Genomic DNA, 144,179 nt, shown 5'->3' on the forward strand with positions numbered 1-144,179 from the left:
TGTTTATCTTTTGTCATGCTTCACTAATGTTTAGAACAATCCTGCAGAAAATGGGATTGACAAAAAATGATTGACAGGTGCTGATGGGGGTTTTTTTATGTTTTTTTTATGTTTGATTACGTTCTGTGTTGTTAGATTTAAAATGTTAATTAAAAATATTGTGTTCTAAATTAAAATCTCATAACCTCGTTACATTATCTAGTCCATTTCTTATTTACGATATAAGTAGACTTTTGAACTACTTTTCAGCGACAACACAATTAGTTTATTTTTTCTGTGATATTTCCAGATATTTACAAAGATACAATATGAATATTTCTATTTACAAGTGGGCATTCTTAAAATGTACAACTATTTACAAAAGATCAGCAGAAATGACTATTTACAGAGATTTACAGATTTACAGAGAACATATATATAGTTGAGGCTGAGCAGGAGTCCCTGGTGGTGCTGCAGATCAAGGCCTCTATTGTGGCACCCCATCCATGTCACCTTTCCTGGAGGAGAAGCTCCAGCAGCACCGCCAGGGACTCTCTGCTCAGCCTAAAATCTTATCTGGTGTCATGATCGTTGAAAAATAATTGCAGAACATGAACACTGATGTTTATGCAGCAGTACATCGCCCTTGCCTGGATGGAGAAAGGAGGGTAAAAACAGGAGGATTAAACAAGAGCAACTGAATTTTAGTTGATTCGACAACTCTAGTGAATGTTAAAGCTTAGACCAATAATGCTTCATTTCTCCATCTATCACACTTTGGCTTCTCAATATGGTTCTGATGTTTAATTAGACAACATTTTAATAGGCTAATGAATTAAGTCAGGGTTATTTACAGGGTTCGCACACATTTAACTATTCAATTCAAGCACTTTTCAGATCTTGAAAATATAACATTAAAATTACAGCATACAGAACCCTGTATCAAGACTCATGGTTAAAAGACATATATGTCAGTCCATAGTTTATATGGCAAGCGTTTGTCACTAAACAGTATTGTTTCTTAACAGGTATTTTAATTACCACGAACTATGGTAGCTATGTATGAACATTAATATGGGTTAAAATAGCCGGTTAATGTTACCTCCCCACGGCACTCTCACAGCCAGAGATAAACGAGCCGCCAGTGTCGCAAAACCTCTGGCTCCATTGTCGTCTGTCGTCTGTCTGTTATGTTTCCGTCGTCTGTCGGTTATGTTTCTGTTGTGTCATTTGTCGTCTGTTAAATTTTTGTCTCTCTGTTTTTCTCGGGTTAGGAGGGAAGAAGTTATGACGTTGTGACGCAATCAGGAAATGCTCCGAAGGCTAGACCGTCCCATTTACCGATGGTTGATGCGGCCAACGGAGGGGCCTCCGCGTCCTCCATGGGCCGCGTCCTCCGTGGGCCGCGTAGGAAGGGTCCTCCGAAGGATGGAGCCCCTGAATTGGGACACAGCCACTGTCTGTTTTGTGTACAACTTCGTTTCCTGTCTTCGACCTTGCCTTTTGCCTCTGATTTCTGGATATCTCTGCTTGTTTCACTGATCACCCGTGTCCCGAATCCTGCCTGGTAATAAACCTTTGTTTTGCTCGGACTAGATCTGTGTGCATTTGTGTCCACCTGTTCTGTGTTCAGGAGAGTTCTTGACAATATGGAGTGATTTTTCCCTTCAGGATTTACATCCAAGGCCAGTGTTCTCTGCCAATGCAGGAGGTAGTGCCCTTTTTGTGTTAATGTTGAAAGTAAGGGTGTGGGGGTTGTCGTGGCAGATGGTAATGAAATGACTTTCATGCAGGGGAAAATAGTTGGCAGTCTCTCTTTGACCTGCAATTTAAGTTGACTTTTTATTAACCCTGACCATCTGTAGGGCCATGCAGAGGTGGACTCCTCAGTATGCTTTAAAGAGCTTGTCCAATTGTCTACCAAAAATTGAATGTTCCTTTCCCACAGCAAAATGTCATTAATGCTAAAATCACATACATTTTCACACACAGGGGCTGAATCAGGGCTTCAAGCTCAGGAGATTTGAACCAAGTCCCCATCATGAGGCCTGACTTAGGAGAACACACATAAGATATTGTGAAGGATAACAGATTTGTTGTCGGTACAGTTTGGCCAACTACCACAGCTTTACTCACAACATTCAGCCTGAATCTTTAATCAAGGAGAAAGTGAGGGACATAACAACCACATAGAGACAGACTGAGACTGGAAGTCTTCAGGGTGGGCTGAACAGCTTCATAAACAAAAGCCTGTCACTTCAGATCTCATTAGACTATTTGGTCCTAATGGTTCTAATAACATGGCCAGAAAAAACACAAACACTGTATGTACCACACAATTTATACGTTGAATGATTATTTCCACAGTTAGCAGGTGTGTAATCATTATTTAACAGAAACAAGGCTGAATTATCACCTGAGTAAAGTGCCCAAGCTACTGTGTGTCCATCTGTTGGTGGGAATTTAATTAAAGCTGCATATTCAATGTCAGTGACACTGAATCAATGACTGTATGAAATATGAAAGGAGCCGCTTGTAGCGGCTAACCCACCCAGAATTCTAACCAACTGTGCTGGTGCCCTTATCTCTATTCAGCTTTTGATCCGCTTTGAGTTTGTTCTGTTTATACAGCAACAACTTCATTCACTACGTTTACATGCAGTCAATACTCGGGTTATGGTCAATATTCCAGTTTCTGAAACAATCGGAATAACCCGTTGACATGTATGAGCAAACAGGGGTAATGAATTGGGATATCCCGTTCAAAACAGCAAAGCGCGGACAACGTGTCGACACACAGAGAACGTCATGACGCAATGTGCATCATTTCAAAAACAACAACAACGGCAGCACGGCGGATAATGAACAGCCCGGGGCTGGTGCTGACCCACCACCAGTACTTGACACTATTCTGTCTCACTTTCTTAATTAATGGAAGGCGAGAGCATGAAGAAATAGGAAATGGAGCCGGAGCCGTGCCATCCATATCCATGCTACCTGCACTCTAAAGACCAAGATTCCTTGCGAATAGAACATACGCAGAACACAAATTAATGTTCCGTTTGATGGTGATATTCCGATACGCGTATACATGACCAAATATTCGGGTTAGAAAAGGAGTACCCCAGGAGTCATATTCCGGTTTTTAAAAACCGGAATATGAGCATATTCTGGTTTTTCAAAAGGATTATTGGTGTTAAGTGGACTGTGTTCCTTTTCGTGTTGGAGCAGAAAATTCACACCAACAAAGTCAAAACAATGGTGAAGTTATCCTGCATAACTATCTCTTCACTTAGTAAAATACCAAAGAGGGGAGCGTAATTCACTGTGCACAGGGAAGCTGACAAGCTGACATATATAAATGACTAATTTTCTTGTTTTTTTCAGATGTGGTGGAAAAACAAACGAGAATGTTGCGAAGGGACTACTGATTTAGTTTTAGTCCCTTAAACATTGTAATCACCCTGCTGAAAAATCTAGTAGAATACCATTAAAAAAAACCATTAGGAACTATTAGGTTACTAATGGTCTAATGGGAATTGGAACCCCATTAGGAACCATTAGAAGAAACCATTAGGAACCTACTGGTCCCATTAGGATGTAAAACCATTAGGAACCTAATGGTACCATTAGGACGTTAAACCATTAGGAACCATTAGGTTTCTAATGGGAATTGGAACCCCATTAGAAGAAACCATTAGGAACCTACTGGTCCCATTAGGATGTAAAACCATTAGGAACCTAATGGTACCATTAGGACATTAAACCATTAGGAACCATTTGGTTTCTAATGGTCTAATGGGAATTGGAACCCCATTAGAAGAAACCATTAGGAACCTACTGGTCCCATTAGGATGTAAAACCATTAGGAACCTAATGGTACCATTAGGATGTTAAACCATTAGGAACCATTAGGATTCTAATGGTCTAATGGGAATTGGAACCCCATTAGAAGAAACCATTAGGAACCTACTGGTCCCATTTGGATGTAAAACCATTAGGAACTTAATGGTACCAATAGGATATAAAACCATCAGAGACCTAATGGGACCATTAGGATGTAAAACCATTAGAAACCTAATGGTACTGTTAGGATATAAAACCATTAGAGACCTAATGGGACCATTAGGATGTAAAACCATTAGAAACCTAATGGTACTGTTAGGATATAAAACCATTAGACACCTAATGGGACCATTAGGATGTAAAACCATTAGAAACCTAATGGTACTGTTAGGATATAAAACCATCAGAGACCTAATGGGACCATTAGGATGTAAAACCATTGGAAACCTAATGGTACTGTTAGGATATAAAACCATCAGAGACCTAATGGTCCCATTAGGATGTAAAACCATTAGGAACCTACTGGTCTCATTAGAATGTAATACCATTAGAAAGCTACTGGTTCCATTATGAGCTAAAACCATTAGAACACAGGTCCCATTAGGATCTGAAAAAAATTAGAAAAACAAATTGAGAAACCTACTTAGAAGCAATAAGAAACCTACTGCTGCAACAGAAATGAGGACTAAAAATATCCTGTTAAAGGTTACTGTTAAATATCCTCAACTGAAAACATACTTAGGAAATACAGAATAGATCCATCTAAAGATTTTCACTGTTTCAATTAAAGTGGGGTTGGAAACTTAATAACAAATAAAATGTACACCACTGTTTATTCTACAACTCCTTTATTTGATGTATTCAGATGTAAATTGACAATATCAACCACTTATTCAAGGAACTGGAACTTAAAAACTAAAAATTGTATTTCTCCATGTGTCTATCTTGTCTGTTAGCGGTACTATCAGTTGAGGTCATGATTTCACCTTTGAAACAGGTGAAGAGCTGCCCTTGGGGGCTCTGCATACCATAGTTCTGATAATATTTGTGGACAAGCATTACAGTCTTAATTCAGAACCCCCACTATACAGTGTGTTATTAAGTCAAATCAAAACATACTACAAAAAAGGTCAAAGAATCTGTACCAGAAGTGACAATGCAACGTAGCAGTTAAAGAAGAATCCTCCTCCAAATTGCCAGTAATCAGCTGGATCTTTGGTGCATCTGGGGGTGGGGGAGGGAAAAAGGACACAGTAAGATTCACTGAAAAGTCCTAGTAGGATTTCAATTTGCATTTAATTTGCAGATCTACCATGGCAGAAGTGTAGCAAAAGACAGCCAATTGAGAGGCCTATGTGAGTTGCACCTGATGACTTGTCTGTATTTCCAGCTCTTCCAGCAAAATACTTTTTTGGACTTTTTTTTTTTTCAGCCTTTCAGCCTTACAGATTTGCCTCCACATACAGATCTCAGTCACAATGTAAAGGATAGTGGATTATATTGACTATACTAATAATTGATTAATATCTTGTCTTATATACTGCAGTTGATACTTACTAATGGTGGACTTGTCTCTCTGCTGGGTGCCTGTTCTCCCCTGTAAGCCTTGTTCAAGTGCTTGATCTAAAAAAACACAAGCAAGTTTCTCATCATTAGCAGTTATCAGTGTTGTAAATGGGAATGTAAAAAATATTCAGCAATAAACATAATCACCTAATCATTCACACACACACATACACACTGATGCACAGCATTGGGCGACAAGGGGTAGGGCTACACAATTGATAAAAATCTTATCAAAGTCGCAATATAGCCAAGTGCAATATTCAAACTGCAGAAGTTGCAATTTTTTGATTGATGACATTACAGTCAAATGTGTGACAAAAATGATGCAGAGATGCTCCGGCCTACAAATCTTGTTTCCAGATGTTAGAAAATATGTCAGTTGGGTACAGATGCCAACAAATGTCATATCATTATGATGTAAAAATAATCATTCCCACTAATCAATCTCCGGGCACTTTGGCTTCCTCCCACAGACCAAAAACATGCTCATTAGGTTAACTGGTTACTCTTGGATTGCCTTTAGGTGCCCTTAGGTGTGAGTGTGAGAGTGAATGTTTGTCTGTATATGTTGCTGTATACGTTGCCCTGCGATCAACCTGCAACCCCGAAAGGGATAGGCAGTACAGAAAATGGATGGATGGATGAATATTTAATCACAATCACATGTTATCTGCCATCTAACCCACACACACCAAAGTTCAGATCAAACCGAAAATATTTCACACCACTGAGTAACTGAATCATATCATGTGTCAATATGTGTTTGGGTGTGAGTGAGAATAGAAAAGGGTGCTACCTGCAGGTTGAATGAAGGCCTGAAGTGGAGTTGCTGAAACCAACAACCCCAAAATACATCACAGCAACTCCCAAGGCAGTTCTGGATCTCAGCAGATGCTGCATTTTCCCTTTTGCAAAGACAGAGAGGACAGAGACAGGACAGGTCATGTTTATCAAATTTCTTTGTTCTACTAAATTCTCAACTAGTTAAAGATAGGGTATGTGATCATGCAGGTGCTGGTCATAAAATTAGAATATCATGGAAAAGTTGATTTTTTTCAGTAATTCCATTCAAAAAGGGAAACTTGTATAATGTATACATTCATTTCACACAGACTGACATATTTCAAGTATTTACTTCTTTTAATATTGATGATTATACCTGACAACTAATGAAAACCCCCAATTGAGTATCTCAGAAAATTAGAATATTGTGGAAAAGGTCAATATTGAAGATATCTGGTGCCACACTCTAATCAACTAATTTACTCCAAATACCTGCAAAGGCCTTTAAATGGTCTCTCAGTCTAGTTCTGTAAGCTACACAATCATGGGGAAGACTGCTGACCTGACAGTTGTCCAAAAGACGATCATTGACACCTTGCACAAGGAGGGCAAGTCCCAAAAGATCATTGCTAAAGAGGCTGGATGTTCACAGAGCTCTGTGTCCAAGCACATTAGTAGAAAGGCAAAGGGAAGGAAAAGATGTGGTAGAAAAAAAGTGTACAAGCAATAGGGATAACAGCACCCTGGAGAGGATAGTGAGACAAAACCCATTCAAAACTGCGGGGGAGATTCACAAAGAGTGGACAGCAGCTGGAGTCAGTGCTTCAAGAACCACCACTCACAGACGTATGCCAGACATGGGTTTCAGCTGTCGCATTCCTTGTGTCAAGCCACTCTTGAACAAGAGACAGCGTCAGAAGCGTCTCACCTGGGCTAAAGACAAAAAGGACTGGACTGCTGCTGAGTGGTCCAAAGTCATGTTCTCTGATGAAAGTAAATTTTGCATGTCCTTTGGTAATCAAGGTCCCAGAGTCTGGAGGAAGAGAGGAGAGGCACAGAATCCACGTTGCCTGAGGTCGAGTGTCAAGTTTCCACAGTCAGTGATGGTTTGGGGTGCCATGTCATCTGCTGGTGTTGGTCCACTGTGTTTCCTTAGGTCCAAGGTCAATGCAGCTGTCTATCAGGAAGTTTTGGAGCACTTCATGCTTCCTGCTGCTGACCAACTTTATGGAGATGCAGATTTCATTTTTCAACAGGACTTGGCACCTGCTCATAGTGCCAAAGCTACCAGTACCTGGTTTAAGGACCATGGTATCCCTGTTCTTGATTGGCCAGCAAACTCCCCTGACCTTAACCCCATAGAAAATCTATGGGGTATTGTGAAGAGGAAGATGCGAGATGCCAGACTCAACAACGCAGAAGAGCTGAAGGCCACCATCAAAGCAACCTGGGCTCTCATAACACCTGAGCAGTGCCACAGCCTGATCGACTCCATGCAACGCCGCATTGCTGCAGTAATTCAGGCAAAAGGAGCCCCAACTAAGTATTGAGTGCTGTACATGCTCATACTTTTCGTGTTTATACTTTTCAGTTGGACAACATTTTTAGAAATCCTTTTTTTGTATCAGTCTTAAGTGATATTCTAGTTTTCTGAGATACTGAAATTCGGATTTTCATTAGTTGTTAGTTTAAAATCATCAAAATTAAAGAACTAAACATTTGAAATATATCAGTCTGTGTGTAATGAATGAATATAATATACAAGTTTCACTTTTTGAATGGAATTACTGAAATAAATAAACTTTTCCATGATATTCTAATTTTATGACCAGCACCTGTACTCAATAGCATCTATTTTTTATATTCATTAAAATGGTATTTACATGTCGACAGCAGAAAATATCATCTGAGCTCTGAAAAAGGAACGAAACAAATGCGATCTGTAGCTCCTGTAAAGCCCCGATTGAATAACATTCAATTCAATTCAATATACCTTTATTAGTCCCGCAAGGGGAAATTCCAATTTACAGCAGCACCAGTAAAAGATAGATTAGATAAAAAACAGCAAGTATATACAAAAGAGTGTAATAAAAATAAACATTATTTTAAATTCTAAATTGTATTTGCATACTGTTGTACAGGATGGATTGCACAGATTATTGCACAAATTATTTCCCAGATTATTGCACAGGTAATTTACAGATGATTTTCAGGTAAATTATCAGATTACTTTGAGCAGTTTTTATTGTGCGACCTGACAGCTGGAGGAAGGAATGACCTGCGATACCGCTCCTTCACACACTTTGGATGTAGCATCCTATAACTGATGGAGCTCCTCAGTGCAGTGAGTGTGTGTTGGAGGGGGTGGGAGTCATTGTCTGTCATGGAGGACAGTTTATCTGTCATCTTGCCTGTCATCCTCCTCTTCCCCAACTCCTCCACCTGACAGGCAAGCTGTCCTCCATGACAGACAATGATCATCATCATCTGCAAGTGTTGTTGCCTCTGTAGAATTATTTCACAACTAAAGACAACTAAATGAAAAAGGGATATTTATCGAACGAAATGAATCTGCTCTGATGCAAATGTATCTTTCTTCATCTGTCCATCATTGAATCTTCCATCGTTTCTCAAACAAACAGAAGCACATGGCTCATTATAATACAGAATGACGTCACCTGTCGACCCTCACGTTGGACATTTAATGATCGATCATCACACGCAGCGCTGATATTCAGATATTAGTGAGGGCTTAATCCCAGCTGGATTACTCATAAAACGTCGGGTGTTATCACAGTTTGAAGGTCCGTTTAACCAGACCGTTCAAATATAAAACTTTTGGGCAAACAGGAGACAAGGCTAGTTTGTGTTGGGCCAAGTGTGGACACAAGCTAACGGTTTACAGCACTGCAAAGTAACGTTACGTCAGCTGTAACGCTAAATTATGTTACGTGTGCTTTGCTGCTCATATCAATAATGCATAAATATCAATAGCAACGTTACATTATACCTGTGCAGTAAATGAGGTTAACTCAGCAACAGCCAATGTTAGTAACATAACGTTAATGATATGACAAAGACTGGCTGCCTGTAAACGCGTCAACCTCCGTCTAAACCACATTCCAGATATTAACGCCATGATTCCTGACAACAAGCTAGTTAACGTTGTTACCTGTAACATTAGCTAATTTACTTAACAGTTAGCTAGCCTAACAGTTTGAAAACATCATCATTCTGAGTTAGAGAATGAACACAAACATTGCGTTAGGTTATTAATTTACAGAAAATAACAGGGAAATGTTTTCTTACCTGATATCTCCAGGATAACAGTTATAACCGTGAAGTTCACTGTGTGTACACTGTGTCCGTACTCCAGCCTTTTGTTCTCCGTTTAAATTCCACAACTCAGATTCGCTCAAAATAATAAAAAAAAGCCAAGCAGATGTAAAATAATCCAGGTAATAATCCAGGTAATGCATTACTAGTGGTCCACAGTCAGGACATGTGCTTGCCGAGGTGCGCATGTTACTGGCTTGTTAACAAAGTCGTCCATTGAAGAGGAACGTATTTTTTGTTAAGCACTGTAACGTAGCGATAGAAAACATTTGCGTTACCACATTTCTTATTCAAACACGATATCACCGTTATAACGTTACAGCGAACACATATGTGTGGTAAGGCTAATGAAATCGTCGTCGTTAGTGTTAACGTTTACAGCTATCAGTATAAGTAAGTAGCTCAGTGTTTACGTAGCCAGTTAGCTTAACGAGACGACTGTCCCTCTTCGTCGTCAGAAGTTGAACCAGCCACAACGACGTGCTTCCTTTTCAGATGCTCGTGCATCGCCGTCGTACTGCCATGGGAGGCAAGTTCTGCCTTGCAGATTTTGCATTGCACATGCTTATCTTTTCTTTTGTGAATGCTCCCAAACTTTAGAACTCCGTTACCGGGTAGACATGATACTGGTCTGGCCTAACTTCCGGTGACATGAAGGCTGACGCCAATTACCATTACTGCGCAGGTGCATCAAGGACAGACAGGGAGACAAGGCAGCGGAGGGTACAGCGGCAGTTTGCGAGAAAAACAAAGCTTCAAAAAAATAAACGACGCGCCGACTACTGAATTAGTCGTCAACGATTTTGATAGTCGACACAGTCGTGACTAATCGACTAATCGTGGCGGCCTTACTAGTGGACCAACTGACTAGCGCTGATGATTGTGCGCCCGAACCATTCAAACCTACGTGTTTTCAAAAAGAAGACGTACACAGTTGTCATTGGCCAGTTACTTTGATGACAGCCACATTAACCAATCATATTCACATAGATAGATAGATAGATAGATAGATAGATAGATAGATAGATAGATAGATAGATAGATAGATAGATAGATAGATAGATAGAATTACAGAAAAAAACATTAAAATGTTAATATGGACATAAACTGTTATATAACGAACTACATATTTAATTACAGATAATTACTGTCATTTTACATAAAATTGTATGTATTTTTTCTGGAAAAAAAAGAGAAATAAATGTATTTGTTATTATTGTCAAAATATTTAAAATACTTTTTTTTTTTTTTTTTTTACAGTATAGCCTACACAAAGACCCACTGGAAATCACAGAGGCGATTGCCAAAGAAGGCTATAACATCTGTGTTCCTCCATCACATTAGGAACCATTAGAGACCACTACACCCTGTAGTGACCACTAGACCACTGTATAATGACCATTAGACTGGTATAGAAACGCCTGTAGGAAACATTTAGACTCCTATAGGAACCATTAAGACTTCTGCAGGAACCATTAGACTCCTGTAACATTAAGACTCCTGTAGGAACCATTAGTAGGGACCAGTTAAAGTCCTGTAGATTTGTGTAGGGGATAATAGAATTCCATTAGAGAAACAAACCGAACCATTAGGAAAACATAAGTAGCCATTAGAAACCATTAGAAACCATTACAAAGCCACCAGGAACCATTAGAAACCAATAGAATATGCCTAATGGTTTCTCTGACTTTTTTCAGCAGGGGCAAAAAGGGACAGTTTCGCACATGGCCGTGCGAAACCGGGTTATTGCTGATATTCCAGTTATGAAAGGGTTACTTGACTGCATGTAAACATAGTGATTGATTCCATCTCAGCAGTATAATCAATCCGGCTTGTAGCAGCTGCTGCAGCAGGAGATGAAGCAAATAGACACAATTAGAGACTAGCTGGTGAAGCATTTAGCGGGGGATTATCACCTTTGATCCAACACTTAAGTCCACACGTCTAACCAAGCCAATTTATACACACAAGCATACAGATGAAACAGTAGTGAACGAGAAACATCCAGTGCACAACCAAAACACATCGTACCGCAAGTCTAAATCAACATCTCCTCATTTTTATAATGTGTCAGCACTCAGGAAATACATATCTTCTACACACAGAGACAACAGGGACGTATGAGCCCGACTTTTCAGGCCTGGCTTGAATTTCTGATGTCTCACTGGTGTCTGGCAATGTGATTAAGTGTGTACATAGATTGACAGAGTCAAAATCAAATCAAATCAAATCAAAAGCGTAGAAGGATATTATAGAAGATGCAAGAGGCAGCTGTGACCAGCAGCTTTTCTGTGTTCATCACTCCCACCAAGTCTCTCTGATCAAAACAGCTACTCACTTGACTTTTCAGCAAGTCCAATACCTCAAAGTGCTGTTTCCTGTAATAGTCTGAAATGCATACGTGCAATCCATATCCAGTTTCTGTTGCCTGGACTGGGGGTCTCTCTGTCAAATCTCTGGAGGCCTCAATCATTGACTTGAAAATGCTGTCAAATGCATGATCTGACCTCTGCTGCTGATAAAAGGTTTGGTTATAGCAGCTGAGCTCTGGGTATGTTGTTTGAAATGTCTTGGACAACAGTCCAGAAGAAGATCACATCGGTGATAGTAAATACTATAGGTGTTAAATTTTTCAAGCATGGCTAGAATGATCCCAGCTTTCCAATCACATTCACTGTGAGATTCTTCCAGAAACTCTTCCATCACAGAGCACACAGGAGCTGTCAGTTACTGACTTTAAAATGAAACCTTGTGAAATGTTTGGAGGAGAAAAGTTTCAGAAACATGTGAAACACGACGACACACTGATTTTATTTTCACCTTCACAGTGAGTCGATTCTCTAAATGAACCATATGCGTATTTGATGACAGAGAGCAGGACTTCTACTTTGCAGCCTCCATCATGTCTTCCAGCTGTTTGTCCTCTGTCCGTCTTCATTCACAGAGACAGATACGTGCATTTCTTTTTATTCAATTTTTATTTTCTATTTGGTCCTGATTAAAGCAATGTGGGAGGAAACCTGAACCCCAGGACTAAACCCGCACAGCACACATATTTGTTAACTTTGAAAATTTATTAAATCTAAATCTAAAAGTTAAATGTAAACCTAAAATGTTAAACCTAAATTTTAAAAGTTAAATCTAAACCTAAAATGTTAAATCTAAATTTTAAAAGTTAAATCTAAACCTAAAAGTTAAATCTAAATTTTAAAAGTTAAATCTAAACCTAAAATGTTAAATCTAAATTTTAAAAGTTAAATCGAAACCTAAAAGTTAAATCTAAATTTTAAAAGTTAAATCGAAACCTAAAAAATTAAATCCAAATTTTAAAAGTTAAATCTAAACCTAAAAGTTAAATCTAAATCTAAATCTAAATCTAAATCTAAATGTTTAATCAAAAAGTTAAATCTAAATCTAAATGTTAAATCTAAGTCACACGGAAACAAGGTGGAGGCGTGTCTGTGGGTGCTGTCCAAAGAGGACGGCGTGGAAAAAATGTTAAATGTTAATTTTAAAAGTTAAATGTAAACCTAGAATGTTAAATCTAAATTTTAAAAGTTAAATCTAAACCTAAAAGTTAAATCTAAATTTTAAAAGTTAAATGTAAATCTAAAAGTTAAATCTAAACCTAAAATGTTAAATGTAAATTTTAAAAGTTAAATCTAAAATAAATCTAAATTTTAAAAGTTGAATCTAAACCTAAAATGTTAAATCTAAATTTTAAAAGTTAAACCTAAAATATTAAATCTAAATTTTAAAAGTTAAATCTAAACCTAAAAGTTAAATCTAAAATGTTAAATCTAAATTTCAAAAATTAAATCTAAATGTTTAATCTAAAAGTTAAATCTAAATCTAAATGTTACATCTAAGTCACACGGAAACAAGGTGGAGGCATGTCTGTGGGTACTTTCCAAAGAAGACGGCGTGGAAAAAATGTTAAATCTAAATTTTAAAAGTTAAATCTAAATCTAAAATGTTAAATCTAAATTTTGAAAGTTAAAGGGGGGAGGCGGTGAGGGGGGAGGGCTGAGGGAGGGGTGCAGGGGTGGAGGGGGGGCGGAGAGGCCATGGGGGAGGAGGAGTGAGGAGGGGTGAGGGAGAGGGGTGGAGGGAGGGAGAGGGGTGGAGGGAGGAAGGGGGGCGATGGAGACGCCTCGTCTCTCAGGTAGAGCTGGTGCGTCACCTTGTTCAGTGCCATCTGCAGGTCATTCTGCAGCACAACACTCTTCTGGTTCTCCAGTTTCAACTGGAGTATCTCGATGCTCTGGGCTGGGATGATCTCCACCTGCTCTATAAGGGGGGACATCTCCTTGGTCCTCTTGAGTTCATCTTGGAACTCCCTCTCCTTGAGCTCCAGAAGCTCCTGCAGTCTGTTGTTGTCCTGTTGCAGCTGCTGCACGCTGTGGCAAAGCTTCTCTCACTCTTCATTGCCTTCATTGGCCTTCAGACAGAGCTCCTCCAGACGTTTCCTTTCTCCTTCCAGTTCCTTCTCTCTCATCTCCCAGCTCTGCTCTTTCTCTGCCAGATTTTTTCTGAACTTCTCCTAAAGATTGTTGTGTGTGATCTTCCATGCTTTTTCGCACTGGATAAATTCAGCTCTGTTGCGGGACAGGATGGCTGTTGTCTCCTCGAGCCTGAAAGACAGACGGTCTTTCTCCTCTTTGAGGAGGTCGATCTCCACATCTCTCAGGTAGAGGTCGTGCACCACCTGATTCAGCATCCTCTGCAGTTTCTCCAGTGTCAACTGGAGTGTCTCGTCGCTCTGGTCTGGGATGATCTCCGCCTGCTCTGTCTGGGACTGGACGCTTGTCTTGAGGGAGGACATCTCCTTGGTCCTCTTGAGTTCATCTTGGAACTCCCTCTCCTTGAGCTCCAGAAGCTCCTGCAGTCTGCTGTTGTCCTGTTGCAGGTGCTGCACGCTGTGGCAAAGCTTCTCTCGCACTTCGTTCCACTCAGACATCGCCCTCCTGTATCGAACCAAGTCCTGGTTCATCGAGTTGTGCGCAAACTGATAGCATTGAAGTTGGTCTCGCAGACGTTGCACCTCTGAGCCGATGACCAGACAGCCCAGATGATCAAGGCGACTCCTGATCATTGGGAAGCTTGTCTGTGCCATCAGACTGTCAGTAGTGAACTGTCTGTTAGAAACTGTGCTCGCCTGCTCAAGTCTCTCAAGTCTCTCAAGTCTCACCCATTGGACGTGAGACACACGCATTTCAACCCATTCACATGTTCACACGCCATATCTTGTATTTCTCACACAAATTACACAGAAATTACCAGGATAACGCCCACCAAGTTGCGCAACTATTTTATAAAACAGTGGTGATATGTTGGTCGCGGACGAAACGGCTCATAGAGCCACTCTTTGAAGTGAACGATCAGAGCAGTCTCCTGCCTGGGAGCCGGAGCGGGAGCCGCTTTATTTTTTTTACGCACTGAGCAGGATGGGGAAGGGCGGGGGTTACACACACTCACACACACACACACACACACTCACACACACACACACACACACACACACACACACACACACACACACACACACACACACACACACACACTTGCACTAAGAAATGCTGAATTGAATAAATATTTTTATTTGTACCAATTTATATGTCATTTATCAGATCAGACCCCTGTCCCCACCCCACCCCACCCCTCACCGCCACTGCCAAATCTCACTCTGAACTCAGCTCAAAACTTGAGAGCCCTGCACAGGTAACGTCAAAAATAACGTGCATAGCCATTATTTAGATTAAGATTAAGATATTTACATGCCGATGAAGCTAGTTTAGTGTTATCGTTACTGGGATTAGAAGTGGGCCAGTGCTAATTAGTTAGCACTAAACAGCTATGAAACATATAACGTTACCCCTCAAAAGATGCACTGTCCTCATAATTTTCGACCAGAGCATTAACAATCAAGCCAGATTTGGGATGACTTAACGTGAACCAGTAACTTATTGTCTCAAATTTATAATTTCACTCGTAAATTGTGCAATAAGCAGGATGATTCATCATGTCCGGGTTTATTTCTACATATCAACCTTCTCCCTCTTTCCGTGTTAACTTTACACAAAGTTACTGGTTCACGTTAATTCATCCCAAATCTGGCTTGATTGTTAATGCTCTGGTCGAATGTTATGAATGATAGCACCCAGTAACGATAGCACTAAACTAGCTTCAGCGGCATGTAAATATCTTTAGCTTGCAAGCTAAAGCAATAAGTATGTGAGTCCAAGAAATGTATATTGTATAAAATGGTTCGATTTTATGAAATCAATAACAGCTACGCAACTCTTTATGTCTCTGAATCTCTATTCCTCGATTTCTCTTTGTCTGCTACTGCAGGAAAGCCACAGCAGAGAGAGAGCAGAGGGGCTAAAAGATAAGAGGAGTGTCGTGTGAGGCCAAACACATTGAGGGAGTGACAGCTGCTGATCTTGTGGCATAAGCACCCCTTCTCTATCTCAGGATGTGTTTGACCTTTGAGCCACGGGGATCACAGATTGCTAAACCTGGCTGGAGAATAGGATCCCCGTCCTCCAGCACGGCATAGAGTATCACAATACAGTCATGAGAATGAAGGTCGGCTGAGGTCACATGTTTCAAAAATGGGCTGTTAATTAGACAATAATGTTAGACATTGGCACTTGAAGCTACAGACCGCAGGTGTGAATGTGTGTGTTAAAGCACTTTGCTGCTGAAGACTGTCCATAAAACTCAAATGATTTTTGATTTCATAAACCAAAAAAGTACATACAAACCATCAACAAGTGGCTTTCTCTCTCTGTGTGTGTGTGTGTGTGTGTGTGTGGGCAAAAACTTTCCACATCCCAGAGCCTGATTCTCTGCTTTCTGTTGCCAACACTGTGTTGTTAACACTCCTTCACTGACATGGCACAAAATTTCCTGGCTGGTACCGCAGAGCTAAAGGGCTGCTGGGTAATAAAGTAGAGAGCACAGAGACAGCAAGGACTGGTGGTGTTGGAGGGGGAGAAATGAGAGGTGTGACATGAAACGTGTGTTATGTGTGAGGTGTGATGGGACGTACTTGTGAGAACATGACACAGCGCCTTCATGTTTCAGATATTTAGGACCTCACGTGAATAACTGTTCCTAGTCAGATGACACCACAGGTCCTGACACACTATGGCTGAAGAGGGAATGTGACTGTATGTGAAAACACACCTTCAAACTGAGGAGACCAACAAGGTTAGAACATGTTATTTTTACCAAACACCCACAAATCCACTTTTTATACTTTCAGGTCAAGTCACCTTATTTGAAATTCAAAATATATTAAATCGAAAAGTTAGGATTTTACAGTTACGTAAAATTAGAATCATGCACTCATGCCATGACTCCCAAAAAAAAATCATGTGACTCCATGTTTAAAAGTAAAAGAATTAATATTTTTAAAAGAAATTCATTAAAAAAAAAAGGATTTCTATTATGTTTGACAGAGACAAGCTAGTTATTTTCCTTTTAATTTAGGCTTATGCTAAGCTAATCACCTGCTTGCTATAACTTTATATTTAGCATAAATATAAAGACATGAGAATGATATTGATTTTGTCAGCTAACTGAGAGGGCTTTATTTCCCAAAATGTCAGACCAATCCTTTAAAAACAGACTTTAAAATCAGTCCCTTGCCACAGGGAAGGCCAGTGGGGCCGCACATGAGTGAACTGATGTGCCTTTTTGGTACCAGTGAGAAATGAAGCAGGAACATTTATGTTTGTGAATTATGCAGAGATGATGGAAGGCTTGTGTGCGCACTATGGATAAAAATGAGGAAAGCTTTAAATGCTCTGCATGTTGTTCCTTGTTGCAGGTGCGCAATATGAAAAACTGGATTTTCCAAGTTAAAAAACAGCTGGCACCTGCAGCATGATCCAATCACTGGACTGAGTATGATAAGAACCCACATTAAAAGAGAGCATTGAACTAATGTAAGAAGGTAAAAGACCAATAAGAGCTTTATAAACAAATAAAACCCGGTGCCTTTCCCGTCTTACACTGAGAGAGGGCCACCCAACCTTAGTATACAGGTCACAGTGATGGGTGTCATAACTATCTCCAGTGATGAATCTCAAGGCCGAGTGATACACAGAGTCCAAGGGCTTCAGAGTGGCAACAGAGGCGTGCATGCATAAAATATCACCATAATCTAAAACCGATAAAAAAGTTGCCTCAACAAGCATCTTTTTACAATGCAGTAGAAAGGAGGGTCTGTTTCTATAAAAGAAACTAATTTTCATTCATTCTCAGGGAAGACACAAGCTTGGAAACATGACACTTAAAGGATAACTTTTCATTAATCCAAATACCAAGGTTCCTGGTAGAGATGATGAAGCTGTCAGGAGTCATATTTTTTTGATCTGGAGAACAACATGAATTTTGTTTTGTCTGCATTGAGAACCAGTTTATGATTATTGAGTGCAACTTGAACATCAGAAAAACATTGTTGGAGGGAATCTAAGGCAGAGTGTGCATCATTTGCAATGCAGTACAGAATGATGTCATCTACATATAAATGAATATTACTCCCAGTGACAACTAAGGTAATATCATTGATATAAAGTGAGAACAAAAGAGGCCCCAAGATGGAGCCTTGTGGAACACCTTTTGCTAATTGCACAAATTCAGATTTTCTATCCCCAATACACACACACTGCTATCGCTCAGGTAGCTCTGAAACCATTTAAAAGCTAAGTCATCAAACCTGAGACTACGAAGTATCAAATGCTTTTGAGAGATCAATAAAAAGAGCTGCACAGTGTTTTTCCTATCTAAGGCTGTAATAATGTCATTTAAAACAAAGGTGGGTGCAGTAATAGTGCTATGTCTTTCCCTAAATCCTGATTGATGCATGCTGAGGATGCAATGTATTGAGATGAAAGATTTTAATTGATTAGAGACTCCAAAACTTTTGACAGGCAAGATAATTTAGAAATAGGTCTATAATTATTTAGGTTAGCATTTCCACCACCTTTATGCAAAGGTGTTACATAAGCAACTTTCCAAACCTTAGGAACTGTGCCATTTAAAACTGAAAGGTTAAAAATGTATGTAATATATTTGTCCACAATTGGAGCAGCAATTTTTCAGAAAGAAGGGGTCAAGTTTATTCTCTCCCACAGACATCCTGGAATCCAAGGAAAGAAGTGCGTTAGCTACTTCATCAATAGAGAAAGGCCGCAGTGAAAAGCAAGGAGTTGGCATAATATGGGCAATGGGATCAATGGTAGACAGTGGTGGTCCTGTATAAAAGTTGTCGAACAATTTACCAGCAGATGCAAAATGATCATTAAAAGCAACACAAATCTCCCTTTGGTCTGATATAGAATACCCCTATGCTGTGGTTAGAGGAGGAAATGAGACAGAAGACTTACGGTTAAAAGAGTTTACTGCCTTCCAGAAATTTGCTGGATTAGAATAAGATTTTGGAATTAGATTTAAATAATAATCAGATTTAGTCTTTCTTATTGCAGAGGTACATTTATGTCTAAGCTGTCTAAAAAAAAGTAAGTGACCAGAGTTCCCAGTACGTCTTAATCTATCAAATCTATCTAACCTATATCTTCTTAAGCGTTCAAATCAAATGCTCTCCTGCTCTAAATAATCCATGGATTATATATCACGACCATGGACACTCCACAATAAACCCTGTCTGAACTGTGTGCGTACCTCTGCCATCTGGGATCGACTTTTAACCAACTTCAGAGGCATATGGACTTTATTAAATCTTAAATTTGCAAACTGGAGTAGAAGAAGACAGAAGAAGAGAAGATAGACTTTATTAATCACTCCACACAACTACATGCATTACATGCACACGCCATGCTTCTGTGAAATTAATTCCTCTGCGTTTAACCCATCCTGGTAGTCCTTCCTCCGCGGCAGACCAGGAGCAGTGGGCTGACAGCGGCGCTCGGGGACCAGTTCCTTTATCGTCACCGTTGGTCAGGTGGTGATCTTCTTGCATGTTTTTAGTAGGGTTTTTTTAAGGAGGAAACCCCAGGTTAACATGGGGAGAACATGCAAACTCCACACAGAAAGGCCCCTTTCCTCGAGCAGCAGGCACCAAAGGCATAGTGGAGGACACGCCCCTGGCGCCCACAACGGGAATCAAACCCGGGACGAAAGAGCCAAAAAATGCTCTTTGGACAAGCAGATGTCATTTAAAAACATGTGAGTGTAGAGTTGAGATGCATCACATCCTGACGTTGGGGTGTGAGATGATACTGAGCATATGACTAATATAGTTTCACAATATTATCAGTGTCAAAATATCAAAATACATGAATGAGATGCTTTATGAGCCCAAGATTGATCAAAATACAAATGAAAAGCAGAACCCCGATTTGGTCTGTGTCATGTTGAAAATGCCCCTTTGGATTATTGAGTGTAACTCTGATCAGCAGTGTCTGACATGTAATGTGTGATAGAAACACAAATGAACCAAAAGGATGAACTATCATCAGCACTTGCCACAGACATAACTTTCAGAAAACACAACAGCAAAATAACTTCAGACGTTCATTAACAGCGGGACCATTTTATTGCATCACATTAAGTCGTTAGGTTCATCCTATCAATTGGTTAGAGGACACTAAAGTCAGGATTACTTCAGAGCAGTATGTATCTACAGGAAGATGGCAGAACATCAGAATGGAGCTTTGCATACACGAGTAAGCCACAAGCAGCACGAATGTGCATGACAAAGAATGGTACTAAGGTTTCTTGAATGCACGGAATGATTACTTGCAACATTAAAAATCAGATTTCCCTACTGCCTCTAAAACGGATGCAAAATAGAAAAGGAGATACTGAAACTCTACCAGAATTTCAAGACAGCTGCTTGTGAATTTGATTTTGACCTGCAGTAACTCCTCTCAACTATCTTAAGAGTAAATCAACGGATAAAAATAAACACCATAAAGGTACAAAAATGACAAAGCTCTTACTTTTCTTTAAAAAAAAACAAAACAAAGCAAAAACATGACTGCAGACACCATCTGATTGGGAGGGCTGTAATCACTATTAATCATATGCCAGAAAAAAGTATCCAACAACATATGCATTAAGATAAATAAAAATAAATTAAATTGGAAAAAACTAGTCAAATACTTTGACATGTGGCCTCACAGAGCAGCAGGGAACACAGGCACCTTCGTTCATTAATCACAGCGTCTGATTTAAGTCTGGAGAGAAAAGTTCAAAAAACCAGCGCAGCTTTGCTCTGCTGTAACTGAAACACAAAAATGCAAATTAAAGCTTCAAATTGGGGCACAGCTGTTCTGTCAACGTGAAATGTTAATGTGAAAAACTAATAAATGCTCTAACGACCATCCAGTGGAGGCAGCAGTGTGCTCAGGCCACAGGACTGAAGGGTCTTAGTCACAGTCACTGAGACTGAATTTACAGGTGCAGCTCAAGAGCAAATGCAACTGTGGTCTAGTCAAGAGACAGAAGAGTTCAGTTGAGTACTAGCTGCATGAAAATACACAGAAATCCAGAAAGAGAAAATTGGTACTGAAAAAAGCCCAAACATCTCAGAAGTATGGAAGATCAAACCTGACTTAAATCAAATGAAAGTAAATACAAACATCAACTGGACAAAGCCTTTTAAATAAACCCTAAAATAAAATGTGCATACAGTATGTGAGAAGTAACTGGAAATATGTAGTAATTTAATGCCTCATGAAGTCTCAGGATTTACAATCCATCCAACCAAGCGATGAGGGCTGTTTGACTCCACTAATGCAGTCAAATCACACATAGAAAAAAGCATCCGCCAGTGAAGGGACATAAATCGTGAGGTGGCAGTAAAACATAAAATAAATAATGTACAATTGATTTTCTAGATTTTTTCTCACTTCTTTGTGCATTATTCATATATTTGTGCATTTACTTCCTAATAAGTCGGGCTTGATCTTTCATATGTGGTCTTTTCTCCACTGAGTTAATACAGATTACAGTGGTGCTATTATGGCTTTTGTCAACATGTAGTTAAAGATGTAGAGGATTTTACTTTGGTGGTTTTCTTCAGGACGGATCAGTAAATGAGTGAGCTATAAGTACCCGTGCCAATTGTCTTGGGTAATGGAGAGAAAAATAATTGTTCAACATTTGCAAAACATTACCTAAGAAAACATTCACAACAACTGTAGGTCATCATGAAAAGAAAGAGGATCAATAAAACCAAATCAACACTTTTACAAAACACTGGTTTGAAGTTCAAACTACATGAGGCAGCATCTCTAAACTGCAATAAAAGGACAGAGCCTCTGCTGGGAAACTGTTTACACAGAACAACAAACTGTCTAACAACTAATTCAACTTCATAGAGTAAGACTTGGTCGAATGATTTAAGGAAGCTAAAAGCAGAATGAAAACATCCTTCAAACATGATGTGCAGACGCTCAGGCCTCTACAACACTTTTGACGTTGTGTCTGTATCCGTTTTTCCTTTATGTAAGACTTTGATACGATGTGGTAGAAAATGCCACATTAAAGTCCTCCAGTTCCCTTTTCCTCCTCGTTCACTGTTTCTTCATCCAGCTCGCCCGCAGCACCCACAACTGGAGACTCATCAGTATAGCTGTAAACTTACAGGAATGTTCTGTGCAGTCTGTCAAGCAAATCTTGAAGTCCATCGAGGCACGCAGATGTTTCCCTTTAGTTTGAAATCAGTGTGGGGAATCCTTATGGGAGATGTCATAATTCAGAGAAAATTCTTTTGTTTGGATGTGCTTCATTTCACATTTTCCCTTTCCGCCCTCAGAGCAGTGTCATTTTAGTCCCCATGCAGGGACCCTTCAGTCTTACTACACCTCCTGGATACAGGACAGGAAGCGCGGCCAGTGTCAGTCATCCTCTTCAGATAATTTCTCCCTTCACTCAAAATCAGTCTGCCAAAATGACAGACAAGTCACAGTGTGTGCCCCAACGCTCCGTGGTCCTCCTTTTGTTGTCCTCTGCTTTAAGCTTAAAGGAAAAATCTATCTTGTCCTTGGGGTCATAGGTCTGTGACTTTGTTTTCTACAGCAGCAGCAATCTGTTGGAGTCTGTAGCCAAGCTGCATCTTCTGGGCTGTGGAGTCCTCTTCCAGGGCTGTGATGATCTGACAGAATTGGATGAAAATCATTAGAATTGAACACTCCTGCAACCCCAGCTTACCCCTATGCTCATCATAGGCATCGCTTAGTCTGCATCTTTTCTCTTGTAATACATGTATTAAGAAATTGTGATTTACTGTAATTCATTAACTGAAGCCAGGGGCATTTAGTATTAGCCTCAGTTTTTGAGCTTATCTGTATCTAGCTATGAAGTGCATATTTCAGACCTCTTTTACAAAGTTCTTGTTTTAAAACAACTTTCAGCCCGAGATGGTGTTGTCAACCGACTCATAAAGTAAATGTTAGCTTAATTAGCTCGCAAGCTACAGCTGATAGCATCTGAAAAATTCAGCTGGGGAAAAAAAAAAAAGAAAAAAAAAAAAGGTAGCAACGGTAACTGGGGTGGGCGGGGCTTGCGTGCATATCTATGAGGATGTATATTCAGCCGGTGAAGAGATTCTATGTTTGTACATGTAGTCCAGATGCATCTGAACCACATCACATCATACTGTACAGTCCAACTGTCCTGTTTTTGTACTTTCATCATACTCACTTGATCGTAGTATTTGTTGATATACTTGTACAGCTCATGTAAAGCCACAAGGCAGTTGACCTCAGCAGTATAATTCTGTTTTGGGAGAGTAAAAATAGAGGGGTGAGCTGTCACAAACTGCATTGCTTGCATTCATATTTTACAAACTTTACATCTAGCTTGTTAGGCTCACACCCGGTCCTGAAATGGTATATGTGTTCAACCTTTCTCTAAAACAGTTATTTTTGCAAAACTGGAAAATACAAGCGGGTAACATACACGAGAGAGTTCTGCTAGAGCGGAGTTCATCTCTTGGTCACTGGCGGAGATGGTCTGACGGATGTCTGCATAGTACCTGGAGAGAGAGGAGGAGAGAGTTATGCACACAAAGAAAGAAAGAAAGAAAGAAAGAAAGAAAGAAAGAAAGAAAGAAAGAAAGAAAGAAAGAAAGAACCATGAGTACGACAGGGAAATTTAAGGAAATCTGATGCCTCAAGCCATCTGAATCCCTCCATGATAGTATTTCACAGCAGCTGTTACATGAGGCACCTTCACCTCATCCTGACAACACACTGCACATGGACAGTGTGTATGCTAACTGAATAATGGTAAACCTGTAGGATGAGCACAGCTACTTTCCCTACAGCAGGTGACGTGCTCATAGAGCCAAACTCAAGTCAGTCAGTCATTCACACAAACATCAGTGCAGCACTTTAAAGACTCGAGCTCCTGCTTTTTACTTATCACGTTTGGGATTTATAGTGTGTCCAATAAAAATGTGCAGGGAGTGTTTGCAACTTGCAACACATGTGTGGCACAACACATACATCTGTAAGAGCACATAAACACAGCAAGAAAATACACAGAATGTTAGAATAAACAGGGCACCAGAAAGAATAAACAAGAAATAATAACAAAAGAGGAATGAAAATGAAAACAAGATTAAAATGATGATGAAAACCATAAGTATTGATCACACTCTGGCAATATTCCTCAGATGCTAGTGACTGAAATATGGTTTGACATTAGCTGATAGTGGACCAACAGTGGACCCAATACTGGGATGTAGACTGTCAGAACCAATGACAAGGATCTCTGTTTTATCAGAATTAATTTGATAAAATTTGCTGACATTTATTTTTTGATATCTGGGAGACAATTTGTAAGACTGCAGAGGTTTGTGGTGTTTGTCAGCTCCATGTAGTAGCGGAACAAAAAGCTGTGTCTCAGTCTTATGAGGCCGAGTGGGAGCACACACAGTGAAAATAAAATAAAAAAACTTGATTTAATTTGAAAAATCGATCCCTGAGGGAGTGCACCATTTACTAAAGAGTGAGGGTCACCAATAGGAAAATAAAAACAACAAAGACATTGTTTTTATAAACAGCATCAACAAATGATCTTTTTATAGAGTTGGGTGAATGAGCTGTAAGATCCTAAAACTCTCCCTTGAGCTGAGGGGATCTGCAGAGTGGGTGATCATTCCCTGTGGGTTCATCACCAACAAGCCCTTTCACATTACACATAGTCAGTCAGTCAGTTATTGATGAAGGCAGATTTAAATATGAGCTAGAACAGGCCAATGATAATAATTAGATAGATATATTGCATACAGTAGCTGCTCTGGACAGATGATGACAAGCCTCAGATGAAAAGCTTTGCTACACTGCCCTCCAGTGGTTGAAAGTTTGAAACCTGCAGTACCTCAGATGACACCAACACTGGTGTCAGAGTGCACTGAGCACAGTTTGAATACACTTTCCATCACTGCAGTAAGGTAAGAAGTTAAACCACTGGAGGTGAGCAGAAACAAGATTCTTTCAGCAAGCAATCATCAGCCAGTTATGTCAACAATCATGTTTACCATCCTGAAAAGATGTGCACTGTTAAAATATGTAGAGAGAGAGTGTAGAGCTTTATTTTCTGCAGCAGTTACCCTTCTTCATTTAGACAAGACCAATGCGGCTGATCAAACAGGCATGTTTGTTACATGAAAACCTCGTCCGGCCAAGCTTTAATACATCACCAGTGTCATGTGCACGGTTTAATGTGCTAGTAGTAAGTGCAGCAGTCTGCTCTCAGACAATCCATGCATGGAAGCCTGGCGGGCTCAGTCTACCCTCTGTCTGCCACTGACAGATTGTCCTCGACCTCACTCTCTCCCTCCTTCCCTCCCTGCTCTCTCCTCCAGTGTTTTTTATGCCTGGGGGTCAGCGGGGCAAATGGCTGCCATATTCTTACCTCTCCACCATCTGTTTGTAGCGTGGGATGTCTCTGGCATACAGCAACTTGTTGATTGGAGAGTCCTGTGCAAGCAAGGCAAATGAAGAAACATGTACTGAATATCACACAAGACAGGTAAGACAAAGCTTTGCTGATTAAACTATGCATCTGGTACAAATTACAGTTTGAAGGCTCATTAGAGCTGCTGTCTGAGTACGAGATGATTCATGGTAGTTTTACGCATTTCACAAATCCCAATCTGTAGCAATATTCGTTGCTAGACACTATATGTTATTTACAATATGATTAACTATCACTTCCCTTATCCATCCACAAATAGAGAACTGATTTGAATGTACTGTATGTACATGTATTAAGTATAGTGCAGTAATAGTCCACTCTGTAGTGCTGGTATGGTGTCTTTGATTTGTTTACTAGCAGATAATAATACTGGCAGTGCCTTAACGTGATGAGCTCACCCGTCCCAGTTTGTGGTCAGCGATGGTGCAGGAATCCATAAAGGTCTGGGCAATGACGGACAGCACAGCATCCACGTGGTCTGAGGTCTGCACGTCGAAGATGAACTGTGGGTTCTTCAGGATATTGATCCAGAACCGCAGTGGTAAACTGTTCAGCAAGGCAAGAAGGTCCATGCACATGTTAACAGCGATCCATTGATTATAATGTATATCAAGATGGCACATGTATTTATCAGAGGTGAAGAGATGCTTCAGTGAACCTTCTATTCAGATTATAGCCATTGGTGAACACCAGAAAACCATAACATGCAGTCAGTCACTGGTATTTGATTTTTCCATGTGGGCTCATGTAGCAGATGATGCAGGATGACAGAAGGAAACGTGAGAGGGACCTTAACAGCCCTCTCATAAAAGGTTCATGACACCTGCTCATATTTCCAGGAGCTGCTTAAGAGATAAATTTGATATTATATCATAAAGTTCTTCCATTTCAAATGTATCTTAACATCAGTTCATGGTAAAATCTTTCGATCAGCTGCTGTCCATATGTTGTGTGTGGGCAGGCTTTGCCAACACAAGATGTTCTTACGTCGTTGGATGAAATTCCCCTTGAAGCGTGTTTCGAACTTTGGCCTGTGATTCATTTCTGGCTTCCAGCTCTGTCTCTAACATCCAAACCTTCTGTGAGAAGCTGCCGCTGCCGCTGGCCAGTTACCTGTTGGTCTTCCAGATGTGGATGGTCTCCGGGTCCGTGATGTTGTGCTGCAGAGCCTGCTCATCCAACAAGTCGAAAAAATATTTGACAGCCAGCGGTACAGGCCGGCTGGTGCTGAGGATCGCAGTGAATAGATCATCCACAAACTTCTGCAGTGTTCCCTGAGACAGAGCAGAGAGAGTGACGCTGATAAATAAACCAGATGTTTACGCAAATCTCAAGCTCACACTGGGTCCTCTGTTGATTCTCATCACTGCTGTCTGCCGTAACGCTGATTATGACTTTGCTACAGCTGTTTTCCTCTTCTCTCTACATGCAAACACACACATCACTCTGCAGCTACATCCTTCCAAACACACTCCACATCCAGTGTCATCATCATCTCCATTAGTATTATGATTATGGAAGTGCAACAATAGATTGCTGAAGTTGCCCTTTAACCATTCTATAACTGGACAGAGACATGTGGGAAATCAACTCGACACCACTTTTGGTATGCAATATAGTGCACATTTTACTTGAAGGCCTGCTGCATTGTGTACACCATGCACATCAAAATGTGTTTATTGTGCTTTCAAGCAGAAAAGATGACAATACAGAGTCATATGTTTGAAATAATATCAACTCCCACTGGATGGAGACTGATAATGGTTTCTTTCTGAAAATATAAGCTGTAAAGAGAACAAAGCAGTCATGAAGCCGCCATATACACACCCAATTAAGCAATTTAGAGGTTTTATTTGCCATGAAAGAAGACCATCTCTGTTGCTCTCTATGGTGTGACAGCCTCTTGGAAGTTACATGCAGTGTTAGCTAGTGTCAGGTCCTAGACTGTGATTTGTCTGTCACTTCCTGTTTTATTTTTTAGGTTTCTCTCATTTCCTGTTTTGTGTTTTCATGTTAGGTGTCTGGCTCCCCGTGTGTGTGACTGTTCATTGTTTTCACCTGTGCCTCACTGTGTCCGCCCCTCTTGTGTATATATGCCCAGTGTCTCCCCAGTGTGTCTTTGTCAGATTGTCTGTGTTCCTCTGAATAGCTTCCTGGCGTTTCCTCGTGTTTGTCTTTCTTGTGTTCTGACCTGTTTTGCTCTTTGTTGCCTTTTTGCCCAATGTTTTGCCTTTGCCTTCTACACGGTTTTCTGGTTTAGATTCTCGCTTGTTTTTTGACTCCCGATCTGCCTAGTGATTTTTGTACCGCTGCCTGTTCTGATTGCCTCCCGTGTACTGATCTTGGATTGTTTAATAAGTATTGCCTTTTTTACCTAAGAGTCTCCGGTCTGCTCTGTGGGTCCCCATTTTTTCTGTCTGAACCTGACAGCTAGCTCCTGGTGTTAAGTACAGAAGGTTATGAAAAAGTAGAGGACGACTAATTGCATACTTTTTTGGAGGATCAACATAACAACTAAACGTGTCCACTTGTCTATTTTGCTGCCTGGAGGCAACACAGAGTTGAATATTGTGGCCTTGTAACATTTTGTTATTTCATGAAAAGAATGCAGTCATCTAACAAGTGTGGTACAGGTAAGTATGCATGACCTTGTCAGATATGAGTGAGTGACCGCCACCTTGACGGATACCATTTAGACCATCAGCGTTACCTTCATGGAGAGCAGTCGTGTGAGGTAGATCTCAGGGATGGCCTTGGCCCTTTCGCCACCCCTCTCCCTCAAACTACCTCTCCTGTGCTTGGGCAGCTCAGATTCCTCGCTGGCCTTCACCAGATGCCAAAGCCTCACTCCTCCCTCCTCTCCATCGTCCAGCATAGGGGTCTCTGGCAGGAGGGGACAACAATCAGTATATTTCTGTTGGCTTGATGTCGCCCATTTTTCTGCTGTTTTATTACTACTTTTATTACTGACTCTCAGCTTCCCAGTGCAACATATGTATACACAGCTAAACATTGCCCTCCCCTGGTCATTCAGACTCTTCAGCTTGTCAGTTCACATATACACATGTACAATAGTTCAGAATTGGATATACTTTATTGATCCTGGGAGAAATTGTTTTTGTTACATTGCTCCTTTAAAGAATAGAAGAAATAGAAGAGATATAGAAGAGAAAGAAGAGATAAACATGTATGTGCAATTAAAAGAGAAAGAAAAAAAAATCTATACAAAAACAAAATATACATACAAAATATATATACAGATAACTAAACTATATAATATATAGTTTAGTTATATGTGTTGGGTATGTCCCAGTGTAACCAAGTCTCAGAAAAACACATCAGACTGCACTCCCTGGTACTCCCTCTGACTCCTGGCGAGTGCTGCTAGCTCATCTCCCTTATTTGCCAGTAACCTCACGTTGCCCATAATGAGAGAGGGGAGACAGGGCTTATATCTCCTCTTCTCCATAAACCTCTTTTGTCTCGACCCAACTCTTTTCCTCCGCTGTTTCTGTCCTCCCCTGCATCCTCTGTGTGTTTTCCTCCAGATTTCAGTAGGGATCTCTGATGTTCTGGCCGACAAACCGGCCAGCCTCAGTGCGACAATGCGCTGCACATCGGTGCTGTGTCCAAAGCGAGAAAACAGACCAGAACTCTCTCGGCCAACATGTTTGGAGAGGGCACAGCTTAAGGATGACAGTCATAAAAATCCAAGTAGTAATAATAAAGAATAGAGCAAAAAAAATTCTAAAACTAAGAAAACAAACAGGAGTGACTGCAACAGGCTGCATGCACGGTCGGCGCATGAGCACTACTTACAGGGATGCAGCTGCTTCTGTACACATAAAAGATGTGCGTGTGAGTGCGTGTTCAGGTGCAGTTTAAAAAAAGTTAAAAAACATAGACTGATTTTTCTTATGTGTTAAATTGCTTTCTACTGCTCCGACTCATACAGTACATATGTATATGTTAGGCTGCTCATAATATATACTAAATAACATAATCTTTTGACAATATACTCAAGTAAATCAAATAATAAAGCCCGATGTGTATTTTACTGATTTATACCTTCAAAACTAAAAAAGGGTGAATGTAAGACTGAGATGAAATAAAAGCTGTGTTGCTGCTAATTGTTCGGCTGAATATGAGCAGTAGAAATAGAATGTGAGGTGTATGAGGCAATATCACTGTACTATATTGTTAGTTTTTTTCTCTCAACACTGCATATATAATGGGAGGAGGCCCAAATAAATGTAAAGTTGGTCTGAAGTCGAAAAAATCTGGTAAAAAATAAAGCCCTCTGACATTTTGCATGGACTTTTCAGACTGTCTCTAACTTCAGCTCCTCGTATTCCTGTCTCTTCTTTAGTACGGCAGGTCTATCGTGTGTTTAGAGTTAGTCTGTATTATGGGATGTCAATAGAAGTTCCTTTCCACGTGTGAGTGTACAATCTACAATAAAATGCATGAGACTCACTTTCTCCAGGCATGTAATCATGGCTGTCCTGCAGGTGATGTTTGGTGTTCCTGGGGACGAGGGCCACAGTCGCTCCATCAGGGACCTGCGTTGCACAGTTGTATCACAACTTTCACACTTTGGGAAAAAACTGTCTTAAACAATAAGAAGATTTTTTATTGCTTCAATAGCTGCGTTCTGCACATGCATGTTTGGTGTGTGTGTGTGTGTGTGCGCGTGTTACAATTTGTGTGACTTGCACTGACCTTGTAGTGTTGCAGTGTGTTCAGGCGCTTCCATGAGCCTTGTACCACCGACGTCAGGTCCTCATCTGATAGGATTAGGTGACCTGCAACACCTGCACGCCACTCTGGAGACAAAATGCTGACTTAAGCTCAAGCTGTTGCTTCATCATTGCAGATGTTAGAGTGAGTTTCAGTAACACTACAGCAGAGACATGAGAAGTGTTCAAATCCCACCGACAATTTAGATTGTCATCTCTTTTTATCTTGCCTGGTAATTCTCTGATGGAAAGACTGAACTGTTTGCATTTGAATTCTCTAATTCCGCTGTTAAATGTTGATGCATAGCCTCCACAGCTACCACTGCAGAAATCCTCTATGCTGGAATATTCACAGTCAAAATAGAAACTTGCCCACAAGTGATCAACTGCTCCGTACGACCAGCAGTCCACTCATCACTACAGTCAGATGCTAAGCAGAGGCGTGACGCTGTGAAATAAACTGGACTCACCAAGGTGTAATGAGTCAACATGCGGCCTCTGGGAAAAGGAAGTTCCCTTCCAGGTTTGTTCCACAAGCTTCTCCTTCACTTGGGTGATGGTGTCACAGTCCAGGACTTTGGCTGGTACCGTCTGCGTTGTAGTGCCTCCGCTGGAAGCTGCAGCTGGCATCACGACGTTGAGGGTCTGGACGGATGAACAGGAGGGCTGAGTGGAGGGACTGTGAAACCACTATGCAGAATTTCAGATTGTGGAGAACTGACTGAGTGTGTGTTTGACTAAAACTTGTCTGTGTAATTTTAGCAATTTAGACAATAAATAGATATAATGAATAAATTAGAAGCTAACTGTCTATTATTTGTATGTATTTGACCTCTGCTTGATATAATACAAAACTGACTCAATGTAAAGTAAGTTCTTCAAAACACACAAAACATACATTTTACATTTCAAATATGTTCAGGATCAACAAAAGAAGGAAGATGGAAGAAAAAAAAAATCATCTTTTCAGTAATACAGAGGATAGATTTCCTCTATTGTACTGTCTTGACTCTAACACTGTCACCACATCAACCCTTCCTGTGTTAATATACTGCATACTGAATTGCAGCGCGCTCTAACCAGCGTGCGGTACTCCACGTCCTCACGCAGCAGCCGGTTGTCATTCAGTGTGTACTTGGCTTTTCCTGTCACGGCATCCACAGGTCCCTTGTCCACCTGGTGCTTTATTGCTCTGAACAGCATGTAGAACGACTCTCCCGCTGATTCCTGGCCGGGCATAAAGATGGAAGGTCAACAACGTCCTAACATGATGGAATCTAATTTAAGAGCCAATGGCCTGACCAAGCGGTCTCCTTTACTTGTCCTGTGGACGAGGCCATGATGATGAGCTCATTTGTATTGGCTTTTCCATTTGTGACACGACTTAATTGCAAATTTTTTAACTCAACAGTTTGTATTATAAAATATTCACTTTATTGATTCTTGTGGAAAAACTGCAACAACAAAGTTACATGATTAAGTAGGACGACTGTAACTGTAGCAGTGGTTTTCAACCTTGGCCTGGGGGCCCACAAAGGGGTCCCAAGATAAACATACGAGGTCAGTAGAAGAATAAAGTGATATGAAAGAAAAAATCCATTTGTTACATCACACAAACATATTTCATATTTGCTGCTTTTTTTTTTTTTTTTGACATACTTTCACCTCTTTGAGAGTTCAAATCCTTCAAATGAAACATTTGAAAAGAAAAATCCCTGTTTGCTTGGACATCTTTTGTCCACAGCAAAGCCACAATCTGTGATGGGATCATAAATAGACTTTGCTTCATTATAAGGAGTTCCAAGCCAAAAACTGTGGAAATGTGCTACTGTCACTCTCAAACTCATGGAGAGGAGGTTACTGTACTTTTTAGCTGCACAGTAGCTGCTTCATTCCTGATGATCTTCTGTATGATAATAATAATAATGTTTATTTTCACCATATTTTCCATACAGAGTACCAGGTGTATTTACTAGTGCTGTCAGGCGATTAAAAAAATTAATCTAATTAATTACAGGATTTGTAATTAATTAACCTAATTAATCGCATTTTAATCTCATATCTGCTAAAGGTCCCCAAATAAAGAATTTGAATTCTAGGACATTACAAAATTGTAGTGCATGACTAATCAATTGAATACACCAAGAAGAGAAGATCTGATATCCACATTTTTATTGGTGAAGTGTGCTTCATAATCAGAGGAGCAATCAGCAGCAACCCACTTTGCGATTGAGTTTGTCAGTTTTTCCTGTCGTGGCTTTGCTCATTCGTTAAGTAAGAAATTTTCTCTTCGCTCACTGCCAGGTAGGGCGCAGAGGCGCTGAGCGGAGGCGGCGGAGCTCAGGGTTACGTCATCAACAAGTGCGAGCGATTCACTGTTGCTAGGCAACGCAAGTACTTCCTTTCACTCCGGAAAGCTAATCGTTGTTTGTAAATTATTACACACAATGTATCTGAGTTTGTCGCAAAATAAGGCCCTTGCAGTAGCGTAGTAGTCGTAGTAGTCGCTATTCCAGGCAGACGCAGTAGTCACTGTGTCTGCCTGGAATAGCGAACGTACACAAACAGCTAAGCTAACGTTAGCACTGTATTTAGCTTAACGGTAGTTCGTAAACGCTGCCTGGAGCTGCTATCTTATTGGTTGCGCTTTGAAAGGTCAGCGACAAACGAGGTCAAAGTTAAAGTAATTTGAACTTTGAGTGCAGCGGTAAGCGGCAGATCCGAGCGGTGCGCCACGCCGAGAGTAGCGGTGACGCTTAGTCGGGCGCCAGCGCTCTCTCCATAGGGAAACAATGGGACAGCCGGCGCAAAGCGTTTTTACCGCTGATCATGTGTAGGGGCCTTAACTCAGCAAGTGTGGGTTGGCGGAGTGAGCTCACGGTAGCAGTAGCGGCACTAGCAGCAACTACATATGTTTAGCGTTTAAATGATAATTCAGGCTGGAGCTGTTACGGTGATAGGAAAATTCTTTTTTACACATGGTACAAATCACTGCGTCCTTGTTAATAGTCCCGTCTTTGTTGTTTTTATAAATAAACTTGCCGTTCAAAGGTCCAAGTAGACTTGCCTCGCTCTCCGGTGTCGCATCCATGTCTGTTGTCACCCTGCTTTTGACTAGTGGCGCAGGTAGGATGCGACCTGCCTGCAGCCTACGGGTCACTCAAAGGGCCAAATTTAAAATGCTTGCGCATTGACTTGCCACTCATGATTAACTGCGTTAAATTTATAGCGCGTTAATTTGCAGCGTAATTAATTAATCTAATTAACGCGTTAAACTGACAGCCCTAGTATTTACACCTTTACACCTGGTGAACCAATAATGTATTTTTCAGTTCATTCACTGGTCTCTGATCAGTTGTAAAATACTAGTGTTCATACCCTCAGAAAGGTGAACAGACAGATGGACATCCAGTTTGTCAAAAGCTTCTCAACCACCGATTCCGTTCTGGAAAAGGAAAAGCACATGTAAGCAAACAGTTTATTGGTGAAGAAACTACAAAAAGCCAGCGCTGAAGACGACTTCACCCTCACCTCCTGAGCATCAGTTTGGGGTTCTTGGCCACATACTGTTCCACTAGATCGTTAAGCAGCGTCTTCAGGATGTCTGTGAAGTACTCCAGTTTACCGTGCAGGGCTACAGTCAGCAGAGAGGCCACATAGGCCCGGTCCCTCGGGGAGAATGTCCGCTGGACCTCCAGAGTGTGAATAAACTGGAGGGACAACGGGAATGAGATGTGAAGATGTGTTCTTAAAAAAGTATTACAGTTTCTGCACTAAAAATAACACTAACAAAGTGTTCCCAGGTTGGAATGTGGCTGGAAATTGCTCCACAGTGAATCCAAATAAAACCGATATTCCTTCAAACAAACTCTTTATTTAAAAAGCTGCTTCAGTTGAGAATAAAAAGCATGACCCTGCTGGCTGACCTTGGTGAGAAACAGTTTACTGTTGAGCAGATTGGACAGCTGAACCAGCCCTTGCTCCACAGTCTGCCTTCGGCTCTCAGGAACATCCAGATCGCGTCTCAGTGGCGACTCCTGGTGGCCTGGGAAGAAAATGCGCTCGGCGTATGCTCTGTAATCCAGGAAGGGAATCCCTGAACCCACCAAATCACTGGACATGTCCATCATCTCAGTCATCAGGTCTGAAGCACATGAAGGGAATGAAGCACTCAGTTTGTGCATCTTATTTATTTTGGGACAGCGATTGAGCTGCAGTCAGTAACAGAAGGTCCGGATCATACCTGTGAACTCCTTCTTACAGCGATCTCTCACACTGGTCTCCAGGTTCTCCAGCTGGATCTGCACCTTCTTATAGTCCCTCATGGCCTGTTTGCTCTTCCTCCTGACAAACAACAAGGTTGCACCGACAACATTCAGGTAAAGACATAAAGCAGCACAAATTATTGAACAAACTGCAGTGAAATAACTGAGAGCTGTATGTGTTTACCTGTATATGAGTACTATGATGAGCACAATGAGAGCCACTATGGAAGCTCCCACGCCAACTCCCACCTGGGCCTCCAGAGGAAACGTAGACTGGGCTTGGCTGTCGTACTGCACTCTGCCCAGAGAGAAGTTCAGGTTCCCCATTCTCACCTGGAAAAACAATTATAGACCTTTATACAATGAAAGAGACAGTTTACTGTGCATTCACATACTGCTCGCTCAAAAATCCTTACTCTCCACCCACATCACCTCACCAGAGTCCTGGTCTGCAGGTCGCTCAGACTGAATGTGGACTGAATGTGAATTCCAGGTTCTCAGTAACATGTACTCACTGTGAACTCAGGCAGATTGTCTACACCGTCCGGTTTGTTGTTGGCTGTGACTGAGGGCTGCTGGGCCGGCGGTTCACAGTATAAGTGGTTGTGGGTCAGGGTCTTCACCGAACACACCCCCTCCCCTATGCGAGCCTCCACTTCATGCTTGTAGATGGCTAGATCCAGGTTTTCTCCCTGGAGGGGAAAGTTGTATACAGCTGTGTTAAACTGCATTATTTGCTATATATGGGGGAAATTTCAGTGTTGATTTCAGTGTTGTGTAACAGCAGTTAGTGTTCAAAGCTGTTCTCAAGCGTGAAGACTGACTCACACACTGGGGCAACGTGTTTCATTGAAGGTTTGCGGCACCCACCTCAACAGAGATGATGCTGCCAGGTTTGTGGTGGTAGGGTTTGCTAGGGTCATTCTGGTTCAGTGGGTAGAGCTGAGGGTTGGGCTCATAGCTGAAGGCTTCACTCCCCACAGTGCTGAAGTCAAAATGGAGGCTGTCCAACAGGAAATGAACTTTGACCCTGGCCCTCCTGGCCTCTGGACCCACCGCCGGGGTTGGACAGGAGATGAGGGAGGAGCTGTTCACTGTGCAACGAGACTCGTACTGGAGGAGAGCACAGGAACGATCATCACCACTCTCTGTGCTGAGTTTTCAATAATTTGTTCGCTTTAAATGTTTACATACAGTCCTCAGAAATGTACCTGTTTGAAGTGACAGAGTGTACCCTCTGGACAGTCTGTCTCTGGGACGATCCTCCTCCATCGCTTTAGTGGACCCTGATGGTCCTGTCCTCCCTTCAGGCTTCCCTCACTCCTCCTATTGATGCTCCTTCTCCTCCTCGGGGGGAGAGTATCAGGAGGACTGAGGGTGACCCTCATTTTCGGCTCTTGGACTACATCCAGATTCTGTCCAGAGACTCTGATGATTCTGCCTCCGCTGCAGGGGAAAGTAGAGGAAAAGCAGAAAAGAGCGCTTTGAGTGATCATTGGATTTCATGCTAAGATTAAAAACACTTTGTATCGCTGCAACCTTTTAATTTAGTGGAGTATTACTAAGACTACCGATGTACACATGCACACAGCAGCAGTTAATGCCATGCAGACGGTCTGATGCCGGATGGTTTTGCTTGTGTCTGGAAAGCAGAGGAGCATAACAGGAAGTATTTTATGCTTTAGGGGAGACAAATTTTGTGGAACTGCAGAGGGCAGTTATCCCACAAGGGGAAAGCTATTCATCATAAAATATGTGACTGAATGAACCATGAAATCTAACTGTGGGAGATTTTTTAAAACCTTCAACAGACAACAATGCCACAGCCTTCTTAAATATTACTGGCTGCTTCAATCGCATCACACTGGACTGGAGCTGCTGTGAGCCATTAATCAGGACAAACATGAAAATTGGAACAACTGGAAATCTCTGAATCTGAAGTGATTTGCTTACTATATATTCACTTTGTTTTGGAGAACTGTTTGATTTCCTTCAGTGCTAAGACTAACAGAATGGACTTCAGGCTGGGACTGAGCAGATGCCCCCTCCCTTCTTAAAAATACTGTGGCTTTGCGAGAATCACAGTCATGGATTGTAAGGACTTCTATGATTCCATATTCCACAGACTTTGTTCATTTTGAACAAACAAATCTGGATCCTGAGTTATTACACTAACCTCTTAGCTGCTCAAACATCTGAGCGCAAGCACAAGCAGAGACTTCCTGGCCATTTGTAAATCTAGGCTAAAAATAGTTCAGCTTCTTCTTTAGAAACACCCACAAGATGCAGATCAGGACAAACAAACATCATCTTTCAATTTACGTCTTAAGATGGATTATTGCCTAATGTCTGCCTTAACCTCTAACTGTATCCATACCACAGGCTTGAGGCAGAGCAGGGCGTGCTCTCAGAAAACAGTGTCACCATCACAATTACACAGTGTACATGATGCACATGCTTAAACTCTGATACATATACAATAGATTGAAAAGACACCAATGTCAAGATGGCTCTGTTGAGACTGATAACCACCTGAGAAAGCTTTTAGACGGAGCAGCCATTGTGATGTTGGGGTTGGGGGTGTAATGATACACCAAACCCTGTAGGTGGCGTTCTGCCCCACCAAACCGCACAGTGATGCCGTGTTCTCCAGTTCTGTTGCTGCCTCGGGTCAGGCAGCTGATCTGATCCTCCTGGATGTTCAGCCTGAAAAGAAACATGTTAAACTTACGTAAAACTCAATCTGTTCGCACACAGAGACGGGCTGTTTAAAGCTCTTAACTTTAAAATGTGTGGTCTTAATTCATTGTTACTTAGAGACACTTACACCATACATGGAACTCCTCCGATCAGGACGCTGACCTCACTCGGGTGTCCGGTCCTCAGTCTCCGGCCTCTGATGGTGAGAGAGGAGCCCCCCGCCTTGGGCCCTCTTTGGGGGAAGATACTGCTTAGTATAGGATCCTGGTGATGGAGAGACAAGGAGAAGAAGAAAGATAAAGCATGAGATGCAAAGATGCACAGAGAGGAAAAACGCATGAACGCATCAATAATCCGATACTGAGCAGGTGATTTATACGGAAGATAAAAGAGACACCGGGGCATTCTGGGAAACACTACAAGGCTGCCTCACTCTCAGATACTATAACAATTCATTTGCTTGTCACTCGAGCCAATTAATTAAGGCTGCTGTCAAACCTACAGTCTTTTTACTGCAGTGTAAATGTGGAAACATGTTCGTACTTTATTGCATAGCAGTGGTTGACTTAAATTGGTTGACTTAAATTTTACAAGGCCCAGTTTCAAGTGAAGCCTAATGTACAAAAGCTGGGAGCAGGGAGCTATTGCTTCCAAAGCACTTTCTCTTCCAAGGATAAATAAACACCGACATTAAACAGCTATGAAGACTGTTACGACCGATCGTTGTTGATGCTTCCTGAAGTCGTATTCGATCGCTGACGGATCACATTTGCATCCCATTCTCCAAAGGAGACATTTCAGGATTAGCTTAGAAAAATACCAAGGGGCTCCCCCTCTCAGAGAGGTCGTGATGCGTCTGTTTTGGTCCACACCCAACACCCATTACTGTGCTCTCATATGTACAACTGAAGCAAACTCAGGGGGAAACATGCAGGAATTCAAAGTAACTGCTGCTTGTGAACTGTGTGTGAAAAAGCCCTAGAGATGTCTTTGTTTTTTAAATGCTCCTTTATTTGCTTCAGCATAATTACAAAATCCTGCCAAGGCTGTCTTGCTGTGGGCGTGGCAGGAGTTCCTATAGAGATTCAGTTGAATTTCATGCACTTAAGCAAGCAGGTTGCAGTCTGATTCTGTAGTAACCTGATTTAAAGCGCAGCTTTACTTGAGGCACTTGTCTTTTGTGGCTCCAGAGGGAGCTGCATGCTGTCTGATAAGCATGTGGCTCGAGCTTGTGTCAGTCTGAAGAGTCTGACAAGTCTGAAAATGGAAACAATGTTGGGGGTGTAGAGTTAAAACTGTAAAATCATGATGCAAAATTCAGACATATCGGTGCTGTGAGGACGAGCTGACTAACAAATCTAAGGTTGGGGGAAGGAGAGAACTGTGATTTGATGACCAAGGTTCCCGCATTTCTCTGAGTAACCTGGTTTCTGTGTGCATGTAAGCATATGGACTGCTGCTGCACTTACTTGGAAACTGAAGATCTGAGCAGACAGTCCGAGTCCCCCTCCCCTCACTTTAACTGAGGCCTGGCCGCTCTTCTCTCCTCCACTGCTTGTAGTCTCACACACGATCCTACAAGATGAAGATATGAGACTGTCAGTTGCAAAAGACGGAAACAAAAAAGGTCAATTTTAAAAGAAAGTGTTCGGCTTCAGGTGTGCTGATGACTTGCCTTGAGGAGACTTCATATCTGCTGTGAATGACACTGCAGGGGACCCCAGCGACTGTGACAGAGTTCTGGATGTCTTCCGCCCTCTGGCCGAGGTTCGAGCCTGAAATAGTCACGACTGTCCCTCCCTCTACAGGACCAGACACTGGGTCCAACTGAAACACAACATATGACATGTATGTCCTGCCTTGTTCTGATACATGATGCCTGAGACACCATGACAGCATGACAGGAAACTGGATGTCGAGTAAGCATGTAATAACTCAGTTTAATTTATGACTGGGTGTATGGTTTGATATGATCTTGTTTGACTGAATACAAACTGAGGGGTAATAACCACTGGCATCAATGGAGCATATCTCTCCTCTCATTTCCCGTTATATCTCTGCTGTTGGCTTATAATCAAGGTGGAAAATGCCCAATTAATACAAACAGCGATATTCAGAAACAAATTAACAGGCTGGGAAATTACAACAACTAAATGGATTGAATATGTAATAACAATAAAATAAGTGGCTTGTCGATTTAAAATCCTTAGAAAGTGCTCAAAAGAGGGTATAAAATTCTTACAAAGTGAATGACGGGTGCAGGACAGGTGTGCTGGACCTGATCAGTGCAGGAGTCCTGGTACACACAGCGAGAGCTTGCTGCACCACCACACCAAACACAGCCGTACTTGGGGTCGGCAGTGCGACATCGGCTGCAGTCCGACCGTCCCACTGAGCAGTTGAACAGAGTCACTGAAACGAGGCGGACAAACAGAAGTCTGTGACATTATTTTAATGCCAAACAGCACACATGTACACACTACCATACGTCTACACACACACATGCATGTGGGTCTCACTGACAGAGACACACACTGTGAGCAGCCCTCACCATACAGATCCTCGGCGCTGTCAATGTGGAAGTTGTTTCTTCTCCTCACGTTGATCATGGCTGCGTATTCCTCCATCAAGGCTGAGTAGGCATACTGAATTGAGAACAGCATAAACAGTCAAAGCAGCGTAAGCTCTACCTGTGATCTGACATATGAGCTCATGTTGTGCACGCTCACGTGCAGAGCAGTGACAGTATGCGCAGAATTATCCGGTTATGAGAGCGAATGAAAAATGCTGATGGAAACACACAGAGTGCATCATGAGGAGACGGCAGTTTATTGATTTTTTGTTCATATGGCATGCTTCTGCTTTATTACTGTTGGTTGTGACCTTTCTTTTTGTTGATTTATAATGATTTACAGTCACTCTGAAAGGTGCCAGGTGGATTTATTGGGTTTATTCCATCAGATTGAGAAAGAGAAAGTTCTAAAAATAAAATTATTGTACTGCTGCTGCACAACGGTGCAGCAAACTACAGGTATTTCCTGACTGGAGGAACTTCCTCATAGTTCTAAGATCAGCTGTGTTTTTAATACAAAATGACTAAAGATGCTTTTATTCAAATTTTCACTGATTGTGGCTTATTAAGTCAGGAAAATTTAATGTTGCAGATAAATACTTTCAGGGGCTTAAAAAGGGCAAGACACCATTTTTTCCAGTGAGGAGTGTGCACTGAAAGGTTCAACACATCGACACAAATCACCACTTTGAGATATTTTCTGACCTGGTGGGCGTGGCAGGTGATAAAGAAGACTGATTGCTGTGTGGCATCAGGCTCCACCGAGGCATCCACCACCACTGACCGATTCTCAATGTCCAACACACACTCATAGTCCAAATTGTCATCCTAAATGTACACACCACATACATTTAAGTACAGACACAAACACAAGATAAGCTCATTTTCACCTACATCAGTAGGGGGGCAGTAGGTGGTACTGACCGTTGGTGTCACTGTCACAGTACCATGGTGTCACTGCAAAAGCTGCACAATTTCAATATCAGGAAGAAAAAACAATCCACTGAAAGTCTCGCCATAATGACGCCCTCTTTGTTATAAGAGTGAGAATTGACCCTAAACCACCGCAGACATCAAAAAGCTTTTTCTACTGCTTTTCAAGGCCCTGTGTGCAGGATTTAGGGGGATTTACTGGCAGAAATGGAATAGAATATCAAGTACGTTTCATTAGTGTATAATCAGTAAAAATAAAAACCTTTGAGTTTTCATTACTTTAGAATAAACTCTTTCTATCTACAGAGGGAGTGAGTCAGCTGCACTGCACAGCCACATTTCTACAGTAGTCCAGAACAGACAAACCAAACACTGACTTCACCACAGCCCTTGAGCGTTTATTGTGGTCAACATATGTTCTCCTACACACTTGGTAAGGGAGGGTGATGCCACTACATCCTACACACTGGTCTTTTCATAGACTTTGAATCCCTATAAACTGAAACAGACAATGTACCCACATCTCATCTCTGCATCTCTGTGAGGACACTTTAAGACTCCCTTACTGTCAGTGACATGAAACAAACCCCAGCTTTGAACCCTTTAGATGAAGCTGGACAGTGGATATAATTTCATGTTCCATGATCATGCTCATAACCTCGATGAATATGACTTTAATGTAGTCTTACTCAACTAAGACAAGCGGCCGTTGACCCTGTGGATGCTTCCCTTACCTGAAACAGGTTCAGGTGTTGTCCCACCAGAGTGACTTTCCTCTCCACATTGACAGGGAGGAGAGAAGAATCCTGAACTCTCTCCACACACGGACATTCCTGGTGACACATTATTAACCATTACAATGAGAAATATCTATAAATGCAGCTATACTTGACAAATCTATGTCTAGATTCTGGACAAAATGGCCGACATTATGTGGACAAGTGAACAAGTCATTTCCTGACTGATGGGCATTTAGATGTATGAACATACAGTTAAGAGCTCTCTTGTCTGAGACAGACTTCCACACCATGTTTGAGCATCTGCTGGAACAAGTGACGCGAGGGTGAGGTGCTGTTGTGTGAGCTGTTACGCAATTACACCTGCCGTTCAGATCAGGTCTCTGCACAGGTCACTCAGCTTCTTCCACCTTGAGCTCATCAAACTTTGCACAGACACCGTGCATGGTGGCACTGTCATGCTACAACATTCGAAGGGTTTCACAGAAGTGTTGCGATTTCCTTTGACTGGAACTATACGCCAAAGCCTCAGACCAACATTCCTCCAAATCTGAGCATTTCCCCTCCCATCCACCAAGCCTAGATATGCCTCTGCAAAGAAATTTAACAAACTGAGATAGGCCACATACTGTTGCTTGTATAGTATATGAAAATCATCTAACTCAGGATTTAGATCCTAGAAAAGAAAGCTAAACTCTCTTGAAGAATAAACTAAACATGAAACTTAAAAAAAAGAAGCAAAAACTAGCCGACCACCAACACAAAAACCCACCACAGCAATGAAACATCAGACATACAAGTAAAACACAAAGAGGGAGATAAAGAAATGACGGCATGATCAGGGTTTCCTCACGTCATGGATCGGTCAGACATATTCCATATTATCTGCAGCTTACATTCCATGAGGTGAACAGAAATGGAGAGGAGAGAGTAGACGAGTCAATAAGACCTGTCGTGCCTTGAATTTCTCCGTTCCATCCTCACGTCTACATTGATTTTGTGTCAGTCATTTGGCTTTAATTGACAGGAGAGCTAATAAAGATAACTGCAATACAAGTGTCGTATTCAGCACGCCTCATTGAAGGACAGTATGGACCGTGTGGTCATATACTGACTGCGGATTAAATCTGAGATCCTTCCTGGGTTAGTTATGCAGCATTTTTAAAGGAAAACACAGTTTGGGAAATGTGCTAATTTGCTATTTTGGTCAAAAGTGAGACACCAAGATAGACACCACTGTCATATCAGTACGAAACTACAGCTGGGGCATGGTTAGCTTATCTTAAAGACTGGAGCGGTTCTTCTAATCCAACCTCAGCAAGAAACCTCAAAATAATATTTCCCAAAACCTTCAACATATCCTTGAAGCAGTTTCTCATGGTAGCGGCACACGTGGCTTCTGCACACTCACCAGAAAATAAGAGTCAGTCGAAGAATGTGATTGGTAGTTTGCTGCAGATTCAGAGTCGGGGTCAATAACTGTATCAGGTGCTTGTGTATAGATGAATGACTTTTCGCTGGCGCCTGCAACAGATGAACCTGTTGCAGAGTCCATGTCAGTCTTCTCCCACTTATTCAACCACAGAGGTGAGTCAGTCTCTTCAGGGTTGGCCAGAGGAAGGGCCTCCTTATTGTCACTGACAGGAAGATCTATGAAAAGGGCCACTTCGCTGGAGGTGGTTGAGCTTACATCAGAGGAAGAGCCCACTGCTTCACCAGACGGCTCTACAAATCTCAGGTCAGAGTCTACCTGGCCACTAGTGGTGCTGCGTAATGTGGCGTGGGGAGCTTCGGCAGTGGCATTCCAGGTTTCAGTGTCCTCATCCGCTGAAAAACCTCTTGTAGAGCCACTAATTCCCTCTGTCACTTCGTCCATGTCAGAGAGGGGCCCGCCTGTGGTGGTGACATCAGTGTGAATGATAGCAGCTTGGGTGAAGATCCTGACAAAAGGGGAAGTTGTGGCCGGGGAAACGGGTGAGGTGGATTCAGCATTAGGGGTGGTGGGTGGTGTCACGGTGGTGGTAGTTGAAGGGCCAGCTGCTGTATTGGGGGTAGGTGTCACTGTGGGTGGAGGCTGTGTTGTTGCAATTGTGGGTATTGTTGTTGTAGCAGCCCAGACAGTGGGAGGTAAAGGGGTCAGTTTTCCGGAGGGTGGTGGGATGGTGGGTGTTGGAGGTTTGAACTTGACGATGGAGAAGCACAGGTGAACAAGCAAGGAAAGAAAGAAAAAAGGCGGGGGAAGACAAAATTAGGATAAAACAAATGGGTCTGCAGACACATTAAGAAGAAACTTAAGAGTGGCATTAAAAAAAAGTTCATGGCAAAAACTGGACTAAAAAGACAAACAGAGAACCGACAGAGAAACACACCGAGCACAGCCAACGGACAGCACACACACAGGCTGATATGTGCAGCATGGTGCACAGTGCGGTATGATTAACGCTCGATAAAGCATGACAACTCTCCTTTCCCTTAAAAATGTATACACTTAGCTGCCAGTTTATGTCTGAAACTAATTTAGTCCAGTTGTCCTGAAATGAATCCTGCCTTCATTGTGTCTGAGTCTGAACACATTGGTGTTTTGGTGGCACGGTGACACAGTGGTAACACCGTCGCCTCACAGCTTGAAGGTCCCGTCTGGGGCGCTGTGGGCGCTGGCGGGCGTGTCCTCCACCACGCCCTTGGTGTCTGCTGCCCTTTAGGAAACACTTCTGTGTGGAGTTTGCATGTTCTCCCCGTGTTCACCTGGGGAATCCTCCACAAAAATACCCCTACTAAAAACATGCAAGAAGATCACCACCTGACCGAATGGTGACAAAAAGGAACTGGGTCCCCGGGCGCCGCTGTCAGCTGGCAGCCCACTGCTCCTGGTCTGCCACGGAGGGAGGACTTACCAGGACGGGTCAAATGCGGAGGAACAATTTCAGCAAAAAGCATGGCATGTGCATGTTGTGTGTTGCTGTTGTGTTCACCGAAGCACGTGCATGTGTGGTGATTAATAAAGTACGTCTTATCTTATCTTATCTTATCTTATCTTATCTTATCTTATCTTACTGAGAAGTGTTTCAGACGTTCTGAGATTCATGAAGGTTGAACTTATTGCAGGACTGTTGTTTCAGACTGCATTAGTTTAGCGAGGTGTACCTAATAAACTGGAAACTGAGTGTATATACCCCTGGAAGCTTGTTGCATTCAAACAGTTCTCAATACAATCCAAAGCCTTCCTATGGACTCACGTTTTGGTTGTAGATGGTGACTCCTTGGCTGCAGGTGTGTTTGTGCGTGCAGACATGCTGGTGAATACACCAGTTACACCCCCAGCGACTGCTAACACACCCCTGGCATCTAGCCAAGCACACAACAGGAGGAAAGGCAGAGCAACAAAACACATCGAGATGGCAATTAGGTGACAGCAAAGGTGTTAAAAACAATCCTGCACTCTCACACGATCTAACGTTGTATTATTTCTACTTTGCTGTTTGCTTGCAGTTCCTGGCATTTTACTCTGTTTCCCCTTGATATTCATACATGCTGAACTATAACACAGAATGACATAATTTCAGCTACAACCCCCCCCAACAACATATAACACATATTCTTGTATTTGTCAGAACTATGTGTGGCTTTAGTGATGCACAACATCATGTCTCGAGAAGTCTCATGTTAAACAGGCTTTTTTTCAGAAGTCACAAGCTGAAAAGGCCTTGGCAGAGTGTGTGTGTGTGTGTGTGTGTGTGTGTGTGTGTGTGTGTGTGTGTGTGTGTGTGTGTGTGTGTGTGTGTGTGTGTGTGTGTGTGTGTGTGTGTGTGTACTCACGGCCTGCGTCCAGAGAGCTGCTGGACCAAGCTGCAGTTGTAGAAGGTGAATTCTGTCTCGACCACGGTCACATTTATGAAACGCAGTGACAGGGTCACCATCACGAACTCTGCATCAGGTCAAAGCAGTTGCCAGTGTTGGTGAAATTATGTGAGCTCATTCTCACGAGCATTGCAGTGTCAAATTTCGACTCACAGTAAAGGTTTCAAAAATGATCCTTGGTCCTTGCTGCTTTTGTATGTTTTGCATATACTGAAAAAGTTGACTGATTGCTGCGCAAATAAAAAGGCGCTCACCATCTCCATGGCTGATGGGGGGCAGACTGCTGGCATCAGGGGTGGAACATATCACACCAGTGTTCGTGAGTGAGGCAGGACTTTCTGTGTCCTGGAAGAAGCAGGAGTAGGCCTCTCCTTTACCTAGACTGGGGAGACCCTCTACTGACACTGTAATCTGAGGGAGGGAGACACAAGGGGAAAGGAACATCAGGAAAGGACCAGACAGACTACAACAGGCACACAGTAGGCTATCATTGTGCATTGCTCCCATTTGTTCCCTCTTGCCCCTGAATTACATCAGTTTTCTCCCCACGGCTGATGTTGTAGAGGCTGAGGTGCTGGATACCGAGGCACTGCTGCGTGTGGTTAAAGCTCCAGAGCCACTGGCCCTGCTCAGACCCTCGCTGGCACTCCCAGCGCTGACCACACCTGAAATACCGCAGAGAGATGTAAGAGAGGCGAGGAAAGAGAAAACAGAGCAGGATGCCACAGAGTGCTCGCTGTAGTCCCATCATTACCTTCCTTTTTTAAAAAAAACACATGCACACTGACTCACCGTCCCTCCAGGACACACCAGCCACAGTAGGGGTCTTTGGCAGACAGACAGGACTGACAGTCCAGGTGATCTCCACATTCTGCCACTGGACGCTTCTCCACCTGAAAATAATGGATGATTGAGGGTCAGTACTCAAAGACAAATTTCTGTGGTAAATTAGGTGGATACCAGGGGTGTGCTACAAGTCCTGATGTTCCTGATATCTATGTCATTTTATAGTAGCTCATGGCTATTCAGCTACTTAGATATGCTAACACTGCTTGAGTCTGTTGAGCTTCAAAGTTATCTTGAGAATTAAAGTCTTACTGGATTTTCCCACAACTTTCAACTCCTATATTAACAAAGTTCAGTTTTTGTCTTTCAGTTAGTAATGAGTTCCACAGTTGATTTCACAGTATTACATCCTCTTACCTTTTGCCTCTTTCACTTCAGTCAGCGTTAGCCAAAAAAGCAGAGCTTCATTGTCTTTGCCCGCACTTAAGAAACAAAATGTCAGTCTGCTTGTGACACTCTTTGTGTCAACTGTAGTGCTTGTCTTCAGACTGATGTGGTTCTAGATATGTAGATTAAATATAACTTGAGGCTAAAGCTCTGCATTGGGACGAAGGCTTTCTGTGGTCCAGAAGTGAGACAAGCCTTTCAATGCATAGACTCTCAGTTTCCCATATCCATTTATCAGCATCTATGGCTGCCCACACAGACACGCTGTAGGGAGTGTGCCAACACAATGGAGGCCACTTTCTCTGATCAATACCATTGTTTTGTCTGACCTCACACCTCCTGCTGACTGTTGTACCCATCGCAGTGGGGTTAGTGACCTTTGACCCCAGCAGCCAGCTGGCCTCTCTGTTTTCTCTTATGCTCTTTGCCTCTTATTGTTTTATCCTCTTTATCTGTGAGAGAGACACAGCTTGAGGAAGTATCAAAGCCTGAAAAACTCTGACAAGTGATGAATTGTCTGACGATGAATGATAGGCCATGTTCAGTCTCGTGTACAGAGACATCTGGACGAGTGCTTGAATGACAGAGGCCGCGGCTGTTTATACGTGTCCAGTAGTTTGGAGGTAAAACACATAAAACCTGCGAAAGCTTTCTTGGTAACCTAATCTGCTGGATTCCATACTGTGTACAAAGAAAATCTTCCGCTTCCACGCCCCAAACTGCGCTACCACCTCTTTAGACTTACAGTAGTTTTGGTCATGATGTAGATGTGTGCTCCATTGTGGTCCAGTAAAAGGTCACTGTTAATGGGTGAGTTGGGCTGGATTGTCATGTTGGCATATACCTCCACCTGGCCATCTTGGCCCAGATACACCTGAAAAAGTACACCAGAAAAGACTTAATCTACAGACAAGCATTTTTAGAGAAAAGTGGTACATTCCTTCCTGCAAGACTAAAATGAAAAAAGAAAATAATGCAAAAGGAGTATCTTCTTCAGCAACTCAAAACACAAATCAAATCACTCTTGTGCAGAATCGCAGCAGAAGTGGCCATGAATGAGATTATGGCACAGTCAAATCTAATATGAATCACAGGAAGACACCTCTGGCTTAAGTGATTCCCAGGCCTTCAAACTCTCATGTTACCTCATGTTAATGAGATTAGCAGAGGTTTTCATGCCTCTCTCCATAAGGCTCTCACTTGATCACTGTGAACAGAGTGGAGACTCAGTTGTCCCATTAAGAGAATGCACTCAACATACTGTATAATGGCATGAGAAGCAGCTCTGTAATACGTGGTGACTTAGAAATATTTAAGCAGTCTGTCATTTTGTATGTCATATTTCATGGAGAATATGTTGCTGTATTGAAAATGCAATCTGTTCTACAGGTGTAAGGGAGACAAAGCTATGTAGGCAAATGGGAAGATCAACTGTCAGATGCAGTGATTTACATTACAGGCCTACCCTGACCTTAAAGCAATAGTTCAACATTTTGGGAAATACTCGTATTTGCTTTCTTGTTCAGAGTTAGATGAGAAGATTGATACCACTTTCTCCTCTGCACCCTAATATGAAGCTAAAGCCAGGAGATGGTTAGCTTAGCTCAGACTTTCAGCAGGGTGAAACAGATTGCATGGTACAGTAAAAGGTCAAAAACGTGCCTACCAGTACATCAGCAGCTAACTCATGAACATGTCATATCTTGTTTGATGAATAAATATAAAAACGTCTCCGCTGGTTGCCTGGCACCTCCACTGTGACAACAACACTCCAATAAATCACTGTGCCAAGAAATAGTTTAGCACCTAGACTGGATGCTGGTAGGAGGACTGTTTTTTTTTTTTAACCACTGAACAGAGCTAAGCTTGCTGTTTCACCCTGCTTCCAGTCCTTGTGCTAAGCTAAGCTAATAATTTCCTGGCTTTAGCTTCATAATAAGCACATATACATGTGGTATCATATTCCCATTTTGTGTTATCTTCTCATTTAAGTGTCTGCAAGAAAGGGAATATGTAAACTGTACATTCCAAAATGTTGAACTATTCCAAAGTATTTCCTAATTCCCACAGTGCACTTCTGTGGATTGACTGTAACTGCACTGAGATCCAGTTGGTGACACTAATTGTGTCCCCAGTTAGACTGGTATAATAATACACTGGTGTAAGCATAATATGCATATGCATAATATGCTTCTGGGAATGCGCAATATTTTACTTTAGGTATTATTTCTATAAATCAGTGTGCCACCGAGGGGCCCCATCTGGCCATCACTATGAAAATTTCTGGGGGTGCCATCCCCCGTTACTCTGGGGGTGGGATTCAATTCCCCTACCCTAACCCTAATCTTACCCTAAACCGAACATTCACCTAACCCCACTCCCTGACCCAAGAAAAAGATGTTTTCCAGTTCCATTTTTTTGTCCCCAGTTGCACCAGCAATCTCCAATTAACTGGACTTCAGTCTGAAATGTGTCCCCAAAAGTAGCCCCCCCACCCACCCACACACACCCACACACACCCACACACACCCACACACACACACACACACACACACACACACACACACACACACACACACACACACACACACACACACACACACACACACACACAGAGTCCTGTATATGGATGCTGTGGAATTTGCCCTGCTGTGATACGATAATCCTGTTACAATAGCTTACTTTCGATGGCTACATGGAGTGCTGCTTTGATCTGCCACCTAAAAGCACTACTGTATGTCTGACTGTGTCTCCCTCTCTTTTTCACTCACACATCACACACACACGAGCACATACAAAGCAACAGACCTACAAGACCAGAACAACTCCTGAAATACCTCACACCAGAGTTATGTCTGCAATCCTCTTATCTCAATCCCTACATGTAACTATCAGATGTGTGCAGATGTTCTGAAGGTGGAAAAACACATTACTTTTTGGACAACACTGTAAAGAGTAGACTTTAACAGACAAAGTCCCTTGGGAAAGAAATTCCACTAGTTTTCCCAAAACCTAAATTCTTTGAAACATTAGTTCAAATATGAATCACGTTCCAGTCTCCAATAATCACACACTGCAGTCCACAGCACAAAAAGCAAATGTATTATGCATGGGATCATGGTTGTATGCTCATCTGTGTATGTTGGAAAACTTTGAACGGCGGAATGACCGGAATCTTCCAGGCTGTAGTTGCACAGCAATGTAGAAGGATATGGGAACTGGCACAGAAAATGCTTGGGATTGTTTGCAAATGTTTAATGCAGTGCAAGGTGTGTTTGCTTTGCTGGGAAATGATTCATAGACATCCTTAGAAGGAACAGGCTGTAAGAGCCACAAAGGCACGACTGCAAAGGATCAAAGTATTAAGTAAGCCCAACTTTTGTGATTGTCTCGAATGGAAAATTAGGTGAACTGCCTTAATAGGAAATTGCGAAATGGTCTAAATATTTCCATGATACACAGATCTTTGTTATCCCTGTGATGTGTTGGTGATGTGTCCAGGGCGTCTCCCTGCCCTCCAAATAGTGCATGTTTGGGCAGGCTCAAGGGATTACAGAAACTGGCACAAAAATAAAAGCATGTATGAGAGCACATTGGATGTGCTACCTTGTGCAGAGTCCCTTTGGAGTCTCCGAGGAAGGCGATGCTGTGTCCCTCTCTGACACTGACGGCCACAGCAGTGAGACGGGCATCCGAGGTGTGCCATACAGCTTTAGCTTCCAGAGGAGCCCGGCTTGCCATTGGGCTGGGGGTGTGGTCAGAGCCGCAGGGATATGCCTTGAGGGTATTCTACAACATGTGACCACAAAAGAGTGATCGGTCAGCCAGTCTGTCCTTAAATAAACACGAAACGAGTTATTTACTGTCTTTATCTGAACTGAATGCATCTCTTTGCTTGAAACAAAGTCATCTGGATGAAAAAGATTATTTTTGATTTATTGGTCTTAATATGTCACCACTAACACCTAAGCTTCGGACTAACATTTTCACGTCTTTTCAATTAGTCTTCCATTCTTTCCTACAATTGCCTCAGAGCCTGTGAATCCTCTTAATTCATCATAAGAGGATTGCACCATAGATTAAAGTAGACTCATATGGACACAGCCAACTCGGTCTTTTGGTTCGGCAAAACAACCCTTTCCAAATCCTGCTTTCCAATAAGTCTCCAGGCTCTGGCTCCAGATAATTGGTCCTGAAGGAGGAAGGAGAGTGGGACATCTTTTTTTAGTCTCCTCAGAGTTTATCAAAAGAATAGGATTATCGTTGCTGCAAGGAGAACTGTGATCTAATGCATCTTTCTGATCCTCCTTCACATCCTTCAATCATCTCTCTATTTTTCTTTCAGCAACCCCCCCATTCCTCTGTCTCTCTCTTTCTCTCCCACACTCACTGGCCAGTTATGTCAGTGAGTTTCAAAAGGACTCCTACCCTTCCTTGTCAGAGCTCATTAAGCTGCAGCACAGCTGATTCAGGGCTAGTTTGGTTTATTGATCCCTAACGATCCCATTAAATGGTTCTGAGGGCTGACAGGACCTGAGCAAAGGGGGCCACTGGGGGCTGCAGCTGGGCAAAGCTACTCGTGGGGCATCTGGGAGATCTGGGCTTTTCAATGAGGGCCTCATTACATGGCTTCATTTCTTCCGGCTTCAGCAATCCAGTCCACCCTTGTTACTGTGTTCCACTTTCTGTTTTGTTTTTTTTGTGATCACTGAAACCACATGAGGCAATATACAATATGCTGGCTCTAATGTATGCACTATACGGACAGTATTCATGCACTAACAAGCATACAAATCAGAAAAAAACTAAAACATGCAATTCTGCTAAGGGGACAAATGAGAAACAGTAATTTGAAGGTCTCATATGAGCATGTGACTGTCAACAAAATTGTTTTAAAAGCCCATCGCTCTAAAATCTGTTCTTTTCCTCCATCAGAGAGAAAGTCAGTTTCGACATCAAGTTGATGTTTATGCTTAAATGCAATAACATTTACCCTGCTTCCTTTATCTAACACAGCCTTACCATGGGCAGGTTGGCACAGCTGGACTTGACCTCATACTCTATGTAAGCCACCTCTCCTCTTCCCTCCACCCGGCCGTCCTGGGTGTAACAGAGGTCACGGGTGGAGTCGATGTGTCTATCGAGCTCATCCAGAGGGTAAACACACAGAGCCGAGGAATCCAGGGGGTTGTTGTTTGTGGAGCTGATGCGGGTGGAGAAGACTCCTAGTAGATCTTCGCCTTCCCTGACTGCACCTTGTCCCACCTGTAGCAACAAAGGCATGGGAAAAACTTAGAAAGATAAACACAACCAGCATCAGTTTAATCTTGATCAGAGCAAGACCTGAAGTTCACACACTCAGGGAAGAAATCGAGCTATGTTTTGAATGGATTCTCCCTACAAGGCAAGCAGTTTGAAGGATGCTGATAACATTTAGGGACCACATATACACACAGACAGGTACCTGAGCAGCCTGGAGCAGGTTGTAAGTCCTGGAAGGAGAGGAAGGGGACTGGCAGACAAGAGGAACTTCCACATAGGAATAGTAGGAGGTGTCGTCCAGGCACACTCTGGCAGCATAGGTGCGGTACTCCCTCGAAGCAGACTTGATGTCACGGCGGTAAAACAAGAAGTACACATACGTGCGCCGGGTGAACGCCATCACAAAATGATGGTCGTATTCTGACAGACGGCCAGCCACAGCCAGCTTTGCGGTCTCCTCGTAAGAGAAGATGGGCTCTGATGAAAGGTGGCGGGTGGAGATGGGCGGATGGCTGGCAGTATAGCCCCTGCCCACATACATCACTGTCTTTTCCCCACCACGGAGCTCCACCACCAGCCCCACAGTTGACACTGACGGATCATTGGCCGCAACATACTGCGTATCCACAGGTCTCTCTGTGGAGAAGATAACCTTCCTGATGGATGCCAGGCTGCGTTTCTGGCAGGTGCCCTGGTGGATGCTGCCACAGGTGATCAACTCCAGCGTCTTAGGATCCACCAGCAGTAATTTGTTGTGATTACTGGTTCTCCTGGCCTGCGGACAGTTGAACTCAGTGACAGGGGGAAGGCAGTCTTTGCTGTCGCTCACGGGACCAGTCGTCTCCTCTTGCTCCAGCTGGAGTCCATCTGATCCATCCAGCTGGAAGAGGTGGTCTCTGGCCCCCACATACACCGTCCCCACAGAGGGGTCTGGGTGGAGCACCAGGTGCTGGAATTCAGTGTCATTACGGGAAAAACGAGGGTAATTGCAACCATGAGCCGTGGCAAAGATGATGAGGATGAGGAGTAAAAGCAGGGTGGAGTTCAGAGTCTTCCCATGTAGCATGGCAAATCTTCTGACGGAAAAAAAAAACAAAAACAGCAGGGTTAGTGGACGCACTAGCAGATGTTTGAAGTTCAACAACATTAAATAAGGTTAAAAGCAGCTTGCATATAGTTGAGTTTAATGCAAGTTTAAGAGTTTTAGAGAGCTTAGGTTTAGGCTGAGATAAATGTCAAGATGTACTGAGAACCTCTTCAAAACTTCATTATTCAAAGCAGAGACACACACAATCAATACTCGCTTTAACCTGCAAAGAATATGCTAAACTCTGACAACTCTGCTGTCCGCTATATTTTTCTGATCATCAACAAACCAACACTGAATTTACCCTTCTGGCATGTATCGCCTGTTCAGCCACAGCTTGACATATCTTATTCCACAGTGCTATAGACTGTTGCACTGGCTGTTCCTTCATTACCATGAACACAAACTGTACATTATTTTGAGTGAATCCCACATACGTTGTCCTGGTGTTGTAAATACTTGCTAGTGCACCAAATCCATCCACAACAAATGCATGATGTTCTCCTAATTGAGTAACATCTGCTACAGACCAGCTCAGGAAGTTGAAAATTATTGAGGGACGGGCTGATTTTGGTCTTTTGTTGCCAGCCTTATCCTCTGAATGCAGTTTTCAAGGAAAACGTCACATCATCTATGTTCTTTATTAAGATGAAAACTTCTTCCTCCTTGGAATTGGAATCACTTGGAAAAATATACCATTCCTCTCCTCTCTGTCTGTGAACGTTAGCAACACAGAGGATTATTTATCTGTACACAAAGTACAGCGAGAGACGATGAGAGACCAGGAGACATGACTCATAGACAGAAGCAATTTTCAAGATTCTTGTCTTGTCAAAATGTCACAACATCTAGTATATGATTTCTAACACAGTCTATAACTTTACCACTGTGCAGAGTGTATTCACTGGAATCAAAATGCCAGCAGCCACAGTATCTATTCCAGCTGGAGCATTCGAAACAACAACTCTCATTTCCCATTTCCACAGCCATCACTCAACACCTCTGAGGAGAGTGGTTTGTGGACACTGAGAGCCTTTGCATTAGAGATAAAAACCCCTTTAATTATTGAACAGGTTCCTCCGACCTTTCGTTGACCTCCCTGAGAAAGGTCATGTCAAAATAAATAAATAAATAAATAACTCCTGTACACAATAATGTATCAAGCAAGCGTTAAACTGGCGATATGTAAGAATTAGATTCACATAACACTATTTAAATTAAAACTAGGCTCTAGTAATGATGGTTTATGCCACAACACACAAGTGTAGAGAAGGTTGTGTCTCTATAAGAGTGTAATATTTGGGGAAAAAAAAGCAGTACTGTGGACCATTACCTTGCAGTGTGAATAGATTGCTCAGACATTAGACATGCAGTGCCATCTCACCTAACTGTCCACCCCCCGGGGCTGCAATCAGGAGAAAGACGAGGGACGAGGGGGTGGAACAGCTCTGTGTGTGTGTGTGTGTGTGTGTGTGTGTGTGTGTGTGTGTGTGTGTGTGTGTGTGTGTGTGTGTGTGTGTGTGTGTGTGTGTGTGTAGATAACCAAAGGCCATACAGGAGCAGGTGCATGTGTCTTAGTATGTGTCTGGTAAGTAGGGGAGTCTCAGGCGTCCTCTTTACTTATTCATGAGAAGAATGAGAAGTATAATAAGTAATAACCTCCACGCCCACTGCCAGAGGATTTGAGTGTGGTGTGTATATGTGTGGATGTCAAAAGGAGTGGCCATTACGGTCTGTTAAACAGGGCTGAAAATCCACAGTCCTCTGAGACAGGGGAGGAACTCTCTCTATGAAATATAGATGTAAAACAAACTCAATCTGTGTGCTCCATGTTCTATTGAGTGAAATCTGCTTGATCTCTCAGATACACGTTCTCTTGAGCCACGTCAGTGGTGTGGATCTGTTGATAGGGCTGGTCCACCACTGTGGTCCATAATAAATCTCAACAGTCATTCTCTGGATTGCCATGAAATTTCAACATTCCTGTTCACCTCAGAGTGAGTTGTTATAACTCTGGTGATGCCATTCTCATTTAGTGCCATCACTGAATTGAAGTATTAATTTGTCAAATACTGATACCTGCAAAACTAATGGCATCAACCTCAGCAGTACTGTGTGTTTAGAGCTTATCTGCAAATGCTAACATAGTAACACGCTTAACTAAGATGCTTAACATGGTATTTTGTCTGCTAAATGTCATGCTAACATAGTGACGGAGACAATGCATGTTGGCACTGTCATTGTACGTATGTTACCATTTAGCTCAAAGCACTGCTGTTTGAGTCACCGAGCAGTTAGCACAGCAGTGGATGCTTTAGTGTTGTCTGTCAGAGATGTTAAAGGAGGATCATGTAACATTTTCTAAACGGCAGTCAATAGGGCCACAAGACACAGTTACAGAATAATGGCAAATGCTCAGCAAAGAGTCAGCAAACAGACACAATGTCACTAGACCAAGTAAGGTCCCCAGCCATAATCTCAGAGAGGGAAACAATTCTAGACAAATTCTCACTGTTGCTCTGAGCAGGCGTCCTCACCTGCTCTTTGACCGGCCAACATGAAGCAGTCAACATATTTATAGCCTACGGCGAACCCATCGCCATAGGAACTTCCTCTTACCAAGCAGCAATGATGGCTTCCTACTAGCCACTGTGAGCTCAAACTGGATGACTGCAGTGTGGGACACAGTGGAGATGGAGGGGAAGAACACAGAGGAAATACAGCTGTGGTTAATCTAAAAGACAAGAGCGGCACCACATCTCACCACATCTGGCCTTTCCCACAGTCTGCTGGTGTTGAAAGTGAAACATTTCTTTTTCTGCTACTGTGGACGTGTTTGGTAGTAGTACAAATCCCACTGCACCCTTTAGAGGAGGCAGCGGCGGGGGTGGGGGGTTCTTACGCTCTTCACTGACAATCTCCAGAGTTCATCGGTTGTGTCTGGTATGCAGCATGTTCGGCCATGGGGCACAGTCCAACAACCTATAAATATCCTCTGCAAGACCATTAGACTGTCTGAATTGGGGAGGGGAAAGGGAGTTCCAAAGCAACTGTGGAGTAAATATTCACATGCAGGCACACATATATACAAACATACTGTATATGAGTGAAATTCCCTGCTGTCAGGGAGGGGAAGCCTCTGAAACAGGAGTTTGACTAAAAGCTCTTAACTTAAACCCAGAGTAATGGTTAGCTGCTACAGCTGCTGACAGGGTGACCTATGCATCCAATCAACAGTAGGAGTAAAGCAGGTTATCTGTGTGTTGTGTGTGCCAACAAGTGGATTTTGAGACCTCTCAGAATGTGGTCTCATCCGTGAACTTTTGCCCTAACCATTCCTATCTGACTGGCTTTCTCTGCCTGCCCATGTTTATTAATCACTGAGAGACTCTGCTGTGCAAGTTCATTTTTAAAGCTCCTAATGAGCCGTGACAGCCCACTGAACGCCTAAGACCCCATAAAATATGTGGGGTCATCAGCACAGGGACAGTGGGGGACATTGGGCCTGGAGCCATTGAGCACTGCCTTGCATTGTTATGTTCTGAGGGGTCGGCTGGCGTCTGGCCCCAGGCCCCAGACTCTGCAACACTAGCATCTGTGGACCCCATCCAGATAGTACAGTAGAGAGAGCAGCAGAGTGTCTGTTTGAGTTCAGCAAGATTTTCAATGACCACACGCAGGCTGCCAGTGAGAAGATACAGAACAGACACCAGCGTCTGCCAGTAAAATCAACTGATTTAAAAGTAGGGAGTGGACAGATTTCAAATAATGTCTTTGCAAAGCCTGAAAATATGATTTTTGGTGCCTTTGCTTGTTCTGTGTTTCCTCCTACTTCTAACGTTGGAGGAGACTGATAGTTAAGACATTGACGAAAGACTCAGTGATCAAAGACGCAGTTAGTTGGATGTAACTCCAGTTCTTCTCCAGCTCGATAAGTACATGAGTTACCATTGCTTTATATAGAAATGAAATTAAAAAATGTAAACACAGCATTGCTGATGATGTGTGATACACCAGCCTAGCGTTTCTCTTTTTCAGAGCAGGATTTGGTGTGATAAAGCTGGTATGATGGCTGCCTCCGTTCTGGACTCTCCCCTTCTCTCTGGCTAGCCAAAGCTTAGTACTGTCAAGACAGACTGCAGCTGATCAATGGCATGCATTGTCTTGTTAAAATTAAAAATCAAAGTGAAACTAAAATGGATTACATTATAAATGCTGGTGTGACCATGTAACATTGTATATTGTATACATACATACTGTATGTCATGCTCATACCTTTCAGCTTGTATAAACTGTAATATATTGACTAATTAATAATAACCAGCTTTACCATTTACTGAGCGTCAGCTGCTTCATTAAATAAGTTCTCTTTCAAATCAAAAATCTGAACATGAGTGGAAAACATTGTTCTTACAACTGCATTTATATCATTTCTGGACTCAAATGTAGCCTAAACATGCTACTTCAGGACACTTAAAGAACAAATATGACTGGTGTGACTATAGAAATAATCCAGGATTTCACACCATAAACACTACAACTAACTGTATTTTATACTGTACACAGTCCAGCCATGTACTCGGTAGCGATCTCGTCTTGTTTCATGTGGTGTGAGCACCAAAGAAGAGAACAGATAAGCACATCATGCTCAGCTAAAGTTAAACTAGAATCAGACATTTTTGGATTCCTTTCTGCCAATGACATCTCCAGTCTGATCTAGTGGTCCCGGCAGGTGACCAAAACTCAATAAACAAGCTACTGTGAGTATGAACACAACTGTCAGTGAAGCTATGCGCACAGAACGTCGGCATATTACAGTTCACTTTTCCACTGTAGTTGCTGGAGGTGTGTTCACACCCATCATGTCACTTCTTGTCCACATTTAAATCTACATCCACATGCAGTGGAGATACTGCTTGTGTGTCCCTACTTTGATGGTTAGGTCAGTGAAAGTGCTAATATTATGAGAGGCAGATGTACACATGCTTGGCTGCTCTCCACTTCCGTCGCCTGCGTTAGGGTCAATGGCCATCTCTCTCCCCTCAGTTCACATGCAGACAGAGAGGGTCTCTCTCTAGGTCCCTCCGGTGTGCTGAAGGGGCTCTCTGTCTGTCTGCTGCTGGAGGGAATAGTGTCCCTTTCACAGCGCTCCCACCAAGTGGCTGCACTGAACGGACACAGGATAAAAGCCACTTCCCTTGGAAAGAGAGTCTACACACACATCTACAGAAGTGTGGAGAGACAACACACTTTTTCATGTGCGCACATTCACACACACTCGCTTCGCCCGCTTTATGACAGGATCTTTTCACCCTGGAGACAGTAACGCTCTCCCTGGGAAAAGCAGGTGTTGAGCCTCGTTGCTTGGTACAGCATGACATGCGCGAGCAGACATCTGTAAGACCAATGTACTGCTAGAATCTATTATTGATGATCTTTCATAATCTCTGTTCTGTTCCCGTCGTTCAACACCAGCTCATTTTTACAAAATGCTCGTCAGCACAGACCAAAAAGGCCATTTATGACACTACAGCGACTTCATCAGTATGCCAATGTGAGGAAGGAACGTACTTTGAACAGTTTTTATGGAGGCCCAAAGCATTCAACATTAAATAATTAAGCAGGCATTCACAGAAGACATTTGGCACATCACAGTAGGGATAATGTTTAAATGATAAAATGAAAGATAGCTGAACTCCATTTAGCTGCTTTGGTTTCACTGTCACACAGTCATGACTTCATGAAGCACTTGGATGGAACCTTTGTTTTTCCTGCAGTGACAAGTCAAAAGCCCTGCTTTGTCAAAGGCTATCGAGATTGAAGGAAATGCTTAATCAGAAATAATGTACATCAATGCACCAATGAAGGTTTTGGAAATTATTCTGTTATTATTATTATACTGTTACCAAGTTTAGTCAGTTACCTCCTGTTAGCTAGAGCAACAACAACGCCAACGCCAGTCTGTGTAAACCAGCTGTTATTGTAAATGAACACAGTGCAAACACGGTTTCATGTAGCTCAACAAGGCAACACATGACGCCTTCTTGCACTACTGTAATTGGCTGAAAGTTGAGGTGGTGGTCACCGCTGTCGTGAGAAGTCTTGAAATCAAATGTGATTTACATAGGAAATATGCCATTATGAAAAAAGAAACACCTTTAAAAAAGTATTTTAAAAAATCTATAATGAAACAAGCATGAACTCCAGAGACATGAACTAGAATGATTAAGGAACATTTCATGTTATATTTTATTGAATAATTTTACCATTTATTGGTTATTTTATATATTTGACTCCATTCATATGGATATTTAATATATTCATTTTTTACTTGCCAACTATATGAATGGTTTTCTAATAGGAGAGCAGACTGAGACTTTCACTGTAAGGTGCAACTGATTTCCTCTGAGCACATGAGCATAACACTTTGACCCTCTGACCTTGGCCAGGTGGGAGAAAGGGGAGACGAGAGCTGTCACGGAAATATGACAGACTGGAACTGATGGTGCTGTAAGTCTTCAGTTCAACATTCAACAAGCTCAAGGATCAAAGAGCAGTCAGGAGGAAGCAAGGAAGAGGGGCTTAGTGGGGGGTGGGGGGGGGGGGCAGAGAGAGAAGGAGAATGAAAATGAAATTGATTGACAATAGCAGCTGAGGCCCAATTTAACTTTTTAACCAGGGAAAGGCTCCTGATGACATGTGACCTATTGATACCCTTTAAAACTGTATTTTAGACATTAAGTCATGGATGGCAGCAAACTTCCTGCAGCTCAACCAGGATAAAACAGAGGTTTTAGTTATTGGTCCTGAAGGCAAGAGAGAGACACTTTTACCTAAACTACAAGGTTTTACACCCTCACAATCTGTTAAGAACCTGGGCGTCATTTTTGACTCTGAGCTTAGTTTTATTCCTCTTATTAAAAATATAACAAAGATTGGTTTTTACCATCTTAAAAATATAGCCAGAGTCCGCCCGTTTCTCTCTCAGGCTAACACGGAGGTGCTGATGCATGCTTTTATCTCCTGCCGTCTAGATTATTGTAATGCCCTGCTCTCTCTTCTTCCCAAAAAGACTATCTATAACTTACAATTACTCCAGAACTCAGCCACACGTGTGCTGATGAGGACCAGAGGGCGGGAGCACATTACACCGGTTTTAGAATCGCTGCATTGGCTCCCCGTGTGTTTCAGGATCGACTTTAAGGTGCTTTTATTAGTTTTTAAGTGTCTTAACGGTCTTGGGCCATCTTATTTATCTGACCTGTTTCTATCATATCAGCCCTCGCGGATCCTGAGGTCCTCTGGCACAGGCCTTTTGATTGTTCCAAGGGTTCGGACCAAAGCCCACGGGGAGGCGGCATTCAGCCACTATGGTCCGAAGCTTTGGAACAGCCTGCCAGAGTGCATCAGGACCACAGAGACTGTTGGTGTTTTTAAAAGAAGGCTCAAGACTCACCTTTTTAGTTTGGCTTTCAATTGATTTCTTATACTCTTTTAACTTAGACATGTTTTATCCGAGTACTTTGTCTTTTAGCTCTTAGGTCCTTTTATTTTATTCAATTTTAGGTTTTAGGTCCTTTATTCTATTGTCTTTTAGATTCTAGGTCTTTTAATTTTATTGTCTTTTAGGTTTTAGCTCCAGTGCTTCCTCATGGGGGGCCTCCGCGCTGGGAGGGGTGTCTGGTCTGCCCTCCGGGGCGTCGTCCAAAAGGACCCCTCGGGCCCAGAGGACTGGGGGGCTCTTCCCTGCATGTGGAGTCCACCCCGGTCTGTCTGGGTCAGGGGTATCTGTTGCGGCGGCGCTCCCTGTGGCCACAGCCGGTGATCCTTCACAGTGCGGATGAGCTCCTTTTCTTGTCCTTTTTCCTCTCATGATGACTCAGTGCCCTGCCATTTTCGTTGGGATGGGTGTGTGTGGGTATGTGTGTGTGTGGTTGTGTGCGGGTGGGTGTGTGCATGATGTACGTCTGCAGGTGTGTTGGGAGGGGTAGTTGCTTTTATATTGCTATGTTATGTTTTTATCTTTTGTCAAGCACCTTGTGCTGCATTTTTATGTATGAAGGGTGCTATAGAAATAAAGTTTGATTGAAAGTTTGAATGAAATGACACAAGTGTTCCTGCAGTGCAATATGTATTACGTATATGTATATGTATATGTATATGTATATGTATATGTATATGCAGTGCAGTGCAAAATGAAATATGGCCTCTTAATAAGCGTGTCTGTTATAACTCTAAAAAGGCATGTTTGAATATAGTTTGATGGAAACTCATGGTCTTTACAGCCTGACCTGCCTCAGATGAACCAAAACCAAACCAAAAATAAAATACAGTAAAAAATTAATTAGGCTTTCATTATTGTGTGTGTGTGTGTGTGTGTGTGTGTGTGTGTGTGTGTGTGTGTGTGTGTGTGTGTGTGTATGCACTTGCACAGTTGTCTTTGTGAGAACCAATTTCAGTTGTAATTCTTGGGAGTGAGGACAGTTTTAGAAAATGAACATTTTAGACAGACCTTCAAAGGGTTTAGGAACTAGGTTTAGGTCAGGGTTAAGGTTAGGATCAGGGCATTTAGTTGTGATGGTGTCAATGACTCTCCTCACAAGGATAGCATAAAGATGTGTGCTTGCGTGTGTGTGTTCTTTATTCATTATAAGAACCACAACAGCTTCCACAGAGTGTTCGCTCGTCTTCCAGGGGCCCTCGCTGACATGTCAACAACACTACAAACTAAAATCACACTGAATCAAGAAGACCAAAAATGAGTGTGGACCAAGCATAAAGATCAGATAGAAATAATAATTCACACATGAACAACTGTGACAGTTACCTATAGTTGAAACAAAAACAATTATTGTTAAAAACACAGAGCACCAGAAAATAAATAGGCTAGGATTACCGCGTTATGGTTGTACACCTCCACCAAACAGTCACGCCACCACCTGAGGTCACAGTGAACTTGACCTTTGACATTAGACCACCAACATTTAACCATTTCATCCTTGAGTCCAATTGAATGTTTATGCCACATTTCATGAAATTCCCACAAGGCGTTTGTGAGATATCACGTTCACAAGAGTGGGACACAGTGACCTTGAGGTTCCAAAACAGCTATAGTATCACCAGCATGTACAATAAATTATTTATGTTTAAGTGACTTCTTGAGAGGGGATCATTTTTGAACAGTTTGACGTTGTTAGGAGCATGTTTCGGGTTAAGGAACCTCTATTTGTAGAAGCATAGAGCTACACGTAGAACGTAAGTCATCATCAGGTAAGGGCTGAAGGTGAAAACCATCACATTTGAGGTTGGCAATAAGAATACTGGAGTAAAATCCAAAAGCACAGCCCGAGCTAGTTTCCTGTCATCCATATATATTTGCCATTGATCACTCATGTGCACAAATGCAGTGCAACTAGAGTACCCAAGTACATGCTGATGCTGTGCTGATGCAAGTGTTCCATTTTTAATAAAGTCATTTAGCATTTGATTGAAGATTATCCTCTCAAGTGTCTTACTCAGCACAGGGAGTAAACTTACAGGTCTACAGTTTGAGCCAGTGTGACCTGCAGTTCCATCTTTGTGTAAAGGTATGATTTTAGAAATCTGTCCAAAGCTCTGGACAGATTCCAGTAAGTAACCATCTGTTCAACACATGACATATTGGTCCATACAGGTCATCTATACATGGAGATGTTTCATCTGAAAGAGACAGCAACATGTCTTCAACTTTGTCCTCACTAACATCAAATGCAAAACTACATGGTTCATCACCCATAACACTGTTAACACTGTTGCAAGGCAACATCATCCGACTGCATACTCAACTCAGCTCACACTCTCATATTATCCACCCTGCCACACTGCTTCATTCAAAGTTTATAGAGCTATAAATTCTTTGTTTGAGTTATGTTTTCTTTTTGATGTTATTTAGCTTGGCAACATTGTTTATCAACTTGCAGTAAAGGCCTCTGTGTAAAGGGCACTCTGATTCCTGAGCAGCAGCCTTGGCATTGTCCCTTTAAAGCATCAAAGATCTCAACTCGTCATTTAACCATGAAGCACTTCTGCCCTTTACAGACCTTTTTCTAAGTGCAGCATGCGCGTCCGCAAAGTTCTTATCCAAACTTATCCATGAAATCTTTCAAAGCAATATTTACAGGGCAGCGCGTGTGTGTGTGTGCGTGTGTGTGTGTGTGTGTGTGTGTGTGTGTGTGTGTGTGTGTGTGTGTGTGTGTGTGTAAAAGACAGAGTGTGTTAAGTGACCGCTGCTCAGATCCTTAGAAAGAGCCTCTGCTGACAGGGTTGGATCACAACAGCGGAGACAGCAGCCAACAAATCCTACCACAATTACAGACCTCAGCTCTCGGGCCTCCCATGGGAGAGTCAGCTAGTCGGCCACACTGAATGACAACGTGAGAAAAAGGGAGGGACAAATGACAAAGCAAAAAACTTTAACTTGCACTTGCACAATATGTCTGAAAGTGCAGTAGCCTATATTTGCTTTCCACACTCTTGCTTCAAGCTTTTTTCAGTTGCAGGATGTCCTTAAATGTTAAGCATATGTGGAAGGGACGCATCTGTTTATTTGGAGCTGACAAAACAATCCTTTTAAAAAGGAAATTTCATCAGCACTGAAATTGGAAGGCACGAGCAGGTGGTGATGCAGCTGTTCAACAGTTCGTACTCAGGAAGGTTTGTTCTGGAAAGGTATATGAAGGCTAACTCATTGTTAAACTGGACAAAAAAAGGTGCCTGTGACAAAGTTATCTATTGACTCAAGTGGCTTTGATATAAACATATGGCTGGGTTATGTGATAACTTACTAACATACTCACACGCTGTACACCACAGCTGCACAGCTTATGCTTACTCTCTTTCTTGCTGAGCTCGATGAGTAGATCAATACTATCTCACGTGCAGCTGCAGCCAGGAGATGGCTATCTTAACTTGGCACCAATAAAGTTTAAAAAACACGTAATTAATTAACAAATTTGGTGCTGATCTCCTTGTCTACCTTGGGGCAGGAAATCAAATAAACACATTTCCTTAAACACTGGCCAAGGTAATGTACAACAGTCTTCCCTTAAGCATCACATAGACCAGGACCAGTACTGAGCTGAACACTACTACTAATAAAGGAACAAAAGCTGCCTCAGTATTACCCACAATTCAGAGTAAAAGTTCAGACAGTGACTGAGGTTTAAAGCCGCTATCAAATACACTGAATCTATCCTGCTCATTTCCAGAGCTGTTACCATAGTAAAGAGGGAAAAAAGTGACCGGTAGGATGAACAAAGTTCATTTGCATTCTGTCTCAAAAAAGACAAAGAAAGCTTAAGTAGCTAGTCTGTGGCTAGTTTGGGGGTTTCAATTTAGACTGGCCATATGCTCGGATGAAGCATCACGTCTTTGCGGGTGCACTGGTATGGTCATTGTGTGACAGAATGCTAAGGAGGTGGCAGTGGGACGTGCATGCGTATTCATTTGTTTGTGGATGGTCCGCATACATTACCACCTACAGCTTGTACAGCCACATGTCCACTCCGAGTCTCTCTCTCTCTCTCTCTCACAGACACACACACAGACACACACACACAGACACACACACACACTGCTGCCTCTTCTTTCACAGCACTCAATAGCCTGAGAAAGCCCTTTGTCGTCCTTCGTTGTCGTGACGACGTGCCTGGGTTGAGTGAATAGAGAGTGGAGGTCTAGCTCTCCCAGTCTGTGGGCATTTTAATCAGCTTGTCACACTGTCTGTGGTCTAACAACACTTGTGCTCTCCTCTGTCCCTTTCTAAGTCCAGAGACGCTTCTTGGCTATTTCTTTTCTTTTTCTTCTTCTTTCTTTTTTTTTTTTTTTTTGCATCTTAGTGTCATTTTATGATTCAGGGAGCTCTGGGAAGCATCAAGCCTGATTTTCTGCCCTATTATTGAATTACACAGTCTACAAATGAAAAAAGTGCTGTGTCCAGCCACAAGGCCAATGACAGTGAACCAGAATATTATTGCTAATATTCCTGGACCAAGGGTAGAGAATCTGGTCTGCTTTCTGCCCATCCTCCAGTTTAATAAGTTTTAAGGTTATGAAACATGCAGTATGCCTTCTCAAAAGCCCAGAATAAGCCTAAAGAACCGTCCATGTATTCCCCGAGGAGCTTACTGCTGGATATTTGAGTTCAGAACAAGGATCTGAGAACATGATTTGTTTTATTCATGAATGAGTTTGCAGCTCATGACCCCTTGCGAACCTTTGACTCATAACACGGTAAGTGGAGCCAGTCCCGCAACCCCTTCTGTCTCGCCCCTCTCAACAAATCCTCTCGCCTGTCTCTCCCTCTCTCCATCTCTGGCCACCGTGCCTGGTATCTCAGGCGCCTATCTGGATGCCACACATTTTCTAAATGTTTAGTCAGGGATTCTTTGTGGCTGTTGTGCCTGCAAGACTGCTGGTGATAAACGCTGCAGCACTATATTGTTACATCACTCCTTAACTAGAAAAACATACTCTTGAGGTTAGACCAGACCAATCTCTTCAAAGTTGAACTGAAATTTCTAATTTTATGTGTTAGCAAAAAATCATATTTTTTCCATTTTGGAAAACAAGATGAAACATTCTTAAGACATATTTGTAGAAACACTAAGCTTCAAGCATCCGGGCCTATTTCCTGAGACAATGGTTGACTGACATTTGAGAGTCATGGAAAGGAGACATGCTGTATATCCAATTACTGCTGATTCAAGACACTTTTTTTTTTTTTTTTCCAGTTTTCAACAAGCCAGACACTGCTGGTTATGTATGTTTGTGATTAAAGACAACAACAAACATTTAGGAGGACTATCAGGCTGGTAAGTTGGCTAATTAGGCTAATAAACTGAACTAAGACATGAGAATGTTAGTTAACCTACCTTGCTAAAGTTAGCACAGATTCCCACTACATCAGGGGTGGGGAACCTCCTGCCTCCAAGCAATTCATAAATACAAAAAAGTACTCCATACACCAATAATTTAAGCAATAAAAGAGAATAACATAAAACAGGAGACTAGGAAATCCAAGTGGTCCCTGAACACAACATGCACGTAGCAGTTTATGTCATGTCAATGCATCACCGTGACTGTCAAGAAAACATAAGCAGGTGAAGAGTGTCGTGCTTTCCAAGAGAAATGGACAAACCATCATTTCTTTATTGAAGTAAAAGGCAAGCTATCATCTGAAGTGAAAGTAAAGCAGTGGCAAGTGCAAATGGAAATGGGTCACACTGCATTTTCTTACTCTGCAAGAACAAACATGACATCTGAACATGCTGGTGAGAGAAAAAACTCCTTCAGGCATTTGGTGAGAGGTTTCAGGACATGAAACAGAAGGAACTAACAAATTAGCTGTTTAATGTGGAGGCAGCCGATGAGCCTGACAACCTACAGCATGAAGTCATTGAACTGCAAAGCAGCGATGAGCTCAAAGCTGCAGGTACAACAGCCTCCCTCTGCTGGAGGTCTATGAACTGTGTGTAAGTCCTGTGGATGTCCCCACTCTGAGGAGACATGCAGTGAAGTCTGCATCTATGTTTGAGATGACCTACTGCTGTGAACAGCTCTTTTCAAAACTAACTCTTGCAAAGGCTCAAGGTTCTGCTCAAGACTGACTGACCCCAACCTGGGGTCATCACTCCATCTACGGTCGTGCAGTATACAGCTTTTATCACCATCACTGGTGTCACTTCTGCCACAACATGGATTTTGCAATCCCATCATTATTGTGATGAATGTTTTAGTATTAAAAATAATTAGCTTTACTGCGATAACATGCAGGTAGAGGGCTACGCACTCACTCATAGACCTGGAGTTGCATCCACTAACTACTATTTTCCTTGCTATAATGCTGACTCTGCTAACATAAAGATGTGGAAGGTCAAATTATGAGCAACGCACAATTTCTCCGCTGTTGGCTGCAAGAACCAACAAAAAAGTCTTCGTCTACTCCAACCATCTGAGGAAGTGACGAGCCAGAGGATTAAAATAATGGAACAACAACAACAATGGCAAACTCTTTGTGCACTGACCATTTTACTTCAGACTACTTTGAGGGCCAATATGAAGCAGGATTCGATACCAGATTCAAACTTTTTCTTTTGCTTCACTGTTTATTTTGCTGGTTAGCCTGTTGAATTTGGTGTTAGCATTTTCTGTGGCTAATGTCTCCTGTAGCATCTATAGCAGACCCACATGCTGGAGCTACGTCGGCATATTAAATACTGAGGGACAGTCAAGAGAAACTGTGTGAAGGATAAGTTATTATTAAATAACCAGAGTGGTAGGTTGGATGTGAGAAATTGTTAGCAGCTCTCTGTTTGGTCTCATATAGCCAGAGCTAACATTATCTCCACACTTCATGCTGGTTTTGTTGGTACAGGAAAACTCCTCTGCTGCGTGCTGTGTCGGTATGTGTGCCTGTTGCTGCTGTATGTCAATGTACTTGACAGACATGTTCCATGGTGCACTGACTGTTGTACTAATATAATATATGATTTTTTACTATTCCTTCCAAAACACATTTAGGCTTCTACTTAATTTTCATTCCTATTTGGAGCCAGTAAACACATTAGATTTTTTAAACCATTTCTTCTTACGTTAGATGGGCTGCCTTCCATTGTTAATAGAGTGAAAAGTGTTTTGAGTGGGGTATCCCTTTTCATAAAATAGAATACCATGATCTAAATTTTTGGTCATATTGCCCACCCTCCTACCATCTGACATCAGATGCCTCACCATAGAAACAGTACCAGCCATCACAGAGATTGGTGTGATATATGTGCTAAATAATTTAGTATGGCCCTCAAAGGATGCTATAAAATTTGAAATGATCCTTGATGAAAAAAAAAAGGTTCCCCACCCCTGTACACTCCTGTTATAAAGAAAGGAAGTGCTCTAGCTAGCATTAGCTGTCTCTCTTTCGTGGTTCCAGATGTGGTGAGGGCAAATGATCAGGCTGTCAAAACTCTGAAACAGGTATTCCTGTGAATGAAATCACAGATGGGGCTGAGCAACAGTTATCAAAGTGAATGAATTTTATTTTCAGTTTGCCTTTAATGACTTCCAAATGAGCAACTGCTTCATTATCAGCAAATGTTTTGAAACACATAAACTGCAGACTGTAGATAAATGAACTTCAACTGTTGTAACTGTAATATACTCCACGGGAAATGGAGACACGAGTTTATATCCTTATTAGCTAAATGTATTTTGAAGCAGTGCCAATTGGTGCCTGCAGTAGGGAGTGGTGACCTGAAATTGCTACCCTATTGACTGTTGCAGGGTCAGTTCTACTAATACACTGGCTGCTCTGTCAGTCTGGTGAAAAATCAAACATCAGCGTGGGTCTCTGCAACCTTTAAGGCTTCTCTATGTGGGTCAACCCAAAATAAATTAACAGTTCTACAACCATCTATTAGGAGGAATACAAAACATGATGTTGAGTCTCTCAGAATCAGAATTGTGCTGTTCAGTCAGTCTCTCCCCATGGCCATGAGACATTTCTAAAAGCACCCCGTGTTTGTTGTCAGTGTTTCTGCTTGGTTGTTGGGGGCTACCTGACACAGGAAAAACAATACAGCAACGCTTGGCCTGAGTACCTCACTGGCATGGCTGCTCACCTCACTGTGCATGCATGCAAAGGCTGCCCACTTTCATCCCAGACATGTTTCATCTGTGGCCAGAGCACCCATGCAGACATAATCCCACTGAATCCCTAAAAAGGGACCAGTGACAGGCGTTCCTAATTCACATTTCACTCCGGATTGCACTCTACAGTTTTCAGGGTTTTTGCTCACTGGGTAGCTACTGGAGGGTACTTCCTGGTCCCAGTGTGGTCCTTACACAAGGTAGAAGCGACAAGTTAAACAGGGTTGAAAATACAATGCTTTCAAGAACATTAACAAAAGCCAGATGGAAACAGTTACTGAAGTAGAAAGAAATCTTCGTATCTGACTGAACTGTTTTGACCGAGGAATGTGTCATAGGGTGTATTTGCTCACAAGTGAACACCTCATTCAAAAAACACTGATGTCACGTAACACCGACACTTTCCACTGACGTCTTATGAAAAAGATTAAGAAGGATACAACACTATTATTAAGTTGATTTAAGAAAATATGAGGTAAAATACAAAGTGCAGCACACACACACTGTCAAACAAAAGAGCACAAAGTCAAATAAGAAAAAAGCATTTAATATAAAGTGGATCCAGAAATGCGGACTACTACTTTGCATGCCTTACAAATCTTCAGTATTCAAACCTGCATGTCAATGACAAAATTAACCAATTATTAATGAAGCACATGTAATTCAATCATCTGTCTACCAGATTGTTTCAGGGCTATATTGAGCTATTTCATAAAATGACATTCTCGTACAATAAGGCAGCCATAGACTCAAACAAAGGAAAGACATCAATTCAAGTCACATAATCACTTGATTCTCATTATTTTCTATTATGTGACACATGACTACTAAAACTTCGGCTATTCAGCATGAAGCTTGCAGCAGGATTTAGTTGCGCTGCTGTGGAAATCACCTAAATGAACACTACGAAACACTCCAATCACAATATTTTGATCAATCCCATTTCCTCTTTCTTTTTTATATTCAAAATGACTTCAGCTCATTTAGCTCCTGAACTGGTGGTTTTTGAGTGTGGGCAGGTGGGCGTGATATCCTGGCCTTCTGTCAACAAGCCGTGTGACAGACAGCTTCATTAGAAAGAAAATGGACGCCCCCCTGAGACACGCCTTTGTCCCCCACCCCTTAGCTTCCTGGGATTGGGAGCGAGGACAATCCCTGAGCAGGTCTTTTTAGAGTGGGAGGTCTTCAATTGTCAAATGCTTAATAGACTGTGCTCTCTCCATCATGCTCAGGAACATGCACGTGAGAGTTGGATGGATGTGCAATGAACACACACACACACACACACACACACACACACACACACACACACACACACACAGAGTATCCATACACCCCGAATCTCTGGCAGAAAATCAAAGATGATTGATGAGTGGAGTCTGGCTGTTCTGAAGGTCTGAGGTGTGTGATTGTGATCTGGGGACAAAGGATTCATTGCCAAAGGTTAAGCCTGAGATAAAACCCTCAGGAAAGCAGGGAAAGGATCCTACATGTCATTAATCACACAAACCCACTCTGTTCAGCCAGTTGTCATCTTTTTCTATCAATAATTAACAATGTCATTGGTGTATAGTGGGAATCAGCCACAGTAATATTCACTGTGGTAAAATCCACCTGGAAGTCCAGTCAAAAGCAGTCAAATAAGACGGCCATGCTCCTGCCACATCTCCAAGAGGGTGTGTGACTACAAATCAGTACATCTAGACAAATGCCAACCAAACTACTCCAGGAAGCATTGAGAAGTCTTTGTTCAAGGAGGGGCACGGGCATGGACCCAACACTAACATGGCTAATGGCTTAGGGAACCCCATTGCTTCTTTAATTGAAGCTGGCTCTCTGACGTCCAGTGGGGAGGGAGGAGAGGGCGAGATAAGGAACAGCAAAGGAGAGGGCGAGACTGGGGAGAGGGTAAGGAGTAGGGTTTAACTCTGATCTTGAAAAGAAAGGAGGGGCTGTGAGGGGGATGCCGAAGGGGTGTGTGTGTGTGTGTGTGTGTGTGCGTGTGTGTGTGTGTGTGTGTGTGTGTGTGTGTGTGTGCGTGTGTGTGTGTGTGTGTGTGTGTGTGTGTGGTGGGGTGTGTGGGGGGATGCAGCTAACTAGTATTTCCCCTGAGCTCTCAGGACACCTGGGATCATCAATGATTGATCAAACTAGAGGGTTTAACCAAGGGAGAGGTGGGTAAAAAACAGGAGCAGAGGGGGAAAGAAGTACAAAGGTGCACGCGCGCGCGTGTGTGTGTGTGTGTGTGTGTGTGTGATAATGAGAAAGAGGGGGGGTCCAACAAGAAAAAGCACAGAAATGGACAGAAAAACAACAAAAAGCAACAAAACCACCTTGAACAGAAGATGTGTAAAAGCCAGATTGAGTCGACTGTATGGAAACCTGAGAGAAGCTGCTGTGGAAGCAAACACCCTGATCAAAGCCAAACCGCTGCAGCTCTTCAGAGACCCTGCTGCCTGCCCGCATGCTTTTGGCAGGGCTCAGACCAGCGAAAGACAAACAGAATCTCAAACACATCCACATGAACTGGAACATTATTCTTAGACACACAAACAAACATGCACACACACATATTAGTGCCCTCGCTGTGACACAGTGGATATACAGTGCTATCTTTATAGGGACATATTATTTCAACCACATATTTTAGATACATTTGCCTTCAGGCACAGTAGCAGCTTCTTTGCAGAGACTGTGGACATGGGGGCTCAAGACAAAGCTGTTTGGCATCCACTGTGACCATGAAACTGTAGTCATATACTTGTATTTTACTTGACATTACATTTTAAGCTAATTTTTACTAAATTTCAGAGGTAAATATGGTACAGTACTTCTTACTCTATTACATTTATCTGACAGCAACTGTTAGATATGATAAGCTTATAAAACAAAATCTAATACATTTTGGAGCTTCTGACAGCTGTCTTTCTTCTCTAAACATCTCACATGGTTTCCTTTAAATAACAGTTTGAGGCCTAAAGAGGTACAATTCTCACAGAAACATACAAAAGATGAATGGGCGAACTTTGTTCTTTTTTTCTTTCCTACCCCACGAATCATTTCATGACCCCCCAGAATCATCTTGTGACACTTGAAGGGGGCACAGACCCCCCGGTTGGAGCTACTGGACAAAACTGAACAGTATATAAAGTAGTTAAAATTAGTTACAACATTTACAATGTAACACATAACAATACTGCATAAAAGTCACAGGGGACAGTTTTAGTTTTGATACTTAAGTGTATTTTGTTGATAATAATGAATATTTTGACAGAACTTACACTTGTAATTGAGTATTTTTACATTGTTGTATTGATACTTTTACTTAAGCACTATAAAAGAGCTGAGCACTTCTTCCACTACAGGCCCCGTCTGTAAAGCTTCTTACTGTTCACTTTATAATAGCCTTAGCCTTCAAATTCAAATCCCGTTACAGCTGCTGTAAAGCTGCTCATTCAGCAGTGTTACAAGGATGTTGGCATCGTGTGAGTGTATCAATACGATAAAGACAATAAGACCTACAAAATAAACCAGGAAGTAGTTCTGCAATGGGGTAATTCCTTTTAACTTGGTGAGGACCTCAACCCACATTTGATATGATGACACACAATGGAGTAGCATAGATTTATCTGTATGTATTTTAACAACGATGTGACCTGTTTGGCTTATTGTTTAAAAACCTAAGCTTGGCTGAACATGCAATATGTTTTTTTCTTGGTTGCTGGCTTTTGGAGAAAGCAGATTGGCTCCAAGGGTTGCTCCCTATTGTTGGTGAACCTTTGAATAAAGACAATCCACTCCCGGTGTCAGGACTGATGCTTGGAAATGCATTATTAATGAGAATATTTTGACTGATGCTTGGGATTAATTACAGTAGCTTTGAAAAGACTCCACCCACCCCCATCCACCCCTTTTTTTCTGTGTGTTTGCTCAACACAGCCATGCCAACATTATTTTTCTTCCCTTTCCAGCACATACTTAAACTGTGCAAGTGGTTTGCACAAGTCTTGATACTGAGGACACCCAGACAGACATTACTGTCTGGTCAATTATTTACACTCCACACTCAATAAAGTGAGCCCTTTCCATACTCGGGAGAGCAACAGTTGCACTGTGCTGTTGTCACCTGCTTTGGTCACACGGAGAAGAGCTAAAAGGCAAAGAGCGTCATCTTTATCGCCCATTTGCATCCTCTTTTGTCAACAGACTCACTTAAAAGTGCAGCTGGCTAATGAAAACACATTAACACAGCCAACATGTGTTGAAGTCTTTTCAGTGAGAGAGTTCTCTCCTATTGTTCAGTCAAGCGCTTTGTGTGTTTATGAGTAATAAAACATTTCATGTGATTCAAGGCAACAAACTGAACCAAATGTACAACTGTGTAAATCATGTTCTTGTGTGAATTTCAGTTCCTCTTCAGACATCATACAGCTTCATAGTTACGAATGAAATGTATTGTATAATATGTTGGATTTATTAAGAATATGACAAACGCAGAATAATGCCAGGCTTGCTCTTTATGCTGGACACTATCCCTTTTTTTTTGGAATGCATAATTCTCGACCCACATTCATCTTGCCGTCATACAGCTGACATGATTGCGGCATGATTTTTCTTGCTAATCTTGCAAAAACCTAAGGTCCCAACAATAGCTGATGACTGGGTGATCACCATGTGAATGTGGCCAATCCTCCACCCTCCTCATTCATCAATCCAACACACAGATGCACACAAAAATGCTCATTCTCGTTCACTGCGGGTTGTTGTTGGTTTCAATTAGTGGACCCAACATCTGACACTGGGCCACAGGAGTCTGTATTGATTGGCTGAAGCTTTACAAATGTATGTGTCAAGGGCAACTGGGGTCAAACTGTGGACCCCAGCAAAAGAAAAGATGCAAAGAATGACAGGAGGGAGGGACGGAGGGAGGGGAGAGAGGCAGACGGACATGGCCTATCTAGACATGCCTCTGTTAGAAGGGGGGAGAGGAAGATCCATTTAGATGGGACACAAAGGCGTGTGTGCGTGTGTGTGTGTGTGTGTGTGTGTGTGTGTGTGTGTGTGTGTGTGTGTGTGTGTGTGTGTGTGTGTGCGCGTGTGTGTGCGTGTGTGTGCGTGTGTGGAGGGTGTATAGGATAACCCACTTCAACACCCGTTAGATATTCAGAGTAAGGATTTATTTTCCTAAAAAATGTTTTTTGGTTAAGATTTAAGTTAGGCTGGTCAAGGGTTAAATTTAAAGTTTGTTTAGGATTGGGAATGACTGTAGTCAGCAGTCACAAGAGTGTGTGTGTGTGTGTGTGTGTGTGAGAGAGAGAGAGAGAGAGAGAGAGAGAGAGAGAGAGAGAGAGAGAGAGAGAGAGAGAGCCTGGCAGGGGGTGATTCAGCAGCTGGACAAACAGACTTGATCCGACTACTGTTCAACTAATGGAAACCACTGATGGCCTGGAGCACACTCTCACTCACAGACACACAGACACACAGACACGCAGACACACACACACACACACACACACACACACACACACACACACACACACACACACACACACACACACACACACACAATAACAACAACTTCTGGTCTGTTTCTCATATTGCACTCACTCACTTTCATGTGAAAGCTTGATATTACAATAATAAGCAGCGTGCATAGCTTGTGGACTGAACCTGGTGGGAGATATCATTGTGTAAACCCAGAACAACACTGGGAGGGGTGGATCTGTGTGTGTGTGTGTGTGTGTGTGTGTGTGTGTGTGTGTGTGTGTGGGTGGGGGGGGTGTGTCACTGTCTAAGGGAACATCCAGCAGATATGCTATTTTCCCTCTTTATATCAGTCGCAGTGCAGCGCTGCTCTGATGACACTGATAGCAGCTGCAGTAGTATCTTCTCATTATATTTCAGATACAACCTAACACGACTACTGCAACTGGTGAATTTGTTACATTTTCATGCGATGATGTAAAACACCAACACCTGAAGCATTCATCAAAGTTTAAACAAGCAATTGACAAGTTTGTGAATTTAAGAGGCTTTGATGGATCCAACTGAGATCACAAAACAAGCATTGAAAAGAAAGAGTGATTTAGGATAAAGAGTATAAAATGTTCTTGCATCATGGGGCCTATTATTTCTTAAGGAAAGATTGAGTCCTTGATGAATACTGTACAGTAATGATCTGTGAGATGTCTTTATACAGCAAAGTCACAGAAACATGATTTTAGTCTACTAATGAAGTGAAAACCATCTGACAAAAGACTTTCATCCCTGGCTTTCCTACAATCTGCTTCATTTCCTTCATCTGTTATTCTGCTTTACTTTGCAGCAGTCAGTAGAACTGTAAGAAGGAGATGAGTAGCTGTCCGACCGCTGACTTTACTGTGGGCAACATTTTCACCATCTGTGCAGAAGAGCAGAGATACAGAATGTCAAGCTGTCGCACATTCAGGACTGTAATGATCCGGTTACTGTGTTTGTGTCATTTCCTCCTGTTCACTCACTGTGTGGTCAGCTGTGCTGTAACCACTGTGAAAATCTATACTCCCCTTCGACACCCAGACACACTGTAGTCTGTTTAGTTAGCTCCCTCCAGACTGCTGGACCACTCCTCCTGTTACGTCCGGAAAATCTAAACAAAGCACTGAGCATTAATGCTGAGATGTTGATCAGTGCCAATGAATTAACCATGACTCACTGTTTCAACCACCTGCTGAGATCTGTGGCTTTTAGAAGTGATCACTGATGACTGGCCAGTGATGAAAACAATTCTAAAACCAGATGCTATTCATTTGTTCACTGCGATACTGTGATATATTGGACAAAATTAGCCAAATATTACAGAACTTGACATTCTTAATTTGGGTTCCTTCACAGATTGAAAGGCAGGTCCCTAAACCACTTTAACTTGAGCTTTTTTTGACAGCCACATTTTATGTGTTGTGTCCTTAAAGCTGCTATAATCAATATATTTTTTTTTAATAATTGATAAAATGACTATGCGCATGTGAAAGGTGTTGCTCATAGTAACAAACCCAGAGACAATTATAACCAAACTCTGGAGTTCCTCTCAGCTCAGTGGAGCTTTGGTGCATATTGCGAAAATGCAGTCAACATTGCATTGACATACACTGAACCACTAAGGCCAGAAATAGGCTTAGGCAGACAAAATGCAAAAGTGTGCTTCTATATGTTTGCACAGCAGTTTCTGTCACACTTGTATCTCGTACATTTGTTGCCTGCATGTATCTTGGGAGATACATGATTTCAGCTTCATTCTCCATATTGTTGTTTAGTGAACCGGCATTAGACAAAAAAAAAATCACTGATCAATTCAAGACACAATCCAGAAGAACCAGACCAAATGGCTTGTAATATATGAGCAGCACATAATTACAATACTGACCTACTGAAGATATCAACAAATCCATCAAAAAAAACAATTTCCACAGGGGCTCTGGGTTGCTCACGTCAATAATCTTGGCTTTATGTTAATAAGCAGCCATGTTTTCACCGTGGCTCGCTGCCAACTGGATCACAGAAATGAGGCAGACTTTGCGACTGCCGTGGTCAAACCCGTCAAACAAACCATCTAAATGATTTCCTCCTTCTGCTGCAGCTGCCGCATTTGGAGGAAACACACACAAAATTATGGCTTTCTCTGCTAAACTCTGCCAACGGGCCAAGGTTCTTTACTAAATTATACCGTTGAGCACTGAACAGCATGCCTCTCCTCTCCTCATCTAATAAAACAGTGAGCGAGCAGTCACTCACAAAGGCTTGGGATAGTTTGGCAGAAAAGCATCTATCTGTCAGCTCCCGTGAGCCAGAGAACAAGGTAATTTAAAGCCACTTTTCAGGTTCAATACCAACCTTCCGGATAAATCATACATTGAATGAGATCAGCATTTCCTGGTGAGCTACTGTTCAACAGTAAGTGGATTGCCAACATTTATAGCGCAATTCAACAAAATACTGTACATCAAGTCAGTGAGGACATTGCATTTACATCATTTTAGAGGTCCATTTAAGTGGATGGTGATCATAATAGATGGTGATTATTATTAAAATTTTCTATGTATGTTTACCAGACAGACTTCGTATATGGAGGACTTTTAAATGATCCATTGTGTGATACAACTCTCAGATCAAAAATAATGTATTCAGTGAGAAGTGTCGTTGTGTTCCCTGACAGAAAAGCAAAATGTAATTTTACCCATTTCAGAGTTTTTAAAAAGAAATGTAGCAGCAGCACTTTTGAATACATCCAAAGGTTAACTTGACTGTTCCAATTTGCATAATGATTGGCTGTGACTGATTATATACGTAGCTCACACTGTCAAGATCATTGCTAATCATTAAAAGCGTGGCATACACCAAGTTCTATATACTGTAAAAAAGCACTGGCAATCATATGCGTGAACTAGAGATCAACCAATATGGATTTTTCAGGGCCAATACCGATACCGATTATTAATAATGAAGTGAAACCGATAGCCGATATTTAGAACCGATATTTGTTTGCTGCAAAAATGAAATTTTGTTGTCAAAATTTAGAGTAACACACCTTGAATGAATACAGTATACTGTAAATCTTACTTGAAATGCCACTAAGTTTAATTATTTTTAAAACAAAAAGTGCAGGGGCCTTCCAGCAGCATCTCTTAAAACTCACTCAGATGAATAAATAAATAAAATAGCTCCCTGAATTTTTTGAAACATCAACAAAATAAACTGAACTGAACTGTTCTGAAATTTGGGTCCGAGTTAGTACTCCCAATTCAGTAGCACCAGATTGTGGTGCAGAAAGCAGAGCTGCTCAGCGTGCTCTCCTGTTAGGTGGCTTCTCTTCTTGTCGTATTACATAAATAAGAATAAGGCACTTAGCAACTGTAAATGCAAAAAATAAAGGCCTCATTACACACGTGAGTTGTAGACGCGACGGTAAAATTATTGATCAAAAATAAAACACACTGAGAATAATCTCCCCTACGTGTGCTCTCTGCCTGACTCATATCCCTGGACTTCACGAGTGACGGGCAAAAAGACGATCATTTAACACCAGTAGTTAAGTTGCTGCATCATAGTGTAGTGAGAGCACGAGCGCTGAGGGAGAGGTGACTGTAAACAAACAAGGACACGCTAGCGTGTAGTACTGTTAAACTTATAGGCTATAATCACCTCCGGTGTTGTTTATTGATAAACCAGGAGCCGCCCCACGGGCTGAGACACGTTAGGAGATTTATTATTACCACGAAGTAACGGTAACCAAAGGGCCTATATTATTATTGTGCGTCTGGCCCCAGCTATAAAGCGGTTGCGGCAGTTATAACGTAGCAGTGGGTCATCATGAAATACGCCTTGTTGAAGTTGTGAACAGTTTCATCTCCAGAGCCAAACAGCAGAATTCAGCAGGTTTTCCTCACTTATACTTGCTATAGTCTACCTACCAGTATGTCGTTATGTCATCTTCTTTTTTTTTTTTTTTTTGGTCATGGTCATGTTTACTTGGTTACATCTTTTTTTTTTCTTTTTTTTTCTTTTTTGGTGGGTGACACTATTTATTTTCCAAAGTCATATACTTAGGTTGGTGAAATGTCACCTCGGGGCTTGCATGTTATCACTGAAACTGATCATAAGGTTGTGGTATTTTTAAAACTTCATCATAGAAGGTTTTTATTGCAACTTCGACTGACCGTTGCCTTAACTCTGCTGGATCACCGGGTCTGTGGCATTGCATGTAGAGGCTTCAGTATTGATTGGCTGTCACTGACTCACTTGTGCCATGAAAACCAATCAGTGAGGACTGTGGGCGGGACATTGTTACACAGCCAAGAGTGGTGACTTCAGGCAGAGAGACAGCTGCATCAGAGCCAAAGGAGCGCATTTTAAAATACATTAATTAATTTTATCGATTATCGGTGGAAGAAACAGCCGATGCCAAATGTCAAAAAAATGTTGAATATCGGCCGATATTATCGGCCAGACCAATGACTGGTCGATCCCTAGCGTGAACGGTAAACAGATGTTTCTATTCATAATAGTCAGACATCGGTCCAATTACTTATACTCTATTGAGCAAAAGAGGCCCTGAAAGAATTACAAGTACGGCTTCAAGGTTTAAGTCTCACTCCGCAGGATTTGAGCAGCAACCATTAGAAAATTTAAACCCGCATGGTGGAGCATCACAATCAATAGAAAAGTGCTGACAAGACATCAATGATCACTCAGGTCAATATCTGCCAGCCAATCATGAAGTGACAAATGCGTAACTTGTGAACCCTCACAAAGCAACTGTGGGTCATAATCTTATTCTAACCTGTGATAAAGGCTGGCACATCTGCAGCCACAATGTTGAGTCAAAATCAATTAATTTCAAAGGGATCAATGCAATTAGTGGATTTGCTTGTACTGTAGGTGTAAAGTGAATGCACACAAGCTCAACTTTGTTAAACTTTGGTTTTATGAATTTGCACCATTGAACAATAGCTGACATCTGAAGAAAGAAGAGCTGGAAAGTCCAAATGAGGGAAGCTACTGAAGCTTATTAGCTGTGTTGCACCATTCAGTTTATTTCATCTCCTTTATCAGACAGTAAACTGCTCCCTAAAAGAGACATGATTTACAGACAGCCATGTGAAAGGAGTCCATGGGGGAGCATTAACAACAATGCTAGTAAACTTGCTATCCAACAGTTAGCAAGCTGTTAACAAGCTTGTTAACGCTTGTTAACCCCTCTTTAATATAACTTTTTATTAAGCGAAATGATGAACAATCCTGAGAACAATGTGCCAGGGGAGAGTAAACTGTACAGAACAGAACAGAGAAAATAGAAAGAAGCTTGGAAAACTATTGTAACTGACTAGCAGACCTTCGTGTTAGCGTTTACCACACCAACTACAGTAGTTCAACAACTAGCCCAGTGAGAAACATTCATTCATTATGTTGCCAAAAATGATGTGAAGGCACGCAGAAGTGTTCACACAAGGGGTGGGCAATATGGCCCAAATCCTCTATCACAGTATATGCAATGTATTTATCATGGTACAGTAATTGTTCTCTAAATTCTATTAAGAAATTGTATAAAATGACCTTTTTCACATATGAGAAGGACTCATCCATACAGATGAATGATTTTTGTCTTGATATCAGTATTACATGTATCCACAATATCAACTGAAGAGTGGATACATGTAATATACAGATGTGCAGCCCATAGTTTGGCGCTTGTTTGAGAACTATAGTGATAAAACCTGTTTGCTCATTGACATATTTGGTAAGAAGTCAGTGTTGGTTTGTCCATTGCATCCTATGATTTGCAAATCACAGTATACCAATGAACTGATTTTGATGTAACAAAAACTACCTACATGTGGTTTTGCTTAATGCTTTTAAATGAATGCATAGCCAGCTTTATCTGGCTTAGACAGTGAGTGGACTTCATACTGGGTGGCTGGCAATTCACCCTGGAGGTATTATGGTTTAATCTTCAACCTTATTACTTTCCCCTCAGCTTTTCATTAATCAGCAGGAGTCTTAAGAGGATTTACTTTCACTAACATCACAACATAAAAATCTGAAGTACCAAGTGAGCTGATTCCACAATGTAAACACGATGAGAGTCCTCTTAAAATACGACTGCACGAAGATAAAAACTTCTAAGAAGTCAAAAAAGATGCCAAACAGGTTAATTTAATAAAATCATATTATGCAATCAAAGTAATGTCCTGTACTGGAAGTAAAAGAAATAATACAGATAATATATTTGAAGTCACTTCAATAGCAAATATGTATCACAAGAAATGAAAACTGATTATCTAATTCACTGGGCCAATGTCAAATAGTAAAAATAGGACTCCAACCTTCATTTAACTCTGTATAAAATCCAAACAGTCATGGGTCACAAAACACCATTTATATCAGGGACTGTTTATACAGTCTGCAGATAATCAATGGGCTAATCAAGAGTCCAGACAGATGTGGCCCTGCAGGAAAAGATTCTTCTCATTTTATCCCTTTCTCTTGAGTGGCCAAAGGGGATTTAACCTATCCACTCTACTGGGACCTAACTGACACTGAGAATCGTCTTCACAGCTGATAAACCTGAGGATCAGATGAAACCCCGTACAACAGAGCGCCCCTGCAGACAATCAGAAAAGAAAAGCTGACTTAGCACTAGACTCTGGACCTGCTATGTGTGTACAAACAAGTAAATTTCAAATCCATTAGCTTTACTGGCAGCGAAGCAAAGCAGTTGAGTTGGGTTTGCTTGATTAATCAATTCCCAGAATGTTATCTTGACAACTGTGCAAATGATATTGATCATTCATTGACCATTTGTTCTCACTCCTTGTTAGCATAAGTAATTAATTCCAGCCTGATCTTGAGAACTAACAATAACACAAATCAAATATCATATAAGTGGAGGTGTCACTTATCGGGTCAGATTTCACGGCACTGACGACAGTAGCTCGTACCACCAAAGCTACAGCTCACACCAGAAACCAGACAGACAAATGCAGAGGCATTTGTTCAAGAAAGGGAATGCTCCACCTGTGAGTCAGTCAGATCGCTAGCATAGCTCTACTGGGGCCGAAGACAACTGTCCAGGGGCCTGTGGCAGCGTGTCAGGGGCAACAGCTTAGGGGGAAGAAGGTTTATGTTTCTGGCTATAGGCAACTGGACCCATGTACTCAATGTAGCTGTCCAGAAGTCTAGGCACCAATATAGACAGATGTGAAACAGACAGAATTCTAATCCTATTCAAGTTATTCATTTGGTTAACATGACAGATTCACCAACCCATCAGTTCCTGATCACTATTACTTAACTGGTGCATTACAAGCTGATAAGTTAGAGAAAAAATAACCAGGTCAGTTGTGCTCAAGAGTTTCAGTTTGCATAGCAGCAGTAATTTCACTCAACGTTCAATGCAAAATCTGCACAGAAATCAAACTTGTCAAAAAGTTGCAAAGCTGCAAACATTGCAGCTTTCATATTAACAGGATCAAGATTTCATTTCAGTAATGTTAGATGTTGCAAAAAATTGCCCTCAGTACATAAAAGGAACATCTATATATTCTGAATCTATAGTTGACTGGACAGAGCCTGAGGCAGCAATACAGAAAAGGGCAGCTGCCTGGGGGTTTAAGGTTTTCTAGAGGCTGGGCTGAGGATCTCCAGGGAGCTGGGTAAGGGGACAGGGGCTGTGGCTGGTAGCATAGTACATACACAACCATCCCTGGGCTGAGGGCAGCTTCAGAACGAGAAAAAAAAAAAAAAAACACCACACCCTCTGGGTTTAATATGGAATGCCCTCTTCTGACCGAATATAAGAGGATTAGATTTTCAAAACAGGATTACATCAGTGAGGGTTAATCTTGACCATAGTAGATGCTTACTTTTAACTTCCAAACAGTGACAAATCCTGCTGATGTAATTAAATGGTTTGTGAGATGTTGCTCATTTTGAAATCATAATTTCTAATTTTTAGTCAAAACACTTGTATATGAAACCGTATGATTTTATTTGAGATTTGCCTAGTCTTAAGTGAAGCTGGCAGGCATAACAGGATAGCAATATAACAGTCTCCACAGTTAGGTGTAGGTAACAATAGGCAATTACCTGGAGTCGCAAGTGATTTAATGCTTCCCTACCCCAAAAAATAGCTGTCAAAGTGCTCATAGATCAGAAAATAGTATATTATTCCAGCTTTATGTGCACATGTAAGGGACAAAAAATGTGGGAGTTCATGAGCATCTTGTACAATAAAGGAGAAAGAAGGCGGACAGCAAGACTTTCTGCCTGCACATAGCTGCTAAACAACACTGCAGCTTGCTCAAGTGGGACAACTTTGAACATCGGTGCCTATGATGACTCTTTCATTCAACATGCAAAGACGTGTTGCAAACTTCGCTAGTAAATTCACTAGCTCACATTTAGACACTCGAGGTAGACAAACTTGATGTTGTACCAACTCTTGAACCTGTGACATTGTCCTCTCACAGTGAGAGTACCAGACTGAAATGCTGTTTGAAGTCCATGAACGTGAGGCAAGCAATGTCTTCCTAGGTAGGAAGATGAGTATGAGACCTTCATTATGTTTCATTACCTGAGTATGTACAATATTCTCCCAGATAAAATATTAGATACAGCATATTTCAGAAACCTTTGCAGATGATCATGGACACCAAGTCTGTCTGATCGTGGGACAACTTGTCTTAGGTACTATGCAGCAGAAAGAGGAAATTTTATTCTAATGTCAAAACAGAATTGCACCTTTTGGAGTACAAAAGCTTCTTGCAGGGACTGAACCCTGGAAGTGCCTCAGGGTACGCTTTCTTGTAAGCCAATCTGTGTAGCCCTTCCATTTGTGACTTCAAAAAGTAATTACATACCCCAAGCAACCCAAATGTACCTTTCAAAACATCAAGCAATATTGAAAAAAATTAGTATGCCACTATTTTTTCACTCCCCCCACAATTAAGAATAGGCATGTTTCCCTGCACTGCTGCTCCAGGTAAGTTAACTCCAACTTTTAGCCTGGGGAGGATGTAGACAAAAAAAAAAAAAAAAAAAATGCAGACAGACCAAACAGACTGAGTCATTCAAGGATCCCTCAACAGCTCCCCAACTGTGAACACTTCTAAATGTGTTTGATAGGGCTGAGCCACAAGCAGCACTGCTGAGGAATAATCTCAGATCTGTGGAGAGTTGAGTATCCGGGGCCTCCATCACCATGCCACCTTATTAACTGACTTTAGTAAATGTACCATTAGTTCAGGCTGAATTCATAAAAATAAGTACAGTTAACTATCAGGAACTACTTTGTACCCTTCTGATGGATCCAAAGCATGCATCTGTCCTCATGAGGGCCCATTATGTTTCATGATACATCTCTGTATGTACTCATCCTGTACCTCTGTTTTGGACTGTGTATGGTTAATAGGATGAGAGAATGCAGGGGATTTCCCTTTAAGTACAGTGGATAGAAGCTTGCTGCTAATGAAAAGAAGCATTTATTAGGCTGCCAATCTGTCTGTCAGCCAAACTCCCTTGAGGGCTTGTGCCGAGCAGATAGCCAGCATATCTGAACCAGGGTCAACCATTTGTAAAGCATTTCCACTGTGCTTGTAAAAATGATAAAGAAGTGGCTTGAGGTTACATTGTGGTACACAGAGGGGAGGAAAAAACGGGTTTGGGATTTGCACAATACCGCTCATATTCCTTATCTTCCCAGGGATTCCTGTGGCAACCGTGGTGCCCCAGCAAGTGTTCTCGGCAGAATCTCCTCTCCCACACCCCATTACAGCACAAACACAGGCCACACACACACACACACACACACACACACACACACACACACACACACACACACACACACACACACACACACACACACACAGAAGAATGTACCATGAGGGACCACCAGCTGTTGTGGTGACCAATATGGGGAACGCCCAAAATACTTCTATCGTCAAAATCTGGCATGCACATTCTCTCTCATACACTTGCACACCTACAGTAAGATCAACATGGTCGCGTTCTTTACACTGCATGATTTCTTGTAAGATGTTTTCTTGCCTGCAGTTAAGCTAATAATTACTATGAAATCACACCAGACTTATCCAAGTCACCAACACAGCCTTTCATTAACAGGACAAGAGTTCATCAGAAACCCAGCAGGTCATCATATCCCATGCCAGTTATTTATTTCCTGTATTGGTGACAATATACCACCCAGCTGACAAAATGCTTGCAGGACAGAAGTTCTAAATATATATCTAACATCCTAGTACAGTATGTGACACATGAGATGGACAAATGGGAAACCCTGCTGAGGAGAGCTCACTGGGCATCTATTTCAAAAGCATTAATACTCGTATTCCTTTGTTCCCACTCATTTCCAGTTCTCACGCTGTTGAAAGGCAAACTACTTAACCTACAGTGTGCCCAACACTTGACACCTTTAAGTCATAACACCCTGCCCTTGCTGCATACATGCCCAACAGTCTTACTTTTATGATTCGTACTACATACAACTGGCTGGAAAACGGTAGGTTCAGCTGCAGAGCATTGCTTTTCAATGACCAGCTGCAGCTGAAGTGGCCTTCGACCCATTTCTCTATGTTTGTCTGAGAGGTTTGAAGTCCAGATGGTAACCTAACCACTTCCTCTATGCCACCTAATGACAATAATCATCCCACAGTTTGACTTCAAAAGCTCTGCATGCAGAAACGGTAACAGTCTACAATATTGTATTGGATTTTGAGGGAGAAAAATTGTCATGTATGGAGGCCTGAAAGTGACAAAATATTGAAAGGTTATCAGACAAGTCAAATGCATATATGACTGGAAACATCTATAAGTAATATTGTTAGTTATGTAATAACAATGGAGTGTGTAAAAGAAGATAAAACTTCTTACCTTAAAATTTAATCCAATTTAAAAATAAATTAAAAGTCTATTTATTTTTGTTTAGAGTTATCTTATATTAGTTCATTTCATTTTCCATATCCTGAAGTTTTCCAATTTTTTGGCCTTGGCACACACTAATCATTTATGTATTTGCTAAACTCCCCAAACAACATTTTCTGTTTCCTCACCACGTTTTGTTTTTCTGAATGCTGAAATGATAATGTCCAGTGCAATGAATGGACCAGAGTGTGTGTGTAATGTCAATCATCCCTATCATCATTGTACACCGTAACATCACTGTATAAACTCTTGCCCCAGGACCAGGGGTATTCTAGCTGGAGAATTAATGCTAATAAAGTTAGCTGCCTATTGTTACTAAAGACACATAAAATCACAAACACCTACAAAATGTCAAGAATAACACAATTAGGTCCAAGACTAATTTTCAATGTGGTCCTTGATCAAGACAAAAGACTTGAAGATAAAAATAATGTGATGAAGACAGATTGTATGTCTGTGACCTTCCAAGTAGCATTAGCTAGCTAACTTGGTTGACCTTAGCTTGCCATCTTAAAGTTCCTGTGAAATGGCTAGTGGAGTGTGATTTACTTTCACAAATTTACCTGTTTACCGTACAAACAAGAAGCAATGGAGTGACTTGACACGGCTATTGCTTGGCGTTTACAGTAGCCAACAGGGTAGACTGTGAATTAAATCTATACCCCAGCCCCTTCTATGTATACATCCATGGCGGCAACTGCAAAAGAATTTTGCAAAGAGTTTTTTTGCATTTGTTGGGCCAGATACTGGCATATAAGTGACATATAGCACAAGAAATATGTGGTAAAAGCACATCAATATCTAACTTCTCTACTACACACTACAGTTTCTGATAATGCCATAAGCACTCACACTTTCATTCATCCCCCACAGTCAAGTGTGGGTAATGTGATATCGTGCTTCTGGAACAGACCCTTAGCAAGCAGATGGCCATCTATTCAAAAATGTCTGGATATTGAAACCCCAAGCAAAACCACAGAAAAGAAGAGATTGGGGTTCAAGGCTGGGCTTTCCAACAACCAGAATCTTTACAAAGACTGTATATGAAATTGTGCTCTCAAAATGTTCGACCCTCTTCAAATATATTTGCCAAGAAACGCTCTTCTCCACAGCAGTGTCTGCCTCACAATAAGAGGAGAATATTCCAATGTTTGGAATGAAAATGAGATGCTTTGGAGAGGCTTTGACTTTGATACATTTCTAAGCTGTTTCCCGTTTGCAAGATAAAATCCAACAGCTGTTATAGAAGAGCGGAACCAGCTGCCGAACTTAACTCCATTTTCCTTTTTTAGTCATTTCCACAAAATCATGAAGGCACCCCACACTGAAGAGGTTTCTCACTTCAGATTGAGCAGGCTCATGCATTGCAGACTCATCAGGTGCAGCACACACGCTGAGGGAGGGCTCCTCTGAAGGCCAAGCCTCACCTTAGCCTCTGAGCAGCTGAAATCATTGCACATGACTAGCTCTAAACACACACTCCCTCTGTGACAGAAGAATTTCAACTGGTCTCTGCAAGTCGAGGGACAGACTAAACTGGCTGTGAAGCTTTGCCTTGAGAAGCAGAGCAAATAAAGGATGAAGGCCAACTTAATCATTTTATATGGGGTGATAAAGCTATTTGAGTCCTCCTCATATTTCACCAGGAGAAATCTAAACACTCCCTGTTCATCACCATCATCATGCACCAGTGTCAGACATTCCTGGAAATAACCACACATCTAAAAGCCACTGAACTCTTGTCAAGTTCAATGAACGCTACCAAAGCAGATCTCTACTGTTTTCTAACTGAGGCAATAAACAGGCAGCAGTGTGTGTCCAGCAGAATGCTAGCAGGTGAACAAGGCATTTGACATTTGGCTCACACACATTCCTACATCAGATGACAAAAGCCCAGTGCTCACCACAGTCCAAAACTGCCGCACACACTGGAGTGAGCAGTCCTGTTTGAGGGTGTGCTGGGTTATTATTAAGCATTATACTGACAATTTAGTTATACTCAAAAAGATTAGAACAACTTCAAACAAACAAAGCATATGACTCTTTTGAGATTTTCTGCGCCCACCTAAAAGCTAAACTGACATTTCAGACTAATAAAGCAGTTTATGATGTGAATGGGGAATTCTGAATGCTGCTCCTGAATGTAACACTCATCACACCATCAAGTGTCGAGCTGGCATGGCTGATATCAGGGTTTTGTCTTTAACAAGCAAAAGTGGCGCCCATGTTAATAAATGGTGGCCTTGAACTTACCTGTTGGGTCGGTAAAGTGCGTGAATCAGCCGTCCATGGTGTTGAGTGAAGCCTCACATCCACGCGAACAAGCGGAGGAACGTTATCTGATGAGCTCCAGCTGCACTTCACGATAATCTTAGTTTTCCCTCAAAAACCGGCGCAATTTTTAGAGAGTAACTGTCCTAAAAGAAGAGACAAAGTCCGAGTCCACTACGTGTGGGTGCGTGTGTATGTGTGCGTGTGTGTGTCTGTGCGCGCGAGTGTGAGTGTGTATGTGGACATGAGGCAGCCTCTGTTGTTTGGCCGCACAGACGCTCAGGACAGGCAGGTCTCCACTTGAGGGAGCGGACAGCTGAGACAAGAGACACGGAGTCAGACAGGGTGGGACAGGAAACGGCATGTGCCGCCTTCAGAATAAAAGCCCAAAACCTGTTACCTGAAAAGGAACAATGGCTAATAGATTATGTGTGGCAATTAAAACGATATTGTGAAGCGCCGTCATGAAGTACGATTTATAACTTCCTGTAATTCTTCAATATGCTGTTTTATACTTCTACTTCAGTACACAGGCCTTCTCTGAAGAGTTACAAAGTCCATTCCGGATCCCGATTAATTATTAGTATATACTATTGCAGATTAAAATTACCCCCACTTTTACCAGCAGCAGCATTGAGGTGATGTGCACATTAAATGACTCAATAATTGGGGTTCACTTAATAAACTTTACAAATTGCTTGTAAACAGTATTTGTACAATGTGGTGTTCCTGCTTTTACTGAGGTAAGTTTGAGCTTGAGCTCTGTTTTAGTTTATCTTGAAAAAAATTCCCTGTAGCTCTGCCTCCATGAATTCACAGTCTCACTTCTGCACCTGTAAATGTGCTTAACATAGGCTTTTATTTTGAAAATGCTCCTCAGACACGTGTGTCTGCCTCAGCTGGCTTGACACTGGGCTGCTGTGCGCAGTCTGACCGCCTCTGAAAGCCTCACTCTGGGTTCACTGGACAAACATGAACTTAATTAAAACTTACTGAAATATGGAACTTGGTTCTGTGATCATGCGCACACTGTAAAGTACATTTCAAAACACACAACACATATGAAACGTGAGATTTGTACATGCTGGCAGATCTGCAGGATGTCTGATGTCAGTATCTTTTCCCCTCGCAGTGTGGATGGTGGTCTATGCTTGACCACACAGATCTTGGTCAGTTGGTTCAAATTCTGATGATTTTGTTTTTCTTATAACCAAGCCAAATATTTTATTCGTTTAATTCTGCACAACACACAGCATGCTCTAACAACTACAATATGTTGGCATTCATAGTCATTTTATTCTGTGTTGGCAAACAAGAAAACATTTTTTTTTATTTGAATCTCTACCTCCAGCTTTGAAACCCATCGAGACAAAAATGAACAATGACTTAAAGGGGGGGGGGGGGGGGGGGAATCTCCCCCTTTTGTAGGCCTACCGTGTGTGAATGACGTGTGACTGCCCTCTGCTGGTTGTGTATATGTTGTGTATATGCTTTAGCTCATCATCTCAAAGAATTTAGTTTTTAGAAGTACAAACTGACAATATACATAATTAAATACTAAGGAAAAATGTGTCAGTGAGTCAGAAACTTGTACTTAATGTATTCAAAGTAAAAATGTCTCCTGTGACTGTTACACTATTATACATCACATCACATCACACACAGATTATTATTGCAGATGAAGTGTAAAAGCATTGATTTTATTGCTGTAGTTGACTGAGATGGAGCTCATATTTAACTATTTTGTTTAGGACTGAAATTAATGATTATTTTCAGTATGGATTAATTGATCGTTAGGTTTATCAAAATTCATTAAAGAGTGAGAAGTTCCATCAGAGTTGCCCAGAGTCCAAAGTGACACCTTCGCAGTGCTTGTTTTGGATAACCAATAGTCCCAAACATTGAAAGTTCTTTAAAAAATAATCAAGAGTAAAAGCAGCAAATCCTCCCATTTGTGAAGCAAAACATGAAATGAAATGTTTTTGCCTGAAAGAAAAAAAAAGGAATAAAAAAAGAAATAGTTTCCATTGATTAATCAACTAATCATTTCAGCTGTACTTATACATACAGTTAGTTAAATGCATAACAAAACACATTTCATGAGAATTGGTAAGTAACAAGTAAATTGTCAGACAATTGTAGTGGAACAAAAACAATATGTAAACAATACAATATTTCCCTCTGACCTGTAATAGAGTAGAGGATACCCCCCCGGTATTACTTGCATGATTTTTAATCTCCATATTGTCCATCAGTGCTTGTCATTTCTGTGAAACCCTCAGAGGCTGTGGACACTGCTCAGGTGTGCACATGTCTGTGACAGCTGATAGGTGGAGGGAATGACAGCTCACCATGTGACGAGGGGGCAGGCTGCGCAGGACCGGGGGCGTTTCCTCCCTGCGCGGCTCTTATCTGTGCCGCCTGGTCTCACCTGGCAGGTTGAAACTTTAGGCCTGGAAAAAAAAATAACGGTTTATGACTAAAAACCCGACTGGAAATTCAACCACAACAGCGCCATGCAGTCTCCAGAGAAGGATTCCCCCGCCAGACCGGGATTTCATAGGCTGGAGATCCAGAAAACGACGTGGGACGTCCCGGAGAGATACACGGCGCTGCGGGCGGTCGGCTCCGGAGCGTACGGGACAGTTTGGTGAGTTTACCCGGGGAGGGGTCACACGAGTCCAGCCACACTGACGAAGAAAGCGTCGCAGAGCTTGTGGCAGGCATTTCGCAGTTTGTACTGCAAAGTGCAAGCTACGCTGGCCTGTTAGTCTAATAATCCTCTAATACATTTTAATCCTGAGTATTAAAACTCTCACAAAATACCAGATATGAAGTCTATAAATTATACTGACAGCTCCATGCATCAAAGTTATGTTCCTGTGAGGTTTATTTAATGTAGCCCAGCGGATCACAGTGAGGCTTTAAAGATTACATTTACAGACCTCCAACATCCAGAGATTATTATTATTATTATCATAGCAAGATGATGAATGTGTGATATATGATGCCGTTTTGTAAATGGTCAAAGGTGCTATCCTTTGTTTGGCTCTATTTGAAGGCTTGGCATCACAAATGGTTTTCAATAAGCGGTCTACATTTATGTAGGCCTTAAGTCTGCATTCCACTGCAGATTCTGCTGCATTCAGTCCAAGAGGCCTAGACTGACATCTGCTAACAGAAGCACTATTGTCCGCCTGAGGCAAGTCAGCAAGTCAATGCAGGTCCTCCCATAGGACAAGAATCTCTCCCACCAACACAGAGAAAGCCAGCCTACAGGAATCCAAGATATCTCAGACACAGTTCTGTCTGATGATAAGCCACTGACAGACAAGATCTCACATCTGATCTGGTCATATTTGGTTAGTTTAGGACAAAGGGGACATCAGCCCTGGGTACTTGACTGATCTGAGTGTTTTATTTCAGACTTTACTTGGAAATAGGTTTCTAGCAAACTTTTTTATTTTTCTGTAAGAACAACAAGAAAAACTCAAAGCATGTGCTCTTTTGTCTGTTTTCGATGATTACAAATTGAATATCTTCAGGGCTTAGACCTCCCACTGCATGTCAGGCCCTTTGCACTGTGTTTCTTTCCCCCTTAGTTCTTCCATTGACCAGAAGACCAATGAGAAGGTGGCCATCAAGAAGCTGTATCGTCCTTTCCAGTCCCTCATCCACACCAAACGGGCCTACAGGGAGCTCAGGCTGCTCCGCCACATACAGCATGAAAATGTAAGAAGTGTGCAAAAATGTGGCCGTGGATGGAGGCGTCTGGAGGGAGTGGTTTCTTCGTAGTTCGAAGGTGGACACAAGCAGATGAAAAACTGTACTGATACGATAGAATCCAGTGCAATAATTTGCATTTTTGTTCAGAGTCCCTGCCATACAGTGAGTCGTAATTTGTTCAGTCCTTATTCAACCAAGCAGGTCAATCTCAAGAGAGAGATGAGAGGATTTTGAGTTAAAGCAAACGTTATTCAACAAAAGTCCATTATTTCATCAGTGCTCACAAGCTGGGAGTGTTGTGTATTGTTGGAACCCTCATGGGTCAGTATTTTTGCTGAAGGAAGGACAAACACTTACATAACTGCCTCTGACTTGGCTTGTGTTTGCAAGGCACCACTTCGTTAATATCGTTTCTTTTGTCATATGGAGACGTGTTAAACAGGACATCCAAGGACAATGATTTCAGTACTGGATGCACAAATGCTTATGAATGCTGGGAAATGCAGATCAGACGCATAACAACAATGACAGTGTAGCTTAAAGATGGACACTCTGAGACATAGAATTGCAACAGCCACAGAAACGTCAGTGCTGTAAACATGACATGAACGCTGGGTGTTACTCCAGGGTTGTGCCGCTAACACTGCACCACATGTGACCTCTTGACTCTTCATTGATTTGTGTTTTAACAGACATATCAGATGCTAATGTTTTCACTACGCTTTTCCTTGAAGGTGATCTGCCTCCTTGACGTCTTCACCCCGGACTCCACGGTGGAAAAATTCCAAACCTTGTGAGTGAGGAGTCAGAAACCACATTCTTCTGCTAAGAGTCGCAGCTTGTTGAGGCTCTGTGTGCATGTGTGTGCATGTATGAAATGTTCAAGCCAGGATGTGTGAGAGCAAGCTTTTTCATTGTGATTGGTTTGTGCAGTTTTATTTTCTCACCATAGAAATGAGCTCTAGCTGTCGTGGCACACTTTCTGTCCTTTACCTATTTGTTGAACTTAGGTAAGTTTGTCTCCCTCACCTTTCCTCTTCTTCCTCCTCTCTCTTCAGTTATATGGTAATGCCATTTGTAGCCCAGGATCTGGGCCACATTATGAAGAAGCGAAGATTAACTGATCGTATCATCACATACTTGTTCTACCAGCTTCTGAGAGGACTCAAGGCAAGTTTTTTTTCTGTATTGTTACACATACACATACTGTTATAAAACCAATGTATGATATAGGCAATAAAACTAGAACACTCCAACAGAATTCTTGAAAATGCTTATCTGGAGGTTTCTGCAGACACATGGAGTATTGTTACTTCAAACTATTCAGTCCTGAAATGAAGAAAAAGTCATGTGCAGTTTCAGTGGGTGTAGGATGCCAAGGCAACACTTTGCATTGAATGTTTTTTCTGTTTAATCATGCATTTCCCTGTAATTTTGACCTCATAAAGCAAACCCTGGGGACCTACACCTTTTTGGGCCTAAGTAGGATTTATCAATAACACAACATGCTTGCACAAAAGGCAAAAAGGTCCAAAAATAACACAAGACACTTCCACTTAAAACTCTGCTAATCAAATTGTTATATTAACAATGATGTGTGTATGTGAAATGAGTCATTCATGACAAACCCACACTGACTCTGGGTTTTCCCTCGGCTCTTCAGAGCTTTGTAGCGTCTTTGCACATCACTGTTTAGATTTTAATCCCCACAACTTGACTATTCTAACTCACTTTCACCTCAGCTGTTTTAAAACCTCTGATAAATCCAATATACACTGCGCGCCCAGCAGCAAACAGCAGAGTGACAGTTAGTGACTACAGTATCTGGTTGACATGGTCGAGCATTTAGCAGCTTAAGAGACGGACACCTCCTTTAGGAACGTCTTAAAAGAAGTGTGAATACTGGACTTGCGTTCATTATTCTTACACAGGCACAAAAAATCTCCCCAAATGAATACAGTACAGTGTTGCTTGATATCTGCTGTGTGTCTGTGAAATCTGCAGTTGTTTGCTGTTTCCAAAGTGCTTAAAGGATCAGTGTTTAGGATTTAGTGGCATCTAGAGGTGAGGTTGCAGATTGCAACCAACTTAATACCCCTCGCCCCACCCTCACCAATGATGGCAGCTAGAGCCAATGTTTGGTTTGTCCCTTCGAGACTTCTGGAGAAGCATGGCAGGGCAACTTATTTTCAACTTATCATACTCTTATGAAAACATAACCATAAATATTATTAGATTATATTTCACTTCTGCCTGTTGATCCCCTGAATCCTGCACTTTCAAATATTTTGGTGTCTGTGGTGGCTTTAGTTGCTTAAAGACGCCAGTGGCTTTAAATAAAAACATATCAATACATTTGTTTTGAGGAAGAGGAAAGTTTGTAATTATTCTGGTAACAAACAGCAGAATGCATCATTTTAAGCTGTATTGATTTATTATCAAAGGAAGTACAAGAAAGTGGCTTGACCTCTCATTCAGTCAAGATGTCTTACCAGCATTTTAATTGTAACGCTGTCAGTGTAGGAACTCTAAATGCCATTCAGAGACAGAATGTGTGACTGCTTTACCTTTGGTTATGCCTTCCCACTCACTGCTAGTCAATGTGTAACCCAAGGTGTTCAATGGAAAATAAGGAGGAAGCATGTTTTAAACTGGAAAAGCCTAGCTTGTCGTAAATGGCCCTTTGTCTCTGAATTAAACTGCAAACGTCTTTGACCCTGAGACATTTTCCTCCTTCCTATCTGTGTGAGTATGTGTCCTTTGTGCACTCTTTTGTGCTGTAAGAGTCTGGTTTAGACCTGAGGGATGGAAAATATACAAAACATAGCCCTCACAAAGGGCTCTGGGCTACACCATGCTATTTAGAAAGCCATAAGCATGTGGGCCTGTGCACTCTGCTGAACTTGTGCATGTGCAATATGTCTGTGTAAGCTGTTATACTGTGTGCTTAAATCTGCGTTCCTTTTCTTTACAGTATATTCATTCTGCAGGGATCATTCATCGGGTTGGTATCTGAACCTTCCTCTCATGGACACTTACTCAAGCTTTTGTGGCTCATAATGTGGTTTTTACCTGACTTGTACACTTAAAGGAATGGTTTGACATTTTGGGAAATACACTTATTTGCTTTCTTACTGAGTTAACTCCTGAAAGAAGTTGAATCAATGAATCAACTTTCTGGACATCCCTAACCCTAACCCCAGACTAACGTGATTACTCTTGTAATAATGTGATTACTTCTACAGTTTGGGTTCAGCTCGTTTGTCTTGCCAACATTTTGTCCAGGAAGTGTTAACTTGTGGCTGGAGGTGGTGGCAGACAGAAAGCTCGAGCCAAAAGAGGAGAAACTCCAGACTTGTCCTGTGTAGTTACCTGTTGCGTGCTGAGCTGTCTTACAAACATTTGCCATTGTTAAGTCTATGGCAGGATTTACGCAGGCTAGCTGTTTCCTCTGGTTTTCACTCTTTGTATTTAGCTAAACTAATCCGTTGACTGTAGCCTCATGTTTAGCATACAGAAATGAGAGCGTGTCTTTTCATCTAACTCTGCAAGAAACAAGTGAATGTATTTCCCAAAATGTTGGAATATTGCTTTAGCTATTTCATAACATATTTACTTCAGGTCATAATAGTCTTAAGGAACCTGATGTTGTTTGATTTTAGGACCTGAAGCCTGGTAACCTTGCTGTGAATGAGAACTGTGAATTAAAGGTAAGTTTAAAAATAAACCTCTGAGACATTGAACTCACCCTTTTCAATGTGCAAAACAGTCGACACAAGTGAACTGAAATACATTAAATTCAAAACTGAAAATTAAATTAATTAACTTTAAATAATCAGTTAACTAACTGTAACTTTTGTCAGATCCTGGATTTTGGCCTTGCTAGACAGACAGAGAGTGAAATGACTGGTTATGTTGTGACGCGCTGGTACAGAGCACCAGAGGTCATATTCAACTGGATGCACTACAGTCAGACAGGTAATAAAATCACCTTCCTGCAATATAAATTGTCATTTTCAGCTTGTTAAAAATATGACAGAATTTCACAACATGCTCCGACAAAGTATTACATTTTTATTATTAAAATTCTCCGTGTGGTCCCTCACAGTGGATGTCTGGTCAGCTGCCTGTATCCTGGCTGAGATGATTACTGGCCAGGTGCTTTTCCCCGGACACGACAGTATCTTCACACATGCAGCTCACTGTGTTGTAATAAAGCTGTGTTTGCTCAGTTATGGTAGGCAGACACTCATACTGTCCCAGGCAATTTCATTGTTTAAAATATGGACAGTTTTGTTGCAGCACCACCAGATCCACTGATTTTACACATACAGTCAATAATTTTTACACATACAAGTTTTTTTTTCTTTTAACCTGCAAAATTTTTGGATTTTTGCAGGTTCATTTTTTTTATGCAACATTAAAAAATGAAAAGGAGGGTAAAACAAACTGTTGCATTATTTGAAATGTAGGATCAAGTGTTTTTGAAGCTTGACAGATGCTAAAGCGTTCAAGTCAGTGTATGCTGTTTCAGCTCGTTTTTTTAATATGTCTTGTGAGTCCCCCAGCTTTGTGGTACAGTGCAAGTGTGGTACTAAATCACCAGAGTGCCCCTTTAACTCGACATTTCATTGAAATCAGTCCTTGATGCCTCAAAAATGTTCTTTTTTCCCTACATCCAGTCTTACACTGCTGACACCAAAAGCTCAATTAAAAAACCTTAAAGCAGAAAATCTAAGCCAGTATCAGAAGCAGCTGCTAATACAGTGCTCCTGTGTCATGTGTGAGACTTGCAGTTTCAATGCATGTGCCTGCTCTGACATCAGATCTAATGCATACAGTCTACACTGTGCTTTATGAGGCTTCCTTAACCAGCCTGTTCAGGTATTGATCAGCTGAAGAAGATCCTCCGTCTGACAGGAACACCAGACTCCTCGCTGGTTCAGAGGATGCAGAGTAAAGATGTAAGTTTTTGTATTTAGCATGTGGTCCAACTCATAAATACAGTGTGCATTTCCAGATATCAGTGGAAAGCTACGCAGTTTATTTTGCTTTTCCTTGCCTCTTGTTCTTTTTTGTATTTTAAGTCATGCTTTGGAATGAAATGTAATCGCCCTTGACTATTTTCCAGGCACAGTCATACGTTCAGGGACTTCCTCCACAGAAGAAGAAAAACTTCAGGGAAGCGTTTCTGCCCATGGATGAAAATGGTGCGTTGAACTGCCTCTACTTGTTTACTTCAAACTGAAATTCACCACATTTTTAATTGAAAAGTTGAATTTCTTTTGGGTTTACCTGATCCCTTTGTGTGCATCTACAAAATTTCTCTACCAAGGTGAGCCATCATGCCCTAAAAAGCCTTTAGAATCAGAATCAGTTGATTGTCAAGTTGGTTTCCACATACAAGGAATGTGACCATTATTTTAAAGTATTTACCAGGGAAAGTACAAAAGTTAAAATTTGAAGTGTTTTCTGTGTTGATGCTTGCAGCTGTAGACCTACTGGAGGGCATGTTAGTCCTGGACCCAGAGACGAGGCTGACGGCTAAGCAGGGACTGTCGCACCCTTTCCTGGCTGAATATCATGACCCAGAGTGCGAGCCAGACTCAGAGCCGTATGACGACTCATTTGAGAGCCTGGAGCTCGCAATTGGGGAATGGAAGAGTAAGTATGACTGAGTAGTCATGGTCAAGAAGCTGAACGTGTTACAGTGAGGTTGAGTTTAACAAAGCACATGTGAAGCTTAAACCATAACGGAGAAAATATTATCTCTTTGAATCTCAAGTATTCCATCAGAAATGATCAGTACTTGGTGTGAAAGTATCAGGGATGTCTCTGTGCCACACTCTCTTAAAAATAAATCTCCACTTTTTTAACGCTGCTTTCCTTTTCATTACTCCTATCAGGCCTCATCCACATGGAAATCATGACCTTTGACCCTGACAACCCCAGTAAGACAGCCATGTAGGACGCTCTGATGTGCTGGTGCCTCTCAGTGTTTGGTTATATTACATACACATAGCGCAGTGATAAACAACACTGTCAGGCTCAGAGAAACAAAATGCAAAACTCATAAAATATCTTCAATGTCAGATGTTTTTTTGGTGCATCTGATATCTATTGCAATTAAAATGCAATTTACTCAAGGGCAGCTGGTGGCATGTAGAGGATAATTGAAACAGAGAGTCTAAGTTGTTATGATGACTAATTTTTATTCTGCAGTATTTCGATGCAGTTGGCCTGCACCTCAAATCTGAGAAAAAAAAAAACACAGAACCACTGAATTCTAAAACAATGTCTTCTCATTTCAAAAAGTGCAGAATATATTGACAAAATAACCTGAACTCATGGTCCGTTTTCTTTCTTTTTTCTGAGCCTTTTGACCTCATCTCATGGTTTTCATCAGCACATCTCGCCGTTCCTCCTGTGAAACATGAGATGATCCATCCATCCAATGATGAAGACTGTGGAATGAGGATGAAGGCTATGAGAAAAGTAAAAAGTGAACCTTGAGTTTCATGAAAAATCTAGTTCCAAGGTCAAGGATAATGCTGCACCTTCCTCAGAATAATTTATTTACTGACCACTGTAAAGTAGATGATGAAAAATTATCATTTGGGAAATAACTAATTACCGTAAATGTGGCTGATCTAGACTTACTTGTATGATCTATACAAGTACATAGTAGAAAGATCACTCTGCCTGACAATGAAAATATCCTTAATTACATTAATCTTATTTCACAAGGACAGTTATTGTATGTCTCCTTTTGTATGCTTTGTGTAACATACTGTTATTATGTAGTGCAATTTCTCTTTAGGACTCCTATTGAAAGATGTATGAATTTATTTTGAATCATTTTTACCGTTGGAACCCACTCAGCTGTTTTCAAATAAAACATTGCAGTTAAATGAATGACGTTAGAGTGACTCATTCTAACATGAATACTAATGAATGTGCTCAGGCTGATTCTCGTAATATGACAGACTTAAAGTGTAATAGAATCACAGATCACCAGAGGGCAGCATTATATCATATCAGAGATTCTGATGGGGATGTCATTCTGTCAGTCAGCGGATCACCACTTTGGTTCTGGCTGAAGTATCTCAAACTTTTGGATGGATTGCCATGACATGTTGTATGGACATCCATGGATCCTCATCCTTTTCCACTTGCACCAGCATGAGGTTGAGATTTGTGTTTTTTAATGTCTCTACAGCTACTGGATGGATTGCCATGAGCTTTGGTACAGACTTCATGCTCCCTTTAGGATGAATTGTAATATCTTTGGTGATCTGCTGACTTTCGATTTTACCCGGTCATCAGGTCAGCATTATTTTTTTTAATTTTTCAATTTAAACTAGTAATTATGCATTCACTGTATGGACTTGAACAGTTTTTTCCAGGACACAGATATTGACCTGGTCACAGATTGATCACTGCCTATATCTCGTTCTGTGTGGATCTCAGAAAACTGTTCAGAGATATGCAAATAATAAAGATTTTGTCATGGAACTAATTAATCAATGTATTAATTCGAAGGAAATGGCCTTCAGATCAGGAGAAAGTGCAGGACTGAAGGCTGCACAAAAGGACCTTGATCAGCAATTGAGGGCACAAAGAAAATGTGAGATTCAATTTGATAAAGGACCAATATGGAGTCTAAAAGCATGTGCTGTTTAGCATTAGCCTCACTAGCCAAAGCACTTTCTCTCTCTCTTAGCATTTAGTGGTGTACTTAGATACAAAGGTATAGTAATAATTCATTCATTTTGCCTTTATTTCACCTCAAAAAACTATTGAGGGGGTGTCCTCATTTACAATGGCGTAAAGATACACAAACAAAATAACAGCAGGCTCTAAAACAGTTATATGCAGAATAATAAGTTGTAATAAAATTAGGAATAAGAGAATACATAAATAAAAGAGATAAATACAATATTTAATATCGAGTTAAAAACATTTAGAATCAATTAAAACTAGGCCTGACATAAGACTTTTGAACAGCTTTTGTGGCAGCAGAGAAACCTTTTGCAGGTTGTTCCAGGTATAAGGTGCACTGTAAGAAAATCACATTTTCCAAAATTCAGATCTAATCAATGGAGTGTGGAGCATCAGCCTATTCTGTGAGCGAGTACCATGATTATGTGAATTCAGAGTTAAAAGGGATGAAATGTACGGTGGAAGCAACTGCATTAAGGCTTTATAGAGGAGTATGAGTCAAAAAAGGCCAGCTGACTTTTTGGTAAAAGATAAAATGATGATACAGTATGCAGGCAACAGCTTTTAATAACATCTCCCTAATCCACACAACTCCTTTCTTGTGGCAGATAGAGAAAACACAAGTACACATTAATATAATTCTAATGCAGTTTGGAGAAGAGCCCAGTGTAAAGAGTGCATGTGTATGTAGGCTATAAACAGCACCCCTTTATTTATTTATTTATTTATTTTTAGGAGGACACAGAACATTGAAAATACAATGATGGAACTGAAGGACAAGACCACAATGATATGGAAAATGTTTGAATAAAAATAGCATTATCTGGGAGGATTCTGTGAGATATCAAATGTTCAGCTAAGAATCTTAGTGTCAATATTTGATCAGTTTATGACTTTTTCATCCCAAATCTGGCTTGATTGTTAATGCTCTGGTCGAAAATTAGGAATGATAGCACCCAGTAACGATAGCACTAAACTAGCTTCATCGGCATGTAAATATCTTTAGCTTGCAAGCTAAAGCAATAAGTATGTGAGCTAAGCTTTGCCAGTGAAGTCTCTCCAGGGATGGCGGCGTTGCCCTGCATGTTTGCGTCTGGGACATGCGCAGTTGGAGGAATCGACGATCAATTACTTTCCCCTGCGACTTGACTGTGACCTCAGTGACGTCATTACAGCACTTTTCGAGTCGTACCCGTAAACTTGAATTCGTATTTACAGTGAAGACTTCATAGTCGTAGAAAAATGAGTTGTATTCTCAAGACTTTGCACTCACAGCTTTTAGACTCATACTCATATAAAAACACTCGTAACCCGAACCCAATTTCACGGACTCACGTATATGACAGCAGAATTTTGTGTAAAACAACTTTTATGACACACAAATTGTTAACTTTACAAATACGAAACTTTAATTACGGACACGTCTTTTTGACAGCGATCTTACACCATACAGGGCTGGCTGCCATCTTAGAAATATTAGGAGAAGGGAGACATTTTTTGTGATGATGATGTCATGAATATGCCCCTCTGGCCTGAGCCCTACCAGGTTCTGCTCGACTCCTCCTGGTCCTCCTTGCTGTCTTCGTGTTCTTGATGTGGCGAGCTATTCCCTGCGCTCATTGGAGATGTAAACAGACTCGCAGAGCCAGGAGCTCGGCTCACCAGTTTAACCAGCAGTTGTAATAGAAGTAGAAGTTCCTCTCAGCCTCTCCTAATCCAGCCCTCTTCATCAGGATGCCAAAAAATATGACATCTTCTATAAAAATCTTCAAAAATCTCTACTTTTTCTCTTTTTCTCTACTGCTTTCATGTTTTTCTAAAAGTCCCCACAAAAAAAATCAAAAACAAAAACAAACAAAAAAAACAAACAAACATCTAACTCTCTTTTCCTGATGTGAAATCTATTATTGGGTGGAATATTGTCAGAGGGTTGGGGTTAGGGTGGGTCAGACCATCCTCAAACCCTTTCCACACTGTTCCTGACTCATTCCTTTATCCTCCTGTTCACATATCTGGATCAGCGTGCTCTTAGTCAGTTAAACTCTTAACAATACTATTCCCAAGGAACAGTCAGAGTGTCGACATTGACAGATTTTAATATGATGAAGGATTAAACTGAACACACAAACACAGTATGACATCAAGTATAAGGTCATTTACAGGTAAGCATAAAATGTAAGTTGTTCATCCATCCTTTTCAGACATTCAGGTAACATACAGGTAAATAAGAGGGTAAGAACAGTAGTCCAGATGATTCACTGCAATACAAATATTTAGAGAAAAACAGGATAATAATTCACAGAAAGAGGTTTCATCCCTTCAAATGAGCAGGCGATGTGCTTGTCTCCTGGTTGTTTTCCGTGTTATCCCTGTTACAACTTCTGGAAGGCGCTATCTTGGCTCCAGTTACTCTGTGGAATCTCAGGTTTCAATGACACCTCACGATCTTCCACAGCCCAGCAACCAGAGCAGCCAATAAAAATCCAAGTTGAGCAGAAGTTCCTCGTTCTCTTCTTCTGTGTGAAGATCGAGCCAATCGTAACAGTTTTTGCAGATGACTGGCGCTTCCAATAGCCAATGAAATACTGAAAACGCTGACGTGCCACTGCAGTGGCTTTTCGCAGCTCAAATGAGGGAATTCAGGGTAAATAGTGATTTTACAGGGATGCTGTGATAGTGATAAATATAGTAAATGATGTCAGTATAAAAACATATAGCTAAAATATGGATATAGACACCTTAGATATGAATATAGACAACCAGAATTTTGATTTCAATTTCTTTGTGATTAGACAGAACCCAAGTCTGTGGTGATAGTTCAGTGCAATTTCCCGTCTATTGTGTACTCCTCCTGGCAGCTTCTAACGTTTTTTTACAACCAAGTTTAGATGAAACCATGTCGACTTCTGTATGACAAGTGCTTCGACGGCTGTGTTCCTATGGAAACTGCCCTCACACGAGTCAAATAGCAGCAGCGGCAGTTAGCAGAGACACTTCCACTGGCAGGCTGGTAGCTTCCTGGCAGCTGCCATTGCCACTGTTTTAAGATGAAGGGTAGTAGTGGCTGAATGGGACAAATACATCACTTTCACCCTGGAGATTAGGGTTTGCGTGAGTGATTTCTTATATAGTTCACAAAATATTTCCATGTCTTTAGCTGACAGGTGCACACACAACACTCCAACATCAAAAAACACCTTTCCTATAAGTTAAGTTTCGCCTCACTCTGCTCTTAAATTTCACTTCTGTGACCTGTGGAAATGTTTATAAAAATACATTTAAGATTAATTAGGCTCACCAATAATTTGACCATAGGACTGCCCCTGGAGGTGAGTACTTAAGTAAGTAAGTCTTAAGTCCACTTTGTGAAAGTAAATAAAACTGGAGGTGGTTTATGCAATTGGAAGGTAAGACTGCAGTGGCTGATGACTTGTAACACGTAAATCTTCTCTGTCATCCCGACTGGAAATACTTCTCATGACAGCTGCAAGACAAAAAGCCTTTCACGCTCTCTTATAATGTGCTCTGCAGCTAATGTACCTGTAGATGGTGATGGTCAAGTGCTGTTCAGGGTCAGAAAAAAGGAATGAATGAGAAGATTGAAAAACTGCAGGGCACAGCATTAATATCTGTATTTTACGAAAAAAGACATCAGACGATACTCATACCATTTATTTCTTTGCTCAGCATTGAAACAATATAAAAGATTATAAAGGAGTACAGGTTCCACAAGATGTTTTCCTGTAATCTCCTGTTGTGAACATATGAATATGTGCATAAAACGTGTTTTAGTCAGATTGAAATGAAGATTAAAAAGGCCAAGATGGCAAAAAGTCAATCATTCACTGTCCTACTGCTCAGAGGTTTCTGAGAAAATATCTCAAAAAGGTTTGTTGATCATGACTGACAACTTGACCAGGAGGTGAATCTGCATTTTACAACTCAGTTTCCAAAAACTTGGGACACTGTTTAAAATGTAAATAGAAACAGAATGCAATGATTTGCAAAAAAAAAAAAAAGAAAAAAAAAGAAAAAAAACCCCAATGTTTAAGTTAAAATAGCACAAAGACAACATATCAAATGTTGAAACTGAGAAATTTCATTGTTTTTGAAAATAATAACCTTGCTTCGAATTTGATGTCAGCAACATCAAACCCTAACCCTAACCCATGTCAAAAGAGGGACAGGGTCATTTTTACAACCACTCTTTTGCATCAGCTCTTCTTTAAACAAGTTTGGGGTTTCCTTTGTCGTATTTAATGTTTCATAATGCACCAAACATGTGCTTTGAGTGACAAGTCAGGACTGTGGGCAGCCAGTTTATCACCCAGGCCGTTGCTCTTGAGCCATGCTGTGCTGTTGAATGGCAGAATGTGGCTTGGCATTGTCTCGCTATAAGCGAGGCCTTCCCTGAAAAAGATGTCTGCTTGGCAGCACATGATTGCTGCAGAGTGGTGAAGCCCTCCCCATCTTTACTTCAGAAAGACTCTTTTTGGACCCAGTCATGTGACTAACCTGTTGTTAGTGGACCTAATTCATTGTGAGATGTTCCACCAGCTGTTTTCTTTCAGCATTTCACTTTTCCAGTGTTTTGTTACCACTTTTTTGAAACCTGTTGCTGGCAGCAAATTCTAAATGAGGATATAATTTTCACAAACAGTGAAATCTCTCAGTTTCAACATTCGATCTGTTGTCTTTGTGCTATTTTCAATTATATTTCACACAGTGTCCTGTTTTTGGAAAAGGGGGTTATAAACAAGACATTTACATTCATAAACTCAATTCCTTTGTCAGCTGCAACAGATATTTTTCTTAATTTAAAAATGATTAGAATTAGAAAAAAATGTTTTATCCTGGGAAGGTTATTTTTTTTTTGTATTGCCTCGGTTTTCATACTTAAACAGTATGATGGAGAGGGGCAGAATTTTGTGGTGTTTTTTCCAATATGAACTAGGGAGCAGTTAAATACTCATTCTCAATTTTGTATTGTGGAGACAACAAAGAATACAACTGATCATTTGCTGAACCCTGACTAAAACCTGCCCCAGGCACGGCTTAGAAACAGGAATGTGAGGCCTGTTAAGTTAGTTAAGTTAGCTTTACATATGTTGCAACAATTTGCATGTGGCTTTTACAGGTAGTCTGTACTATGTCTGGAGAGTCTGAAGAGAGGGTATTTTTTAAGCCTCTCCAAAACCAAAAACAGAAGCCAAAGTGGGTTAGAGTTAGAAACTGTATTTATCTGCTCTAACATGAGCTGCTGCTGTTAGTATGCAGCTAACTAACGTATAGTTCTAAAACTTTACACTCCACAGTTCCAGCTGCGCTTGTGTTCGGTAGTGCTACCTTTGCCAAACACATCAATTATTGTAAATCTCATCCTAAAATCCCTTTCCCATGTAAAAGTGACACATAGGGCTCTATTTTTCATTCCGCCGCCGGCGTGGTGCAGGCCGGGTGCGCACACCGCGCAGTGATATTTTTGTGCAGCGCAGGCAGGTGCACAGCACACTTGGTATTTTGGTAAACTGAGGCGCACTGAGGTACACCAAGATGGGCGTTGCGGCGCGGTACGGGGAGGTGCATAATCAGCCGGTGGATTTGAATTTTCGTCCCATTTCGGTCCACGCCGGCGGCGCAAAAGTGCACTGAAAGCTCGCCACCCCAGACCTGGTCAACTCTGTGCGTAGTTGCTTTCGTCAACAAAAATTGTGACTAAATATCGTCGTCAACGAACCTTTATCACGTGACGAAAAAGAGACGAGACGCAACGTAAATGCTGGTCATGTTGAAATCTTGATAGCCGTAGCAACAAGGGTTAGGGTATGGTCTGACTTAGCAAATGGTTATCATTGTTAATCATCATTGTATGCATGTATTGTTCAAAAGTTACTGTACACCATCAATCAGTAAGAACAAAGAGAACTGCCAAAATGAGTATGAAATCAGATTTATTCCAGACATGTTGGTGGTACAAAATGGTACATAAATCTGGTTGTCCCAGTCAGCCTTTTCCATGTTTCTTTCTCATTCAGAGTGTAAATCAAGATGAAAACACCATTTATTCTCTGAACAGGAGAGGAAAAAGAGGATCCCAACAATGAAATTTGAAAATGTTATTCATGGCTGCTTTTGCTGATGTCAAAATGCACAAGATGACAGATGTGAGGCAACATAAGAGACATTGCAGGAAAGAAGGCACTATATGTGACCAACCACAACACCCAGACCTCCTTCTGTGCAAGTCTAAGAACTGTTGTTGTCATTTTTTGTGCAAATACTGTTGCCTTCTAAGGACTCTCTGTCATGACACTACAAGTATCCTCTTGTCTGCATGGCAGCACATCCAGCAACCAAAAGACAACCAGGCTGACTGATCAAAGGAAGAGAGGACTGACTCACATCTGTGCTGCTCTTAGTTTTAGGTGTAATCATTTCTCTGCCTCAACTTTATCTCGATGTAATCTCTGACTCTCTGTAGGTATGTGGTGCCAAAGAGGGAGCACCAACACAGGAACTACATGCCAAACAGAGCTGTACCATTGCATGGATCTGCCAGCTGTAAATGGTCAAATGTTTCTGAGGATGCTATGTCTGCAGAAAGAGAGGCGGGGTTTATTCAAGCTATTATGATTGGTTGTTGGGAGAGTGGAGGGGCCAAGAAGAGGAGGAGAAAATAATGAAGGAAGAAGAGTGGCAGGAAAGACAGCTGCTGTTATTAGTAACGCCGGTAGGCGCTGCTGCTGCTGCTGCTGGAGCTCATTTTAATGTTGCTTCCGCCGCCGAGACCGCCAGCACCACTGCTGATGCTCAGACCACCTCCAAAGCTTCCGCCACTGCCCATGCCCATACTGCCTCCATAGCCTCCGCTGCTGCTCACGCTCATACTGCTTCCATAGCCTCCGCCATAGCCGCCACCAACTCCACCGCCTACTGCTCCTGATGATGAGAATAAGACATTTTCAGATTTGATGGCAGGAATTTGAATTTCCTTATATCTTATGCTCTTTTCATCAAAATGTATCAGTCATAAATAACTTGAACTGTAAAGATGTATTCAATACATACCGAAGTTGCTGCTTGATTGTTGTACATGGATGGTTGCCGATCCACCACCACTAGCAATTCTGTAGAGGAGTACAGAAATGAGCAATTTTAGCTGCTGATGTTGCTGGCTGTACAATGTACTGCAGTTCATCCTCTCAGTGTTTCAGAGGATTAAATATCTTGTGAATCCAAAGTAGCAAAGCTTTTACCTGGATTCCTCTCCTTCCAGAAGCTTCTTGTAGGTGGCAATCTCGATGTCCAGAGCCAGTTTGACGTTCATGAGCTCCTGGTACTCGCGGACCTGGCGGGCCATGTCCTGTTTGGCTCTTTGCAGGGCCTCTTCCAGGTCCTTGATGCGGGCCTTGGCATCCTTCACAGCCAGCTCACCACGCTCCTCAGCCTCAGCGATCTGGGCCTCCAGGTTGGCACGCTGTGAGGTTGGAAAGTTAGCAGAACCTTCAGATGACAGTTCACATTCAAAATGCCTTCTACAAATATTTTGTGCACAGTTGATAAGTCTCTAAATGTATTAAACAAGGCTATTCATTGGTAACTGTGATCTTACTGTACCTGTCCTTTAACTGCCTCAATCTCATTCTGGAGGCGGCTAATCATGCGGTTGAGCTCAGCAATTTCACTCTTGGTGTTGCGAAGGTCTTCTCCATACTGGCCTGCACTGGTCTGCATCTCCTGGTACTGAAGGAATAATATTAAAAATAACTGTCATTATGGATTCCACAGATCATCCTCACTTGACAGTGCAGGATGTGTGTTTCATATTGGATTTGTTGGTTACTTTCTCTACTGACCTTCTGCTGATACCATGACTCTGCCTCAGCGCGGCTGCGGTCGGCGATTTCCTGATATTGACACTTAACTTCAGCCACAATGGCGTCCATGTCCAGGTTGCGGCTGTTGTCCATCTCCACAATGACTGAGGTGTCCTTGATCTGTCCCTGGAGCTCACGCAGTTCCTGCACAAGAGTAATATGTTGTTTTTAAAAATGAAATCAGAGGAGTTGGTGAGTAAAGGTCATACAATATCTATTTCTCTACTTTATCTACTGTCCCACCCAGTGGTGTTATTTTGTACCTTTAATGTTTGGTAGCTGAAGACGTGTTTTAGAGCAAAGAAACAGATATAATAGGACTGAGGTGTGGTTAATTGTTCTTACCGCCTCATAGACGGCTCTGAGGAAGTTGATCTCATCTTGAAGGGCATCAACCTTGGCCTCCAGCTCAACCTTGTTCATGTAGGCGGCATCTACATCCTGTGAAGTAGAAGAAAGAGGTGGTCCACATTGGTGATGGATCAGGCCAATAATTCATTCCTGTGTCAGCAATGGCATGGAGTGACAGGTTTTATGATTGCATATCCAATCTCACCTTCTTGAGGAGCACAAACTCATTCTCCACACTAGCACGCTTGTTGATTTCATCTTCATATCTGGCACAAATGGTAAAAAAAATGAAAAATGACTGTGGGCATTGGCCATTGTATGTCAGCTGCTGTGTTCAAAACATGGCATGCATGAACTCACTTGTTCTTGAAGTCCTCAACCATAACCTGCATGTTCCTCAGCTCTCCCTCCAGCTTGACTTTTTCATTGCCGAGCCCATCCAGCTGTCTGCGCAGGTTGGCGATGTAAGCCTCAAACATGGCGTCGATGTTGGAGCGGGTGGTGGTCTGCTCCTGCAGCAAGCTCCATTTGGTCTCCAGCATTTTGTTCTGCTGCTCCAGGAAGCGAACCTAAAAGATGAAGTCATTTTTCATATTTAGATTTAATGTCAATTGGGAAGAGGTATTTGAATATGACAAGAAGCCACATTTATCAAATTATGTAACTATGCATAAAAAAACATATATTGGAATTAATGCTACAAATGAAAAAGGTAAATAAGTACATTTTATTTGCTGTCCTGTCATGATTAGGCATGCTCACTCTGACGTAACAAAGATGTTTGTCTTCTTTGTTTTGCTTTCCTCAGGTGATCCATGAAGCCACACCTGTGTGTGACTTTCTCTTGGATGCACCAATATTGGCAGTTCCCGTATTAAAATGCTCCTCAGGGCAGGGATGTTCTGCACACAATGTACTGTCTGCACAGTGTAGTTGGACTGTACTGTATTAGAGCGAGAGCATCTGACATGATACTGAGAAACATGTTGCGTGTGGCACAAAGTACAATCCTCTGCCACTTTTAACCCTACAGACAGTGGAGCCTATCCCTCCATTTTTTTTTTCTTTTTTTGGGGGGTGGTGTATAGTGCCACACCTCAGTCTAGCCCCTCCCTTGACTTTACCGCTCCCTTGCCTCCAGGATGCATACTTTCACTGAGTGAACTTGCCTGCCGCAGCCCTCAGTAATTAATGCTACATTCCTGATGCTATTAACTGTCACATTGAGTGAGTGGCAATGCTTTAAAGATATGTCATTTGTGTGATAGTTATATTTAATAGAAATAAATTAAAATGTCAGCAAACTTGATCCCTCCATTCCTGATACTACTATGTGTAATAGTTTGAATACTTAGCCGAACAATATTTAATACTGAATCATTTAAGAGTAAGATGTCTGCTTTGAATGAATAGGATGGGAGTAGATCACCAGTGTGAAGACAGATGAGGTGTGGTATGCACACACTGCAGAAAATGCTAACTGAGCATTTTCCCTCACAGGGTGTGCCTAACTTGCTCAGGCAGAGGCCTTGACAGACATGATCCGTCATCTTCTTTACAAGGCTTTCAATCATCCATGAAAGTGTAGATGGGTGAATTAATTTACTCAATTATTGTATTAACAAAAGTTAATGGAAAAAAATGTTTGAAACACTAGCTTGAACATTGACTTAAGGACCAGTGTGTCGGATTTATTGGCATCTAGTGGTGAGGTTGCAAGTTGCAAATGAATAGCCCTTGTCTCAATGCTCCCTTTCCAAATATATATGAGAACCTACGATGGCTGCTAGTATCATGAAACACACTAAAAGGCTCTCTGTAGTTTGAGCCTGTAGTTTGTCCATTCTGGACTACTGTAGGAACATGCTGGTGCAACCAGATGGACTCTGCAGAAGAGGACTCAGTCCCTCTGTAGATATGAAAAGCTCATTCTAAGGTCATGAGCACACGATTCTTTTTTTCAGGTGATTATACACTAATAAAAAACATAATTCTGGACATTATATTCCTTTTCTTTTAGCTGATCCCCCTAAATCTTACACTCTGGTCTTTTAACATTGCATTGCAAATAGCTAAGATGGGGTCCTTTCTCTGCAGCAACACAGGCAGGTTGTGAGTCCTTGCTGCCATGGGAGTAGGGATAACCTGATCCTGTGTTCTCCTCATACAGAGAGCCACGAGTCACTGGATACGGCCACTCTAGTGTTACCTGCCTCTCACTCTATACAGTAACACCTGGTATGGAGCCAATTATGGTCAAAGAGAAGTTAAAGAAGCAGTGGCGTGCTTTCAATAAAGGCTAGTTGATGCACAGTGTTGGTCTGAGAACACTGTTTGAGATAAGAAGCACCTACACTGCAGTTTTGGTTGACTGACTAAATCGAATTCATAATAATAACAGTGTACTTGTTAATTTTAGTTTTTAGAGTTAGCTCTAGGTATGCCCTCAGCATGCATATTATTCAGGTTTAGATTAGTTCTTGTGTAATATTTAATGAGCCCAGGTTGTCATTTAGACGCAGCTTGTTGCAGGTATTCATGCTTACACAAACTAATGAACTCTATTGTGTGCAGTCCATCCACCATCTATTCCTAATATTTCACGCTCCTTAGCTCATTCATATAAACATCTATAGTTCAACAACACAACTTCAGAGTTAACGTAGCAAAATTATTTTGGATTTAAATAGAGTATATCACATGTCAGATATAAGATTTTCAACATTCTTATGAAATAGCATGGAAAACAAACCTTAGACAGAAGCTGTTTCAGTAACTGACAGGAAAGGGTCACTCACCTTGTCAATGAAGCTGGCAAAGCGGTTGTTTAGAGTCTTGATCTGCTCTTTCTCTTGGGTACGGACATGCTGGATGTTGGGGTCGATTTCAAGGTTCAGGGGGGTCAGCAGGTTCTGGTTGACTTGGACGTTTGTGATCGGAGGCACACACATTCCAGGGCCACCACCACCAACACCGAAAGCACCACCACCACCACCAATAGACATAAAACTACTACCACCTCCACCACCAGCACCATACCCGCCACCATAAGAAAAGCCACCAGACTTATACATTCCAAGTCCAACGCTGGATGTTGCAATTGATGGCCTTGAAAGCGTCAAGGCAGATCTTGAAGAAAATGATTTTCCTCCTCCAACACTTCTGAAACTAGCACCGCCGCTGCCGCTGAAACTGCCGGCACTGAAACTGCCACCACCACCACTACCACCTGCACCATAGCTGGACCTGACGGTTTTGATGGACACAGATCTGCTTGCCATGGCTGGTTTTGTTTTCTGCTGAAAGGTAAGGATTCACAGAGAAAAGGAGGAGCAGAGAGAGAGAGGTTTGGCAGAGCACACTAAGAGGAGAGTCAAGTCCCTCTAAGTATCTTCTCCTTGGCCGGGATGGATATTTATCTGCCTCCAGTTGTGGAGGAGGTCCCAGTGAGCTCCACCTCCCCTGCACCTCCCCCTCAACCCTCCTCCAATTACCTGGATCCTGGAAAGGGCACTTGTAGGCAGGTAGATAGGCTTGGAGCAGCTCAGCCTGTCGGACAGGTAAAGTGCCACCCCTGTAAGGCGATCGGGGCTTGACACACCCTGTTGCTTGCAGAGGAATGGCAGCACTGCCTGGGGTGAGAGGTAGGAAAGACATGTTGGCAAAGACATTTTTACTTGATTAGCTGGGGGCTTTCTGAGAGGTGTGGTGGAGGAGCGGGAGGGTGGAGAGCAGTGGCAGATAGATAAAATCTAAATATTTAGAGGTTCAACTGGTCTTTCAATAGGTAAAATCACGTTCTGACCAGCTATATATAAAGTTGGCCCTGTATATGAATACATACATTTAAACAAAGTACGCATATGCATTTGTGCATAGATTCCTGACGACTAAGTTTGCATTATGCTTTTAAATAAACAGCTGCTTAAACCACACAGTGACCATTTAAAGGTAGGATGGCAGAGAGTATTTTGGGGGCAATTCATGTACTCTGCATATTGTTTTAGAGCTCTTTCCAGTCTCCAATCCTTTTTGTAATACTGCAATCACAGATTTCAACAAAATAAACAGCAACATATAATAAAAACCTAAGCCGCTAACCAAATAATCATGTTAAATTTAACAAGCTTGACATTTGTAATAAAAAAAAGGCAGTACACTGTCAACAGTGATAACAAATAATAGGAGCAAGGTTTCACTAGAGATTTAAATATCATATAAATGTATTCACTTCTGCCTGCACTTCTGCTGTATTGGGGTGGGGTTCGAAATCTCAGAGACAGATAGATTAAACCCTTGAAAAAAAAATTATCAGCATGGCTACATACCACCAGGCATAAGTAAAAACAAAACAAACACATATATATATGTGCAGCTAAGAACAGAACATGTGGGGCATAAAAGCATGTTTGGTGAATGTAATCTGGGACTATTTCTAGAGTTAGGCTGACAAAGATGACGGGAGATACTTAAAAAAAATTCTATGAAAGAAAGAAAGAAAGCTAAACACACTTCATGAGAAATAGTTGTGCTGCTGATTTTGTTGGTCGGCGGGGGTTCATCTTACTTCCTCAAACAATGGCACCAGCAGTAAAAGTAGTTTTAGACTAACTTGTAACATAAAGAGAACAAAATACTTGGTAACCCTTAAGGTTTCCTGCAGAGAGCAAGTTACGTATTCTCTGCACAGAATTAGATAGGTGCACCGAGACTAGAGCTCTTACACTGTAAAGGTCTAAACCAGAATACTCAATTCAAGGAAAACATGCATATATCTTTAAACTATTAGACAGATATTTGAGGTAAACAATAATAGAACTAAAGGACTTGTTAAAATTATGCTAAGATGAGTGGCGGAGGTGGTAAAGTGAACTAAGGATAAATAGGTGCACTTAGAAATTACATGAAAAATGAGTCTCGGATTCCAGAGTTACTTGTTTAATTCCACCATCCTGTAATGTGTTCAGGCCTGCAGCCTGTAAATGCTTGAGGGCTCTGTACATGCTACCTTCAACACTCATACCTCTCTGTGTTCTTTAATAGTTTGCTTGTTCAGCTAGTTAAATTATTTGCACCTTTTTAAATGTTTCAGCTTTTAAAAGACATTTTATGATTTGGATCTCAGTCGCATTAACAGAGAACATCAGGATTTAAAAGTAGAGACCAGATTTCTTGTTCTGTCAGAATTGAAACTGTTCATACTTGTTGAAACACATCTCAACCGCTCTGATGTAGGTGTTGGCTTCCCAGTCCTCGTGCTGTATGTAAATGAGCACTGAGTCTTACCCCAAAAGATAATGCCAGTGGTTCACCCTGATTTCTAATATTCTCTTGTCGAAGAATTACATAGATATGCAGCATTCTGCTCATTCTGATCATGTATCTGTGCTTTAGGGAAACACATATAAAATATGTTCATGTCTGCAAGTGGTTGGCACTGTCACCTCACCGAAATGGGAACTAGGTGGTGGTCATCAAGCAATCTTATCCTATTCAGGTTTTGGTTTGGGGAGTGGTGCACATTCCAGGAAAATGCACAATAGCCAGTGCTGGAATGTAACTAAGTACAGTCAATGAAGTACTGCACTTAAGTACAAATTTGATTTACTTTATTTCAGTACTATTTTTTTTCTTGTCACTTTCTATTTTGACTACATTTCAGAAGGATATATTGTTCTTTTACTCCACTAAATTCATTTGACATCTTTAGTTACTTAAAAAAGTAAGATTTTTTATAATTTTTTTTTGGCAAACATATGACAAGCTTATAAAATATAATGCTTTTATCTATATTAAACTACCCAACAGCTCATACAGGTATAGCTGAAATGAATAATAAACTGACTGAAAATGGACTGGCAACTATTTTGTGTTTAAGTCATTTTTGCGCAAAAATGACTGGCTGAGAGTTTGCTGCTTCTTCTTTTAATTCTTTTATTGTATTTCTAATAAGTTTGAGGTTTAGGTTGTTTTTAATGTCTCTGCTTTACTTTTACTACCTTAGGTAAATTTTCCAGATCATACACACACCTTCACTTGACATTTTCAGTGCAGGACTTGTAGTGGAGCATTTTTACAGTGTGGTATTTGAATACTTCCTCTGACGCTGACAATAGCTTACAGTAAGTGAACCCCAGACCACTGTTTTGAGGTGGACCAGATAGTTTTTCACACCAAACATGACACCTGCTCCCAGACCACAAACCTACACTACAGAAGTCACTTCAACTTTCTGCTACAAATGGAAACAACTGATCTCATGGCTACCTCATCTTACACAGAAGCCCTCAGCTACTGTCATGTTAATACTCTTCTGCAAGACTTATGCCCTGTAACACTTTAGACTTATGTGTCCATTACTTGTACTTGATGTAGAAGTCTAAATAATGGGATTTACTCAAAAGAAAAGCTATGAAACATCTGCACATTTCGTCTGCATTACCTACAGTACCTATATGAGGAACAGACCCCGAGAGCAAAAACAAGACTTGATGTGTTAAAAATGAGGCCTCACCCTATTATATTTTTAACCTTTTCATAAAAACCATCAGTCATCCCAATAAATATCATAATTTTCAACAGAAAGCTTTTCGCCATTCCTTAAAGGCAGCGACACCCACAAATTTGGAACAGGATTGTATTTGATCTCACATGATATGACGGGTGACATTTCAGGCTTTCTAGTCAGTGCATGTAGTGGAATGTTCACAAGCTCTCTCTGTGTGAGAACCGGCTTTGAGATGGGAGTTTACTTTGCTGAAACTTGGCAAGAAGAACTGCTGAGAAAAGGAAGAGTGATTAAATGAGGATGAGTTGATTCTGACGTGCAATTTAAATGCCAATTAGGACAGTGTTTGTATTATATAATGTTGTAATTTGACATTTTACTGTATCTAAGATAGCACTCGACAACAACCTTCAGTACTGCGCTCTGGTAAAAATGTCAAATTATTTTTTCTGTTTGTCTTGTTTTAGGCCGTATTTCGTCATAGTTCTGTGTGCCACACCCCCGTGGTTAAGTCAGGTGAGTCAAGGCCATTGATACATTACAGAACACAATGTCATCTCTTAAGCAGGCTTTTTCAGGGTGCATCACACTAATAATCCCTTTGAAAAGTTGTTCTTGTTCTCTTGTATTGTGCACTATGTCTTGTTAGTGTAAGCTCAGTACATAGATAGGTAGATGAATATCTTCAAGCAACCTCTTATTGCCAAAACAGAGGCATGGGTTAATAGAATGGGTTATTAGAGGGTCAAAACAATGAATCTCTCCCTGAGTGGAGAAGCATGATTACTCTACTACTGAGAAAGTTTAAGCCCTAATGAAAAGTGTAGGAAAAGTCCTAAGGATAAGTGAATAATCTGTTGCTTAAAAGGGAGCCCTAATGCAGTGACATAAGTGTTGCAGTTTGCCTTGTAGATGTTGATGCTGAAAGTTTTATCATTGATGCCTGAATCACCAGAGGTTTATGGACCTTGCAGTGTGGTTAGTGTTTGTGTAAAAAATATATATCTCTAATAGCCATTTTATTGCACTATAGTTGGTATAACAGACTCTATGTTAGTTTTTTGTGGATGGAGGTGTCAGAAACCCTGATGAAGTCAACTTCTCTGGAAATGTTAGTACTGTTTTTGCAGTCTGTTGTTCTTATTCATCACACACCTGAAGGGCCTGAAGTACACATACACAGTATCTATGGCCATGCATTCGTTGGAAAGATGTCAGAATGACGTGGCTGCCATATAGTCGCCGCTCCAAGCAGTTAGGGGTTTGAGTGTGCGGCCGTCTGTTTCAAGCTGAGTAATACAAAACAAACTTTTTAATACGAGAAAGTCCTTTATTAATTTCAAAACACAGCTTTGTAAAAAGTAAACAGGACTTAGTTAATCTGTGGAACTATTTCACAGGCTTGTTTCTTGATACTAAATCCAGTGTTCTGTCATAAGAAATCCATGAAGGCAGAGAGCAGTTAATCAAACAGCCCTACAGCCTAATACAAGTCTAATATGGTGGAAAACAATAGGCATTCAGCACTGCAGGATGAGCAGTGTCAGACAAAGCCATTTCAAACCGTTAAGGTACAAAAGTGTCCTAAAACACCTTCCTGGGAAACATGTTTTTCTTTGATGGTGACTTCAAGTATGCCTGTCTATTTATGTATCTAATTTATTCTTTATTGTTCTGTTCTGTCTGTCAACGCCATAAGGATTTTATGGGCGTGCATTGTTACAAGCTAGCTTGCTCATTAGCTACTCCCTACAGCAGTAGATAAATTCAATGCAAAACATTGGAATATACTGTCAGAAATATGCATTAAATGAGGAGGTAATGGGTTAGCTACACTAGTTCTTCCTCTTTTAACAACAGGCCACACATCTACAGGCAGCAGATGGTTCAAACTCGCCAACGTGACACATGGAGTTCTAGTTAGAGATTATAGCAGTAATAAGGCTAACCCAAACTACACAAAGAGAATAGAGAATCACCTGATTCGTGTATCTCAAACCATGAAAGGGCAGCACAGGTAAAGAGCACGGAGGCCTCCTCACGCTGACATAAGCCAGATGTCAAATACAAAAATCCATTAGCCTGCAGTGTATAATCAGTGTTCAAAGACAAGTTCACAGCAAATAACATCATAGGCAAAAGTTTTGTGTCAATACAGAATTTTCTGTTTTATTACAGCTGTAGCATTACACATTAGTATTATTTATCAGCCACAGGCAACAAAGGAGACTAGCTGGAGAGATGCAGCTGTACTGACTGCATTGTGTTTGTTTGCCTTTTGTTTCTTTAACAAGCCACAGTCTGCCACCTGTCAAGCCTGAGTTAGCCACTGTCACAAAAACACTTTCACATTCTGGCAAAGCATTGATAGAGTCTGAAAACTAAACTTGATCACTTCTTGCTAAACTAGCCATGAATGTCGACATGTTCTTTATGTTTCCATGCCAGTGTCCTGGCCGTGTGCCTCCACTTCCATTGTCGGGTGACATATTTTTCAAAAATCTATTCATGGGAAATGAATGCCTCATATGAATTATAGAGTGAATAAAACACATACAAATAAAATAATCCCTCAAGTAATCTATTTCTAAAGACAGTAATACCACCAATTTATACTGTAAGGGAATACAGTTACTCATGTTATGTATTTTAAATACGTATTCTGTTACTCCCCAGCCCTGATAAACGTGCAGTAACACAGCGTGCCTTAAACTAAATGGAGCCCTTCCTCTTTAGCAGTTTTTGACAGAGGATAATAATGGACTCTGTGCTCAATGGGACCTTCTCTCTCAGGTCAGGGAACGTTTTCCACTTATCGTTTTTCATCATAAAATCAGACAACAACAATGTCTCCGTGCTATCAGAACTATATTAATGATTTAGGCCCATATAGAATAAATAATTTAGAAACATGTCACAGGCAGCTGCATGTTTGCATGTTTGCTTCTGCACGTCTACAACTGCTAGTGCAATTACTTTCTGACTAGGGCAACTCTAACGAATTCTGTAATTCCAACAGGTACTACACTGAGCCTGTCTGCTTTGGGACCCTAGATAAGTAGGTTCACTAATTACACATAAGGGCATAGACAAATGACTCACAGGAAGTTTGTTTATCGGTAACATTGTGCCTGCAGAGATAGGCTGCTTCAGGGTACCAAGAGCATCCTGATTCCTTGTAAGTCTAAATTGGGCCTAATAGACTTTTATGCTTTCCAAGATCTTCTTCTTTTCTTCAACACAAAAAACCCACTGAATATGAATCAAGGCCGAGGTTTGGACTTGATTGACCTTTTCCCATGCTACTGTAGCAACCATATGTGTTTGGATTTGTCCTGGTGCTCAGAATTGGTGCCACCTGAGTTCAGTTGACATACGCTCAAATTAATCAAGCGCAACTCTCAAAAAACACAAACTGAAGAGGGAATCTTTCATTCTCCTATTGTTTGTAGCCCACCAATGTTGGCGTGTCTTGCCAGTTATTCCTGTTGAGATATGTTAGCTTATCAAGATTGTTGTTTATCTTCATGAGTCTCCTCCAGGCTGTGCGCTAAATGTAAAACCACTAATCATGGTTTACAGCAGCAGTTAAAGGGTACATTGTTACAACAATGTCTTGACACTGCATACTCATAATGTGTTTCAATCCTGCAAAAGTAACCATGGCAACTCATGTGAAAGTAAAGTTGAACCCAGTTCTCTGCCTCTGTCTTAGTTTGGCTCTGCTCAGACTGCAGTACAGGAATAAAACAACGAGATTCTCACGTTTTTTTTCTTCAAATAAATAAATAAATCAGAGGTTCAATGACGAATGCTTTTCAGTAATGAAATACTTTTCGTCTTTTCAATATGCCATTGAAAAGCTGCTGTGTCTCACTGAGCTCTTGACAGTCAGTGCTACAGTAATTTTCTGTGATTAAGGTGTGGTGCCAAGTATGTCTGCACACAGTATTACTACTCCTTACTCCCTCTTTCACATACACACACACGCACACACGCGCACACACACACACACACACACACACACACACACACACACACACACACACACACACACACACACACACACACACACACACACACACACACACTCACTACCCTGTACTAGAAAAGCCACGACAAGGGAGTGTTAGTGGACTGAGTCCACCGAGCCAGAAGGGAATCATCTAGACTGCATAAAAGGAAGATTAGGACACACCTTCACGTGAATTAAGGAGATTCAGTATGAGGTTATCCACCATGACTACAGCGCTCCCTGTGAGTAGGACTCATAGCCTGTTTTATTCAATTTTATGACAATGCAGAAAGAATAGTGATCAGTGACCTAAATACGCAGCCCAAGCAACCAGGGCTTTAGACAAACAGTGACCATGCCTGTTACCTATGCAACTGAAAATGTGTTCCTGTCAATGAAGACCAAACTGAAGGCAAAAATCCCAGAATCAAGCACAAAGTTAAAATGGATACAGTACAGATCTGATGAAGAGCATCATTGATGAAGAGACCAAGTATCTACTTATGTTTATGACCTCATTTTATTTAAATTTGCATTGCTTGGGTGGTCTAAGTGAAATGATGATACATAAAACTACTCCTTAGTACCTACAGGGGAATGCAAACACTCTCGAATTAAAGCTGAAATTGAACACAATATCCTCATAGTTTTTCTTTTATTTCAAAACCAACATATAGGGTGCAGAGCCAAAAACAGATGTGTCATTGTCCTGCTACTTACACACCGTGTATGTAGTCACAGGCATCTAACACTGGCCTTAACACTGCAGTAATGCACCTTACTGCTTCTTCATCAAGCCATGAATGCAGAAGCATCTGTCAGCATTCTGAAAATGTGCCTATTATTGGGATACTCCTTTCCAAAGCTCTAATCTTTTGCAACCACACCCAGTGCTACAATAGCCAGAGGGGAAACTGGCATAGTGGAGGCAAAGCTGAACTTGAAGATGGCAATGGAGAACAAGAGCAGCACATATTACTTTGCTGCCTTCACTGACAAACAAAAATAGGGCAGATCTGTGTGCATATATGAGTAACACACAAACACAAATTTTGAGAGTGGGTTATTTTATGTCTGTTGTAGAGCTATTCACATTCTCTCTCTCTCTCTGTGTGTGTGTGTGTGTGTGTGTGTGTGTGTGTGTGTGTGTGTGTGTGAATGGTTAATACATGAGACCAGCATCAAAGAAGTGACTGTTAATGAGATCTGGGAAAGAGGAACCACGCCCTGGCAACAATACCTGGATCCTGAATGTACACAGGGAGACAAAATAATTTAAGACCATCATCAGAAAAACAGGGCTTTAACTCTGAAGTAACCAAATTTGCAAGCACTGCTTCAGTCACTCCCTTGTACACTGTCTATTCATGAGTGTAGTCATGAGGCTTAACACTGAAGTCAGCTACAACCTCGCCCCAGAACAGAATATTTAATTGAAAATAGCACAAAGACAACAGATCAAGTGAAACTGAGAGATTTCATTATTTTTGAAAATTAAATTCTCATTTAAAATTTGCTGCCAGCAACCGGTTTCAAAAAAAGTTGGGACAGTGGCAACAAAACACTGGAAAAGTTGTGAAATGCTAAAAGAAAACAGCTGGTTGAAATCTCACAATAAATGAGGTTAACTGGAAACGGGTTAGTTACATGACTGGGTCCAAAAAGAGTCTTTCTGAAGTAAAGATGGGGAGGGCTTCATCTCTGTGACAGACTGTGGTGGCAAGTGGCGCAGAATAATGACGATATGATAATATATCTATAGTAATGTTTCAACATAAAATTGTGAAGCATTTGGGGATTTCATTGACCACAATACATAATGTCATTAAAAGGTTCAGGGAGTCTGAAGAAATCTTTGTAAGCATGGGACCAAAAACCAGTTTTGGCTGGCCGTGATCTTCAGACCTCAGACAGCACTGCATTCAAAACAGATGCGATTCTGTCGTGGACATCACTGAATGGGCTCAGGAACACTTCCAAAAACCATTGTCTGTGAACACAGTTCATCACAGAATCCACAAATACAGGCTGAAACTCTACCATGCAAAGAGGAAACGGTATGTAAAGCAGATCCAGAAACATCGTGGCCTTCTCTGGTCCCAAGCTAAATTAAGACAGACTGAGGTGAAGTGGAAAACTGTCCTGTGCTCTGACAAGTCAAAATTCGAAATCATGGACGCTGCCTTCTCCAGGCTGAAGAGGAGAGGGACCATCGGCCTTGTTATCATCACACAGTTCAAAAGCCAGAATCTGGGATGGCATGGGGATGCATTAGAGCAGTGATCCCCAGCCCCCGGGCCGTGGACCGGTACCGGTCCGTGGGTCATTCGGTACCGGGCCGCACAGAAAGAATAAATAACTTACATTATTTCCGTTTCATTTATTATCTGAGTCTGAACGATGCTTTATTTTGAAAAATGAGGTTTCTTTCTGGTGCATCTCGGTCACGTGACATGTTGCTGTTGAAATTTTACAGTCAAGCTAGCAAAATGAGCAAAAAACAGACATCATTAGAAAGTTTCTTTGCGAAGGGAAAAAGACCCAGTGAGGAGGCAGAGGATGAGCCTACGACTTCAAAGAGAAAGAAAGCTGCATTTAACAAACAGTACCAGGAGTCCTACTTAAAATATGGATTTATCGCGACAGGTGATTCCCACGCACCAAGCCCGCTCTGCATTTTATGTGGCGATCGACTCTCTAATGAGGCAATGAAGCCTTCAAAACTGCTTCGCCGCATATACTGCAGACCAAGCCCGCTCTGCATTAAAAGACAAGCCTTTGGAATTTTTTGAAAGAAAAAAGCGGGAACAGGAAGGACAAGCAATTACTAAGGGTCACCACATCAACAAATGCGAGTGCACTGAGAGCATCATACTTGGTGGCTAACCGTGAACTTCTAGGAGAGGATGCGATAAAAAAGATAGCACAGGTGCCTCTGTCGGCTAGCACCATTACTCAGAAGACATTGAGACACAATTGCGTTAAGGTGAGTTAGATTTTTCATGCACTTTTTACTAGTTTTGTGGTGTATCTGTTCATGTTTAAACGTTACCATAGCGACCAGAGAGCATTAGGGGGCAGAGCATCGATGTATAAAGAGAGCAGAGGAGCAGACAGTCGTATGATTTTATTTTGATGTATTTATCCGCCACACCTCAATGGCCGGTCCGTGAAAATATTGTCTGACATTAAACCGGTCCTTGGCGCAAAAAAGGTTGGGGACCACTGCATTAGAGCACATGTCATTGGTAACCTGCACAGTTGTGAAGGCTACCTTAATATCTACAGGTTTTGGAGCAGCATATGTTGCCAAGCAGACGTCTTTTTCAGCAAAGGCCTCGCTTATTTCAGCAAGACAATGCCAAACCACATTCTGCACGTGGCAGAATCCTGCCTGCAGTCCAGACTTCTTACTCACTGAACATGTTTGATGTTTCAAAAACAACAAATTTCTAATTTTCAACCTTTGATATGTTTTCTTTGTGCTATTTTCAGTTAAATATGGGGTTTCAGTGTTTTGCAAATCATCCCATTCTGTCTCTATTTACATTTTACACGGTGTCCCAACTTTTTTGGAGATGGGATTGTGATTGACAGTCACTCACAAGTTGCTGACACCAAACTCTACAGGCTTCTACAATGACAGTTACCTCAGGTGGTCTGATGAGTGTGTTCCACATTATAAATCATACCTCATATGCCCTGACACTGCATGGGATTTAAACACACACACTACAGATGGAGGTAATTTATTGAATATTTAGATGGTGCTCATGTGTGCATGAGTGACATGCAGCCTAGAGATGAGTTGCAGGGGACTCATCCAGAGCATGAGGCAACTTGTCAGACTTCAGCTGTGATATAGCACTTTTAATCATTGGCAGCTGCACAATCAAACTACTCCCATATAGAGCAACCTGCCCTGGGCTATGATCTGCCCATGAGAGTTGATATACGTTTAGTGTGATGGCCCACCTGCTGCAATGCCTGGCACAGATCATTTCAGATTGTCATGTTTAAGCATCACTATATGTCTCACTGTTTTCTGTTACACTTAGGCTCTATCAGTGTGTCATGCTGGTTTATTGTCTTAATTCCAGACTGTCACTGTGTCACTCCCTGAAATAGCTGAAGGTAATTGATCCAGCATCCTCAAAGGTACAGTATGCACACATGCCCTCATCGAGACTTTAACTTAACTTGCTAAGTCAGTTTATAGCGCGGTTTGGATGAATGTGGTGGGATTACGCTGGTGACACATTTGCTGGGTGATATTTGTGGAAATCTGGAACTGCAATCTATTTGCCTTTGGCAGTTACAGGAAACAAATGCGGCTTCATGGCAGTTGTGTGCATCTTGGAATTGTGTGCGAGACTATACTGGCTTTATTGTGACACCTGCTTTATTGTGGTGAAGGTGCTTTATGATGCACCTGGAAGCTTTCTGCTACCACAGAGATTACCACAAATATTTTGTAAGAGCCTGCAAGCCAAATTTTGGGACTCAAACAACAAACTGAAATTCATTAGAACATTTGTTTTCACAGTTAATAGATTATCTGAGCTACTTATAGATAGTTTTATTGGCATTATGGTCAATTTGGGGACCCATGAAAAGCAGGACCACATCTTCCAAACAACAACAAAAAACATCATCATAAATCGTCATCTTCAAGGACACCTCAGCAGGAGCTGGGAAATGGAACCTGGACAGAGTATCAGAAGTATAAATTGTAAGGCATGACAATAATCACATTCAATCAATTTAATGCCATTGTGAAAACTGACAGCAAGAACAATCAATAACATCTAACCAGCAGTTCAGCCACCCAGTCAGTCAACAGCCCAGTATCTCCAAATGGTCATATGCTAATTAAATAAGACAAACATATAAAAAGTGAGCGAGCATGACAAACGATGTATAAAATTAATAACTACTATTACAGTTATTAGTGTCAAGGTAGGCTGATATCAGCCAGGCCTATATATCAGCTGATATTAGTTAATTGCACGAATTTTGTTATCTGTATCTATGTCCGTCTGTAAGTACCAAGAAACTGCAGTACAGAAAATGTCAAACATGTTGGTTGCAAGCCAAGCCATGCTGCCATTCAATAAAAGGCTTCTTTAATAGTGATCTCATGGGAGCTGATTCATTGTTTGTGTGTCTCTTTATACTTCTGTTTGTTGATGCTGGCAAACGGTTAAGTGTAGACACTCAGACTACAGAGAGTACTTTTTTAGCCAAGGTGGCATCTGCACTGAGCACCTTTCCACATCTGCCTCACCCTGCTCCACGCCTGTTGGGGCCCACCCTGCAGTCTGAGCACAAGATACTTATTACCAGCTATTTCTTATTTTCCCATGGTTCATCACCTCAACATGAATTGTCCTAAGGAACAAGCTTTTGTGCATACTTCTAAAACCAAGCCAAACCAAACCAACCACCTGGCCTGGTGTTCAACTTAATAAAATAGTGTCCTCACTTTGTGACTGCATGTTCAAAGGTGATGAAACAAATGTATTTACTCTGCATTCTAAAATGCATGGAAAGTTAAAATGTGCAAGAGAAAGAGAAAGAGTACGTCAAGCTACCAAATATTTGTTCTTTGCTTGGGAAAGAGTAGGATTTAAAGGCAGCTTTAAGGTACGTTAAGTCAGGGTGAGAGAATGGTGTCACCTGTCAGAGGGCTGAGTAGATTTATGATGTCTGCTGCCCACTGCAGGGCCTACGTATGAGTCAAAACATCATTTAACATCCACAACTTCATGGAAGTACTCACCCAACTTTTGACACATTTTACAGTGTATAACTGACATTGTAGCGAGTGTGCTCTACAGGTCACCTTGTTAGTCCTTCTGTTGGTTTTGTTGCAGTTTCATGACTGATGTTGCACAAAGAAGTATATGACAGGTTTTGATCAGACACCAATGAATAACGATGGATCACAGTATATATAATATAGTAAGTGTAGGTGCTACAAACTGTGTTTAGTAGTGCAGCTTGTTGCAAAACAACTGAAACTCGTCCCATCCTACCATACACACTGTTTGTCATTCTTTTTTTATGAGTTGTCATCTCAGTTTATCAGCTTCCCCGTTGGCATTTACCTTGTTGTGCACTTCCAAATGCTGGCAGTGGACTGATTTATGGTCAGATTTATGGTCATTTGTGCTTTCTTCCACCCCACCTCTTGGTTAAAGGCTTGGTCCCCTGGGGCAACTAATGGGCCAGCTCTGTCAAAAAAGAATGCTAACCACCTCAAGGTAAAGCCACACCCCACACACCAGCATATCTGCAATGAGCACATTGGATTATTCACTGTCTCCCATTCTCCTCCAATCCTAACGTGTTCCGCTCGTTCCGCCTCTGACACATTTCAAAAGGTCAGCAAGATTTAACAACAAGGTAGTGAGCAATTACCTGCGTGCCACTGGAGCCACTTTCTCTGACTGTGGGCTGTCAGTTATTGATGTTTGCCTTTGTCTGACATGCCAAAGCTAACACTAGCAAAAATGTTGAATTCATTTTTAAACCCAAGCTGCATTAGACGGAGAAATCTACATTGCAGTGAATAAGTGTACAAATGTATGGAATAAATTGATGGAATTTGGAAGTTTGGAATTGCTTAAAAGAAAAATAATATCACTTATTTCAATGATTAAAGGCTTCTTGTTTCAACTTCAGTCAGTCAGTATGAGTGACCAAAAGCAAGGACTAGTCTCCTGCAGGTTGTGTTAGCTAATCCTTACTGTACACAGCAAATGACTCTAGATCACAACCTCTGCTGTGCTGTGTAAATTTGCAGATTATACATCTGTGGTGGGTCTAACAATTGAGCTACTGTACAGACAGTTGGTGCATCTCCAAAGGACTGGTTGTAGATTTTAGAAAGGATGCCGAACAGGTCTCCTCCCTCTTGTTCCTCCAATCCCTTTCATGGGAACTAAAGACCATTAATGCCTTACAGTTAACAAAGCTCCTCAGCCACTCATTTCTTTGGCAGCTGACAATCTTTGGTGTTAGTCATTAGGCCCCAATTTTCTGTGATTTAAACCATGTCACAGACAAGGCCCAGACAAATAAAATGGTGCACACAGCAGCAAAGATTATCGGGATCATCTGTTGTTTTATAATTCCAGACAAACAAGGAGGACAAAAAGAAAAGCCATCAATCACTGTCAGCTAGTCGACTCTCATCAGACAGGACGGGCAAGTGTATAAAATGCAGGGCTTCTCACTTCTCACAGACTACATATATATGCATATATGTGTGTGTGTTATTTTATCTTTTGTTTTGCAATAATGCTGTAGTTAAGGTCTGGTTAGGTTTAGGATCATATCTATTGTAGAGACATTGATGTGATACATATGATCAGTGCAAATTAAATTTTTGTGCGGTTTGCAGAAATGTACAATGCCAACATTTTATACTCACAACTGGGATGCTAATATAGTGAGATGCTCAATGCATCTCACTATATAACTAGTCTTTTTCATCATAGATGACTTGTTCATGCTGTGGAGTCCTGCTTGAGATTCAAAAGCTCATTAGTGAAAACACCTCATTACTATATATATATATATACTATATGTACTAAACTGAAGTTACATTAGCTGAAAGTCAAGTTATAACAAACATTTAACATGATAAATCAGTGACTTTTGCGCCTAGATGAATATCTGAGAATTCCACTGTAAGGGTGACGCCTCAGGTGCTGAGTTGCTTTCAGCTACAAGTCCCTTTTGCAGCTTTTGTCTCCACACAACCTGTTTGAGTTGCTCCACTTTCACAGTGGTTTGAAATCAGTGTCTCTTATTTCTGATTTATGCCTCCACACCCTTTCACACCCATGCACACACCCACAAACCAGGCACCAACACTACACGCTCAGACTAGTCTGCATTATATTCTTCTGCTTGGATTAGGACAGATGCACTATGAAATACATTCAAGTTGGCTAAAGATGGATTTGTGCATTCTACTGTTCATTGTCATGTGTTGATCAGCTGAGATTTTAGGTGATGACTTTTTCTCTCAGCCTGTTGATCATCCTTTGTTTTTGCACCACTCCTCACAGCACCAAGAGTCTGTGCATGAAGACAGGATTTGACAATAATTAAACCTACCAGTCACCCTTTTAACAGCCACTTTCCTTTTTTCTCACTGAGAGTCACATCAGACTTGTTCCATGCTTACATACTGCGTGAGCTATGCTGATGTCTTGCCTGAACCTGTTTTCTGCTGGCAGTGGTAAAAACAAGCATCGCCTACAGGCACCAATCAGAAAAAAGCATACAGTAAGATGTAATAACTGTGTTTGCAGTCTGATTAAAAATGACAATGAATGCACTGGCATGGCTACTGCCCCTCTCCCCCAACACACACACATACACTTGAGAAGCCTGTTAGTACCCTTGAAGCTTCACATTGGCAATTTGTCATCACTTTTTCACACCCACTTTTTGGGGTCATGGAGGTCTTGTCAACACATGGGGTAAGAGGTAAGGAAATACCCCTGAAGATTGTTATGTAACACACCTCATACTACCTCATACGTGAGGTTTCAAGGTTAAGACAAAGTTTATCTTAAACTGCTTACTACAGACAAACTCCAGTTTCCTTTTTCAGGTAGGAGGAAAGGCTGCAGATGCAGAAAGGCTACATCCTGCAGATGTAGCTCTCAATTGGGTGTAGGCCAGTGTTGGAAAGTAACTAATTCCATTTACTGAAGTACTGTACTTAAGTAGAATTTTGAGATTCTTGTACTTAACTTGAGTATCTACCATTTTATACGTCCACTGTATTACATTTTACAGGGAATTATTGTGCATTTATTTCACTTTGTGATTATCTAAAACATATGATGCATTATTCCAGGTCAAAACAGCCTACAGCATGGCTGGCCTAACCTGTTAATGGGGGTTTTGGCCTGGTCACATGGCAGCATAGTGTAAACTAACATTTAACCAATTTTTTTACAACAGCTGACAAGGAAATAAACAGTAAAAGTGGGGCCGCTGGGGCCTGCTTAGTAGTCCATCCTTGCCCAGAAATATAGAGCAGTTTAAATTATCTCTGTCTCTACCAACTTCAGCATTAAAATGCTGGCTTGCACTTTTGTTCATAATTTTTAATAATTCAAAATAAAATTCATAAAAAGTAGTTTTACTTTTGATACTTCAAGTGCATTTTCCTGATAATGTTTAATCCTGTTTTCACTTAAACAGGAGTTTGAATGCAGCGCTTTTGGAATACTGAGTATGGATTTCACTGTGCTGTATTACAACTTTTACTTATGTAAAGAATCTGAATACTGTTGCCACCTCTGCTGTAGGCCAAACCAAAAACATGAGCCTGAGGAGAATTTGTTACGCAGCACAGGCAACAAAAGCTGAAGAGATGTTGACTGTTGATGCTGTAACAGCAAGCCCACGAATCAAATCACGCTTGTCTGCTATCATAACAATGATTTTCTCTTCTATTTGTTTTTCACTCACACTTGAGCATTAGGATGTAGCATCTTGGCTGCTATCCCAGTTTCTGTGAGTTAAACTACATGGGAAATATGTGCACTTTCAAATGAGTAAGAAAGGGCAAACCAAGCATGAAAGGTCATTCTTGAACATACAGCTTATGTTTTATCACGCGACCTGAGAGAAACCGGAGAGGTTGTTTTTGTTTTTTCTTTCAGGTGGATGCTACAGCCTAAACTCTCATCCACTTTAGAGTTAATAGAGTCTAACATTTACAGTGTGCCAGAAGGTGACTGGGTGCTCTTGTTTTGTCCATGAAGCTGACTGGTGCACCCAAATAAACAGCTCGGTCACCACAACATGGAGTGGCTGGGGCTGAGGGAGAACAACAATAAGTGCATACATGCAGAAATCACATCACTGATTCTTGTCACACCACAGTACCTACAACCTGCAATAAAATTAAGCATCCCAACTCCAACATCTCAACATGATAGCTCCAACTGAACTTTTGCATAAATAACAAGAGGGGCTATTTTGTTTGCCTTTTCTGTGGTGCCCATTTATATTTACAATAATTAGGTTCTCTAAAGATCGTGCAGGCCTCCTTGCGCATTCGTTCACTGACAAACCAAATTAACAACGACTTAACCACAGTGTGAGCTCAAATAACCTTTGCCAAATTACATAGCCATCTTGGTGCTGCACGCAGACGCAGGGAGGGGCATTCTTGGAAATCACAGCTCACTAAGGCAAGCAGAAGAGCCGACATGCAGCACCTTCAAAATCTCAGCTTTGCATCATGACTTTCTCCTTGTGTCAAACCAACACTGGTTGACTGAGAGGGAAAGCAAACCAGCAGTATTGGCTGATTTAGTTGACTTGGAAACGTCAAGAAGACATCGAACACTGTCATTGTGCTCATGCAAAAGTGTGCACGTCTTAGGCTCTGTGAGACACTCTCCACTCCCTTTTCATACCTCGCCCACTCTGTTTGCCCGTAAATGGTTATGAATCAGACTTGTATGACATCAAAGGATGACTCTTTGGGTGGAACCGCTGCATAAACTGTAGCACATAATCTGAAAGGTCTTCCCCGTACAAAATTCTACATTTATCAACAGACTTTTAGAAACTGTCATTCAGTGATTTAAACTATTTCTGGTGCATATCTAAAGAAAAAGCAGTGAATAACTATATGCAAGTTTAAGATCTATTAGGCAAAACTCATTGTTAAGACTGAATCAAGCAATTGTGCAAATTGCGAAGGGGTGCTGGTACAAGATTCAAGGTGACAACACAATACTGCCTTCTTGTGGGAAAGAATAAAATAGATCACAGGTCAGGTTGCTACATGCTGAAATGCTGGATTGAACTGCTCCACCCTCCTGGGATATTCTTCATTAAAAGGTGATCATTTTTGTCTATGTCATATTATGCAATTGTATTTGTAGCCTGCAGGACTGCTGATCTGAGGCAAAGATTCTTCTTTTTCATTTGTACTCTGTTTCAACTGTGGATCAGGACTACTCTCTGAGAAGCTGCAAGGCGACACTGAGAGACAATCCGTCTGTTGTGTCATGAGCCAGTTTTCCAAGTAAGCAAACACACACTGGCATGCAAATACACAAACGCTTTGCACTCATAATGTCTCACTGTTCTGACATGCATAGCGTCTGATCAACAAGAGGAAAACATAATTTAAGTCTGATGCAATGGCATCAACACATAGTCTCTAAGTCTCACTGCATCCAAGAATCTGCCAGCACTTTTTGTTGTAATGTGTAGGTGTGAACTGTTCAATGCTTAACTCCTCTTGGCTGCATGCTGAATAGATGATAAATACATTCCCATACATTACACAACAGGTCCTGTACTTCCACAATGTTAGAGCTATGTTTTGCTATGTTTTGGCTTGTTTGCAGTTTGTTTTGCATGTTTTTACATGCAAAACAAACAAAAAGTGAGAATGTTACTTGTCAGTCTAGAAAAACAAGCAGACATTGTGTTGTTTTGCATCTTAATGCAAAAGGTCTGTTTTTATTACTCTTGCCCTGTTGAGCACACCAGCAATATGCCCTGTTCTGCTCATGCACACACACACACACACACACACACACACACACACACACACACGCAGTTTACAAACAGAGGGTGTGTGTGCCTTGCATTAACCTTCTGTGCTCCTTTGAGAGGGCTCACCCTAGCCTGCAGGGAAGAAAACTCAGGGTGAAATATTGCCTCCTGGTGGTCAACTACTGAAACAAGACATTGTGCCTGTTTCCACTCTTGTTCAAGGAGTGTTTCATACACTTGAATGCTAATCGTATAGATACTGTAGCTACCCACCACAGCCATATAGCATTATCACAATTTAGCAATTGGAGGATGATAGAGTTGTTTAGAAATATCTGAGGTAAATCATTACTTGGCCAATGCTTCTTCCTTTCAAAATGTCATTTTCTGCACATGCAAGTAACACATTTCAACAAGAAATAACCCCATTAAAGCAGGCTACATATTGTTGACAACTTTACCATTTCAGGAGCTGGAATTATGAACATCCCACCCCTCCTGCCCTTCAGAGTCCACCACTGGTTGTAAGTGATAAATAATGTATAACTGTCAACTCACATTTCCTTTTGGAAAAGACAGCTGTTGCTGAGCTTCCCAAAATACCACACAGCATCCTGCCCAAAGTCTTGTTTACCCACCCAGTTTGTTTTGTAACCAGTTTAGTCTGAAATTCCAGCTGTATATTATTATTTTTTTCTTAACTTAGAATATTCTTGGATTTATAGTTTAGAATAACAGCCAAGTCCGTCCTGTAATAAATCATTTTCAAGGCATAAAGTTTTACAATGTTGACAATGCCATTGTTACATTGAGACTGCACCAAACGGCACACAGACGCAAGCCAATGAAGATATGGAGAATTTAGCAGCTAAAGAGACAAATAATTTTCTCAGGAGTTACAGGAGGACAAAACAGCTGGGGGGAAAGAGGGAATACTGGTGTTAACTTTATTACCAAAGTCTGCTAACCTAAAGTTTCCTTTGGCTAGAATGACAACATATTCCCTTAAACAGCTTGATAAGGTGATAATATATAAATGCTGTGTTTTACTTTTACTCTGCTGCCCCCATGTGGCCAGAGAAAAAAATAGTTAATTAATTAAGTTTTAATATCACATATCATTACAACATTACACTGTCTTCAGCTCAAAAAGTAAAATATGCATATGTAACAAAAAGAGTAATGCTGCCAGTTAACAATAAATGAGGAATTACTAACAATGGCCATGAAATGGCACAGTTAACAAAAAAATGACATTGTATTGTACTGACTGAGTGGCATCTAAATGGGTCAGAGCCAGTGTTGATGTTATTAATTGTGCATGCTTTTTACAAGTTTTACAAGTGTCCACAGTCATTGCATTGTTCAGCCTCAGACAGAGTTCAACAACTCTCTCACCTCTTAGCTAGCTAATCAGGCCAATGACCTGTCATTAAAACATCAGAGGTAACGCCCAGGGTATATAACAGACTTGTTGTTCTTTCAACTCTCTTTTTAGTACTTGCAGATTTAAAAGTCACTGTCATCATAAACTGCTCACTCAGTACTACATGCACAGCACTGGAGGTGTGCTGTTTGTTCAGAAAGCAATGGATTCTCACTATCAAAGTGCCGCCAGTGAATTGACCAAGAACTGCCCCCAGTACAGAGTCTATTCTGCTTAAACACTTAAAATTATTCCAGTCAGAATTATTAGAAGTCAAGTTAAAATACTACTCCTACGTTTCTTTGTTTCTCATTCAGTCATTATGAACAATTCAAACAAACACACCTTTTTATTTTTTCAGTAAACACATTTTTATTTGGTTTGGTAGCAAAAACAGCACCTCAGGACAACAGTATGACGTGGGCAGTCTCCTAAGGGGTCGAACAGTTTCAGTTACAGGACACGCACAGGGAAGACATGCACTACCTACTGTAGCAGGCAATTTTAAGACATTAGCTGACCAACAACGCTGAAGCACTGTTTCAGTACATTCACATTCCTTTGACAACGCCACAGTCCATTTGTTGCAACACTGTTTGAAGGAAACAGTCTTTTGTGTGTGGAATAGCTCTAGATTTCAAGGGAGTGTTATTTTGTTTTTCAAAGTTGCAATTTGCCCAGTTTTCATCTCACTTTGTGAGACAAAACTACTCTTTTAGTACAGACAGACAACAGACATACAAAGTAAATTCTTTGGTCCCTTTCAGATCTTTGGTAGTGTTAGGATCATTTCTTGCTTCAGGAAAAACACAATTACGCTCTATTGGAGAGTGGTTGGCAAGAATTTTACTTCTGTTTGTTAAGATATTTGGGGGGGCGAACTGTGAGTATAAAACTACCAGAACGGCAGAGGAGATAGCAGACAGGCAGCTAGACAGCTCAATCCTCAATGACCTCAGAGGACTCAGACACCACTCTGCCGTCCTTGGTCTCAATCATCTTGATAACAACGTTCTTCTTGCTCTGGGTGTTGTAACCACTGCTGCCGCTGAAGCCACCCATGCTGCTGCCATATCCTGCGCCACTGCCGTATCCGCTGCTGTAACCACTGGAGTAGCTGGTGCTTGAGTAGCCGCTCTTCATGGCGTCCATGGGGAAGCCACCATAGCTTGCTGTTGAAAGAAGGGAGGGAGGAGAAAACAGTTGAATTTGGAAAAGTGTGGAATCTCTTAAAGCTGAAGAATATGACGAAATCAGATCAGTGAAGACCCTTTGTTGTGACTTCAGTCAATACAAAGACGATGAAGGCGAGGTAGGCAAGGATAACTTACTGCTCTGTTGGGAGATGTTAATAGCCTTGATGCCATTTGCCAGCCTGTCCTCCTCTCCCTCCAGCAGTTTCCTGTAGGTGGCGATCTCAATGTCCAGAGCCAGCTTGACGTTCATCAGGTCCTGGTATTCTCTGATCTGGCGGGCCATGTCCTGTTTGGCTCTCTGCAGGGCTTCTTCCAGGTCCCTGATGCGGGCTTTGGCGTCCTTCACTGCCAACTCACCACGCTCCTCAGCCTCAGCGATCTGGGCCTCCAGGTTAGCACGCTGGGAGAAGATTTTTTTCAAAATAAGGCTTTGTCCATTCTCCTGATTGTTAGATAGTACTCTAAAACTATATATGATGATTCAAGATGGCACAGCATGGTGACAAAACACTTTTTTCCATACCTGTCCCTTGACTGCATCAATCTCTGATGTCAGTCTCTGAATCATGCGGTTCAGGTCTGCGATCTCTGTCTTGGTAGCCCTCAGGTCGTCTCCGTATCTGCTGGCGGATGTCTGCATCTCCTCATACTAAACAAACATCGCCAAAACAGCATGAGAAACTGGAAACTGTATTGATATATCAATATTCATTTAAAACGTACTCAGACACGATATTTATCAAGAAGATGATGTAAGCATATTAACAAAATGACACCAAGAAAAATTCAAAATGAGTTCTCCATCACCTTGGTCTTGTACCATGTCTCTGCCTCGGCACGGCTGCGGTTGGCGATGTCCTCATACTGAGCCCTGACTTCAGCCACAATGGCATCCATGTCCAGATTGCGGCTGTTGTCCATCTCCACAATGACTGATGTGTCCTTGATCTGGCTCTGGAGCTCACGCAGTTCCTAAAGAAGCACAAGAGATGACAAATTAGAGAGATTCAACCCCAACTCACTGAAGAAACCCATCCAATCAATGTACTTCCAGGGGTGGTACAAGACAAGAAATTTCTTCCACACGCATAATAAGCATGATATGACTGGATCGATAAATGACAGAATAATTCTACTGAAGCACCAAGCAGTTTGAAGGTTGGCAGTTTTAAAGCCAGGATGGGAAGTAGGAAACGAAAAATGCCACTGTGCTGATTTTGTGCCGTACCTCCTCATAGATCGACCTCAGGAAGTTGATCTCATCTGTCAGACTCTCCAGCTTGGCCTCCAGCTCAACCTTGTTCATGTAGGCCTCATCGACATCCTGGAACCAATAAAACCATTTGTTATATAAAGACACCGCAATGAATTGACATTGTCTTTTGAAATTTTAGACAGGGTATCCAATTGGGAACAAGTTGAGCAAATGATGATGCTGACCTTCTTGATGAGGACGAAGTCGTTCTCACATTCTGTGCGCTTGTTGATCTCATCTTCATACCTGAGAGGAGAAAAGAAATTCAGTTCACCGTTAGATGTTGAATATTCCTTAAGTGTCTCGGCTCAAGTGCCTGTTTAGTTTTGAGAGTTTGTACAATAATGTAACACTAGGAGGCGCCAGTAGACCATCCCTAACTCTTGAACTCCTTCGGGACATTTGCCTCGCAGAGTATCTGTTGACTCATGTCCAAGCATGAGAGGTGATACTGATATTTCTCAACTGGGACTTGGGCCTGATATGCTCCATTTGTCTGTGGACAACTGACAAATATGTACGGCACTGTCGTACCTGTGCATGTTAGAGACATGTGCATGTCAGCATGTGCACATCCATGCTTTTGTCCTCTTGTGTAAAGCTATAGACAGCTTTACTGACTGCCGACTCTCTAGTCATATGTAATGTAATGGGAACATGCTTTCTCAATGTTGTAAATCCCTGGAGTTTGTCTGACGCAAGACAATAGACAGATGTAGGGAGTAGTCCACAAAAAGTTCAACTCAGTGCACTGCTAAGCTATTGAAGCACAAATCCTTAACTGTTGTACACTGATCAGGGTGTATAAAACATACAGCTGTATTTTATTTATGGACAAAGTTTATATGCATTTTGAAAACCATCCAGTGCACCCAAAATGAAGAAGATGAATTCTAGACAACCCAGGACAGGCCTGACCCTGCATAGAATGTCCCCACCACACTCACTTGTTCTTGAAGTCCTCCACCAGGCCCTGCATGTTGTGCAGGTCAGCTTCCAGCTTCATTTTGTCATTGCCCAGGCTGTCCAGCTGTCTGCGCAGATTGGCGATGTAGGCCTCAAACATGGCGTCGATGTTGGAGCGGGTGGTGGTCTGTCCCTGCAGCAGGTTCCACTTGGTCTCCAGCATTTTGTTCTGCTGCTCCAGGAAGCGAACCTGATGTGTACAGAAAGACGCAGAAAGACAGGAAAATTAGGATTATTATTAAGGTTATTAATAAGCAACCGAGCAAAAAGCCTTTACTTACATGCTTGTATACTATGACAAATGTGTAAAGCCGTATTCCTTGTCATCAAATCTGAAGTATTATGAAACTCCCTGTAAAAGTATGATATAACTGCGGTCTGGTCTGCCCTGACATTGCCTCTGGGTTAACGACCTAATAATCAATCATCAGGATAATCCTTGCTATGGCTCCTATGCACCATCTACAGTCTTTGTTGTTCTTATCTATCTTTGGAGCTTTTTAAGCTGCAGTTGGCCGTGTTTCCAGGCTGGCTGCACTTTTCCAAAGGAAGGCCTGACGTACGTGCATCCTGACAGGAGGTAGAGGGGAGGGGGAACAAGAAGAGGTTGGAAAAACCCTGCTATGGAAGAATTGAGCTAGTTAACCCTTCTCCTTCATGTCTTCCTGTTTTTGTCCAGCCAATTATGCAGCCAGAGAAGACAAACACATAAAGAGAAGGGAGTGAGGCAAAGTTGCATCCCCAGGCAGATGTGGAAAGGTAAATATTTAACTGTGTTATGAATATGATGAGGGAGGAGAAAGGTGTAGAAAATATGGGGGAGGTGGAGGGGGGGAAATGAGGCCGAGTCATTAGCTGAAGAGGGGGAGGTGAGAGAGGAGGTGAAGGATGAATAGGTGGGGAGTTTGCATATTTGTGAGCAGTAAAAGCAAGGCACTGGAAGCAGATATGTGACTCAGTGGACATTGCTTCCTCACACATTGCACTCTACAGGTGAGATCTGACAACCTATTCATGTCTTCATTTGAACTGGAGTGCATACAGATACAGATTCAGATACACATAAAGTGCCTCCACAGAGATAACAGATACCGTGGACATTTATCTGGTTTGTGTTGATGAATGCAAAGCACACTTTATCTTCCTTTAATTAATCTGCCAGGAGGAGAGTTGATATGCAGCCGGTCAGCTGGTATTGAGCAGAACATGAAACCAACTGGCCTTTTAAATATTAACCCACTGCAGAGGCCTCAGAGGACAGATACACCTCTGAGTACACAAATGCTAGACTTAAATGCTGATTTGAATGATTAAAAGTCAGTCTATTCATAAGTCCAGTGGATACTCCTTTTAAAATGTGTCACTGTGAAAGAAGGTATTGTCATTAGGGTAACAATAGCACTGGGCACTGACTGCGTGTGTGTGTGTGCTGGTGAGGGGTGGGGGCCACCAGGGCAGCAGAAAGAGCCACACCCCAGCTGAGGGAGGGACCATTCCCAAGGTAACTCATATCACAAGCCCTGAGCTCTGCCCTGACACACCCTTTGAGTTCTCTCTCTCTCTCTCTTTGTCTTTCTCACTCTCCTTTCTGCAAGTCTGTTTTTCATCACTATAAAAGGGCAGCCAAAGATAAAGCCTAACCCTATGTTTGAGCACTGACATTCATTTTTTCTTCCCTGACTGCATGTGTGGGAGGTGACAAAAGCGGAGAAAGGAATAAATCAACTTTCTCCTCGCAGCAATACAGCAGATATCAGCCTTACAAGACATGTGGCAAGCATATGGACCTCTCTGTGAAGTATTACCTAACAATGTCACACACAGCAGAGAAACATTCAGCTTTTGGCCTCCACTCACACTGAGCTTTCCACTCACCTAAAGCAGTCTGAGAAAAATAAAGAGCACAACCTGGGCAACACCCCCCCCCCCCCACCACCCACACACACACACACACACATGCATCTGCCCAGTATTACAAGCTCTTACCTTGTCAATGAAGGAAGCAAAGCGGTTGTTGAGGGTCTTGATCTGCTCTTTCTCCTGAGTGCGGACCACTTGGATGGTGGGGTCAATCTCGAGGTTCAAGGGGGCCAGCAGGCTCCTGTTCACAGTCACGGCGGTGATAGGAGCCTGGGCAACCATGCCAGCACCATAGCCTCCAACCATGCCCGTGCCCATGCTTCCACCACCCATGCTTGAGCTCAGGCTATAGGCATTTGAGCTGGTGATGCCAGCTCCTCCATAGCCCCTGTTGCCTCCTCCATAGGAACTCTTGACACTGAAGCTCCTGCGAGTGCTGACACTTGGTGAAGTATATGAATAGCTACTGAAGCTCCGTGGGGCAGAAGCACTCTTCACACTGTAATTGCTGGTCCTATAACTCGTCATTCTGAAATCTGGAGTAGTTTTTTCTTTTGAATGAAATAAGTCTTGGAAGGTCAGACCAACTGGCTCGGTTGGCAAGGCAGGCAGGCAGGCCAGCAGAGGGGAGAGATCAGAGTAGATAGAAAAGGGAAGACACAACTGGGGAGTTTTAAAGCCTGTTGCAGTGGGAGGGGACTATGGTGTGCTGCTATTGGCTGCAGGTCTTGGTGAGACGGAGAGGCAGGGCTGTAACATTACACTTCTATGACACATAGTCCAGTCACTCAAAACCATTACCTACCTGGTCCTTCTACAAGCTTCTCTGTGTTGTTAGAGAAAACCTAGTCTTTAGAGAGGATTGTAGAGTGCTTATGTTTCTTTGCTTTAATCTCATCTGTGTGTGTGTCTCCCCTGGTAGTAGCGTTCAAACACACCGCAGCTGATTCAACATGTAAGATCGGGAGGTCTGGTCAAATTTGAATAATAATCATTTAGAGCAGTGTGTGTGTGTGTGTGTGTGTGTGTGTGTGTGTGTGTGTGTGTTGTGTGTGTGTGTGTGTTTGAGGGAGCAAGTTGGTTGGTGGACAGCACTACAATCTCTCTCTCAGCTGGTTTTATAGACTGAAACACACTGGAAGAGCTCCTAACACAGCATGAAACCAATTTTCATGTGCAAAATTAGTAAACATTGCTCAATGATCATCATGCATATCTGATGTGTTAATTAGTGAACTTAAGTGGCGCTGGTAGGCAGATTTATCTACCTATTTCCAGGCTTTTAGTTAAAGTTAAAGTTTAGTTAATCTTCTCATCTAATTCTCAGCAACAAAGTGTATTTCCCACAATGTAGGACTATTGCTTTTACCCAGATTATCTGAATGCAGTATTCATTCCATAAATACTGCAAGGACAAGCAGCTGTAATTCACCAATAAATACAAGATCAAGAAATGCACCAGTTAATGCATATATTTCAATATTTAAGTATTTTTAAAACAGGGCCGTTGTTACAGGACAATTGCATGTCCTGTCTTAAGCTTTAAAGATAGCAGTGCAGAAGCAATTCCTAAACAGATGGCTGTTTTTCCTGTCCTATCTAAGTTAAGTATCGTAACTTAATAAAATCAAAATGGAAGTATGAACTCAATTTTTCTGCATTCCTGTCCTGTCCTGTCATGCCCGCATCTATGTTTAGCATGAGACTGCCTGTATCCTTGATTAGCCACATATCACTGCTGGCTAGCTTGCTATAATGGTTTTTAGTTTTGCTCTAATTTTAGTTTTGGTTCCTCATGGCTTGCACATTAATGCCACAAAAGCCTTTACGACTAATAATATCTGGCTCTTCGGGTCCATCTGGCTCATCAACAAAAAACTCCTCCTTCATTTGACGACCCCCCCACCCCCAGTGGAAATGTTTACATTGCGTCACCAGAATACAGAGAGTTTGGTGACTGCTGTGAGGATGCATGAGACATAAGGCTTTCATGTCATAGACAGATCCACAACCTTAGTCTTGAATCACCCTTAGTAAAAAAGAAGCAAAATGGTTTTGTTCCATGTTGTTCATGGTGTTCATGCATCGCACATCATTCATACATCAGCGTCATTGCCATGCAGACCCAACAATAGAGCTGCTCCCTTTCTGGACAGTTACTTTGAACTTAGGACAGGGTCTATGCCATCCTAGCTTATGATTCCTGACTTTGAAAATTCTTCAGTTAGGATGGTTCCTGTTCCATGATTGGATTTTGGTTTTTAGGTTTTTTCCTAAATGCAGTTAGGACACATGTTTCTGTGACACCAAAAATCCAAAATGTTATCCTAAACTGAGATAAGACAGGAATTCAGACTTGGTGGTTTCTGTAATGAGCCCCACGGGTGTAACTGATACCACAGCATTACTCTACACTGAGACATTTTGGAGGAATGGTAGCAGTTTTGGATGCTTTAGGGCTCAAAATTCCTTTGCTGCTCCAGATCACCTGCATGCAACTCCTAGTCCTGTTCTGAATATAACACACACCACATGTACTGTTCTGCATGCTTGTATCTGCAAACCAGGTGAACTGCACTAACCAGCTGGCTTTCATTACCGCTGAGCAAGTTATGTTAGGTTGACACCACTGTGTCTGAAGCTTTTAAAAAACACAATGGAGTGTCAAAGTGTATTTATGCTTATATACAACTGAGTGCTTATGTATATGTCTGTCTACATGCCATGAGTTTTGACACCTTTGCACAATTCATAGCTGAGGTTCATCCCCAAGAGAACTTGTCATGGTATTAATGGCGAAGGATTCTTAAGTTGTACTGATAACAGAGTCAGTGTCAGTCATTCCTGCCTATGCTTTAACTTAACTGTTTCTCACCATGCTGCAGGGTGACACTATGGCAGCTAACCCTTGATCTGTTCATCTACCAATACCGGCCCTGCATTCCTCTCCTCCCTCATTCATTTCCTCCTTCAGTCCCTCACCACGATGAGTCATGAGCGCTGGCGCTACCGATCCAACCCCTTCCACCATACCCTCTCTCCTCCATCTTCTCTAACCTTCTTCTTTCCCGCCAGTGGCTCTTGGCCTCATTATCATCATGGAAATGTACGGAAATAAAATAGAATCCCATCATCTTTCAGCCAAAATGGAAGCCAGCTCTAGAAGCGGGGCCATGTGCAACTGCAATGCAGAGAGTCGCAAAGCACAGAGGGACTGACTCAATCATCCTAAAAAAGAACATGTGGCAATATCGATATGATGTTGTGAGTTTGCGCTTTCGCCACACAAGAAAGCTCCGTTACAAGCAGTGCCAAAGGGAGATTCCCGCGTGGCTTCGTAAAATTCACGTGACTGCAGTGAAATCTCAGCGATCACGTATTATCAGCAGGTTTTGAATCATGTGGGATGTTGATTCAAAACCCACAGAAACAAGAACATACTGTTTCTCTGTCAGAGCGCTTGGAAGCTAACTGAACCTCGGTAAATCCACCATGATTATGAAACATGCTTTGGTTGATCGTATGACTCTCATTACTCCGGCTAAATGAATCTTAACAATCTAATAATGTTCTGTCCTTTTTGTAGTATGAAACACTTTCTATCTGGCCCCATAACCCATACCCAGATAAGCGCTAAAAGTAAAAGATTTCAGTCTAAATTCTTCACTTTGTTAATCCAAGCCACAAACCTCTACTGATTAACTGCATTTGATTTAAATATCACCAGTTTCCTGTTCCCTAGTTACATATTTGCATATCATAAATGTAAACATGCTATTTGTCACTGGAGATATTAAGGGTTTAAGTCATTTTAGAAATGTGTCTAATTTTTCACTCTTGCTATTTTTTTACACCTAATGTGCTCTTTAGAACATCATTCTTAAAAATCTGAGATATTTGTTAAATAAATGACTTAAGCACTGTTCTGAAGTCAAGAAACCATGACATGACACCCCTCAAACAATGAAATCAGAAGATTATCAAACCTGATTTGCTTTGTTGGCATTGTGTAGTCTTACTGTGTGCTTGGGAGATAAATGTGCTGTACACGTGGGATCTAATCAAACAACTCAAACAATAGTTTGGGTCGTATTGAGTCATACCTGTATATTCTTGCAGGGTTGTGTTCATCCAGCTTCTTGTTACAGTTGTGAAACAGACTTACAATCACATTTGGACTCTTCACCTGAGTAACACTATAATTACATGCTATAATAACAACTTAGTGTCTTATTTTGAGTTTCAGTAGATTGCTGTGGAGGGGGTGGTATCACAGTATGCCTGCTGTTCATTCCATTCACCTCAGTCAATAGTAATGCTGCTTTCATCACAACCAGTCAAGTGATTGAAGTGATTGCCACCTTTTGTTGTTGCAACATCAGTAGAGAAGTATTGTGATACTATATCTGCTGGCTAATGACAAGCTCAGCTGGAGGAAGGCTGACATTTCTTGTTTGACTGGGTTGAGTGGCTGGAAGGCAGGATTTTACAGCTGGATGAATGGCAATAACGCAGAGAGACCTTTACACTGTGTGTACTGTAACACTCTACAAACATTTCAGAGGACCAATCACCGTCATCTCTGCAAAGAGCTGCCACAAGGCGTGTCTGAGTGTGTTATAGCTACTGTGGTGTGTGTGTTATGTGTGTGTGGGCAGGCACAGAGTTTGTGCACTGATGGGTGGAACACACCTCTGTGCTCCACTCGACCCTAAAAGAGTGAAGAAATGTTTACCATGTTAATCAATTAGTCATCATCTTTAATTGAGTGTCTTTAATGAGATTGTGATGAAATTCTGACCAAATGTGATTTCACTGTAGTTTAAGCACACAGTGTCTTTAGTTAACAATAAGTTCAAGCTGTCCCGCAGCCCTTCCTGGCAGGATGCAGTACAATCAACCTACACACTGAACAGCCCTTTATGTTTTACAGCCCCATTGTGTTGCATTTGAACCGTCTATCATTAAGTGGTGAAAGACGACCCTTCCTCTCACACTGCACAGACTTGTTTTACTTCACTTTGCTGTGGAACAGCAGGTTCTTGGGGACATTCTCAATACATATTACAGTATGCAAAACAGCTCCTGGGAGTAATGTAAATGGTAAATAATAATTACAATAATTCAAGCCTCATGTTAGCATGAGGCTGGTGAACAGTGTTATGCAATATGCAATAATAACACCTTGTTGACTGAGCCATTGCACTGTTGCTGCGTGATTTAATCAGGACTTAAAGGATCAGTGTGTAGGATTTAGTGCCATATAGAGGTGAAGTTGCAGGCTGCAACTGAATAAATGCGTCTTGCCTCACTCCTCCCTTTACAAGAATGTAGGTGAACCTATAGTGGCCGTGAAACTTGTGAAAATGCAAAAGACACTCTCTAGAATCAGTGTTTGGTTTGTTCACTCTTGGCTAATGTAGAAACAAAGAGAAAATACAAAGATTTTCAAGTGATTACACACTAATGAAAAACATACTTATGAATATTATGTTCCATTTCTGTCATATTCAGCCAAATGATAGACCAATATCTAAATCTCCCACACTGGCCCTTTAAAAAGATGAAATGCCATCATCATCAGTCAGATTCGTATCAATAAAACTAAATATAAAAGAGAAAAAAAAAAAGAGAAAATTTCACTAATTTAATCATTATCATTGGAATCACTGGAAAAATAATCTGAGCTCAAAAGTGCTTTTAGACTGAAAGAATCATCAGTTGCTTTAAATGTTCCCCCTGGTCCAAGCAGTCTTCTATGCTGAATATTTTCCAATTTTTTTGATCTGACAAATTAAGTTCTTACTTAAATCGATCACAATCTGTAACATCTACATGTTTGGGCTCTCCTTTGAAAATATGAATAAAACCATTAAAATCTACAGTGGTTTAGTGTTCCCCGAAGACTTTTATGAGCATGAAAACATTTAAACAAAATAAAAAAATGTGTGTGTGTGTGTGTGTGTGTGTGTGTGTGTGTGTGTGTGTGTGTGTGTGTGTGTGTGTGTGTATAAATACAATAAAGACTTGAAGACTACAAAGCTCACGTAGGAAAAGAGTTAGTATTGTGATACTAAATGACTTTTATTGATGAAAATAATCCAATTATTTGATTTTCCTGTAACAAGTCAGACAATATTACTATGAAAACAGCTATCAAAAGAAACAGTATTGTTAATGTTGGCTTAATGCTGTTAGTCCTAGCAAACACATGCTTTTTGAAGTTCACTATGTTATAATTTATATTTGAAATAGTCTTCTGATATTCAAATACTAATTGTGATGATCCCTGCCTCATCTAAAATACAGGTGTTGTCACTTATTCGAGCTGATTCGGCCTCCGTACAGGTTGAAGTTGAGTGAAATTACAATGTGCATGTGTGGCCATCAAACTGCATTCCCCACTACAAGCCATGTGGAATATGAGTTTGTCAGTCCTTGTCCTTTACGATGCTCTTGATACAATAGCTAAGTTGTTGTTTGCCACACAGATCCGGCTATTCAAGTTGGCATAAGCAGCATGTGTCATTTTGTGTGCCAAGTAGAGATGTGTGGAAACCACGGCAGCACTGCCCAACCTGGCAGTGTGCCAGTCAACTTCTGGACAGCACCCAATATAAATTAAGAGGCAAAAGTTGTCTTGTCTAACTGCGGCCCAGAGAAGAGGCCTAATCAGACACAAGTGAAAACTGCCAGCTCAGTGCTTTGGTCCATGGTGATGGAAGGGGTCCAGTCTAATGTTAAAATGGTGAAAAAAAAAAAGCTTTCTTGAAAAATAAAAACAGTTACAAAAAGACACCTGGTAGAAAAAAGTAATAAATAACTTGGTAATAAGAGGCAGGGGAGTTTGTAACATTAGCAGCAAGTTGGTTGTGCTTATAGCATCCGTCCCAGCTAGATATAGAAACATGTCACCTTTAACCTAGACCCTCAGTACAGATGCTGGTGGTCTGCTCCCAGCAGTAAATACTTCTACAAGCCCAGAATGGTCCTCCACATCAGGCTCTGCTCTATTATTTCATGCATGCTTATCATTCCTGCACAAGCACTAGGTCTGAACACTGTCTTCTGCTTACAGCTTCCATATGACAGCTTTGCTGTCACTTACTCTAACTTTCAGGCAGGTAATCACCAGCAGCTGTGATTAAACTGGATAAGTGGTGTGATGCTCAGTATGCAAAGAGTTTGCTCTCCAAGGGGTAACCGACTTAAGCTACTCCGTTACTTACAGTAATAACCAAGTGTTACTTCCAAAGTCAAGAGTCACATCTTTAACTAACTAAAGGTACTTTATTAGTCGGATTATGTTACGTTCAAAAGACCTAAGAAAAAAACGTTGCCCTTTTTTGCATTTAACGAATTTTACACTTGAGCTACCCCAACCAGTGTTAGCCAAGACAGCGTGCCTGATTGGATCTCTTTTTCTCTTTTAAGTAAGTATGATGGCTAAGCAGCCAAGCAGCGTCATGTTAGACCAAAAATGTAAAGCAATCTTGGTTGGGACTAACTGCTTCCCACGTCTGTGTGGATCATCAGCTGAAGAGGATGCTGGAAACATTAGAAAGCCGGAGACAGCGTTCTAAAACAACGTATGGAGTTAATAGCAGCTGAACCAGCTTGCTTGCAGCAGCTGACAGTCATCATTTTGGCCAGTAAAATCAGCGGTTGCCAGCAAGAAATGAGAAACCTGTAATTGTCCACCTCTGTCTGAAATCAAGGACCCACTGTAAATTTTGAGTCATATGTCTGCCACTGCTATCGTAAACTACGCTGTACACACAGTAAGATTGACAGGTGGAGCAGAAGTAACTAAGTGAGGTGGAGCTTAGCAAATGTTGAATTTTGCATTTTGAAAAAGTCAACACTTGGAAGGAGGAAACTGCTTCCCACATTCCTTCTTAAAAACCCAACACCTTTGTTTGGGCCTTTGACTTTTTGGATTTTTTTGCACTACAGAATAAGCACAGGCCTATTTGAGAGGACAGTTTTGCACATCAGTGCAACTGAAAGGCCAACCAATCGGACGATCCTTTGTCTAATGCAGTTCCAACTCCCCCCTGATATTTATAACTCTTTCAAAGCAGTTCAAACTACTACAGTAAAGCACAAAAGAGGGAAAAGAGGGGGAGAGAAAACGAACATGTTCCATGGAAAAACCTGGTCCTACTCAGCTCAGTGGCCCTATGCCCAGCTCAGCAGTGCCCACAAAAAGTTGTGTTCCTCATTTGATTTTCTGTCTCCTTCCTCTCTTTTTGAACAGCAGCATTTACTGATTTATAAAGCAAAGACGCGTGTGGGGGAACATTTTCCTCTTATTTAGATTTTCACATATGCATTGTCTCCATCATCGGTTTGTATTAACACACACACACACACACACACACACACACACACACACACACACACACACACACGCACACACACACCACATGTTCCT

General features: G+C 41.5%; 4 protein-coding genes across 4 annotated transcripts; 1 reads left to right on the plus strand and 3 right to left on the minus strand.

Annotated features, from left to right (window-relative positions):
• Nucleotides 1–20,053: 20,053 nt before the first annotated feature.
• Nucleotides 20,054–87,560, minus strand: LOC139334600 (plexin-B1-like). The gene is made up of 38 exons (XM_070967583.1): nucleotides 87,270–87,560; nucleotides 51,978–52,851; nucleotides 51,536–51,778; nucleotides 50,120–50,302; nucleotides 47,259–47,387; nucleotides 46,073–46,173; nucleotides 45,813–45,945; nucleotides 45,535–45,691; nucleotides 45,239–45,347; nucleotides 44,659–44,767; nucleotides 42,834–43,604; nucleotides 41,420–41,518; nucleotides 40,458–40,580; nucleotides 39,732–39,825; nucleotides 39,423–39,592; nucleotides 38,856–39,007; nucleotides 38,650–38,755; nucleotides 37,308–37,444; nucleotides 37,013–37,186; nucleotides 35,692–35,926; nucleotides 35,351–35,593; nucleotides 34,996–35,172; nucleotides 34,665–34,813; nucleotides 34,459–34,559; nucleotides 34,142–34,359; nucleotides 33,747–33,925; nucleotides 33,594–33,660; nucleotides 31,296–31,442; nucleotides 30,686–30,860; nucleotides 30,199–30,302; nucleotides 29,954–30,038; nucleotides 28,187–28,359; nucleotides 26,590–26,750; nucleotides 25,875–26,022; nucleotides 25,414–25,478; nucleotides 23,452–23,527; nucleotides 23,194–23,268; nucleotides 20,054–22,645 (listed from the first exon to the last, which is right to left on the minus strand). The coding sequence occupies exons 2-38, from the start codon at nucleotides 52,839–52,841 to the stop codon at nucleotides 22,541–22,543; spliced, it is 6,537 nt and encodes a 2,178-aa protein (XP_070823684.1). The 5' UTR covers nucleotides 52,842–52,851; nucleotides 87,270–87,560; the 3' UTR covers nucleotides 20,054–22,540.
• Nucleotides 87,561–89,719: 2,159 nt separating this feature from the next.
• Nucleotides 89,720–97,884, plus strand: LOC139335331 (mitogen-activated protein kinase 14A). Its single transcript, XM_070968888.1, has 12 exons — nucleotides 89,720–89,937; nucleotides 90,890–91,019; nucleotides 91,748–91,806; nucleotides 92,072–92,183; nucleotides 93,988–94,017; nucleotides 94,676–94,723; nucleotides 94,877–94,991; nucleotides 95,122–95,193; nucleotides 95,898–95,977; nucleotides 96,145–96,223; nucleotides 96,504–96,677; nucleotides 96,920–97,884. Exons 1-12 carry the CDS (start codon nucleotides 89,804–89,806, stop codon nucleotides 96,979–96,981), a joined length of 1,095 nt encoding a protein of 364 aa, XP_070824989.1. The 5' UTR covers nucleotides 89,720–89,803; the 3' UTR covers nucleotides 96,982–97,884.
• Nucleotides 97,885–104,669: 6,785 nt separating this feature from the next.
• On the minus strand, nucleotides 104,670–110,352 carry LOC139334595 (keratin, type II cytoskeletal cochleal-like). Its single transcript, XM_070967576.1, has 9 exons — nucleotides 109,762–110,352; nucleotides 107,324–107,532; nucleotides 107,169–107,229; nucleotides 106,958–107,053; nucleotides 106,592–106,756; nucleotides 106,353–106,478; nucleotides 105,992–106,212; nucleotides 105,804–105,862; nucleotides 104,670–105,674 (listed from the first exon to the last, which is right to left on the minus strand). The coding sequence occupies exons 1-9, from the start codon at nucleotides 110,242–110,244 to the stop codon at nucleotides 105,454–105,456; spliced, it is 1,641 nt and encodes a 546-aa protein (XP_070823677.1). The 5' UTR covers nucleotides 110,245–110,352; the 3' UTR covers nucleotides 104,670–105,453.
• A 20,471-nt stretch (nucleotides 110,353–130,823) lies between these two features.
• On the minus strand, nucleotides 130,824–136,383 carry krt8 (keratin 8). Its single transcript, XM_070968270.1, has 8 exons — nucleotides 135,869–136,383; nucleotides 133,864–134,072; nucleotides 133,102–133,162; nucleotides 132,890–132,985; nucleotides 132,469–132,633; nucleotides 132,185–132,310; nucleotides 131,797–132,061; nucleotides 130,824–131,637 (listed from the first exon to the last, which is right to left on the minus strand). The coding sequence occupies exons 1-8, from the start codon at nucleotides 136,268–136,270 to the stop codon at nucleotides 131,405–131,407; spliced, it is 1,557 nt and encodes a 518-aa protein (XP_070824371.1). The 5' UTR covers nucleotides 136,271–136,383; the 3' UTR covers nucleotides 130,824–131,404.
• Nucleotides 136,384–144,179: the final 7,796 nt, after the last annotated feature.

The sequence above is a fragment of the Chaetodon trifascialis genome, chromosome 8 (assembly GCF_039877785.1).
Source record: "Chaetodon trifascialis isolate fChaTrf1 chromosome 8, fChaTrf1.hap1, whole genome shotgun sequence".
In the NCBI taxonomy this organism is placed as follows: domain Eukaryota; kingdom Metazoa; phylum Chordata; class Actinopteri; order Chaetodontiformes; family Chaetodontidae; genus Chaetodon; species Chaetodon trifascialis.

Bases quoted from the DNA above. Each gene is read 5' to 3' on its own strand.
- LOC139334600 (XM_070967583.1), bottom strand. From the start codon at position 52,841: ATGCTACATGGGAAGACTCTGAACTCCACCCTGCTTTTACTCCTCATC. The intron at 45,692-45,812 runs GTAATTCAGGGG...TCCCTCCCTCAG, and splicing joins GCCGTGGGGAGAAAACTGAT to ATTACAGTGTCAGTAGAGGG. The intron at 39,008-39,422 runs GTAAGAATTTTA...GTTGTGTTTCAG, and splicing joins CTGCACCCGTCATTCACTTT to TTGGACCCAGTGTCTGGTCC.
- LOC139335331 (XM_070968888.1), top strand. From the start codon at position 89,804: ATGCAGTCTCCAGAGAAGGATTCCCCCGCCAGACCGGGATTTCATAGG. The intron at 91,807-92,071 runs GTGAGTGAGGAG...CTCTCTCTTCAG, and splicing joins GTGGAAAAATTCCAAACCTT to TTATATGGTAATGCCATTTG. The intron at 95,194-95,897 runs GTATCTTCACAC...CAGCCTGTTCAG, and splicing joins GCTTTTCCCCGGACACGACA to GTATTGATCAGCTGAAGAAG.
- LOC139334595 (XM_070967576.1), bottom strand. From the start codon at position 110,244: ATGGCAAGCAGATCTGTGTCCATCAAAACCGTCAGGTCCAGCTATGGT. The intron at 106,213-106,352 runs GTACAGTAAGAT...CCAACCTCACAG, and splicing joins TTGAGGCAGTTAAAGGACAG to CGTGCCAACCTGGAGGCCCA. The intron at 105,863-105,991 runs GTAAAAGCTTTG...ACTCCTCTACAG, and splicing joins CTGGAAGGAGAGGAATCCAG to AATTGCTAGTGGTGGTGGAT.
- krt8 (XM_070968270.1), bottom strand. From the start codon at position 136,270: ATGACGAGTTATAGGACCAGCAATTACAGTGTGAAGAGTGCTTCTGCC. The intron at 132,986-133,101 runs GTCAGCATCATC...TATTGGTTCCAG, and splicing joins ACTTCGTCCTCATCAAGAAG to GATGTCGATGAGGCCTACAT. The intron at 131,638-131,796 runs GTAAGTTATCCT...TTCTTTCAACAG, and splicing joins TAACATCTCCCAACAGAGCA to CAAGCTATGGTGGCTTCCCC.